Source organism: Sminthopsis crassicaudata, chromosome 1, assembly GCF_048593235.1.
Source record: "Sminthopsis crassicaudata isolate SCR6 chromosome 1, ASM4859323v1, whole genome shotgun sequence".
Lineage (NCBI taxonomy): Eukaryota > Metazoa > Chordata > Mammalia > Dasyuromorphia > Dasyuridae > Sminthopsis > Sminthopsis crassicaudata.
Genome location: NC_133617.1, coordinates 712,420,327 through 712,548,328, shown reverse-complemented (window position 1 = coordinate 712,548,328; position 128,002 = coordinate 712,420,327). Strand labels below are relative to the sequence as shown.

The window sequence follows — 128,002 nt, the reverse complement described above, 5'->3', positions numbered from 1 at the left end:
GTGACCACTAGAGGGAGCACGTGTGCAATTATGCTTAAACCCATCTGAAAGAGAAATAAGTAGTTATTTCCTGTGGATGGATACAAAATTATTAGCTACATCAAGAAGTTTTATTAAACAGTGCTTAGTAACACTAGGGAACATCATGGCAGCACTGGACTGTAGCGAGCTATCGTCTCCAGAAGCTGCTGGATCGCTCTCTGGGCTCACTTAGTAATCCTAACACTGGACCACCCCTCTTGTGGTTGCATAAATGATCTGGGAATGAGATAAACAGAAACATGGCCCTCCATCCCCAAAGTGGAAGCTTTTTGCAAAGGCCTGACCAGTTCAGGAAGGGAGAAGGGTCAAGGGGGAAAAAAAAGCTCAAGTATGGCTGGATTCTCAATCAATATAACCCTGGAACTAGGTCTTAAGAATCAACTTTCATTTGTTAACATGAAGAACAGTGACTGTGGAGGGTAAGAAACTTTATCCTCCTTTCACAAAGCCCAGGCAAAGGAAAGTTTAATCTAATCAAAGTTTTTCTACCATAACCTTTTGCCAAGTTGCAATTTAACAGGCCTAACCAGCAAAATAGTTTCCTTTATATTCTTTCCTCATCTTTCCTGTCCCCTTTATCTAAAGGGTAAGATTCCTGGCCTAGTAGTGGAACTGATATTCACCTTTGAGTCTTCATCATTTCCAGCAAATGAGACAAACAGAAAGAGACAGAGACAGACAGAGAGAAAGACAGATAGAGACAAAGAGAGACAGAGACAGAGAGATAAAGAGATGAGAGAGAGAGAGAGAGAGAGAGATAGAGATAGAGAGAGAGAGAGAGAGAGAGAGAGAGAGAGAGAGAGAGAGAGAGAGAGAGAGAGAGAGAGAGAGAGAGAGAGAGAACCAGAAAGAAAGAGAACCACCTGTTTTGCTGGAACATAATCACTTTACAAACACAGAGGTCACATTCTTTGGAAGAAATGGGAGGACAGGGAAACACTGGCCTTTGGGGATTTGTAATCTTAATCTTGGTATCTTGCTAAGAGTGGCCTGACTGCTGTGTTAAGAATAATGATTACTGGAACATTACTGAGTTGCTGTGGCCTGGACAGTTTAAAATACAGGATTTCCTTTGAGCAAAATATGGAAAATACATGCACGTGAATGTATATACTATGCTATTCTTGCCTCTCTCCTATCCAAAATAAACTTTTCACTAAGTTTTTCCTCAATTGCTCTCATTTTAAAAGCTGAAAATTGACCTAGATTTGGAAAACAAACCAATAATAAATAGGTCTATCTGGTACAGTCTCTGCAATTGACATTTTTCTGACTCTGGGACCTCTACATCCAAATGGCCTCTTAATTTCTCACAGATGACTCTTTTTGATTGGGACAAGCAATGACTTTTAACAAACAGCATGCAAAGCAGTGTAATTCCTGTGCACAGGCTCATAAAATCAATGATTTCAAGCTAGAGAGGAGCTCAAAGGACATCACATCCAATCCCCTCATTTTACGGATGATGAATCAGAGTCCCAAAGTAACTTACCCAAAGGTCAACTTGGTAGAAAGCTGGAAGACCAAGAAGAGAACCTGGAGCTTCTGACTCTAAGGCCAGTATTCAGACATCAGGTGTAACATTGCTGGAAATAAGTAAGTCATTCACAGTTTTTCACTATACAATATTGCTGTTACTGTATACAATGTTTTCCTAATTCTGTTCACTTCATTATGCATCAGTTCAATTAAGTCTTTCCAGATTTTTCTGAAATCATGATGCTTGTCAGTTCTCATAGCACAATATATTTATAGCACAATGATCATACTCCACAGCTTGTTTAGCCATCCTCAGTTGACAGGCATCTCTTTGATTTCCTATTTTTTGGCACCACGAATTTGTTTTTGTACAAATGAGTTTTTTCCCCTTTGGGGATGTCTTTGGGATATAGATCTAGCAATGGTATTGTTGGATCAAGGGGCATGCAGTTTGATAGTCCTCTGGGAATGGTTCCAAACTGCTCTCCAAAATCAACCTTTCGTTTTAAATGAGGAAATTGGGACCCAAAGAGGTTGTGACTTGACCAGGCTCACAAATCTGAATCTGAATGAATGATATTCACAGCACAAAGTGGTTTATGGATCATAAGACAACTCCAACTAGCCAGCCATGAGGTAGAAAACCCAAACTGACTTCCCAAATCATATTTAAGGAGAAGAGGCACATTTTCTGAGCCTTTAAAAGCCAGCCACAGCCTAAGTGGGTAGCAGCACCTGTAACTTCCCTAACTTTCAGTTTCCAGCTGAAACAACTGTGTCACTGTAGGAGGTACAATACACTTGCAAAGGACTGTTGCACCATGTACCAAACACTCGCCAGGTTCCAGACAAGGCAGCCATTTAACACAACACTACATGAGCTACTTAGGGCAGTCACTGGAAATAATCTCTTAGAAAACATGGAACTTTGTTGCTAAATAATCTATATTTTCCCCCGTTGATTGTGAATCCCTGAAAATTGCACCAGGGTCAAGGCATGTTTGTATTAACATCTGCTTTAGACTACAACTCATAAGTCCCCAGGGGGTTTTTGTTTGTTTGTGTGTGTGTGTGTGTTTGTGTGTGTGTGTTTTAACCTAACCAATCAGGAAACATTAGTTCAAAGAAGAAGAATACTTAAATAGCATATCAAAGTAGGTGACAGGCAAATTCCATTTCTCACCATTCCAAGGGATCCACACTCCCAAAGATTGCCACAGGACACAACTTCCTCCCCCTGCCCTCCACCCCAATGAGATTCCAGTGCCCTTCCCCCTCCTGTTGCCTTTTCATACTATGGAAAGGAGCCCCAGGGCATTTATAGGGAGTTATACCAGCTCCTCAAAAAAAGTTCTACCTTCTTTTCTTGGCATAGGGAGCAGAGACTAGGAATGACAAAAACAAACAATGGGAGTCACCTTCGAGGAACTACAAAGTCCTGAGAACTGCAGTGTGGCCCCTGGTGACCAGTGTCCTACTAAGGAGGAAGTCTCCTCCTGCTGGCCCAGGCCATCTGCAGTGAAGGAAAGAGCCTCCCAAAGGGAGAAATCAGCTTCCTATTTCCTTCCCCTGGCACCAACTATTGCTTCTACCTGTCCTTTTACCCTGTCCTTTTACCACCAGTCTTGGTAGGACATAGGTATGGGGACCATTCCCCTTCTATTGAAAATAAAGAGATTTGTTCAAGTGCTTTATAGATAAGGTACATTGGAATAGAAGCTCCTTTCCTGTAAGGGCCTTTTTTCACTTGCTGTGTTTGGATCCCTAGCACTTTGCTGATACCTGGCTTCTTCTGGCTTGGCCTCCTTCCAAGCCTCTAGGCTCAGCCTCCCCTCTATCACAGACCCTTGGCCCAGCATGGTCTCCCTCTGAGCAGGTCTCTCAGTCTCAAAGCAATGTGGAGAAGGTCGTCTTCAGTGCAAAGCATGGAGCAAGGCCAGGGAGGCACAGACTCTATATAGTCTAGAAAATACATAGAGTCTGGCCTACCTTGTCCTGCTCCATGGAACCACCTGGGGAAGCATATGATAACACAGGGTTGTAAGGTTCAAATGAGCCTGGTCACTCAATTCCACTTTTTGCTGCTTCTAGGTAGGCTTCACCCGGAGGCTGACAAACTGGCACAAGGTTCTGTCGCACAGAGTGAAACTGCTCAGTCACCACGCATCTCTTGCAAGTTAATAAATTTCTTAGTTAAAACCAACTAAAACGTGCAAAAATGACAGATCACAGTGAGCTGGTATAGTGGATGGTGTTGGGTTTGGAATCGGAGACCCGAGTCCAAATCTGCCTTCAGACACTTCCTAGTGTTTGACCCTGGCCAAGTCACTTAACTGCAGTCTGCCTCAGTTTCCTCACCTGGAGGGCAGAACAATCACATCTTCAATGGGCCAGGGTCTATGTCAAGGACTTAACCAGTAGCTCATATGATCCTCACAACAATGTTGTAAGGTAGAATACTGTTATTCCCATGATTGCTCTCTCAGTATCCCCATTTTATGGATAAGAAAATTGAGGCTCTAAGAGGTTTAATACTTGCCCAACATCATATGGCTATTCCATTCCTGGCCAAGATTTGAAAGAGTGACTCCAGGTCTTCAGCTCATTCTTTTCATACTTCACGTAATTCCTCTTCTCTGCCCTCAGTAAATTTGGAGAATGGCAGGCATTGTCTCCCACTCAGAGAACTTCCCTTGCTCCTGGATAAACATCACTAAACAGCACCTCCAGTATTGCATTTGTCAAGCCATTAAAAACTTTCTCACGTGGACGCTACCCAGATTCTCTACCTCTCTCAAATTATGAGATTCCAAACAGAATACTGCCTTAAATGATAAACTAATAATTTTTCAAGTGATTTAACTAAGTTTTAAAGGAACAGAACAAAATATTATTTTAAAGAAACTCCTAAGAGGCAGCTAAATGGTGCAGTAGATATAGCACTGACCCTGGAATGGGGAGGACCTGAATTCAAATCTGACCTCAAACACTTAACACTTATTAGCTATGTGACTCTGGGCAAGTCACTTAATCCCAACTGCCTGAAAAAAGAAAAAAAAAAAAAAAGAAGAATTAACCTCTATACCAGGAAGCAAGGAGAGTACCAGAAAACTACACAACTACACAAGCGGTGTGTACTTTGTAGGCATCTGGGCAGCAGCAAGGTGGTCTTGGGAATTTGCTTTGTTCGCAGGGAAACTTACTGTCCCTCAGAACATGCAGGGAAGTGGGGGAGAAAGAGAGGAAGGAGGGGAGAGAGAGAGAAAGACAGAGAGTCAGAGGCAGAGACAGAAACAGTTAAGACACACACAGAGAGATTCTCCTCCAAAGAGTATCAGAGCTTCCTGAATTTCCTTGGATGAACAATATTCAAAAGGGAAGCTGCCTGCAAGTCACATCTTGACAGCAAAGTCCAACTTTCCCCTAATGAAATTTCTTGACAAAGCAGTCAAGGAGTTTACAGAACACACGCTTGGCCATGAGTGGAAATCATTCTAGCTGTAGCTTTGCATGGTTGAGATGGGTCACGAGACTCATGTTGGATTTTTTAAACGCAGCCTCTTGCCTTCTGGAAGGACCCCTTCCCAACAGTGCGTGCATCTGTGGTCCACAGCAGACAGCCCCTTTGCTCGTGAGACGACCCTATGGAGGATCCCAGCGAGATTTTCTTCTCTATTCATACTTGTTTTTAAAGAGTAAAAATAAAGACACTTTGCAATTTGTTTAAGGAGTAAAAATCCACGAATGCAGCAATGTAGTAAAACTTAATCTCTTTAAAAAAAAAAAAAAAGCAACACCCTAGCAATTTCCCCTATCAGCACCAGATGAAAAGGTGTGGGTGAATCTCTTATCAGTGCCACCCGACAGCGTGCGGCCTTTTTCCCTGTAGATTTTCCATGAGTTCATCTGCTCTTTCCCTGTTTGGCTAAACAGCACTTTGCATTATTACCCTATTTGGGGAGAAGCTCGAGAGGCTAAAAAGAGATCTCTCTCCCTAGTTGTTCACCCACAAATCCACTCTGCTTAGAAACCTAAGAACCTAAATCTACATCTACAAAGGACCACAGGGGTTAGGCCATCTAGTCCAAACCTTTCATTTTATAAATAAATAAACCAAGGACCACATTGAGGGATTCAGACCTGGCCTCTACATTAACTTGTGCTCATCTACTAAATGTTTACAGTGCTCTCTTTTTATGCCTTGTCTCCTGCAATATTCCCAGAAGGACTCAGTTCTATCTCCTCCCAACTGTAGGGCTATTTCAGAAAGGCTCCTTCCTCACAACTTTCAGATAATAATTACTTTGGCATCATTACTATTTTGGAAAAGGTTAAAACTCATGACCTCAAGCAAGAAAAGAACTCCTTACTAATCCCCATCAACATTCCTATCTTAATAGGGGAAGCTTTCGAAATGACCATGCCTCACTTTCCAACTTACCTGAAAATAGTTTGCAATGGCATCCCATTTTTCATTAAGAAATTAATCAAACCCCTTCTGTCTCATAAGCACAAGACCAAAAGAAAACAATTCTTCAGGTCCGATGTCACTTCTTCCCTTAAGGCCCTTTGTAACCGTCATTTCCAAGCTGTTGTAAGCATCTAAGAAAATAGTGAACAGGAATATCTATTCATCACAAACAAATATGGTGAGGTCCATTCTTTGGCAACTTTTAATCAACTTTTAAATAAAAAGAAATCACAGAAAAATAAACAGTTGGGTCAAAAGAAAAAAAGTTTTAAAATCCAGGAGCTTACTGACCAGAAAGCACAGGGCATCATTATGTCCCACTTGCTCTCAATACTACTTACCTTCAGATCAAGACTACGACTTTCCAACTGTTGGAGTTCAAGGGAATTGCTACTTAACAATAATTACTTTGATTTTGTTTTGTCTGAGGTATGGGGGAAACGGATCTCAGCTTTAGAAAGCTTGTGCTCAATGATTATGATTTCCAGATTACAAATGCTGTTCTTGTGTCCTTTTATAGTTCTTTCTTTGAAGAGAAAAATAAGAAAAGTGCTTATAATAGACAGAATACCAGACAGAAAGTTAGCAAGTATGAATTCTAGGCCAAGCCCCTTACTTGTTATGACTAACTTAAGCAAGTTTCCATGTCCCTGAAGATGAAGACAAATCAATAAGAATCTGTGAATATTCGATCTAACCTATTCCCAGCTCATAATTAACAACAACTTTGAAGGAACTGTATAGTATTTGGGGGAAAGGGTAGGAAAAAAGGTGGCAGGTATTATTTTAGGAGAAAAGTAAGTAAATATGGATGTGGCTCAGATGGCTTGGACTTTAATGTTATGCCTATTCACACGCTGCATCCTGTTTTATTCTCATTGTCCAACTCCAACTTAGGTCCAGTTCACTGCTTAAAGTTAGAAATCCTTAAAAGAAGGAACTTTCTTTTGCCTTTCTTTGTATCCTCAGGGATCAGTACAATACCTGGCACACAGTAGACTCTTAGTAAATATAAAATGTAAAGAAGAAAAAAACACTAAAGACTATGGAAGGCTAAGGACAGGGAATTCAAGCCACCCAATCGTGACCTTGTATGAGATTCACAAAGCAGTTCCAGGTTAAATTCTTATTTCAGCAAAATTTTCAAAATCATATCAAGACATCATGGTTCAGTTGACAGGGGGATTTATCAAGAAAAGATTTTTATGTACAACTGGTAAAATAAGGTAGACATCTATGATTGATTTAAAAAATAAATACTTCAGCTATACCCATTAGAATCCTCAAACTCTTTTATTGATAAAGTTCATTACTATTTAGTCTCACTTCATAGTTTCTTCTCCATTTAAAAACTATTACTAGTAGACTGATTTTATAATCAATAGAATTGTTTTCCCACTCTTGTCCAAGTCAAATTAAGTCATTTTCATTGATTGATTCCTACATGATACCTTCAACTTCTTCCAGAAGAGGCAAGTGGATCATTAGGATGGTGTGCCAACCTTAACACAGTGCCTGGCATGCAGTAGATGCTTAACAAATGTTTATTGATTGATTGACTTGCCAGAATGGATTGGTAAATTACTTACCTTTATATATCTTTATGCCTAAGTTTCAAATTTTAAAAAATACAAAATCTGAGGTTACTATGCTGTTTGAACCCCTGCAGACATTGAAATCCTAAATATGGCTCCTCTTATCCAATTGGTTCCATGTTTCTGAAGTTAAAGAAAGATGAATTAAATTATCTGTTCCTACTTTAAACTGAGATAAGTAAGGGTATTCCTGACATGTGGAATAAACATTTGATAAACATGAATTAAGTCTGAATACTGATGCAATACATAGAGTGCGAAAAGCTAATTTTGTTTGAATCTATACCTTTGTTGCTGTAGGGAGCCCCCAGTAAAGCAACCTTCTCTAGCAATGCAGATTGGCAAATGTTGTAACTTGGAGTCTTTCTTAGAGAGTTGGCTAGTGCAATAAATGGTTAAGTCACTTGCCTAAAGTGCAATAAGTGGTTAAGTCACTCTCTCATAGTCACACTATCATCATATGTCAAAAGCAGGACTTGAATTCGTTGGTCCCTTTTCCATTCCCACTCCTCTGTTTCTCCACAACATCCCTGTGTCCTGCTTGGTCATGCTTTACAAGGTCAGACATAAATGTGAGGGCACTTGGGTAGTCTTAGCTTCACATTGGCTGTTCTCTTAATTTAATTGGTTTCCAGCTAAAGACCAATTATATACACCACTGATTCAATTCCAAATTATAAAATAAGTTTCTCCTAAGGATCAAAAATTGGCTAAAGTTTATGGCCAAAAGTGTGCATATTTGGTCCTCAAAGCTATCAAAGGCCTGCACCATGCTTCTAGAAAGCAGGTGGCACCCCAGTGATGCTAGGACTTCATGCAAGAGTTTGCTGCAGCAACAGCGGTAAGTATTCTTCTTCCAGGCAGACTTCGGCATGTTCAGGATGCAATCACTGGCCTTTTCAGGAGGCCATCAGTGTCTGCCAGGAAGAAGAGCTGGCATGAAGGGCACTCTGCTCAGCCATCTTTCCTGCCTAAAATCACAGAAATCGTTTTTTGGGTGCAAGCTCTGATTTCACTGGTATAGGAAACTGCCATTAAGGAAATTCCTTGTACCAGCATTAAAACAGAGAGTATAAAGAAAGTTACTTGGGGGCACTCAGAAGTGAAGTGGCTCACTAGGGGTGAGACAGCAACTACAAGGATGGCTTTCTTTCCACTATGTGACACTGCCTCTCACTTGCGACACAGACCTCACTGGATCTTCCAAATGCCTGATGGAACAACTTCTAGCCTCTGACATGCAAGCTTTGGCTAAAGGAATCAGATGGGGCAGTGGTCTGCCAGTAGACTGGCAAATGGTGAGCCCACTTTTCATTCTCCCATGTGGGAGTCATCCCAATAATATTCCATCCTGGAATTTCCTTGAAGAAAAACGTGTGAATGAATACAGAGGTGCCTCCTCCCTCTGAATGAAGTCTGATCTAAGGCTACTCTTATATATGTGATTACTATCACATAAGGAAACTTTTTTATCTTCAAAAGCAAACACAGTGAGACCTAAGAAAGAAACTGATCCAATTAAAGCCTCATTTAGCCTACAATGATTTATTCAAAATAGTGCACAATTCAAAGCATCTGTTATTCCAAAGCCTACTAAATGTCCTATTATTCTTTGATTAAGAATTCTGGACCATCCGAACTTGGTCCATTCAAGGCCATTCACCAACATTCCCATATTTAGAATGAATAAGGACTGACTACAGACCTTAAATGTCACATTCACCAAAGACTGGCAAAAGGAAAAATGGGGCTTCAGTACATAGCTGCCCCTTCAAACTAAAGGCACTTAATGTTTAAAAGACAGCACTACCGAATCACCCCTCCCCAGACATTCAGGACAATGAGCTATCCGGAGTCTCACTGTCCCATTCTCCCAATCACAATATACTATCCTTGGATTTCCTTGAAGAAGAAAAAAAGTGCCAATGAATACAAAGTACTATGTCCTGCTTCCCACTGAATGAAGCCTGACATAAGACAACTCTTGTTTACATGATTAATATTCCACAAGACTCACACATGTAAAAACATCTTAGCTAAAAAATAAATCTGTCATAGATTCTTGTTCAGAAATTATGTTTTCTCTTTAAAGACCACCCCCCAAAATAACAATAAAATTGCAGCTCTCTCCAAAGACACACCACAATAATAAAACACTGGCTACTAACACTCTGTGTCAGTGATTGGGTCTCGCAGGGAAGGGAGGGTCCTTTGGCTGGCAGCTCAGTGGATGCAGAAACTGCCAAAAGTTGGGCATTTCCTTTGATAAGAGATTGGCCACTTCAAAGCTTTCCAGGAAGCCCAGTGCAGGCTGGACATCATCCTTCTGCTGGTTAGAACAGGAGGCCTCCTCCCCAACTTGGCTTTTATCATGTATCCGGAAGACGGCTGCTGGCACAGCGGAACCCAAGGTTTGAAGAGGAGCTGTCTGGTGTATTCTGGCTGCGGGCAGCACATCGGTACCTATAACAATAGGACTAAACACAGAAAGAGAAGAAATTCCATTTTTACTCTCTTCAAAAGGCTCTGAACTGGGTAAAGCACACTCCACCAAAAAAAAAAAAAAATAACAAAAAAACAAAAAAAAACAACCCCTTAATGTTTTTAGGTTAAACAATACTTTAACATAAAAACTTTACTTCTCTGACTTCACCAAATAGGCAAACATTCTTAATTTGAAGGAATTGTCTGGGATGCTGAACTTTTTGTGCGATCATGCCCTCTGCCATATATAGGAAGCATGGGGCCAAAAGACACTGGGCCATTTTTCCTCGTTTTGTAGAAGAGACTGAAGGCCAGCCAAGGTCAAGGGGTTTCCCATTAGACTAGCTAAGGCTGTCCAGCTAGGAAGGAGAAAAGCCAGAACTTCATCCCAGTTCCTTCTGCCTGCCAAGGCCATGTTGTCTCAGTAAGTCAGACACACTTCACACCCGAAGGCTTAGAAAGAGCTTTCTTCTCCAAAGCTCTCTGGGGACGGCAATGTAAGCATCATTATCCCATTTGACAAGAAAGGGAAACCGAGCCTGAGAGCGCAGGCACCTGCCGAAGGGATAAAACTAGTGGTGTCTTCCCTGGAGAAGATACTCTTCGCAGGAAAGGAAAAGGAAACAGGGCCAATGTAGTAAGCTTCCAGGAGAGAGGCTCTTCTCTTCTTTCGTCGGGAACACCAGAGTTCACGTTCTGCCTCTGACGTGGACACAGAGTGTAACTAAACGAGCAAAAACTCGCACAAAAAGTTCAGCATCCCAGACAACTCCTTCAAATTAAGAATAGATAAGGCAGCTATCTGTATCAATGGAGAGAATTTCCACATCAGACATTCTCCATAAGAGAACACCAATAATAAGTACACAGGCACACACCAATAATAATTTCTTAAAAATTATCTGACCACCAAAACATTTCCTAAAGGCAGATAAGGCATAATTATATGTCTCTTTTCTCCTTTCACCCTGAATTCAAGAAATCTTCACTAACCTCCTACCCCTTTGACACTTTTTCCTGGTAAACACCCAAAATAACACCTCTAAATGGAAATAACCCTTTATGTAACCAATGCCTTTGTTTTTTCAACTACAAAATTGGGAGTGACTGGTGACCTCTGGATGTATACACATTTTGGGCTCTTCTAGATTTAAAGTTCCTTCCTGTGCTAAAAGTGTTCCAGTTGGGAGTGCCAAGAACAACACCCTTCCACCACATGCTGAGAAGTTAAGTACAGGATTCAGATCCTGTGTCTGTATGCTCTTTATAGGTCAAGCTTCTAATTTAATTTTGCCTCTTGTCCCAAAGTAGAAAGCTCCCGCTAATTTGCATGGGGAGAGCAACACACCCCAATGCAAAAATAATCTTGAGATTCTGTCCTTAGGACTCTTCCCCTCTCTTTCATCCCATGATCATCCTCACCAAACTGCCTTATTAAACACTTTGTATACATTCTGCCTTTACCTAACTCTGCACAGGCTACATCTGGCCCCATAGAAACAGTAGGGCACCATGGATACAATGGCAGCAGAACTTGAGTTTGAAACTTCTTTCCTTCACATGTCAATTGTTTAATTCAAGGTAAATCACTTTAACTTCCTCGTGTACTTCAGTTTTCTCATCTGAGAAGTGGACCTTATAATATTCACACTATTTCATAAATTGTATATGGATTCAAATAAGAGCATATGTGTAGTTTTCTAATCACCAAAGGAAACCTGGGTTGTTGTTTGTTTTGTTTTGTTGTTTTTTTTCCCTTTCCTCAATGATCATTAGCAGTTTTGGGTAAAAATTCAAAGTACAAATAAAAGGAAGGTCACAGTTCAGGAAAAAACAGGAGCAGGAATAGAAAAATACCAGAACTATCGATCCCTCCACCCATAGCTGTTACAGTGATTAGAGAAGCACTGTTAACTTAATAACTTTAATAAAAACAAACTCAACTTGGAAGTCTAAAAATCAGCACTCAAATCATGGACTCAGGATTCACCAGATAATTCCTCTAAGCCCTTCTCATTCTCAATTTCCCCATCTATGAAATGGCAATAGTAAAACATCTCACTGACTTCACACCACAGTTGCCAAGATCAAATGAGAAAATGGTAAAGAGATTTTATTTTGTTGTTTTTAAGAAAGGGAAAGGTATTAAATATAAAGTACCATTATAAATCATTAAGTGGGACTTATTAACAAGACCCTCCAACAGGACCCTATAAAATAGGGCTTACCCTCCTCTAGATGGAAATCACAAATTATCAGAGACACTTAAATCCATATCAGCCTGTTGATTTAATTGTGTACTGTCTTATTCTATTAGTTCTGTTTCATGTTAATGTTCATGTTCATGTTAATAACTCCTTAACATAACTGTAAGACTGTTTGGGGGCAGGGATCACATCTCAAGCTTCTTCTTTATCACCACTGTGCTGAGCACATAGTAAAATCTTTGCAAACAGAATATTTTTAAAAGCTTCCAGATCCTCATACTTTTATGAACTGTACCACCCAAGCCTCCCACAACCTAAATAATAACTGATATTTGTACAGCCCTTGAAGGTTTGCAAAGCACTTTACATATATTATCTCATCTGATATTTATTGCCTTTTGAGCTAAAAATCCCTGAGTTTTGAAAATAAATCATTTTTCTTGCACATCAAAAATATCTAACAATGAATTTGGCTCTCTGTTAAACAAGAGGTCATGAACTATATAATATTTCATAGAGGAATTGTGAAGAGATTAACCTCGGAACTAATAAAAAAAATTTGTGATTTGTGAAAATAAGTCAAGAGTTAGAGGTTTAACAACTTGCCTCGCATAAGCAGCACATTCCCAAGGTTCAGAGAAATTATCTCCAAGGCTGACACAGATACTTTCCAAAGAAGGCTCAATCTCCTTACCTCCCACCCCAGTATGGTTACTGTAATCACATAATCCAGACTTGTTTCTGCATTTGTCCTATGGATAGAAAGGACTGTGACACTAATAATTCTCTAGCTAGCATGGGGAGAATGAAGGAAAACATGTCTGAAATAATAAGAACTAGAGGACGGATTTCAAGGAAAATACTTGTCCTTATATATTAGGAAACTATCAAATGATCAGAAGATATTCATGTATCAAAGTGCAATGGTAGCTCAATATCTTGCTACTCAGAGGGTTCTCATGGGAAAGCCAAGCATTAGGGGTCTGTCAGAGTCTCGGTAGTAGGCAGTGCTACAGTGGGAAAAGCATTAGACTTGGTTTTGAGAGCTAGCTTTGAATTTTGGGAATTTTGGCTCCTATGCTTACTAGTTGGACAGATCACTTGATTTCTCTTAGCCTCAGTTTTCTCATTTGTAAAATAGAAATAATAATAATCAAAGCACCTACATCACGGGATTGTTCCTCCTCTCCCAAAAAAATTAACAAAAAACTTTGAAAACTAAAAACCTTGCAGGAACATGTGGAGTTATTCTATTAGTTCTAGCAAAAGCAAGACAGATGATGAAGGTTATGAAAAGCAAGAGAGAAGTCTGAAGCAGTTACAGTAAGGAACAGGGACCAGAAAAAAGACCATGGTACAATGGGAAAAGAGTCTTGGATTAGAGTTAGAAGACCTCACTTCCAATTCTGGCTCTATCAATTACTATCTGAAACCAGCTGCCTTATCTGTAAAGAGAGGGATGGGATATTGTATAGGGCTTCTAAGTCTCTTTCACTCTAAAACTATTATCCTATAACAAACCAAGAAATATTTAGTGATTTGTTTATTAGGTGAAATAGTTAACATGTACTATTTTATTACAATGTCCCTGTGAAATTATGTATATCCTGTCTCATCTGATCCACTTCCCAAAATGAACTTCTAATTTTCTTAATTCAAATTCTAACTCTACTTCTGTCATAATTATACATGCAGATAATCCCAGAAGATTTTTGAGAAACATTGACAAGCTGGATCACATCCAGATGAAGGTGACTCACTGATAGGAGGACATGGCCTGCAAGGGAATGGTTGTTTAAGCTGCAGGGCAGAAGTCAGCAGAGATAGTGCTTTCCAAATGTGGAAAGGCCTGTCATGTGCAAGAACAATCAGATGAAGCCAGCACTAAAAAGCACCAAAAAGTACCGGGAGAAGGTCCAGATGCAGGTTTCAATTCAAAGTAAGAATGCTAATATTGCAATGGGCTGATGGAGTTCTTCTTTTCTGGAAATATCCAAGCAAAAGCTAGATAACCACTTCTAGAAAGGCTGGATTTAAAAGCCTTTAAAAGGCTCTCCTGAGTAATTGTGCTATCCTTGGAAGACCACTCACCTAAAGGACAAACTATGAGATGCAAAAGGAGGAAGGCCTTCCATGATTAACTCGTAAGCTTCGAAATGCAACCACTTCTCAAAATAACTTTCATAATAAGTCAATAGTTTTTAACCATCCTCACCTTCCAGATCACTTTTTTTATTTTTAGGGTGGGCCCATCATAGAGCCTTAAAACCTACTTTCAGAGAAGTTTTCTCACGTGTCTCCAAGCTAGGTTTAAAGACAGAATAGTGGAATAAAGAGGTTACTTGGCTTGGAATTAGGAAAATTTGGATTCAAATCCTGCCTCACACACTCCCTTGGATGTACTAGGAAGGAGTCAGCTAAGAGGGCATTTAATCACAGCTCAAGAGTCCAACTCTTGTATTTCACAGGGGAGCACATTGAAACTTGGAGAGTTCAGTGACTTTCTCAGGTGGGTGTTGGAGCTCAGGCCCCCCAATCCAGAACCACTCTACTGCTCCAAATTGTCTCCCTTGTAAGTCAACACACATTTTCAAACCCAGTTTTTTTTTTTTTTTTTTTTTTGGTCATTATTTCGGAATCATGTGCAATAAGGCAGAGAATACCATTCTCTGTTTATGATACCAAGGAAATATTACCATTCACTTACACTAATATTCAATTAGCACAAGCTCTTTTAAGTGCCCACAGAAGCATAGAATTTCAGGGATAGAAAAGCCCTTAGCAGCCATCTAGGCCAATGCATGCCTCCAAAAAGAATCCCACTATAGGGCTTCCGGCCAAGATGGCGGCGTGGAGGCAGACAGCTGCTTGAGCTCCTCGCTTTCTCTCAGAACTTACTTCATGACAAGCCTCTGACTTAATGCTTGACCCAGAAAGAAATCCACAAATTATCACCAAGAGAAGACATCCTTGAAAGTCGCCAGAAAAGGTCTGTGTTTGTTCGGGGGAGGGTCAATCAGACTGGGCGCAGACTGAGGGCAGACAGCCAGAGCAAGACAGGCAGCTCACACAGCTCAGACCGGAGGGGGAGGGGTGTGATCTCTGCAGTTTCTGTGAAAGGGCTTTTGCCCCAGTGTGGATGCTCCGTCTTGGCAGCAAGCCAGGAGCAGCAGAGAGGGTGTAAACACCGGAGGTGAAGATTAAAACCCCAGAAAGCCAGTGTCTCTTAGAGCCCGGCCACCCCCAACCCCCACCTGGACTGACTCGGTGCGTTCTCAGAGCCTCAGAGCGCAGACTCAGTACAGTCATTGCTGTTCTGTTAGTGGCTCTCTGCTGCCCTACCCCCAGTCTGTAGAGGAAGCCCATTAATACCATCCAGCCCCATCCCCCGCAAAACAGACCAATTGTTTCTCTTGTCAGTTTGTTTTCTTTGATTCCTACTCTGACAAAATGAACAAAAAATTCAAAAGGGCTCTAACCATTGACAGCTTCTGTGTGGAGAGGGAGCAGACTTCAAATGCTGAGGAGACTAGGAACAGAATGTCCCCAGATGTATCCCCTGGGAGGGATATAAGCTGCTCCTCAATACAAAAGAACCTCATAGAGGAAATCAAAAAGGCTCTCACAGGAGAGCTGGAAGAGAAATGGGAAAAGGAAAGGGAAGCTTGGCAAGAGAGTCTGGAGAAGTCATCCCATGCATTCAAAGACAGAATGGATAAAGAAATCAAATCATTGAGAAACAAGATTAGTGAGCTGGAAAAGGTAAACAACTCCAAGGAAAACAGGATTAGTGAGCTGGAAAAGGTAAACAACTCCAAGGAAAACAGGATTAGAGAGCTGGAAAAAGAAATCAGCTCTCTAAAAAATAAAATGGATAAAATGGAAAAAAATTCCATAGAAGATAAAAACTCAATTGGACAATTACAAAGAGATATAAAAAAAGTGAGTGAAGAAAATACATCATTGAAAATTAGACTGGAACAAGTAGAAATGAATGACTCAAGGAGAAACCAAGAGGGAGTCAAGCAAAACCAGAGAAATGAAACAATTGAAAAGACTGTCAAGTACCTTACCAGAAAGACAACAGACCTGGAAAACAGATCCAGGAGAGACAATTTGAGAATAATCGGACTCCCTGAAAAATGGGAGGAAAAAAAGAGCTTGGACACTATTTTCGAGGAAATTATCAAAGAGAACTGCCCAGACGTTTTGGAAACAGAGGGTAAAATAGACATTGAAAAAATTCATCGATCACCTACTGAAAGGGACCCTAAAATCAAAACGCCAAGAAATATAGTGGCCAAGTTCAAGAACCATCAGACAAAGGAAAAGATATTGGAAGCTGCTAGAAAAAAACAATTCAGATATGGAGGATCCACAATAAGGATAACACAGGATCTAGCAGCGTCCACATTAAAAGAACGCAGGGCCTGGAACATGATATTCCGAAAGGCTAAGGAACTTGGTATGCAGCCAAGAATAACTTACCCAGCAAGAATGAGCATCGTTTTCCAGGGAAGAAGATGGACATTTAACGAAATAAATGAATTCCATCTATTTTTGATGAAAAAACCAGACCTACATAAGAGGTTTGATCTTCAAATACAGAACTCAAGAGACTTCTAAAAAAGGTAAAAAGAAATCTTGAGAACTATACTTCTGTCAAAAAAATATATAAAGAACATATGTACAATTTGTCTTAGAAACTAGAGGTGGAAAGGAGATTATATCATAAAAAAGTATAAAGTGGTGGTACTACATCTCATGAAGAGGCAAAGGTAACCTATTATATCTGAGAGAAAGAAAGGAGGGAGATGAACATAGCGTGTATCAATAGACATATTCGATTTATGGTGAAACTTCTTCCACTTCATTGAAAAGTGAAAGGGAAGGAGTAAGCTAAGGGGAAGGGAATACAGTAATTTCGAGGAAAAGGGGTAAAATAAGGGGAGGATCTTTAAGGTGGGGGAGGGATCCTAAAAAGGGAGGGCTGTGAAAAGCAAGTGGTGTTTACCAGTTTAATACTGGATAGGAGGGTAAAAGGGAAGGAAAGGGGAAAAGCATAAGCAGGGGTTAATAGGATGGCAAGCAAAATAGAATTAGTCCTTCTAACCATAAATGTGAATGGGGCAAACTGCCTCGTAAAGAGGAAGCAGTTAGCAGACTGGATTAAAAGTCAGAATCCTACTATATGTTGTTTACAGGAAACACACCTGAAACAGGATGAGACATTCAAACTAAAAGTAAAAGGGTGGAGCAGAATCTATTATGCTTCAGGCAAAACCAAAAAAGCAGGGGTAGCCATCCTCATCTCAGATCAAGCAAAAACAAAAATTGATCTAATTAAAAGAGATAAGGAAGGGCATTATATCCTGCTAAAGGGAAGCATCAATAGTGAAGCAGTATCAATATTAAACATGTATGCACCAAGTGGTGCAGCATCTAAATTCTTAAAAGAGAAATTAAGAGAGCTGCAAGAGGAAATAGATAGCAAAACTATAATAGCGGGAGATCTCAACCTTGCACTATCAGAATTAGATAAATCAAACCACAAAATAAATAAGAAAGAAGTCAAAGAGGTAAATAGAATACTAGAAAAGTTTGATATGATAGATCTTTGGCGAAAGCTAAATGGAGACAGAAAGGAATATACTTTCTTCTCAGCAGTTCATGGAACCTACACAAAAATTGATCATATACTAGGGCATAAAAATCTCAAAATCAAATGCAGTAAGGCAGAAATAGTAAATGCATCCTTTTCAGACCATAATGCAATCAAAATAACATTTAATAAAAAGCCAGGGGAAAATAGACCAAAAAATAATTGGAAACTAAATAATCTTATACTAAAGAATGACTGGGTAAAACAGCAAATCATAGACATAATTAATAACTTCACCCAAGAAAATGACAACAATGAGACATCATACCAAAATGTGTGGGATACAGCCAAAGCAGTAATTAGGGGAAGTTTTATATCTCTACAGGCCTACCTGCATAAAATAGAGAAAGAGAGGGCCAACGAATTGGGTTTACAACTAAAATTGCTAGAAAAGGAACAAATTAAAAACCCCCAGACAAACACAAAACTTGAAATTCAAAAAATAAAAGGTGAGATTAATAAAATTGAAAGTAAAAAAACTATTGAATTAATTAATAAAACTAAGAGTTGGTTTTATGAAAAAACCAACAAAATAGACAAACCCTTAGTAAACCTGATTAAAAAAAGGAAAGAGAAAAAGCAAATTGATAGTCTTGAAAATGAAAAGGGTGAACTCACCACTAATGAAGAGGAAATTAGAACAATAGTTAGGAGCTACTTTGCGCAACTTTATGCCGATAAATTCGATAACTTAAATGAAATGGAAGAATACCTTCAAAAATATAGCTTGCCCAGATTAACAGAGGAAGAAGTAAGTAGTTCCCATCTCAGAAAAAGAAATAGACCAAGCTATTAACCAACTTCCTAAGAAAAAATCCCCAGGACCAGATGGATTTACAGGTGAGTTCTACCAAACATTTAAAGAACAACTAACTCCAATGCTGTGTAAACTATTTGAAAAAATAGGGATTGAAGGAGTCCTACCAAATTCCTTCTATGACACAGACATGGTACTGATACCTAAACCAGGTAGATCGAAAACTGAGAAAGAAAACTATAGACCAATTTCCTTAATGAATATTGATGCTAAAATCTTAAATAAGATATTAGCAAATAGACTTCAGAAAATCATCCCCAGGATAATACACTATGACCAAGTGGGATTTATACCAGGAATGCAGGGCTGGTTTAATATTAGGAAAACTATTAGTATAATTGACCATATTAATAATCAAATTAATAAAAACCATATGATCATCTCAATAGATGCAGAAAAGGCATTTGATAAAATCCAACATCCATTCCTACTAAAAACGCTTGAGAGTATAGGAATAAATGGACTATTCCTTAAAATAATAAGGAGCATATATTTAAAACCTTCAGTAAACATCATATGTAATGGTGATAAACTAGAACCTTTCCCTGTAAGATCAGGAGTGAAACAAGGTTGCCCACTATCACCATTACTATTCAATATAGTACTAGAAACTCTAGCCTTGGCAATAAGAGCCGAGAAAGAGATCCAAGGAATTAGAGTAGGAAATGAAGAAATCAAATTGTCACTTTTCGCAGATGACATGATGGTATACTTAGAGAACCCCAAAGACTCTGCTAAAAAGCTATTAGAAATAATTCAGAATTTTAGCAAAGTCGCAGGATACAAAATAAATCCACATAAATCCTCAGCATTTTTATACATTAACAACACAATCCAACAGCAAGAGATACAAAGAGAAATTCCATTCAAAATAACAGTCGATAGTATCAAATATTTGGGAATATATCTACCAAAGGAGAGTCAGGAATTATATGAGCAAAATTATAAAACACTTGCCACAAAAATAAAGTCAGATTTAAATAATTGGAAAGACATTCAATGTTCTTGGATAGGCCGAGCGAATATAATAAAGATGACAATACTCCCCAAACTAATCTATTTATTTAGTGCTATACCAATCAGACTCCCAAGAAACTATTTTAATGACCTAGAAAAAATAACAACAAAATTCATATGGAAGAATAAAAGGTCGAGAATTGCAAGGGAACTAATGAAAAAAAAGTCAGAGGAAGGTGGTCTAAGTGTACCTGATTTAAAGCTATATTATAAAGCAACAGTCACCAAAACCATTTGGTATTGGCTAAGAAATAGACTAGTTGATCAGTGGCATAGGTTAGGTTCACAGGACAAGATAGTGAATAAAAATAGCAATCTAATCTTTGACAAACCCAAAGATCCCAAATTTTGGGATAAGAATTCATTATTTGACAAAAACTGCTGGGAAAACTGGAAATTAGTATGGCAGAAACTAGGCATGGACCCACATTTAACACCACATACTAAGATTAGATCAAAATGGGTCCAAGATTTAGGCATAAAGAACGAAATCATAAATAAATTGGAGGAACAGGGAATGGTTTACCTCTCAGACTTGTGGAGGAGGAAGGAGTTTGTGTCCAAGGGAGAACTAGAGACCATTATTGATCACAAAATAGAACATTTTGATTACACCAAATTAAAAAGTTTCTGCACAAACAAAACTAATACAAACAAGATTAGAAGGGAAGTAACAAATTGGGAAAAAATTTTTACAGTTAAAGGTTCTGATAAAGGCCTCATCTCCAAAATATACAGAGAATTGACTTTAATTTATAAGAAATCAAGCCATTCTCCAATTGATAAATGGTCAAAGGATATGAACAGACAATTTTCAGATGATGAAATTAAAACTATTTCCACTCATATGAAAGAGTGTTCCAAATCACTATTGATCAGAGAAATGCAAATTAAGACAACTCTGAGGTATCATTACACACCTGTCAGATTGGCTAAGATGACAGGAACAAATAACGATGAATGTTGGAGGGGCTGTGGGAAAACTGGGACACTAAAACATTGTTGGTGGAGTTGTGAAAGAATCCAACCATTCTGGAGAGCAATCTGGAATTATGCCCAAAAAGTTATCAAAATGTGCATACCCTTTGACCCAGCCATACTACTACTGGGCTTATACCCCAAGGAACTACTAGAGAAGGGAAAGGGTCCTGTATGTGCCAAAATGTTTGTGGCAGCCCTTTTCATAGTGGCTAGAAGCTGGAAGATGAATGGATGTCCATCAATTGGAGAATGGTTGGGTAAACTATGGTATATGAATGTTATGGAATATTATTGTTCTATAAGAAATGACCAACAGGAGAAATACAGAGAGGCCTGGAGAGACTTACATCAACTGATGCTGAGTGAAACGAGCAGAACCAGAAGATCATTATACACTTCAACAATGATACTGTACGAGGATGTATGCTGATGGAAGTGGATTTCTTCAACATAGAGAAGAGCTAATCCAATTCCAATTGATTAATGATGGACAGAACCAGCTACATCCAGAAAAAGAACACTGGGAAATGAATGTAAACTGTTATTTTTACCTTCTGAATCCAATTCTTCCTGTGCAACAAAAAAATTCGGTTCTACACACATATATTGTATCTAAATTATACTGTAATATATTTAACATATATAAGACTGCTTGCCATCTGGGGGAGGGGGTTGGGGGAGGAAGGGAAAAAATCTGAATAGAAGTAAGTGTAAGGGATAATGTTGTAAAAAATTACCCATGCATATGTACTATCAAAAAATGTTATAATTATAAAATAAAATAAAAAATTAAAAAAAAAAAAAAAAAAAAAAAAAAAAAGAATCCCACTATAATAAACCCTAGCAATAGCTGTCTGGCCTCTTCCTGAAAACTTCCAATGAGGAGGAATCCACTTCTTGCTGATGCAGCTTATCCCACTTTGGGACTATTTATTGACATCAAGACTTAATTTAGCTCTTTGCAATTTCTACCCATTATTTCTAACTCTGTCCTCTGGGGCCAAACAGGGCAAGTCTATTTCTTCCACATCAGTCTTTCAAATACATTATCTAAATACAGCTATCCCTACCCCCAAGCCTTCATTTCGGGAGTCTAAAATTTTTCAGCTCCTGCAAGTGTATCATAGGAAGTGAAGAACCCTAACATCTCAACTGCTCTCCTCTGGACAAGCTCCATTATCAATGTCCTTCCAGAAATGCAGCTGCTGGGACTAATCGTGATATTCCAAATGCAGTTTGACCAAAGCAGGAAGAATCAGCTCATGGTTACAGAAGACATTTCAGTGACTAATCCTACATGGGATCTGATCAGTTGCTAAAACCCCTCTCTTTTCCTCTCTCCAGTTTTTGCTTTGGCCTAAAAGATCATGAACTTAACTTCAATAAATGAGGGAAGAAGTCTTGCTACTAATAACAGTCACTATAAGAAAGTTAGCATCTTTCCCCACTTTACCCTTCCTAATCCAACACTGGCAAGTGACATCAGAAATCCATTTTCTAGAGAGAAGTGGTTCACTTGAAATTCTACTCTTTAGCAACTAATGGATCAAGTAATTAAACAGTTACATGGCCTAATTCTGAATGTTCCCATTATAAGCTTATGCACATATGTGGGCTGTTTATTTTTTAAAATATCCACTTTTAGAACAAGAAATGATTCTTTAGGATAAGAGGTCTTTGGGTATCTTGAAAATTGGGTCACTTTTTTAATCATGAAAAAGGAGAGAAATTCATTCCAGCATAAATTTAATCAAACTAGTTAATTAATAGGTGACATTGATTTCACCTGAACCAGATACTGGTACTGAAAATGTGAATTTAGATGAAAGCAATATAATGAAAAGGATAATCTACCAAGGGAGGGCTCAGAAATCAGGGAGAACAGTTCACAGATGGCCTCATTTTTGTGAAAAAAGCCCCCACAATGAAGTAATTTTCAGGGCAACAAGAAATGTGCATCCTTTGACTAGACAACACGGTATATTTGGGCTACAAGGAAGAGTCTATGCTGACAAGAGCTAAAGGTCATCAAGGGGGGGGAGGGTTACCTAATTCAATTCAACATTAAGTGCTTACCATGTGCCAGGTACTGTCCTATATACTATGAATAAAAAGCATGGATAAAAAATAAATAACTGCTATAAAGGAGTTTATGTTCTATTGGAATATGCAAACACAGAAGTAAATTTAAAACATTTTAAGAAACAAAGAACATTAACAATTAGAGGGATCAGAGAAGACAACAAGCATATTCTCCCTTCTCTTTATCAATTGCTGTCCATCTAGATGGGCTATTTACAATGAAACATTATCTTTAGAGTTTACAAAGCCAAATGGAAAAAGTAGAGATAGCCCCCAGGGATAGTGAGGTCTTCCAGATACTCTTGTTAATGAATGAAGCTGTAATCAGTACAGTGTACTGATTACAGCCCAAAATATTAGACAACCTGCTAATGAGCTAGCTCCATAATCACTCAAAAGGATTTCGTTTATTTATTGAAACTGCAAACCCAAGCCAAAAGAGAATGCCAATGCAGCTGGATAGACAAGCTTTGACACAAGACAAAGCCAATGAACTGGGCAGAAACCTGAACCGGGAGGGTAGAGCTGGCTGGATTGCCTTCCCACTACTTTTAAAAAGTCTGAGCTTCTACTCAAAGCAAAGGTCCATCTTTTCAATACAGTAATATGACAATATTCTTCCACTGATGATGTAAGTGGTATAACTCATGTAATAAATATCACAGTCTCTTAAGAATCAGTTGATGGTCAAACAATGGGCAACAGACATGGGCAGGCTTTACATATCATCAACCGGAACGAGGCCAACGTGAGAGCAGATTCAAAATACTTATACCTGAGCTCAGAAATAACCAAGATAATTTTTACAAAGGGTCCTATGAAATTCACATGATTCTCAGTACCCCTGAAAGAATATATCCAAGTAGCTTCTCTTTCAAGCACTGGCTCTTCTCCCGGAGCATTATATGTATTTTCAGATCTTTCTCCAGGGAACTACCATTATTACCACCATCCCCAAAGTTATGACTGGCTTCTCCTGAATGAGATTTTGTCTGTTTACTGCTTCTAGAGATCCCAGTGAAATCTTTGGAATTAGAATGAGGAGCTGACAGAGACTGGGGGTGCTCCTGGATGTCCTGGCTCAGGACTTCTACTGCTGGGGATTGGTCTGTGTCTCTCCTCTATGGCTGTTTCTGTAGCTCTGTTTCTCTCTTCATCCTTAAGTAGTCCTCCATGGAAAGGTGCTGGCTTTCCCACCTATTGTAGCTCTCTCTTTGAGGGAAAGGATTTGGGTTTTGGCCCTCCTCCCTGTATTTTTCTAGTGAGAACTCCTGATCTTTTTAAAGGTTCAGCTCTAAGGCCAACTCAAATGTGTAAACCTCCATATGCTAGGTTGTCAACTTTTTGTTCCTCAGTGCTTCTCTGTTTCAATTATTTCACCAGGGTTTCTTCAACAATTCCAGGAAAGGAAGTGAATCCCCACTCTTCCAGAAGAAGGTCAAGTTATACTTTGTTTCTGCTCTAAGGCATACCTAAGCACCCCATACTTGACAAAAAATGCATTTGGGTCCCTAACAAATCAGTAATAAGTACATGTACATGTAGCTTCTAGCTGAGAAATCAGAAGGAACTGACCAAGTTTGCAATTGAGCAAGAAGGAGAAAATCATGCGGGTAGGATTTGGAAAAATGGTTTTATAATTCAAAATCAAAACAATGAATGTTTGATATAAAGTCTGTTGGCTACTACTCCCTCATACGAATAAAGAAATAACTTAATGATAACCTTAATGAACTTCCACCCAAATGTGTAAATGAGGAAGAAATTACTTGTTCAATAATCTCCAGAGTATATTTACCTTTGGGTGGGAACCCAAACCACACCATGTGTCTGAGTCTTGAGGGTAAAATTTGTAATAACCCACAGGAAAGAGGAACTCACCAAAATAACAAAGCATTGGTCCAATATTAATTTAAAGTTTTGTTACCTTGTTACCTTAGAACTTACTGAGTACTTTCTGTATTTTCTTTATTTATTAACTGGCTCTTCTGAGTCCCCTGAATCCTCTACATTTTCTGTATACTTTATTTAAGTTTGTCTTACTTGAGGTGCCTTTAATTCCTAGAATGGTGGGCTATCCTTCTTTTATCCATATTTGGGAAATCTTGACAGAACTATTCTTAAGTTTTAAGTAAAACTGAAGATTTCCTTGGAATAAACTCTAATGTGGAGGCAAAGGAAAAAGTGATCCTTTACCTAAAGCCATGGATCATCAATATTTTATTATGAGACAATAAGACACAGTGGAAAGAGTGCTAGACTTGGAGCCAAAAGAATAAGTTAGAATCTTCAGTGTATAGTAATTTCCCTATTCTGGATCGTACTTTTTTCATTGAAAAAATAAGAAATTTGGCCTAGATACCTTATAAGATCATTTTAAGCCCTAAACCTGTGACCCAATGAATACTTCTAGAACTAAAAGATTTACAATATTTTCCACACACAAGTACCAAATCTCAATATATGGAAATAAAAAAGGAAATAAATTTCTGTAGGCAATTTTAAAAAATTGGGTTTATTGTCTTTTCTATTGAACCCACACTCATTATCAAATATCTCTTTTTAACTGGGAAAATAATGTAGGCCATCCCAGATTTTTTTATGAGTCTTGGATCATCTGAACTAAGTAAATCAATAAAAGAAGCATTTAAATCACCATTTGAAAAGAGCCATCTTTGCATGAGGATGAAAGAGGTCTAAACCTTTAAAAATAAGTCATGGATCTGAACAATAGCTTTGTGACTGTTAAAGTCATTTACTTTTACTGGGCTTTATTATTATTTGAAAACAGTGAAGCACTAAAAGTGGCATAGCATTACTTCATTTCAGATCAAATCATGTTGAAATTCCTTCTGCTTATAGCACAAGCCACAAGTCATTCCAACCATGGAGTAGCTCTGTCACTAACAAGGGTGAAAAAAAAGGCAAAGCAGAAAACCAAAGTGCAAATAAAAACCCACTACGAATCATGTAGGTTTCATAAGGCAACACATTTTATACCGGGATCTTTTAAAAGATAAGCTAACAAGGGTTTCCAAAGTCTTCTACCCACTATCTTTTTAAGTTAAATTAGCAATCTTATATTTCAGTAGAGTCTCTACTGAAGCTAATATACAACTAGAACCCAATACACAAATACAATCCACTTGTCCTATTCAGGAAAGCCAACCATAACTTCAGTAGCAGCAGCAGTAGCAATAGTAGTAGTAGTAGTAGTTGTAGTAGTAGTAGTAGTAGTAGTAGTAGTAGTAGTAGTAGTAGTAGTAGTAGTAGTAGTAGTAATAGTAGTTGTAGTAGCAGCAGCTGCAGTAGCAGGAGCGATGGTGGTAGTGATGGTAGTAGCGATGCCAGTGGTGATAGCAATAGCAGAAATGATACTAGTACTATTTTTTGATGGTGGTAATAATAATAGTAGTAGAAGAAATAGTAATGGATCACATTTAAAGAGAGCTTTAAGATTTACAAAGCACTTTCTCCACAACATCCCTAGAAGGGAAGCATTCTAAGCATTCTTTTCGGTTCAGAAAAGAGGGGTTTTCCCCAAGGCCATTCAGCTAGTAAGTCCTGAAGTATATAAGCTATTAGTAATGTAATCATTTATAATGAGTCTCAGAAACAGGGCTATCTCCAACTAAAACAAATATAAGAGAAATAGTATCTGGTTTTCATATGGGCAATCTCTGTACTATGTATTTTCTGTGTTTCTCTTTATAAAGTTATCAGGGTCTCTCCAGGCCATTCATAGCCTCGATTTTTGCATTATCACCTCCTCCTGGCTGCAACTGAGTCAACTCCGTTTGGGTAAGAGGCAGGAGAGTTAAAGCTGCACTATTGTACTTATGTGAGAGTCTGCATAACTTAACAAGCCTGTTAAGATTTTCCCAAGTGACTTTTACCTTATGGCACATGTATGATCCTCCTTTCTTCACCCGGTCATTCCCGGAGGGGGGCCCTTTCTGTGGACAGAGAGAGGACAAGTTGTCAGGTCAGCAAACAAGACTGTCATTAAGTAAAGAGAAGCTACTCCAACCTAAGCATCTATTTCTCTTTCTCTGGAATATGTCCTTCACAGGGAAACTACTCAGGCTGCCCTCTTTTCTCCTTCTCTCTACGCCCAGATCCCAGTCAGTGTTTCCTAATCTCCTCATACCAAAATCCTATCAATTTTGCAAACCTCAACCTGTTATGTCCATTTCCTCAATGAAAGCTTCTGTGATTGCTCAAGACTACCTTCCCTGTCTCCAAATTTCTCTAGCACTCATTGCAACACTTAATAATAGCCTGGTCACTTTATAACAATTACTTAATTATCAAGCATATAAAATAAAAAATTAAACAGTCTCTCCCCCCTCTCTATTGGAAAGACCATGGGGATGTATACATATATATATAGATAGATAGATGGATATATATATATATATATATGTATATATATATATATATATGTATATGTATGCTTACTCTCTCCCCATCCCCCATCTCCATCTCTTTCTCCATTTCTCCCTCCCTCCCTCTCTCTGCCTCTTTGTCTCTCTCTTTTTCTGCCTGTCTGTCTGTCTGTCTGTCACACATACACACACACACACACACACACACACACACGCACATGCACAAACAAAGTAATTAGGGGGGGGTACTAGCATCTAATGCTATATATACAAAATATCCCTGAGCTGAGCTTTGAAAGGAAGTAGGGGTTCAAAGCATTAAGTGAAAAGCAAGTGCATTCTGGAATGGGGAACAATCTGAGCAAAGGTACAGCGACCCATTACTTCTAGACATTAAATATAAGATGATCTTAAATGAAACCTTAGAATTCAGAGTATTAAGGAATAAAGAAAATGAAAGACTATGGGCCTTGCCCTGTCCTTCTAGGGTGTTATTTAACATCTCGTGTAGAATGTCTCACGTCCTCACCTATTTAAAGCTCTCAGAGGTCAAGCTCCCTTCTATGTACTTGTCTACAGGCATATGCTGAAGATGACCCATTGAGGTCTTCAGACTGCTTTCTCCTGGGCCAAACCAGAATCTGCTGGCCTGCTCCTTCTGGGAAGGGCAGGCATGGGAGAGCTGTGCCTTCATCACCAGCCACTAAATGTGGATAGTCCAGAAACTCAGTTGCCAACATGAGATTGTCACCCTTGGGGAGCCAGTGGCAAAGCAGCTCACGGAGCAGAGATGGCTCATACAAGCTCACTGTTTGGGGAGAGGGGGAAGCAGGGGGACAATCACTTTCCAATCCCTGTCCAGCAATGACAGAAAGAATGCTAGAGATGCTTGGATCCCCCCAGGAGACAGACCCCTCTCTTGTCCATCATATGCTGTCACAGCATAAGAAGAGTCCAGAATATAAGGAATATCTTTTCTAGGTACAATTACCACCAACTCTGAAAACTTTAATTCAGTGAAAAGGTAAAAGAAAAGCTGTACTGATCTATTTAGGTAAAGAAACATTTCTGTCAGAAACATTTCCAGCTCCTGGGGAACTGCCCTACGTCAAGCAATAACACAGTCCCTGTGGCAGTGGAGGCCCAGTTTTTTAGCCTTCTTCACTGCTTAATGCTGCTACTAATAAAATTTCATCAAAGATTACAAATTGAATCCTCTAAATCCTCAAAGGCTCAATTCTAAAAATTAAGCTTTAATGCTGAACTCTTAGTTCTGGATACATTCTTCGGGTGTAAAGATACAATAAGACTCTCACAGGGAGAGAATTAAAAAAAAACAAAAAAAAACCTAGCAGGTGTTTCCCTTAGCATACCTGATGTGTTATAAACACTTCACTAGAGTCAGAAGGATAAGGGTCCTAATTCTAATCCCTCAGCAATGAAGTGGCAATAAACTAATTGATAACCTCTTAGCTCCACCACAACACTACTCAAAGTCAAGTACAGTAAATGTGATGCAATTAAACACATCCTTAATGAATACTATATATAAGTCACTGTCCTCATTAAGACACACATTCCTTGCACTCAAGGAGCATACAAACTAGTTATGGAAAGGACAGCTATAAAATCAGCCAGAATACAAAATAAGTCCTTCAAAAGAAAATGGATAAAGTCAAAAGGAAGGAGAGATTTAGTTCATTCAGTCTAGGGATCTGGAAAAGTAAATCGAGTAGTGGCAGATGGGACAGGACAAGGGAGATGATACTAGTAAGAAGCTGCTGGAATATTTGAAATGAATGACAATGGAAGCTTGATCCCGGATTGTGGTAGTGCAGTGGGTGTAATGGAAAGAACACTGGGAAGGGACTGTGAAAAAGTCACAGAAGCTTCAGTATATTAATCCGAAAAATGGAGTGAAAACACTTCTTCCACCAACCTCACAGAAATCTGGGGAGAAAAATACTTTACAAGTGTGAGGTATGAGAAGGAGGAAGCAGATGAGACAGGACTTGAAAAATTGATCATACTGTGGGGGGAAGGACTCAAAGACAATGACAGGTTTTCTAACGAGAAAAGCACTTTCTGATGCCATAAATAGAAATAGAGAAGTCAGAAGAAGAACAGACTTTGGAGGGAGATAATAAGTCCAATTTTGGACATTCTGCATTTTAAGCACTGGGCCTGTCCATCCTCCACTCGGTTTTCTAATTAATTTTCCTATTGGTTAAAGCTGACCATGTCGTGCTCCTATTCATTAAACTCCAGTGGCTCCCTATCACTTCCAGATCTGTTTGGCCTTTAAAGACCTTCCTAATCTGGCTCCCTCTTCCTTTTTTCTTCTACCTTACTCTCCTCCATGTTAGCTTGTGATCCAGTAACATTAGCCTCTATGCTGGCCCATGAACAAGACACCCTCGGCATTTTCCTCTCTGGCTCTCTCTCAGAATGTTCCCCCTCCTCATCTTGGCCTTCTGACTTCCTGACTCTCTTCAAGTTGCAGTTAAAATGTCAGCTGCCATAAAAAGCCTCTCCTGATCTCCCTTAATGGTGGTGCCTTCCCTCTGTCAACCAATTCCAATCTACTCCGTCTGTATAGCTTGTTGGTATACAGCTAGGCTATTTCCCCTTTCAGACTGGGTGCTCTCTGAGTTGTCCTTGTCTCTTTCTGTATCCTCACCCCTGGTCAGAGAAGATGTTTAATAAATGTTTGTTGACTGATTGGTGACCGAGAGGACAAATAGCTGGAGATGTCCTGTAGAATATGAGCATCAGAACTTGCAAACTGGAATTCAACAGAGAAGTCAGGGAAGAAGTCAGCTACATGGATGGACAAGCATTTATTAAGCACTTACCAGGCAAAGGCCGAAAAGATGGGTGGTAATTGAGATGCAAGAGACCCTAATTGCTAGGCTGCAAATTTACACTATAAGTAAGAGGGAACCATGGCAGGGTTTGGGGCAGGAGAAAGAACGACACGGTCAGTCCTATGCATTATGCCATTATTTTGTCAGCTATATTTGGAGAAGGAAGAGTACAAAAGGATGACTGGTTATGAAGTAATTAGGAGAGTTCTGGTGAAAGGTTAACAGGAGCCTGACCTAAGGTGATGTAAAAAATGGGGATGGTTCAAGAAATGGGTCAGAGGTCAAATTGATAGGACTTGGCAAAGAAAGAGAGAGACGGAGAGAGGCAGCAGCCAATAATATGTTTTAAGCCAGGGTAAGTAGGAAAAAAGTGGTGCCATGAATAGAAGTAGGAAGATTAGGAGGAGCACATCTGAAAAGAGGAATAATAAATTAAATTTATGACATGCTAAAGTCAAAGTGTTTTGAGAGAGATGTCCATCTGAAATATGGGACTGAAGTTCAGGGTCAAAGCTTAGAGGTATAATCTGGGAGTCAATGGCAGTGAAAGAACAAACTGCAGTCAAAGGCAAAAACAAGATGTCAAAGTGAGTCAACAAACAAAAAAGAAACATGAACCAAGAACGAAGCCTTGTAGCCAAGCGGCTGTCCACGGACCACTCACGTCTGGGACAAGTCACTCCAGATGCTCCCTGGGATCCTTTGATCTCTCCATCGGGAAGGAGCTCCTTAATGGCCTTCAGAAACCAGGCCTCGGGGAAGCTAACAAATGAGTGGGTGAGGAAGAAGCAGAAGCCCTGAATGAATATTACTTTTACTAGAAATCTGGCAGTAAAGAGAAGGAAGGCTATCAGAGCTGTATTCAGAATTCAATTAATAGATATGAATTCTACCACAAACATTTCTGTTTCAATGGGACCACAGTAAGACACACAATTAAAGATAACAAATATATACCTATGCATGGGAATGTAAAAGCTTTAATGATATAATGAGGTAATGATGTAAAACATCCTGTGTACATATATATGTTTATATAATGTATGCATACATATATATACACATATATATAATGTATTATACAAACTGATGTAATGTATGTATAATGTTATATTACATATTATACCTGCATACATTAATATATAAACATTGTATATACATATATATTACATTAGTGACTCATCCACAGAACTTTACAAATAAAGCCATTTCCTTGGCAACAATATGACGGGCAAGTAATTACAAATATCTGACAGGCCATTTTGCTGAAAAACAGAAAAGAAAAAAAAATTGAAGGGAAAAGTCTCATCTCATATGTGCAAAGGAAAGGGCAGGCAAAGCATACTCAAGGCTGCCTGCCTATCACTAAGGCTGTTTCTGGAGGATGTATGAACATAGGGCATCTGTACTTGTACAATGTCTGTCATACATTGCATTAACTGCTTTATCTTTCTGCTTATGCAAGGAGATACATTATAGACCCATCCCTTTACCCAGAAAGTTCAATTAAAAGAAAACACAGAACACTGGGTCTTTTCAAATCACACAAAACAAGAAAGAAACAGCCCTGAATCTTTAATGCTGCTCTCAGATATAACTCTCACTTAGCAATACTGCTGCCTACGTGCTCTGAATATTTCCTCTCCATATGTAACCATATGCAATTAGTCACCCTGGTATAGCTTTTTGAAAGAAATGGGGGTGGGGGGGAAAGAACATGGACAATATTGTTAATCAATCCATCTCAATAAGCATTTATTTAATACTTTCTAATTGGTACACTAGAGATAAACAGAATCATCTTTGCCCTTAAGAGAGTTCTATTTTAATTGAGCAATGAACAAACACAGACAGGGAAAATATAATACCACAAGATCCAAGAATGAATGGTAACAACGATAGTGACTGAGGAAGGCCTCCCAATGGACAGCAGCTGAGCTAAGGTTTGAAGGTCCACTGTAATGTGCGAGGGTCAGATCATACCTGGAGTTCAGAAACCACATTTTAGGAGGGATAAAGAATACAAGGATTGCAATCAGACTGAGTAAGGAACTGAAGACCACTCTCTTGTGAAGGAACTCATGATGTCTAGAAAAGTTGGGGTTTGAGGAGAATGGGATTCTTGTGTTACAGCAATTGAAGGGCTAGCTTGTGAAAGAATGGATTAGACCAGGGGTTCTCAAACTACAGCCTGCTGAGGATGTTTATGCGGCCCACCACGTTATGGCAAATGGGGTGAGGGGCAGAGACAGAGTGTGAGTTTTTGTTTTTACTATAGTCTGGCTCTCCAACAGTCTGAGGGACAGTGAACTGGCCCCCTATTTAAAAAGTTTGAGGACCACTGCCTTAGACTTTCTCAGTTTAACTTCAGAGGAAAGAACTGGGTACAATCTATAGGAAGAGTTGGTATATTCAATCCAAAAAAAAGCAAGCAAACAAACAACAAACAAAAGTTTCTGAAACAATTCAGGCTTTTCTGATGTGGGCTACCTCACTGGAGGTCTTCAGTTTGGAGCTAGATGATCATTCGTGATGGACATTCTACCTTACATTCCTGTTCAGTGAAGAGCAGGGCCGTATGAATGACCTCAGAAGTCTCCTCCAACTCCGATGTGACTGGGGAAGAATAAGAAAACAGAAACTGGAGCCCTGTTTCCTTACTGGTAAATTGTTGGGCTGGTCTAAAGTCATTTTAGTTCTAAGCCCTGTGAGACTTCACAAAGCACTAATAATCATAGAGCTCAGTGCTAGTTATCAGATCTCAAAAAAAGCAAAACAGTCTGTAGGCTGTAAGATGATAGGCGTTCTAGATGTAGCATTCATTGTCAATGGAGGGAAAAGCATGATCCATTTCAAAACATCAGGAAAAGAGGACTATATAAAAGCCTTGCAACATGACTGCACAACCTCCACCAGAAGGAAAGCTATGGAAAGTTCAAGAAAGTAAACCATGAGGAAGCAAGTTTGCTTGTTTAAGGAGAAGCAAGCACACAGGACTGAAGCCTCCCTAGATTAGAGTTCTGAGACTTAGCAGTGGTGAGCTTCTGAGATCAAAAACAGAAAAGATTCCCTGCTAAAAGTAAAAGAAGGGACAGACAGGAGCTCAGAGATAGACACAAACCCCATGACCTCTTAAGAATGGGTGAATATGATTTAAAATACACCATACACACACACACACACACACACACACACACACACACACACACACACACACACACACACACACACCCAGAACATACTTGTTTGGTTCCACTGGCAGAAAAAGAAAACTCACTAGTAAAGATCTAACACCATTTCCATTACCTTTCCATTAAGTCCTTATTATGGTGATGAACCTACCTCTCTAAATATAATAAAGGACATTTCTTCAAGAACATTAAACAAAATTTGGGTCTCTATCAAAGGACTACCATCACTGCACCAATGAATTTTGGTGTTGCTTTTTTCCACAATGACTTCAAAGTCATTATCAGTTTTAGAAAAAACAAACAAACAAACAAAAAAAAAAACAAATAAATAAATAAACAAACAGCAGTTTGATTCTGGAAATACTCAGTGGTGCTTTAGGTACTTGGAACCACCCAAAGATTCAGACAGAACCCCTGCCAAGGTTGAAAATAAGAACCTTCTTCTCTTGGTTCTCCTCTGAGCCCAATGGAACCATCACCCAATAAATAGAGGGGGGAGAAACAAATTGAAAGTACTTTAAAAACCAAAATAAAATCTATCATTCATAAGAGAACTGGAGTCAGAGGCTGGTCTCAAAGATGAAGCTGTTTTCACAAGTACTGTAAGTTCTAAGAAATAAAATAAAAGATACCAAACCAGGTCGCACTCCAGGTTTGGATTCTCTCAGAAGCAATAGATTAATACCAGGCCTTTCCAGAGGCATACTCAACTTGCTCCCTTTTCCTTCTTCCTCACCTTTTGACCAAGTCATCATCTCACAAGATGCTCTCTCTTAGTCACCATCTCACAAAATGCTCTATAGAAAACAACAATCCCTAGATAACTCAATTTCCCTGAAGGCCTCACCTGCCCTCAGAGGCCAGATGGCTTACAGCTTTTGAATTCCAACATCACAGTAGCCCATCACAGTGACCATCTGTCCTAATTCCTCAAAGAATATCCCTTAAAGCAAAATAATGCCCTTGTGAAAGATCACCTTAACTGTGAAACACCCAGACCCTACACAGCCCTCTTACTCTTCAGATTTATTTGGGCCCTACCCCAGGGCCATCCCCAGTTTCAGGCACCAAGCCAGGGAAAAAGACGATATCCACATTTATCATCCAATCCAGATCCTGGTGACCTATCTTTCCCAACTTCCAAGACATTATTCTTCCTTCCTCAATGAATTCGGTATCTGGCTCACTTTCCACTCCTGACCTCGTACTAGGGGACTTTAACATATATATATATATCTCAACCTATATCAGCATACACTGATACTTCCTCAAATATCCAAAGTACCCAGTTCCTCATTTCACTGGTTCCTCCACTCCATCTCAGCCACATACAGAAAGGGTCACACAAGGCCTCACCATCAGCCACAAATGTTCCACTTCCACAATCTGTAAACTCTAAAATCCCTTTATCTAATTGCCTTAGGACTCCTAATCCTGTTATTTGTCTTTTCCTGGCCATCACCCCAGCACTGGCAACACTCTGCCCCTCTTCCCAATAAACCCCTAGGTGAACTATTGTTAAGTACAGTTTTGGAGGAGGGATGGGGTCTACTTTAGCCAAATTCAGCACATAGCAATCATTATTTGAATTTAAATGAAATCTATTTAGAGGAACTTCAAAAGCCCACGTAGTGAAAGCCCTCTTTCTTTCTCTCCCAGGGTTCTCTCCCGGACCATCACCCCAACAGGTGGCCATTCTCTCTCATAAATCCCTTGGCAAACCAGCCGTATTCCATACCATCCTCCACTCTCACATACCTTCAAGTCTGAGCAAGAATGACTATCCAACCCCAATCCTGGATTATTCTATGTTCCCTTGACGTCTATTCACCTAGTGCTAGAAGAAACCAGAAGAAATCACATAACTATGTAGATGGGTCCAATATATCTTCTACCAGACTGTTTCTGGCCTTTCTACTGTAGCATTTAGTGCAGTAATGGGGCATAAAGTTAAATGCTTCCAGCATCTTGAGTCAAATGTCTAACAAAGGAGATCAGAGCATTTTGATAATGTCGAAGTAGTCGAGGAAGCGGGTATCAGAGGACATAAAGGTGACCTTCAACAGGGCTATCCCGAAATTGACAATGTTACCATTAGAGGGATTTTCAATCTATCCTATTTTCAATCCGAATTCTACAAGAGTTATAGTTCTCCGTGAGAAGCTTTAGTTGCTTCTGCCCTCTGACCACTATACCACAACCACCTTTAGGAAAGACCAAAGTTTGTTATTTCAATTTCACAGAAACAGACCTCACTTTCTAACATTTCTCAGAAAACCCAGTAATCTTGGGAACATCTGAAAAATGTTTTAAATACAGCTTTTCTAATCTTCCAATGGGGGCTGCTCAACCCAAGTTCAGCACACAGCAGTAATTATTCTGAAATCCAGGGAGAGGAACTTCAAACAGACCTGTGGTGAAAGGTCAAAATGTCTTTCCCAAGGCATTAAAATGCCACAAGCAAAACCAAGCAAAGGAGCAAAAACACAACAAAACAAGACACCTTCAGTATACCAAATTGGGTTTTATCTATAAAAGGCACAGGGAAATATAAAAATCCAAAAGTTCGCTCTAGGTCTATATAATCTCTGTCCATGTGTCCATTTGAGAGAAAAGGCATACTGGGACATGTAGCCAAAGGCTGGCCATGCCTTCAACTTGCCAGATAATACAAATCCCCCATAGTTAGAGTATAGCTGTATAGTACAGCTGACATACTCAGGGCAAAGAAAAATAACAGTCTTGCTGTGGTTTCATAGCAGCACCTTGTTAAAATAAAAATAAGGAAATGGAGGGAGGAGGAAGGGAGATAGAAAGAGGGAGAAGATCCTTTTCTTACTGGGCAGTGGGGGAGGAGGCTGGAGAAATTGTTATTACTGTCTGTTTAAAGTAGTTTTGCCACTGCAAAAGTTCTAGAAAACTGCTTTCTAGGTGAAGGGGTAACATCTGAGCTATCCAAAGATCACCTGAGAGGAGGAAGAGGAAAGCGGTTAACTAAATCTAATTAAGCCTGGAGCTCAACACCTGTTCAAAAACTCTTCCCCACAAAGGAACTGGAGGCATCTCCTCAGACTGGAGCCAGAAATTCCATGGGAAGTGCAGAAGGCCCAAGTTTTGAAACAGGAAGAAAAGCCGTCTGTTCCTGAAGATAGAGGGGTAGCAAATACAGCTCCAGGAAATGATGGCACCCAGCACTGTGGCCACAAGGCAAGGAGACCCAGATGCTAGCCCAGAATAAAGGGGGGGGGAGCAGATCTCACCCCTGGTTAGAGAACAGACCAACTAGACTGAAGTAAAGGAAAGCAACAGAGGAAGAGGTGCCCCTTAACCTATGCCAGTCAAACCGCTCAGCAGCTCCTGTGGTTGCCTCAGGATCGAGTTTCTGAATTCTAGAAAAATTTCCAACCCAAACAAGATTCTCTTTAAAAACCGGCCCATCCCGGCATAAGGGCTGCCTTTTTAGTAAAAAGAAAACAGCATTTCTTCCACATTTCAGACTTCACTGGGGCTAAAAGGACGAGAGAACTCCTGTCTGTCCCAAGCACCCAAGTTTTCACAAAGAGATGATGGCAGGTGGCTCACCCTTTCCTGTCATACCTCAAAGCCAGACATTTCCGCACAATGTCTGGCATTCTCAAGACTCCTAATATCCACCACTGGCTCCATGGGGTTCTCACTGTCCTGTATTTTCCATGTAGTCAATAAAACTCCCTACTTAAGAGCTCTCCTCTCCCCCTGAAATTCACACCTGCCTGTTACTCATGAGGACACCACAGAAACCATTGAAGCCCCTAAACCAAATGTGAGTGGCAGCTTAAAATACAGTCTTTAGCTTTTGAGGAACCACAACTTTTGCCTTTTCCCATATTTCTCTTTCCTTAAAAACAAAAAATTGATATGCAATATTAATGAGCTTGCACCACAAAGCACCTACATAATATCACATTTGGATTTCACTCCAATTCTGTGAACTAGGTGCTTTTATGTTACTTTTGCAGATGAGAAAACGCAGGCAGAAAGACATTAAGTTGTCTCACCTAGGCTCACAAAACTAAGTGTCTGAGCCACAACTTAAAGTCAGATTTTCTCTCTGAGTCCAAAGCCCTATCCATATATAAGGCGTAGTCCCATCTCTGACCCATTCTAGCAATATAATAATGCTTCACAAGACTCAGTGTCCCCAGGCATTCCCAAAACTCTAAACATACAATGAAAATGCTGGTCGGCTTGGTAAGAAGCCTTTCCTCAGAGTTCCCCAGAACATTTCATTCATAAATCCAGCCCTTACTCCAGTTTTTTCCCCTGAAACAAAAAGGGGAGATGGGAAGAGAAATCTGAACTTCTCTTAAGCCTTTTGCGACAAGTTTGAATTTCACTCTTCCAATACACACACATCAAAAGGATTCAAGAGAGAAGACCAGAGCTGGGCAACAGAGGGGTGATGATTGCCAGCCCAAGGTCTTGGGAGAACATTCAAGGGCCTAAGGAAACAGATTAGCCTCCATTTGGAAGAGGAAGGGATTTCTGTGAGCAGAGAGAAGGGATGATAAAGATGAAGATGAAGAGGGAAGGACAGCTAAATTACTCTCACCCAGGTCAGACAAGAAGAATGCACAGGGAGACATTGAGATAGGCAACAGCTAGAGAGGAGTCAGGCAAATAGAAATGGGGGTTATCAATGGACCTACTTGGGGGTGTTGTCCTGCATTCCCAAAGAGGACCAAAATGACATCGGTAAGTTAGAGTTGAGCTATGGCATGTCGCATTGTGGTCAATCTGACCAATTCGGGCTCAGACTGCCCTGCCCCAGGTCAGACACCAATATTCTCTAGTTTGCCCAGCCAACATCATACAGTAACTTTGCACATCTCGTGCTTCTTCTGCACTAACTCAATTCTGCTTAGCTCACCTTCCCTGATGAGGGCACACCATCACGCCATGCTGGGCAGTGTCTCCCAGGTCTTACAATCAGTTCTAAAATTCTTAAGCGAGACCTTGAGAGTATCCTTATATTGCTTTTTCTGACCACCTTGTGAGTGTTTGCCCTCTGTGCATTCTCCATAAAATAATCTTTTTGGCAAGCATATGTTTGGCATTTAGCAGTGTGGCCAGCCCAGTGGAGTTGTGCTCTCCACAGAAAAGTTGAAAGGCTTAGCTTGGGATCAGCTAAAGAGAATCAGAGGGGACCCACTAGCCACTGAGACGAACCTCCATGTTTTACTGGAGGCTGTCCAGCCAACGTCATATAGGAAGTGGGTTTTGGGAGCAGAATTTTAAGTCACTTCTCTCTGCTCAGGTCCTCTTGAGCATTTAATTGTTTTAGACTTCATCCCCTGGTCATCACCCAATTTACAGTGACTCCAAGAAAGTAAGTGAGAGGAAGAAAAAGGCTGCTTTCAGACAAAGCCCTCCAAGCTAGTGCTACATGAATGCAAGACTCAAGCTCAGGTGTGTGCAATGACTAAGCCAAGAGTCGGCAGTTTTGTTGGGGTTTGTTTGTTTTTAAATAACATAAGCTTGTGTCACACCTGGCTGCTAATAACTGGTCTGTTTTATTCCATCACATTGCAATGTAGGAAGAAGCTATTAAGAGAACTGGAATCCTTTAACAATACAAAGTGAATCATTTCCCATTTCCTACAAATGATAATGACTTTCTTTTAAATGAAATTTCAAAAAACTGTAGCTTGTTTCTATAATTTTAAAGTACTTCCCAGCAAATTTATTTTCAGGGGCAAAAAATGGCTCCAGGGCACCACACTAAGATGGATTTGAAAATGGAGAGTAATTGCTGTTTGCTCCATAGCTGTGTCTTAAGTATAGTCTTATTCTAAACCAACTATCAACTGTGACAATAAACACAATCTCCCCAAGAGTCCCAGCTTATTGATTACACGTGCTTCAAGAATCTTTCTAAGTCCATGATTTAACCATCAAAAAATAATGAGGGTAGAAAATATTGCATTACATATTCTAGAAATGGCTCCAAGCTAGTCTGGAATTGGAGAGATGAGGGAGGGAAGATGGCTTGGTAAAGAAATCATAGCTAGAATTTACTTTTACTTAAGATTTCATTTATAATCTCCACATTGAGCAGTTCTTATCCATTAGCAAGTTATGGAAAGCTAAAGCAATAAGCTTTTACTATAATGCATCTTTAGTTAAGGGGAAAAAAAATTTCAAACTCTTAAGTGGCAGGGACTTTAATACATGCAGGTTCCTCCATATCTGATAATAGAGGTGCTGAGAAAGAGAACCAAGGCCAGGAGGTTAAATGACACATTTTTTGTTCCCTAGTTTTTTCCCTGAATACAACAGAATGGAACTTGTTACAGGATAAAGTCTATTCATTTTTGTTGTTGAGTCATTTCTTTAGGAGGCAGAGTTGATAGAACAGTAGACTTGGAGTCAGGAAGAAATGAATTTGAATCCTAAGGCATTTACTAGTTGTACGATCCTAGGTGAGTGACTTAAACACTCTCTGCCTCAGTTTCCTCATCTGTAAAAGTGTAGATGATAATAATAACTAAGTCACAGATCCTTCTAAGAGGATCTAGTAAGATCGCATGTAAAGGCTTTGCAAACCTAAAAGGACTACAGGCCAGTCCTTGGGTTTGAATTCCTAAGGGCTAACACAATTAATATTACCCAACAGATACATCATCTGGGATGGAAGAGACTAGTTTTTCTATACTTCCTTCCCTGAGCATCAAGACAGGACCCATGAAAAAAAAGAATTTTTTGTAGCTGGAAGCTACTAGATGGACTGTGTCCATTTCCATATCCCAAAAGAGGTGTTTTAAATAAAGACATAGATATAAACATTTTGAAATGAGACCACTGAACACATTATTTATGCTCCTCCTCCCATGCTATCATCAGAAGTGATCTTTCCTTAGTGCAAAAAGCACTTTCTACCACTTTTAATGGGATGGATCCTTGATCATCCAGGTGAATTCTCTCTCCATTGAAACAAATCTCAGTTCATCCATGCTTTATTCCTCTTTTGTTTTTCTTGTCCGTCTCCTCTCAAAAATCTTAAGGGCTGGGAAGAACGGCTATCGTCTTCTGGATTTCTTGACAGTATATAGGTAACAAGGAATACCGAATGTCCATAGATGATCTTACTATATGACGATCCTCTGTTTTTTTCCAGTTATATACATCTCTGATGGGATTCTTCTATATGCTCCTTCTTCTCTAGCATGACAGTCTAATATACAAGTCATTATTTTGCTAAGTATATTTGGGAATATCATTTCCCTTCCCCTCTCCACTAGAAGGCAAGTTCCGCAAAGGTAAGGCTATGTCTTAATTATCTTTGTACATTTCTCCATACCTAGCCTGGTGCTTTGCACAAAGCAGGCATCTGAGAAATATTTTTTGAATAATGAATGAATCTCAATCAGGTTGGATGCTTGTACTGGATATATATATATATATATATATATATATATATATATATATATACATATATATATATATACATATGTATTTCACTGAGTACTCTACTTTTAATCTGATCTCATCTTGTTGAACTGTTGTCCAAATTTCATAGCATATGTCTATTCATTCCCAGTGGTGCTGTAAACAAAGGAATATCTAATAACCAAGCCAGCTTAATTTAAAAAAAAAAAAAAAGAAGAAGAACTCAATAGAGCTATGTTTCAATTTCCCTGTCAATACAATGACCTTCCCCAATGGCTTTACTTCATATTATGGGGAAGGGAAAAGAATAAACAGGAGATGACATTATGAAAGTTCACAAAAAGGACTACATAGACATTTAAAGTAGTACACTTGTGTTTCATTTACCACTGCATTAGTTAATTGCTTTAAAATTCAATGTATTAAATCAATAGTGCTGAAAATAATTTAACGCAGTAAAGAAAGGGGTGAGACAAAATAGTAATACTAAAGAAGAATTCTAGAGGTGACCTTCCATGATCTTAAAGCCTCCTTTATACCAAACTTCACCTACAATCTGATGCATATATTTGGGAGAAACTATAGCATGACATGCAGATCACATCTCTTAGGATATTATTTATCATTAAAGATTTTCTTTAAAGTGCTGTTATTATGTGTGCAGCACATTGTAAAACTGCATTCTGTTAGCATAAATGGTCATTTCCAGTATAGCATTTCAAAGCTGGGCCCAGTCAATGCTGCCCACAACTCAACCTCTAGAAACATGGACTCCAGACCTAGCTCTACAAATGACAGTGCGGTTCTGGACAAAGGTCTCCTAGAATTCTCTGTTAAATGAAAACCACCTGTCATTTCTGCCTCCTCCACAGCACTGCCATAAGGGTATGACATAAAAGAGTTTAGCACTTCAAAAGAAAGAAGAGCATCTCATACATTTCAAGTTGGCGCTAGGTCATCTACTAGTGTTTACATGTCTAGCAGTGAAAGAGAAAAGAAGGAATGACAGCTGACTGACTGATCAAACGGGGAACAATGAGAGGACAATTATGTTTGTGAAGCGAATAAAACAGAATTTGAAAAGCCCTAGCTCTTTTGTTTTTATTCTTCACAACTACAACCTAGAGACCTGGACCTGACAGAAATCTGTCAAATTATCGTAGGAGCCCTAATATCCACCCCAAAGACCACCAAGAATGGTTGGAAAGGGAAAAGGAGACAGCAGGTCCTTAATGTTGCAAAGAGAGAGATAATGGGAGTTCAGGAAGAAGTGTGAAGGGACAGAGTCTTCGCAAGCAAGCAGGCCCAATGTATGCTTCTAAACCCCCAGGTACCATCTGCTCCATCCTGCCTCTGCCCAATGTCCAGAGACGCACAGGAGGGGCTGCCTGCTCTGATTCCCAGCCTGGCACTGGTTTCATAGACAAGAAGCAGAAAAGCATTAAGTTAACAAAATGTCACTGCATTCTGGAAATAAGCCTGGGATGCATTAACACACTATTGATAAAGCTGTGATTTAGTTCCAACATTTTGGAAAGGAATTTAAAATTATGCTAAGATTATCAGAATGACCAAATCTTTTGATTTGGCCAGAGATCCCATTGCTAGAAACATACCCCAAAACAGAAAAAGTTTTTAACAAGTAAGAAGTCAAAATGATGTGACATGTTCAAGAATAACTCACTAGATTGATGAGCTCTATTTGTATACTAAGAGTAAATTATTCAGTTTTCAATTGATGTTCCACCTATCGTCCCAATCCATTTTGCTTATTTTCTGCTTCTAAAATGACCCAAACTTTGCAGTATATGGCAGTTCCTTCCCTGTGCAGCTATAAACTCTGAAAGAGCTAATAAAAATCTTTATATTGAACAAACGAATGTAAAGAGAACAGTTTACAAGCTACTCACTAAAAACCCCAGCAAGTTATACAACAGAAATTTTCTAAACCCCAGGCTCATGACAGAAAGAGAAAAACTAGACTTGCAAAAATAAAACAAATTGTTCATTGTGAATTCTATTTTTACTTTCAGCACAAATCAGATGTTAGAGAAGAATATTAATTGGCAGCACTTATGTTGAAGCACATTAAGATTTGCAAAGTACTTTATGAATATCCTCAAGTCAGGAACTACTGTGTTCAAAAAAGGTCTCAGACATTTTCTAGCCATATGGACTTGGACAAGTCACCTAATTGCTGTTTCAGTTTCCTCATTCATCATTCCTCATCCTGCACCTCCTAGGATTGTGAGGATCAAATGAGGTACTAATTGAAGGGCATTTAGCATAGTGGCTATGTTATAAAAATATTTACTACTACTACTACTGTTATTACTACTACTACTGCTATTACTATTACTACTACTGCTGCTGCTGCTACTACTACTCATTACTACTGCTATTACTACTACTACTATTATTGCTATTATTACTACTACTATTGCTATAACTACTACTACTGTCACTTCTGCTACCACTATTACTACTACTACTACTACTGCTGTTGCTGCTATTGCTACTACTACTACTATAACTACTACTACTACTACTACTACTACTACTACTACTACTACTACTACTACTACTACTACAACTCCTCCTCTTATTACTATTTTTTCTCCTTCTCTTCTTTTTATTCCTCCTCCTCCTGACTTTAGGTCCAGCATCCTATGCACTATGTCACCTAACTGTCTCTAATTCAGGTTGGAAAAGAAAGCAGAAACCGCTATTAAAGAAAGAACATGTTAGAAGTGATTAAAAGCATTCAGAGAATTTGACAATTACAAAATATTGTTCTCTTTTTAAAAAATCTCATCAGTTAGTTTATTGATGCTAGACCTTTATAATGTGACTGTAAAGTATTAGCACATTAGCCATTCTCATAGGGAGTGAGAATAATGTACTTTGGCAAACTGCTAAAAATAAGTGAAGAACAGAAAATAATTATTCATCTTCTCCAAAAGTTCCTCTTCACTGTGTCCCAATAAAAGGAGAAGATTACTGGATGCTGAAGATCAACTTAGCAGAATGTGTTTATTCTAACCCTAGAAAACCTAAGAGATTTAAGTATGGGCCTTCTGTCAGTTGGCCACAGAATAGTTTAGTTATACCCAGAGAGGACTATCAGCAGAATAGCCATATATGAGATAATGAATTTACTGGCTGTGTTAACTCTTAAAAAACATCAAGATACTGTTTACAATGCTCAATATTAAAAGTGTTATCCATCCTGAGGAAATCACAGAATCTTTAAAGAGAAAACAAATAGCACAGGAGCTCTGAAGTCAACAAAGCAATCCCAATCTGACATAATTAGCAATATTCATTTCCACCTGTTATTTCCCTTTTGGATTCCTAAAAAGATCTCACTCTAAAAATTGCTGACAAATATTTAAATGTCTTTAAAGGTTTCCATTGCTTGTGACATTTTTAAAATAGGGGACTGGGGAAAGGTATCCAGACGCACTATACTAATCATAACCACTTAGAAACAACAATATAGAAAAGAGACAAGAATTAGAAGCAATAAAAAGCCAAGAATTAATATTACAAAATTCCAAACAAAAAGATAAACCTAAGAACATAAACTAGTGGAGAGAGGATTCCATATTTGACAAGAATTGTAGGGTGAAAAGCAATTGGGCAGAAATTTGGTTTGGACTAACTTCCAATATACCACAATGAGCTGCAAGATATGTGAAACGACTATAAATAGCCACATCATAAAAATTTAGAGATAAGTCAAAGGAAATACCTTCTATAATTATTATTACAGTAAAGACTTTAAAACAAAACAGTAAAAGGCAAAATTAAGCAAAAAATATAGTTAGGAAAACAAAATATAGCTCAAATATTAATTGTGATGGAGGAAAGTTTTACATTACATATATAGGGGAATTAAAACAAAAATTTCTCATTTCTCAATATATAAGATAACAGATATTGTTATTTTTTCTTTTTTTTTTTTTCTTTCTCTTATATTTGCTAATAATCCTTAAAGACTACATCTCTTCCCATCTCCAAGTTAGTAAACCATTCCCGGTATCAAAAATTAAAAAAAAAAAAAAAAAAAAAAAGATTCAGGAGGGAAAAAAAGTTCAAGACAACTAACCATTAATCCATATGCATAGTTCTTTAACTCTTCAGTAAGGAAGGGGATGCATTTTCTCTTTTTAAAATAAAATTTTATTGCTATCACTTGTTTTTATATAAGTTAGCTTTCCTCTTATATTCCTTCTCTTCTCCAGGATAACCATTCTTTGCAACAAAGAATATTTTTTAAGAGAAGAGCAGGGGAAAAACTTCAATAAAACCAAATCAAACAATCAAAAAATCTCACAAAGTTCCACCTTCAGGAACTTCTCCTACCCCCTATCTCTGCAAAGGAATGGAAAAAGGTGTCTTCTGATATATCTTCTTTGGGCCCAAGTTTTTATTCAGAATTTTGTAACATGAATTTTCTTCCTTTTAAAATAAGTGTTTATTGATTTTTTTGTTTTATTTTGTTTTATATCACTTAAATCTCCTCAGGTCCTTCCCCTACTTCCCCCTCTACTAGAGTTATCAAATATAATATTTTTTAAAGAAAAAATGATTAAGGAAGAAGGGGAAAATAAAAATTATCAATTTAAATATTGAATATTTGTAGACCACCACTACCCACATTCTTACCTCTCTCCCTGCTCCACACTTCTCTAAAGTAATGAGGCGAGGTATCATCTCATGTCTCTCCTTTGAGACTAGGCTTATTCCTTGTAATTTTGTAACTTGCACTTATACTGTTCTGTAGTTTAGTTCATTCCATTTCTGTTGTTACGGACATTATGTAGTACATTGTTTTCTTAATTCTGGTCCTTCCCTGTTCATCACTTGTTGTAAGTTTTTCCATGTTCCCTATATAGTAATAATTTTTTTTACACATAATCATTACAATCATTGTTTCTTAATTATATTTGTATACAACAAATTTACTTATTCCTCATCTGATGGACATCTATTTTGATTTTAAAAATACTGCTATAAATATTTTGGTATATAAGACTTTCTTTTTGTTAATGATTTCCTTGAGAAGTATGCCGAGCTGTGAAATTTCTGGGTCAGAGTGTGGACATCTTACTTCACTTGCATATTTCTAAACTGTTTTCCAACATGGTTGGACTGATTCACAGGTCCACTAAGTATTCATTAAGATTCCTGATCTTGTACAACATATTCAGTGTTGAGCATTCCTATCTTTAGTCAATTCTGATAATTTGTTGGCTAGTCAGGAGTCTTTAGAGCATTCTTTTTTAAGGGTGTCAATAATTTGATAATTTCCTTTTCAGAACTGTTTGTTCTATGACCATTTATCCATTAGGGAATGTCTTTTTGTGTTATATATCTCTGTTAGTTGTTTACATATCTTATATATCAAATCCATATCTGAGAAACTTGATGTAAAATGTTTTCCAAGTTAACCACTTCTCTTTTGATTCTAGATGCATTCTATTTATGCAAAAGCTTTTCAATTTCAAGAAATAACAAAAATTAGTTTTTTTATCTTTTGAAATTGACAATTTTTTTATCTTTAATATTCAAGTCAGAGATTCATTTTGAATTTATTGTGGAATCTGGTATAAGAGGTTGGTTTAAGTCTAATTTCTGCCAAATTAAATTCAGGTTTTCCTAGCAGTTTAATTCTATCAAACATTGGATTACTGAGTTCCAATTTGTCTGATTCTTCCTTGTCAAGTGTATCTCACTGATATGCTTTTCTATTTTTAATTAGTATCATATGGTTTTAATGATTCCTGCTTTATAATATAGTCTGAGGTCTGAAAGTGTGATTCCTCTTTCATTGATATTTCTCATTTTTCTTAATGATATTCCATATCTTTTCGTATTGTAAATGAACTTTGTTATTATTTTATTGAGTACTACAAAGTTTCCCTTTAGTAATTTGATTAATATAGCATTAAACCATAAATTAAGTTTGGAAGTGATATTATTTTTATTGTGTTAGCATGGTCCAGACAAGAGCACTGAATATTTCTCCAATTATGAAAGTTCTTCTTTATTTCTTCAAGAAACATTTTGTAATTCGATGTCTACAAAGATCAAATGAGCAATGCTAGACTAGATCCAAACTTTGTATAGACACCACACTGGCTTAGTGTAATATACCTTAGAACTCTAAATACCAAGAGATGTCAGCTTCAGCTTCCTCACTATTAGGGAATCATAGACATAAGCCATTATGCCCAGCTCCCTAAGATTACATCTTTAATTTATTTTTTGTTTCCTATTCCTATTTCTAGAATTTCTAGAACTATATCAAATAATAGCAAGCAGAGTGGATATCTCCGCTTTCCTCCTGTACTTATTGGGATAGCTTCGAGTGTATCGTCATTGCATTATTATAAGCTTTGGTTTGGGTTTTAGGAATTTTGCCAACAACCATTAAACTTATTAATACTAATCTGAAGACTGAATAGTTGAATGAGATAATTCTCTTCATACTCTATTTTTTATAATATTAAAAAAAAACAACCTTCATGCCTATGCTTTGTATGCTTTTAGCATAAATGAGTTGGGCTTTGTCAACTGCTTTTCTGCATCTAAGGATAAAATCATGTGGTTTGGAATGTTTTTGTTTTTAATATGATTAGATTGAAATTTTTTCCTAACACTGAGCCATCTTTGTATCTCTGGTAAAAATCCAACTTAATTATAATCATTGACTTCTCAGATAAATTATTTCAATACGTTGGTTAGGATTTCATTTTAAAATTTTTAATCAATATTTATTTATAATATTAATCTATTGTTCTTTATCTTTTCTTGTCTGAGATGTCAGAGGAGTATTTGTCTTATAAAAAAAAGAGCTTAGTCATTTTCCAACTAATTGTTCTTTAAAATTGCTGTAGATGAATATAAAGTAATATTATTATACAATAGGAAATGATGAGCAGACGGATTTAAGAAAAAAACTGGAAAGACACATATGACCTGATGCAAAATGAGATTTTAAAGATTAAAGATTAAAGATTAAAGAAAAGATTTTAAAAATCTTTTCTATGTTTTTTGGGGGTTTCCTTTAAAAAAGAAAAAAAGTATACTCAGTTCATTAATCCTCTCCTTTTCTACCTTGTTAGCATATGTTTTTTAAGAAATGCAATTACCCCTCTGAAGATCATTTTTGTTACATGAGGCCTAGAGGTTTACTTTGGGGCCATCCTTGGTCATTACAATTAAGTAGCTTTCAGTTTTAGTTTGTTTTGTTCTTCTTGATAAAAGAATAATTTATTCTTGGTACAAACATATCAAACCAGAGTCCAAATTAGTAATAGAAAAACTGAGCTTTTATCTCACAGCCTTAAAAACTGGCAAAGATGAGAAAAAATGGAAATGGTGGTTGTTGGAAAGGTTATAGAAAGCCCTATAACAGATCAAAATTTCAACAAGAAAATTTAGGTCTGATGTCAGAAAAAAAACTTTCTAAAAATTAGAATTGTTCACATTTGACAAGAATGAATTTTTAAAAATTCAAAATATCATCATCAAAATATCAACTGTATAAACACAAAGTAGGAAAATGTAGTTTTCTATTTGATATTCAGCTTTAAAGTTAATAATGAGAGAGAGATTGAAAAATAGAGAGTCATCTGCAGGGCCCTCTGATCTACGCAATCATTCTAATGCTAAATCAGAGAAAATAATAGGACTACTGGACTCTCCACAGCTGAGGTCTTATCTTCAGCACTTTGTCCACTTCTGGGTGACAGATTTTAACAGTCTCATCAACTCCCCAAAACACATTCAATCATGTCAAGATCCAAAGGCACAGTTTTGTTTGCAGGTGGTAAAAGGTCCTAAAACAAAACATCTCATTCATGCCTGATATTATGTCTTTTATCCTGATATTTCTCATCAAACAAAACTCAACTCTTAAAATGGTCGCTTCCGCCACTTTTCTCTCCTACCTTGACCATGACCACTGACCACAAGTGTCAGATGCTCAAATACTCATGATGCTGGATGAGTTTCTTAGGGTCTCAAATTTCATGCCTTGACATAATCAGGGCATCATTCCTCGTCATTTGAGGAAGCAAATGTAGATGTGAAATAATTGAGGCAGAAAGCTACTTCCAATCGGTTCCTGAACAATCTGTGACTGGCGAAGACAGACACTATTAAGATCCTCTTCACATCCTTGGGAAGAAACTCACAGACAAAAAGCTAATACCCACTCAAGCAGGCACCAGATGGCCAAAGATATGTATTTCCACTATGCCAGAAGGCTGCAGTTCGTGCTCTGCTTCCAAGCATGCAGATGCTTTTTATCTGAGAATAAAGGAAAAAGCTCCCTCTTCGTCTGACTGCAAATCACCACTGGGTCTACATCTCGCCAGTGGACAGTGATGTTTTCTGGCTATAGACCCAGTGAGGATTTTCTTCTCAGAAAGACCTCTCTATGCCCCTCAGCCTTTGCTGCTCCTGAAGGATTCAGCCTTTTCATCTTTCACCAGGGAAGCACATCTAAGACTTGGATTATTCATGAACAGCCCATGTGTTACACTCTCGAGAAAGGCAAGCACCACAAAGCAAAATTATAATCACACCAAGAAACATGCCTGGGGCACAAAAACCCGAGTTATGACAACCTCTACAAAATTTCCTGAGTGGCAAATGACAGTTGCCTACCCACCAGTGAGAAAATCTTGAGAAGTTATTTTTCCTTTTCCAATAATTTCTCTTGTTTTTAAAAGGCCAAAATGTAAAATTAAATATGCCAGCTCCTTGTCTAGCTAATATTAGCAGAAATAGAGACTCCCATAACTGGATTTATCTGAATGTCTGAGCTTCTTATTCAAGGATACTGTGTGTGTGACTTTTCAGTCTATCCCACAATGAAATACATCTGAGGATATTATTTTTAATGATTATGTTTTCTTTTTAAAAAGCTTTATTGATGTCTTTTGTCTCCATATCATAGTCACTGAGGGAACGGTGCTAGTAAGGAGGAGGGGAGAGACAATTCTTCCTTTTACTCTGTCAGTGAAGAACACTTTCCTTGTGACAAAGCAAAAAGAAAATATATAATTACCTCATCTGAGGATGCATACAACATTCCACCCTAGTATGAGAAAGAAATTATGCTTCATTATTTCTTTTCCAGTACCATCAATGGTTTCTCAATTATTCAGTTCTATTTCTTTTGGAACAATCTTTTTATTTACATTGTTTTAGTCAGTACTTATTCTTTTGTTACTCTTTTTCACTCTGTAGAAGCTCATACAAACCTTTTCATTTTTGAACTTTTTACATTCATTTTACAATAATATTCCATTATATCTATATGCCAAAGTGTTTTCAGCCTATGAATGATGGATTTTCAATGTGTATAAATTTGTTGTTGTTCACTCATTTTCGGTCACACCCAGCTCTTCGTAATCCCATTTGAGGTTTTCGTGGCAAAGACAGGAGTCATTTGCCATTGCCGTCCCCAGTTCATTTCACAGAAGGAAACTGAGGCAAACAGGGTCACAAAGCTGGTAGGTGTTATAGGCCAGATTTGGACTCTCAAAAGGATCCGGCCTGGCATTCCCTGCCCTGCATCCCCCAATTGCCCCAATTGAGAATACACACACACACACACACACACACACACACACACACACACACACACACAGTCTTCACTTATTCTGTATCTCCTTCCTTTTTTCCTGCAATATTATACCAAACTCATCTCCCATGGGCCTTGTGCTTCGACACCTGGGAGCTCCTCCCAGACCTTCCACTTAAGGGCAAAGCCAAAGCAGCCCCGCACCATTTCCCACCTGTCCACAAGACTGGAGCTTACCCCCAGCCTGCAAATACTCACTCTCCCCCCTTCCCACCCTCCATCTCTTGGGGGGTTAGGGGGGGGTGGAGGGGTTAATATGTTGTCTTCCTCATTAGTCAGTCCCTTAAGGGCAGGGGCTGTCTTGTGCCTCTTTGTATTCCCAGAGCTTAACACAATTCCTTGTATATAGTAGGCACCTAATAAATGTTTAGTTACTGACTAAACCAAGGTAAAAAAGCAGATGCGTCCAATGTCCTTCCTCAACTACATCATAAGCAACTTGCATAATACATCCACTGCCTTTTCCTAATAAATCTAGAAAATTGCTAAGCTTTCTTAAATGAGCACAATCCTTTTCAATTAACTGGAGAGTCACCTAAGTCACCATTTGCAGAGAGTGCCCCCACCCCTCACAATATTCCAAAAGGCTTCGACCTTGTGCTTGCCTTCCAACCACAAATATCTATGGAACAAAGGTCTCCCCACCCTGGAACATCTCTCTGCCAGACTACCTCCTTTCATCATTGGTGACTTTCTCTTAGTCCCCCTAATCTGGGACAGGCCCCGTCAGCCAAGCTTTATTCCTCTTCTGGCCATGATTCTGTCTTTCTGAAATTCAAAGCCACACCTCAGCTGCAGTCACCCCCTAAAGTACAGACCCCAGCCAAGAACTCCCATCAAGCCCTACAGCCTTCTCATCCAGTAATATCTCACTCACCCCAGTCTCCCATTGGTGAGCTTCTCCTACTGCCGCCATGTTGGGAAGGGCCCTAGGTCTTCACTAACAGGCCCCATGAAAGTACCTTCTCTGCCCCCCCCACCTCTTTTCAGCATCCTTTTATATATATTCTTCCCTCAACAGAATACAAACTCCTGGAGGACAGGGCCTATCTTTTTACCCCCAGCATTTAGCACAGTGCCTGGCAAAGAGCAAGTGCTTAAAAACTGTGTACTATCTGTTTTGCCTCAAGGTTACTTACTGAAAGCTTCTGCTCAAAAATTTTCAGTGGTTCCACAGTATGGTTTAACAAAAAGCAAATTATTCAGCCTGAAATTTCAGCCTCTCTACAATATGGTCCATTTTTTTCAGAACCACCTCCCACTCTTCATCCCTATCACTATTTCGGTGACAATGAATTGACCATCTTCAATTTCCCAATTTCAAGGAACTCCCGAGGAGGACCCTCCCTCATGGGACCCACTCTTCCCTGGGTCACAGAGATCATCTGTATTGGATCCAAGGTCAGCTCTCTCTCTTTTCCACCACACTGCCGCTCAGCACACTCTCTAGAGCACCCAAACTACATTACTTAGTGCTCCCCAAATATACTGTGTCTTCCTACCTTTGCTCACGTGCTCCTCTTGGCCCAGAATGCCTTATCCCCATATATCTGCCTGCCAAAGTTCTACTCAAACTCCAAAGTCCTATTCAAATGGCATTTGTTATGAAACAAATGATCTCTGTTATGGATTCTGCCCCCGATCCAACAGATAGTATCATTCCAGCCTCAAGTTCCAAAGTACATGACTAGTCTCTTATGACACTCATCACATGCTCCACTACAAAATCATTGTCTTTTTCTTATTGGACTCATCTCCTCAAGGACGTGGACCCAGTCTTTATATAGCCCAGATATCTTAGCTCAGAGCATTAACCATAACAGGTCCTACCAAGTGCATTAAATTGAACTGAATATCTTAGTACTAGAGAAAATTGGTCACCTCCAGAGAAGGCAGATTAATAAAGTATACAGAGCCATGCAGCAAAAAGCAAATCTTCACACAGGCATACTTACAGGATCATGGCTTTCATCAACAGAATGATGAACAGTCCACCAGTCTGAGGTCCACTCCCATGCATTCCCCACTATGTTGTACAGACCATACCCATTTGGAGGAAAGGCAGTAACCTATACAAAGTAAACAATTTGTTAAAATTTTCATCTACTTCCATAAACCCATTTGGCTGAAAAAGAGTACTAAATTAGAGCTCTGATTCTCATATGTGAACGTTAACATCCCTTTCATCAGTCAAAATGCAATTTGGCCAATAAACATGAATGCAAACAAAGATGCTTTCCCAGTTTGAGGCCCTTGAGGGAAATTTATAAACCCACAAAGAGTTTATACTTATGTAGTATAAAATACAATTATTTCTAACAGGAAAATTTATTACTGATCATAAAATAAAATATCTAACAGAGGAGGGCTGTATAAAATGAAGTTGGCTGTGAATTGCCACTAATCTCAGTTAACAACATAGTTCTGGGATGGTTTTCCATTTCCTTTTCCAGCTCATTTAACAGATGAAGAAACTGAGGCAAATGGGGTTAAGTGACTTGCCCAGAGTCACACAGCTAGTAAGTATCTGAGGGAGGAGTTGAAACTCAGTCTTCCAGTGCTCTATCCACTGTAACACCTAGTTGCCTATGTATGTGTATGTGTACACACATAATCACATACACTCAGTTCTTGAATGGAATTTAACAATCATTTCATGTTTGTGCATCAAGGAAGGCTTCAGGGGAGAGACCACCTTAGAACTGGGCCTTGACAACTACAAGTAAAGATGACAGTAGCAAATTAGTGGTAAAGAATGGGGAAAGAAGCAGGACAAGAGATGCTGACATATTTATAGCTATATGAGGTCTCTGTAGAGTTTTTCAAACATTATTACTATGATCTTTGGAAAATCAATGAAACCAAGCCTCAGAGAGACAGGGCTGAATCTAGGACTTTCTTGATTCCAAATATTCCTGGGAAAGGAAGAAAATGAATAAAAGCATGTGATGAAAACAAAGAACAGGAGTCCAGTGGGCCAGAGCAGCAGCTCTCAAAGTATGGTTCAGAGGTCTCGTCTATCCTATCGGGATCTATGATGTCAAAATTGTTTTCATAACAACATTAAGAGATCTTAATTTCCATTATGGTAAATATGGATAGATATAACCCACACAAGCAAAAATTCTTAGGGGTCGTCAATAACGATGGAGGGTCAGAAGGATCTGAGTTCAAATCCAGACTCAGATATTTGACACTTACTAGTTGTATGACCATGAACATGTCACTTAACCCCAACTACCTCACAAAAAAAAAAAAAAAAACCACACCTCAAAAAACAAAATAAAAGTATAATGGAGTCCTAAGAGCAAATAGTCTGGGAGCTGTTGAATGAGAGTGGATGACAAGTAAAAACAGGACATAAAAATAAAAAGACAACCTGGTTAAGTCTGAATAGGATTAAATTATTGTAGTGTCCAGGCTAGCTTTCTGGAGGTCCTCCAGATGGGCTTTGGTCTCAGCAGGATAGTCACCACAAGGATGGTCAGGAATAGAGTCTGAAGTCTTTATTGTCTTCACAGTCTCTTCATTCTGACTGACTTACTGTGTCCCCAGTTCTCCCAACCCTTAAATACCCTATTTCAATTACATCATTACAGCACACTAAATATGTGTGAACTAGAGAACCATTACATCACCATGCTAAGTACTAAGTATATGCAAACTAGAGAACCATCATCTCATCAATTCCACTGAGTTAGCACCTTGTTGTAAGTATCCTTGTTTCAAGTATACTTCTCCAGAGTTCTGGCCCTCTGCAAATTATGGGCTTAGAAATATAAATTTTATTAAAATAAACAAATGAACAATAAAACTTTTTAATAAAAGAGCGGCATAATCAGAACTGGTTTTCAAGATTCCTGGGTCATCAAATATATAAGATGGACTAAAAGGCCAAAAGACTAGAGGAAGGAGACTAGCAAGGAGAGGACTGGAATAATTCAGCCAGATGAAGTGAGGGTCTAAATTACAGTGGTGGCACTGGGAAGGGCAAATACAGATTCAAGAGATGTTAAGAATAGGAAAGTCAAGAGAATGAACAGGTTGGGGAAGAAAGAGAATGAATTCTGCTTTGAACATGCTGAGCCTGGTGCACACCTGGAATAGGTGGGCAAGATCTGTGACTATCACCATCATAGCTAGCCTTTATATAGCTCCTACCTACGATACGCCAGGCATTGTACCAAGCACTAAACCAAATACTTTACAGCTATCTCAATTCATCCTCACAACAAACCTGGGAGGGAAATGCTTTTTTTTCCATTTTACAGTTGTGGAAACTGAGGCAGGCTAAGGGAAAGTGATTTAGCTAAAGACATCCTAGTAAAATGTCTAAAGCTGTATTTGATCTCAGGTCTTTCTGAATCCAAGTCCAGTCCTCTACCCACCACACCCCCAAGTTGCCCCAGGCAAGAAATCTCATACTATAAAATTACCTGAAACCAAAAGGCTCAACAGGTTTGCATAATGTTTAGGTACCAAAGAGAACAGACACATGATCCCACTAAGTGGAGACACTCTCTCTGATGTCTCCACATCTCATCTGGTAGCAGCCTGACTCCCCACAGAAATATTTTACTATTTAAGGAGGTCTTTTGGGAGTCATCCAGGTTATACTTGCCAGAGAGAATCCGAACTCCCAATTCTAAGGTCAACCCATTTTCTAATCTGTCCTGCTGCCAATAGGTCTTTAAGAAATTTATAAAATGGGACAGTTAGGTGGTGCAGTGGATAGAGCAACAGCCCTGAAGTCAGAAAGACCTGAGTTCAAATCTGACCTCAGACACTTAACACTTCCTAGCTGTGTGACCCTGGGCAGGTCTCTTAACCCTAATTGCTTTGGGGGAGAAAAAAGTTTATTAAACTTCATGTCATGCAAATCATGACATAAAGTTTTATTTTCTAGAAACTAATATCCTCAAGTATTTTCATAGCACTCTACCATTAAAAAATCACTTAGTGTCATTCAGCATCTTAAAAATACATGTAAAACCTCTTCCTGTCTTTTCCTTTGCCATCTAAAAGTGTAGCTGTCTTCTTTGCCTTTATTTCTTGAGGCAGAAATAAAGAATATTTTTTTTAAAAGACAATTTAAGAAAATAAGCTAGCAGCTTCCCAAAGTACTCACTCCCAACCGTGAGTTTCTCTCCAGGCCATTAAATAAGGAGCTTCCCACATCGTTTCATTTAAAGCATCTGATCACCTGCAGCTCAGGCCACGTGGGCAGCATTACTGCCAAGGGAGCAGATCACAGACAGGGGGTCCTTCTGTCTCTAGCCAGCCCTAATACTCACAGGAGCCGTTCCTCGGTAGCCATCTTCTCCAGTGTTGCTCACAGGGAACTCTCCTTGCCAAAGGTTGGCATAATGTTGACCTCTTGGCTGCAACTTGTTGCCCCAGGGGTAAAGTCTGTCAGAAGAGACAGGAGCAGAGCCTGTCAAGTGTGCTCAGGCCTTTGGACTGGAATCCAGGAGAGAGAAGAATGTAAACCCCTTCCCTCCCCCCAAAAGAAAGGACATGGCTACAGTGGCCGGGCCAAGTGCCATTAATGGGGCACGTCTGCAGAACCAGACCCCGTGAAACTCACAGCTCCCTCTATTGCCCGCTGGATGGTTCACAAGGACTGAAATAGAGACATTCTTAGGGGCCACACCGTGTACTTATATGGTAGCCTGGTCATGCAACACTACACTGGGATTTCTTTAGAAATATTTCACTATTTTAAGGAGCTTTTTCCTAGAAGATTTAACGCAGGCATCAATGCACTCCAAGTTTTAGCAACATAGAAATAAGTTTTAGAAGATGCCTAAAAATAGGAAAATGCTTACAGGGAGAGAGCCTGCCAAGGCAATGTAAAGAGCAATGAGTGTCTTTCTAATTCCCCAGCATTCCCCAACAACCTCTGCCCTTTGGAAAGCAGAAGGATTATAACTCTTTTTATAATACTAGGGAAAGAGCTTGGCCAGCTCATTGCTTTTGGTTGATGTAGTGGTTGGTTACCCATTTGTCAATATGCCCCCCAAGTAACTTTGCTGAAATGAATTAAATACAATGAGAAAAGAAAATGAAGAAAAGATTTTTTAAAAATGAATATGATCACTGAAAGATCTCAAAAAAAAAAAAAAGAAAAAACGATCTCCTGAGCATTAAAAAAAAAAAAAAAAAAAAAAAAAAAAAGGCAAAAACATTAGAAAGGTTTATTCTCCACAAGTACCTATTCTCAAGGCCCCCTCTGCAGCTATATTCCCATTCGGCTTCTGTGGGTAAGCGTTTTCCAGCCCAAGTGCAGTACGCAACCGCGTCATTCCAGGAGACATGAAGAACTGGGTGATCCTGTCTGATTAGTGACAAGAGAAAAATGGCACAAATAAGAATGCAAAGAAGACTAGCAGTCAGTGAGTCTCACTTTATTTCAAAAGCCCCATCATTCCAACAGTTTTGCCACATGGATTAAACAGACATGTCCAGGTATTAGCCCAAAGTTAATATGTGTTCAACTGCTGAGCAACATCACTTTTGTTTTCTGCTTTACCCCACAAATTACAGAATCCTACAATCTCAAGCCTGAAAGGGATTTCATCTAGTTCAACCCTATAATAGAAGACATTTCTCTACAACATCCCTAACTAATGTCTATTCTTAAAAGTTTCTAGCTAAGGAGTATTCCCCAGTTCCTAAAACATTCTACTTTATTTTATTTTTTACCCAATTTCATGTAAAAAACATGGAAAAAAACATTTTTATATTCTTTCTTTCTTTTTTTGCTTTTTTTTTATTTGAGAGACAATTGGAGTTAAATGACTTACTCAGGGTCACAGAGCAGATTACATTTGAACTCAAATCTTCCTGACTCCTGTGCTCTATCCACCGTACCATCTAGCTGTCCCTTTTTTATTATTATTATTATTATTATAGCTTTTTATTTACAAGATATATGCATGGGTAATTTTTCAGCAATGACAATTGCAAAACCTTTTGTTCCAATTTCCCCCCCTTCCCTCCAATCCCTCCCCCAGATAGCAGATTGACCAATACATGTTTAATATATTAAAGTACATGTTTTTATATTCTTTAAAAAATTTTTTTTGAGTTCCAAATTCTCTCTTTCTTCCCTCATCTGACCCTTCACTAAGAAGACAAACCATTTGAGAAAGATCTTATATGTGCAGTCATGCAAAACACATTTCCATGTTAGTCATGTTGTGAAAGAAACACAGAGCTAAATAAATGAATGAATGAATCTAAATTCGAAAGGAAAAAAAATTTTAAAAAGTAAAGGAAGTGAGGCAGCTAGGTGGTGCAGTGGATAGAGCACCAGCCCTGAATTCAGGAGGACCCGAGTTCAAATCTGGTCTCAGACACTTAACACTTCCTAGCTGTGTGACCCTGGGCAAGTCACTTAACCCCAACTGCCTCAGGACACACACACACACACACACACACACACACACACACACACAAACAGTAAAGGAAGTAAAGAAAAAGTGTGCTGTAATCTGCATTCAAATTCCACCAGTTCTGTCTCTGGAGGTGAATAGCATTTTTCAGCCTAAGTCCTTCGGAACCATCTTGGATCACTGTATTGCTGAGAATAGCTAAGTCATCCAAAGTTGATCATCCCACATTATTGTTGTTACTGTATACAATGTTCTCTTTGTTCTCCTTATCTCTCTTTCTATAAGTTCATGTAAGTCATTCCAGGTCTCTGAAAGCATCCTACACATCATTTCATATAGCACAAAAATATTTCATCACTATCATATACTACTTGGTCAGCCATTCCCCAACTTAGGAACATGCCCTCAATTTCCAATTTTTTACCACCACTAAAAGAGCTGCTATGAATATGTTTGTACATGTTATTCCTTTTCCTTTTTGTTTTTTATCTCTCTGGGATACAGATTGAGTAGTTCTATTAAAAGAAAAAAATGTTTCCCCTATCTCAAGCCAAAATATGCCTCCCAGAAATTTCTATCCACTGTTCCTAGTCCTGCCTCCTTTGGTTAAGCAGAACAATTTTCATCTCTTTTTCACTCCACAGCCAATAAAATAGGTGAAGATAGCTATCATGATCTCCTGTCCAGCCAAAGACTTCTTGTCTCTACATTAAATATCCCCCATATCTTCAAATCGTCACTCTTATGCCATGATCTCAAGGCATTGCAAAATTATGATTGATTTCCTATTTAGCAATGTCCTTCCTAAACAATGGTCCTGAGAAAAGAACACAATACTCTGCTATAGTCTGACTGTGGTGAAATACAGCATCATAACTCTCCCTCAAAACTACTCACTTCTAAGAGTTATTCCTCCACGCCATAGTCGGCCACACATAAATATGGTCATACTGCTGATCTTACCACACATCTTACCCACAAATGCATCATCTTCTTTCCCTCTTCTTACTATAATGTAAATGTTTGCCTTCCACCTCTCTCCCTCTCCTCTTCCTTACAAAATCCAGCTCTTCATCTCCAAGAGAATCTTCATCCTTGACCCCTCAGTTCTGATCCAACTACCTCCCTTGCACTAACTCCTCCCTCCTCTTCTCCCCACCTTGACCCAGCCAAGCTCAGCCTCAGGTCCTTCGCTTCCTACCTTTGTCACCTTGGCATATGCTCTTATTACCTCATACTGAGCCTCCTGCCTTTCTAGACCTTACTTGCAGAGACACTGGCCTCTGGGCTGTTCCAAAAAGCTCCATCTCTCAGCTCTGGACATTTTTTTCTGGCTGTCCTAGCAATCATTCTTTTTTTTTTTTTTAAATATATTTTTATTGACAGAACATATGCATGGGTAATTTTTACAACATTGTCCCTTGCACTCACTTCTATTCCAACTTCCTCCACCTTCTCCCCTAGATGGCAAGCAGTCTTATACATGTTAAACATGTGAATGTATATGTTAAATACAATATATGTGTACACATCCATACAGTTCTCTTGTTGCACAAGAAAAATTGAATTTAGAAAGATAAAAATAACCTGGGAAGAAAACCAAAAATAGCATTCATTCTTCATCTTCATCTAATGACTTCCTTTAAGTCCCAACTAAAACTCCATCTTCCCAATGTTTTTTACTAATTCCTCAAAAGGAGTTTTTCCCACCTTAATTCTATTAACTTCCTTCTAATCATTATTTTCCATTTATCCTATGTACAGCTTGTTAATACATATTTTGCTTGCATATTGTGTCTTTCATTGAACTGTGAGCTCCCTAAGGCCAGGAATTGTCTTTGAACTCCTTCTGTGTATCTAGCACTTAGCAAGGGCCTGGCACACAGGAGGCACTTAATAAATGTTCACTGACTAACCAGATTACCCCCCTTCCCTGCCTTTATAAATGCCGTCAAAGACTAGGATACCTCCAGTGTTTGCCATATTATACTAGTGACTCACACTGAACTTTCACAATTCTAACTCCACCCACCAGATATTTTCAGACTTTGCCTATCTTGCCCATCTTATACCTGTATAACTGGATCTTTTGAAGTGAAGTTTAAGATTTTATATTTGTCCCTAATCAGTTTCCTTCCACTTGATTTGGATCAACTAGAATGTTGACTGCTTAGCCATGCAAGACCCTGATTGCCTGATATCTTGTGTTAGCTAATCTCTGCCAAATCACTACAGTATGCATCTATACCTTTGTCCCCATCCCTGCAAAACACGTTAGAGTACAGGGACAAAAACATATCCACAGGGTCACTCTAGTAGATGCAACCTTCCACACTGGCACTGACCTATTAATAACAACATATTTATAAATATTAGAGCAGGGGTTCTCAAACCACGTCCCGAGGGCCAGATGAGACCCACTGAGGTTTATGCTGCCCACCGGGTTATGGCAAATGGACCGAGGGGGCGGAAACAGAGTGTGAGCTTTTGTTTTTACTATAGTCCAGTCCTCCAACAGTCTGAATGACAGTGAACTGGCCCCCTATTTTAAAAGTTTGAGGACCACTGATTTAGAGAATGCTTCAATGTTTGAAAAGCACTTTATACCCCATGTACACTAAAATAGTTTTCAATGTTTGTCTAGTCTTGCTAAGCTGTTTTTTCTTTTCTTTTTTTTTTTTGTCTGTGTTATAGAAGAGTTCCCTAAGAAGTGGAGAGAGAAAGGAAGCCCTAATAATCATAAATAATATAAAAACAAACAACATATATTCTTAAAATTAAAAATATTTTAAAAGGAAAGCACTTTACATACAATTATCTCCTCTGATTCCCCAAATAACCAAGTTAAACATAATAAGCACTACTTTTACAAATGGGGAAACTGGGGCTCAGAAAATCTAAGTTACTTCTCCAAAGATATACTCAAAGTCTAGTAATTTTTCTATTAAACCATTAATGGTTCTTCTTTGGGTTTGGTCATTTAGCAAACAATCCCAGACCAATAATCCTATTAAAAATGAAAAGTGGGCAAATCTGGCTGGCATAACCTACTCTTGATAAAGATAAACTGGCTTTTTGTGGTCACTACTTCATTGTGAAAAATTCATAAACTATTATTACTTTAAGGAGATGTTCTAGAATTTTGCCAGAAATCAAAGCCAAACTCACTGGTCTATATTGTTCACTTTCTATTCTCTTACTTCTGCAAAAATCTGGAGGACATTTGTCTTTCAGCACTCTTCTCATTCTCCATGATCTTTCAAAGGTCACTGATAGTGGCTTAGCAATCCCATAGACCAGTTACTTACTACCTAAAAATTAAGTGTACTCAAGGTTGATGCCTGAAACTCTGTGAAAGTAGATATGCTCTTACTTTCTCCTTATTCTGAATATTAACCTATTCATCATTTTTGCTCTGTTCTTTCCAGTTCAAAGATTATTCACCATGACAAGGCGAGGAAAAATAAAAATTCAAGTTGTGTCCTTTTTTCTCTTCTTGTCCATCCCCTCCCAATAGACGATTATCAGCCTTCTTTGATCCTTCCTTCTCGTTAGTTATTAACATAACCTTTCTTCTTTTTCTTAGCATTCATCAGTATCATAAGCTCATTCTAAGTTTCAATCATCCTAACACTATTCTTACATAAGCAGTCCTGTCTTTCACTGATAGACAGTATTATTGTTTCTTTTGTAAATGCCTTTTTTTTCCAATCTAAGTTGATGGGCTCTTTTTGCCTCCACATCGATCAGACCATTCCTTTTTTTGTGTGTGTCTCCTGAAATAAAATCATCTACCTAATGGACATTTCAAATTCCCTATCTCAGACAGAGATAACACATTCAAAACAGAATTTTCTTTTCCCCAAACCCTCCTCCTACTGAATCCCCCTGTTTCTGGCCAAAGACCATTCTTTCAGTCCCCCACACTGATAACCTTGGTGTTACCCCTGATTCTAAACTCTCACCCTGTCTAACCAATCAGCTGCTGAATTTTATTCCTACTTCCACAACTTTCACAAATGCCCCCTTCTCTTGTTCAAGCCCTTATCATCTCTCAGCCAACTGGTTACAATGGTCCCTTCATTGGTCTCCATACCTTCATTGGTCTCCTTGTCTCAATTCTCCCATTTTAAAGTTCTTCTAGGCTGCCACCAAAGTGATATCCTGAAGTGTCGATCTAACTACATCACTCTTCCACTCAATAAACTCCAGTGGCTTCCTTTTCCCTAGAAATCAAACATAAACTGCTCTGGTTTGATTTTAAACCCCTTTATGACTTTGCCCCAGCCTCACTGAATTACCCCCCTCTCCAACTGAGCCAAATTTGACTTCTTCTTCATTCTTCCCACAGCACTTAACCTTCTATGTCCATATCATTATACTGGGTATCCCTGACACTTGTTTTTTCTCCCTCCTCAGTACAATCCTACAGAATTTCTCTCTCCCTTCAAGATACAGATCAAATGCTACCATGGACAAGAAGCTTTTCCATAATCCCTTCAACTGTGCTTCCTCTTTTCACACTCTCTTGCATTTAATCATTTTATATTCATTTACATTCATTTTCTTTATATTTATGCTAGATTTTTTTATATTTATGCCATTAAAATATGAATATTTTGAAAAAGTTTCATTTATTATATGTATATTCCTGGTACAGTTCCTGGCACATAGTAAGTATGGTTAATAAAGACTTGTTGATTAATTTATTTTTTAAAATTTATTATTTTATTTTTCCCCAGTTACATGTAAAAACAATTTTTTAACATTCGTTTCTAAAATAATTTCTCTTCCTTCCTTCCTTTCCTCCCCTCGTTGAGCAGGCAAGCAATTCCATACAAGTTATATATGGCTAGTCATGCAAAACATTTCTATAATAGTCACATTGTGAAAGAAAACAAAAACAAAAAAATAAAAAATAAAACAAACAAATAAAAAAAGAATGCTTCAATCTACATTCAGAAACCATCATTTTTTTCTCTGGGAATAGGTAGCATTTTTCATCATATATCCTTCACAGCTGTCTTGGATCAGTGTATTGCTTAGAATTGCCAAATCATTCACAACTTATCATATTGGACTATTGCCATTACTTTTCACACAGTACATTTCATTTTTCATCAGCTCATAGAAGTCTTTGTGGATTTTTCTGAGAGCATCCTGCTCATGATTTCTCTGCTCATCATTTCTTATAGTACAATAGTATTCCACTGTAATCATATTAACAAAATTTGTTCAATTATTCCTCAATTAATGAATATCCTGTCAATTTATAATTCTTTGTTCCCAGAAAAGATCTGCTTTGCATTTCTGTATATATAGGTCCTTTTCCTTTTTGTTTTTTTCCCTTTTGGAATACAGACCTACTAGTGGTATTGCTAGGTCATATGCATGGTTTTATAGTCCATTGGGCATAGTTCTAAATTGTTCTAAAAAATGGCTTACTCAGTTTATTGACTAATTTTAAAGAAGTTCCTATTCTCCTAGGTTGACTTCTCCCTTCTGGATTTTTATTCTATAGGTTCTATATCCTCTTTCTTTGAATCTTTTTGAAATCTGCTTTTTTAAAAATTTATAGTGTACATCAGATAATTGTACTTTCCTTCTCTATCAAGAATCTTGAGATGAAGTAGTTGTTTCCCTACCAAGATTCCCATCACTTCTAAATTTAGTAACCAATTCTTTTTTGTTAGTCAGAATCAGGTCCATGCAGAATAGCAGATAATTACTTTGCCAGCACTTTAGACTTGATCAACTTGTTGCTTTGCGATTCACCACTCAGATGATGTTACTGTGGCACTTTAGGGATTCTTTTAAAAAGTATGCCAATCCAAAATGGGATATAATTTAAATCCTTAACCTTAAAGCACATAGCTTCAAGAATTGGCCATTTGGCAGGACAGAATTATTACTGATATAAGTAAACATTGATATTAGTAAATAATTCACAAACTTAACATTCCTCTTTAACAGTAATGTCACAACTGATCCAATGCTTTCAGAGAACAGTTTGGAACTATGCCCAAAGGAGTATCAAACTACATACCCTTTGATCCAGCAGTGTCTCTATTGGGCCTGTATCCTAAAGAGATCTTAAAGGGAAAATGAACCCCATGTGCAAAAATATTTGTGGAAACCCTCTTTTGTAGTGACAATGAACTAGAAACTGAATGGCTACCCATCAGTTGCAGAATGGCCGAATAAGTTATGGTATATGAATGTTATGGAATATTATTGTTCTTTAAGAAACGACCAACAGGGACAGTTGGCACAGTGGATAGAGCACCAGCCCTGAAGTCAAGAGGACCTGAGTTCAAATATGACCTCAGACACTTAATCTTCCTGGTTGTGTGACCCCAGGCAAGTCACTTAATCCCAACTGCCTCAGCCAAAAAACAAAACAAAACAAAAAGAAAAAACAATCAGCAGGATGATTTCAGAAAGGTTTGGAGAGACTTACATGAACTGACACTAAGTGAAATGAGTAGAACCAGAACAACATAGTACACAGAAAAAACAAGATTATGTGATGATCAACTGTAACAGACTTGGCTCTTTTCAACAGCGAGATAATTCAGGGTAATTCGCATGGAGAGTGCCCAAAGAGAAGACTATGGGGACTGAATGTGGATCGTAACATAGTATTTCACTTTTTTTGTTTTTGTTTGCTTACTTTTTTATTTCTAATTTTTTTTTTCCTTTTTCTTATTATTTTTTTTTTTTTTTTTTGTGCAGCATCATAATGTGAATATATATTTAGAAGAATTGCACATGTTCAACCTATATGGGATTGCTTGCTGTTTGGAGGAAGCAGGTAAGGGAGGGATAAAAATTTGAAACACAAGAGTTTTATAGAGGTGAATGTTGAATACTACCTTTGCACATATTTTGAAAATAAAAGACTATTATTAAAAAAAATTTTTAAATAATGTCACATTTCAAAAAAGCCCACTATCAATGAAATATAAAAAGAGCCATGGTATGAAGCAGGAACAAAATTTATTTCAAAACAAAATTTGAAATAAATTCCATGAGTGGCCAAATTCTGGGGAGCTCATCTGAAGATTTTGAATTCATTCCATAAAAAAACAGAACCATTAAGTCTGTAAAACTAGAAAGAAGGAGTCATCTGTGGGAAATAGCAGCCTAACTTACCTGTGCAGAATAGTAGAATCAGGGCCTTCTGGATGTCTCCAATTAGCTCCTTTAACAGGCAACCACCATGGAGCAGCTGCAACCTTAAATAAAAGCAGGCCAAGGAGAAGATGTTACTAATGAGCTTTGAATTCCCTAAGAAACTCTCTTGATAAGTAGGCACAAATTTAAGTGTACCAGGTATTTGCTCCACAATTTGTAATATTCTTTGGGGCAATTTCAAAAACCAGCCCCTTACCAAATTCTTCCAAAACAAAAATGCATGTGAATGCATTTTTAGCATAAAAATGTTTCTTTTTTACAATCTGTTATAAAGATTAAATTAAAATGACATCTTCACAGGTTACCTATAGCTACATATTCACAGAACTTAAAGAAATCTTCCTTATTTAAAACCAAAGAACAAGAGAACATTATGAAAAGGAAAATGAATACTTTTAATTACATTAAATTAAAAAGTTTCTGCACAAACAAAACCAATTCAACCAAGATCAGAAGAGAACTATAAAGCTAAGAAACAATTTTTACAAACAGCATTTCTGATAAAGGATTCATTTTAAAACTATAGATAACTGAGTCAAATTTATAAGAATAAGTCATTCTCCAGCTGAAAAAAGGTCAAAAGATATAAGTGGACAATTGTCAAATAAAGAAATTAAAGCAATTTAAAGTCATATGAAAAAATATTCTAAATCATAGAAAAGTGCAAATTAAAACAACTTTCAGGTACTACCTCACATCTATTAGATTGGCTAAGATGAAAGGAAAAGATAATGATAAATGAAAAGGGATAAGGGAACACTAAGGCACTCTTGGTAGAGTTATGAACTGATCCAACCATTATGGAGAGCAATTTGGAACTATGCCCAAAGGGCTATCAAACTGTGCATATACTTTGTTCCAGCAGTGTCACTACTGGGTCTGTATCCCAAAGAGAAAATATAAGAAGAAAAACGATGCACGTGTGCAAAAGTGTTTGCAGTAGCTCTTTTTTGTGGTGGCAAGGAATTGGAAGTTGAGAAGATGCCCATCAATTGGGGAATGGCTGAGTAAATTACGGCATATGAATGTAATGGAATATTATTATTCTATAAGAGATGACCAGCAGGATGATTTTAGAGAGGCCTGGAGAAACTTACAGGAACTGATGCTGAGTGAAATGAACAAAACTAAGAGACATACATAGAATGTGTGATGATCAACTATGAAAGACTAACTCTTCTCAGCAATACAATGATTCAAGTCAACTCCAACAGACTTGGGATGTAAAATGCCATCCAGAGAGAGAACCATGGAGACTGAATGTGGATTGAAACATACTATTTTCACATTTTTTTTTTTTTTGCTTTTTCTTTCTCATGGTTTTTCCCTTTTATTCTGATTTTTCTTTCACAACATGACAAACATGGAAATATGTTGGGAATGATTGCATGTGTAGCCTATATCAGACTGCTTGTTATCTTAGGGAGGGGAGGAAGTAAAGGAGAGAAGGAGAAAAAAATTAGAACTCAAAATCTTACAAAAATGAATACACATTCATTTTTGCAAAAATCATTATTGAGAAGTCTTCCAGATATTCAACTAAGACATGAGTAGAATCATTCCAAGTGTGTAGGTTACAGAAACAACAGTGCAGAAAGAGTCAAGTCACAAGGACTGTATTCACATCCAGAGGAAGAAGTGATAAATTCAAGTACAGAAAGTATGATTTTATACGTATATGTGTTTGTGCTTAATTGTAGCCTTCTTTGGGGAAAGGGAGTAGGAAAAAATTAATTAGAAAACAAAAGATAATTTACTAGGAAGTAAAGAGAAGCTAACAGCTTTGAAAACAATGTGTTTATTATATAGGTTTTTTGAAATGGAAATTTATTATTTAATATTGAATCTTCTCATGTTCTGCTGTGTATATGGCAAGGCGTTTTTCCCCTTTTCTTAAACTATATTTAAATTTATATGAATTTAAAGACAACCAAAAAAATGAAGACTTTTTGTTTACATGTAATTGCAAAAAATAATAATAATTAATTAAATGGGGAAAAAATAACTGCCTTGAAAAAAAGTCAATTGTGTAAAACAACAGGTCCCCAAAATAGTGCAATTTGGGCATAGTACTGAGAATAAGCAAAGAGAATATGACCATTGCCTGCCCTGGTCTGACCTCTTCTGAAGTGCTGGGTTAAGTTCTAGGTACAATTCAGGAAGGACCCTAACAAACTGAAAGGGATCAAAGGAGAATCAATCAACACGAATATAAAAGAACTGAAGATTATAGTAAATAATTCTTCTGATACTTGGAAAACTACAATGTGCAAGAGAAATTTTAAACCTTTCTATTTGGTTCTGGAGGACAGAAGTAAACAAAAGATGTACACTACAGAAATACAATTTCAGGTTTTCTGTTAAGACAATGTCCCCAACAATTAAAACAATCCAGTATAGCATAGGCTGACTCAAGAGACGGAAGGTTCCATCTTCACTTAAGAGTTTTAATCAAACACTGGCTGACATGTCAGAAATGTGATAGAAAGAATTCTTATTAAGGTAAGACCTGGGCAAGGCAGCTTCTGAGATCCCTTCCAAAGCTAGACTGAAATTCTGATGCAAAATCCCTCACTCTGGATATTAAACCTTTCTCAAAATGGCCGAGCTCATAGTAGCTATTTTTGTTGCCATTTTACACTGCCAACTCATACTGAGCTTTCGTTCAACTAAATTTCTCCTATCTTTTTTAAGGAAACTGTTGTCTAGACTTATCTCCCAACAACTTCTATTTGTAAAGCTGATTTTTATACAGACTTACATGGCTTCCTATTAAATATATTTCTATTATATATATTTAATATATTCTATCATGTTAACCAGTAAAAATGTTATTGGATCTTCCTCTTCCTCACATCTTCATGACTTCTGTAAATCTGATAAAATGTGGATCTTCACTCTCAGGAAAAGATGATGTTTTTTCACTACTACCACCCAGCCCTGCATCCACTTAATATACAGGAAGGAGACTGGCATTAATATTAACAATAACAATAAAAACAACAAATTAGTGCCTGTGTAGTACCTTGGAGTTTGCAAAGCACTTTGTAAATATCCTCACAACAACCCTAAAAGGTAAGAACTATAATGACTGACATATTATGGAATGAGGAAAATGTAGGTACTAAATCGCTTGCCTACAGTCACAAAAATAGCAAATATCTATGGCTGGATTTGAACTCAGGTCTTCCTGATGCCAAGTATAAAATTTTATCTACTGGGCCACCACATTGCCCAAAACTACTGAGTGGGTGACATGATATTCTAAAAGTGTATAATTTCTTCCAATAAACATTTATGAAGCACCTACTTTGAGTAAAAATCTGTGCTATCATTAGGAAAACAGATTCAGTAAGACAACTTCTGCCCTCAAAGTGCTTTCTTTGAATTTAGTAGAGGGCTTATAATGTACACAAATAACTAGTGTACCAAAAACAAGAGTGAATAGTCTACAAATAAATATTTTATTAAGCACTACTATATGTGAGGCACTGTGATAAGCACAGAGGTACAAAGTAAAAACAGTCCCTGCCCTCACAGAACTTATAGTCTGATGGAGTAAGACCATACCCAAAAGGAAGTGGAAATGGGAGGGGGGGAAGAATTGGACCCCTAGAATCAAGCCCAAACAGAACAACCAATGAGAAATGAAGAATTGGCAAGAAATTCTGAGCCCTCTCTACATAAAAGGAGGCTCTGGGATAAGTTTTTTGCTCTGCTCCCTAGACCACTAACAAGAGATAGAAAAGGTGTTGGGTACCAAGGCTGAAGCAATCTCCATCATGAGGAGACTCCTGGCAATGAACTTATCCTGGGGAAAGTGCTAATGTATACCAAAGCACATCTGGGAAATTCCCAGTGAGTTGCCATCAATATTCCAATGATGGAATACTGGAGCTCCTTTGATAGATAATTAGCCCTAGTATGTATATATATATATATATATATATATATATATATATATTTTTTTTTTATCATTTCCATAGAAGCCAAACTATGTGTGGGACAGCAGAACAGGTGAAGTGTCCTGGTTTTTGTAATGGACACCAAGGCTTTGTAAACTGCTTCTGCTTGTGACCCCTTTTTACCTGAGAAAGTAGTATGTGATTCAGGCATATCGTTTTACAAAACAGGTTTACAAATCAAACATGTACTGATAATAAATCATAATTGCGTGACCTCCACCTTCTGTTACAAGACCCCACATGAGATCACAAGCCACAATTTAATAAACTGTGATGTACACAACATGAAAAAGTTTCTGGTCAATGTGCTATAAATTATGCTGCATGTGAATGCACAGATCTGCTCCCTCTTTCCTTCCCTTCCTCCCCACCCCCCCACCACTCCCCTTTCTCTGTGTATGTATCTCTGTGTCTCTTATTCCTCCCTTACTTTCTCTTTCTGTCCCCTCCTTACTTCTTCATAAACTTGCCAAGGGCTGGAAGGATTCTGGGAAGATGGCAGAATACTTTGGTAAATTTTAAGATCTGCAGATTTCCCACAAATTTGCCTCTCAGGGAGAATATAGACTAATGAAAAATCAAAAAGACTTGGGCAACCGAAGCAGATCTGAAGAAAGGCCCCAATCTAGTATTAACCAGTCTGAAGTGGAAACACCTCAGGAAACTCCAAGTGGAGACCACTAGGGCTGATTGTGTGGCTGGAGCCTCAGCAAGATCCACAGAAACTTTCACCTCTGGGATTGTTTGTAGAGTTGGGATCTGAGTCTGGTAAGACTGAGCAAACCTGGTTGATTGGGAACACCCAGCCCAGACATGCTGCTGAGATTAGGCCCTGGGTGAGAAATCGGCATCAGGCAAGTACAGAGGGAGCTGGCAGGGACGCTGCTGGTTGTGGGCATTCTCAGGAGGGGGGAGCTCTTAGTTTGGGGTTCCTGGTCAGAGGGGGGGAGCTAAAGGGAAGCTTGAGGCATCATTCCTGCACCCCATAATTACAGTGCTTACACTAATATTACACTTATTTTTTTAAAAAATTGAACCAGCAAAGCAGAAAGAATTCCACCACTGAAACATATTAAGGGAACAGGAAGATCAGGGTTCATCTTCAGAGAAAACTTTAACTAAAATAAATAAATAAATAAACAAACAAAGAAATAGATAGATAGATAGATAGATAGATAGATAGATAGATAGATAGATAGACAGACAGATAAAATATAGGTAGATAGATAGCTAGATAAAAGCTTCTACTCCAAAGAATAACATGAAATGGCTCCCTGCCCAGAGATAATTTATGGAAGAACTCAAAAAAGAATTAAAAATCAAATTGGAGACATTGGGGTAAACTAAAAAAAATTAAAGCCACCCAAGAAAAACAAAAAAAATTTATGAAAAAAAATTATAGCCGACTAGAAAAAAAGATCAAAGATAAAAGCAATACTTTGAAAATTAGAAGTAGGCAAGGGGAAGTCAGTGAAACTATGGAGAGACCAAGAAATAACATAATATATTTTAAAGAATGAGAAAACAGAACTGAATGTAAAACATTAAAAAAAAAAAAAAAAAAAAAAAAAAACCAGATCTGGAGAACAGATCAAGAAAAAAATATAAGAATAAGTGAATTGCCAGAAAGCTGTGACCAAAAAGAGAACTTTGACAAAATAAAGGAAATAATCCAAATATTGTCCACAAATGATAGAACACGAAGGGAAAGTAGGAACAGAAAAAAAAATCCACCAATCACCACCTGAAGGAGATCCTGTGGAGAAAAAAACAAAGGGGGATGTCCAGCCAAGATGGTGGCAGAGGCAGAGAGCTGCTTGAGCTCCACGTTTTCTCTCAGAATTTACTTCATGACAAGCCTCACAATTAGTGCTTGACCAGAAAAGAAACCCACAAATAATCACCAACAGATGACATCCTTGAAAGTCGACAGAAAAGGTCTGTTTTTGCTCAGGGGAGGGGACAAAAAGACTGGGCACAGGCTGAGGTCAGGAGTGAGAGCAAGGCAGGCACAGCTCACACTGCTCAGATTGGAGGGGGAAGGGGTGAAATCTCTGCCCTTTCTGGGGAAAGAGTTTTCCCCAGTGTGGATATTCCGTCTTGGCAGCAAGCCAGGAGCAGCAGAAAAGGTGTGAACACAGCAATAAAATTCCAGAAAGCTAGCCTCTCTCAGGATCCGGTCAACCCCACCCCAACCCAGAGTAACTCAGCCCATTCTTAGAGCCTCAGAGCACAGACTCAGCACAACAATCCCTGTCCTGTTAGCAGCTCACTGCTGTCTCCCACAGTCTATAGAGGAAGCCCAGTAAATCTATCCAGCCCCCCTCACCCCCCCAGAAACAGACCAATTGTTTCTCTTGTCAATTTGTCTTCTTCGATTCCGCTCTGACAAAATGAACAAAAAATTTAAAAGGGCTCTAACTACTGACAGTTTCTGTATAGGTAGAGCACAGACTTCAAACCTGAGGAGACTAAAAGCAGTCTGTCTCCAGAGTAATCCCCTAAGGGGGATATAATCTGCTCCTCAATACATAAGACTCTCATAGAGAAAATCAAAAGGGCTCTCACAAGAGAGCTGGAAGAGAAATGGGAAAAGGAAAGGGAAGCATGGCAAGAGAGTCTGGAGAACTCATCCAGAGTGGATAAAGAGATCAAATCATTTAGAAATAAAATTAGTGAGTTGGAAAAAGGAAACAGCTCTCTAAAACAAAAAATTGATGAAATGGAAAAAAAAATAACATAGAAGAAAAAACTCACTTAAAAATACAATTGGATAATTACAAAAAGATATTTTAAAAAAATGAGTGAAGAAAATACATCATTGAAAATTAGAATCAAACAAGTAGAATTGAATGACTCAAGGAGAAACCAAGAAGTAGTCAAGCAAAACCAGAAAAATTAAACAATTGAAAAGAATGTCAAGTACCTTATTGGAAAGACAACAGACCTGGAAAACAGATCCAGGAGAGACAATTTGAGAATAATCAGACTCCCTGAAAAATGTGAGGAAAAAAAGAGCCTGGACATTATTTTCCAGGAAATTATCAAAGAGAACTGCCCAGATGTTTTAAAACAGAAGGTAAAATAGACATTGAAAAAATTCATCGACCACCTACTGAAAGGGATCCTAAAATCCAAATGCCAAGAAATATAGTGGACAAGTTCAAGAACCATCAGATGAAGGAAAAAATATTGAAAGCTGCTAGAAAAAATCAATTCAGATATGGAGGAGCCACAATAAGGATAACCAAGGATCTAGCAGCATCCACATTAAAGAAGGGAAGGGCTTAGAATATGATATTCCAAAAGGCTAAGGAACTTGGTATGCAGCCAAGAATAACTTACCCAGCAATGAGCATCTCTTTCCAAGGAAGAAGATGGACATTTAACGAAATAAATGAATTCCATCTATTCTCGATGAAAAAACCAGATCTATACAAAATGTTTGATCTTCAAATACAGAACTCAAGAGATTTCTAAAAAGGTAAAAAGAAATCTTGAGAAATATATTTCTACCATAAAGATATGTAAAGAACACATGCATAATTTGTCCTAGAAACTAGAGGTGGGAAAAAAAATTATATCATAAAAAAGGGTAAAGTGGTGGTACATCTCATGAAAAGGCAAAGGTAACCTATTATATCTGAGAGAAAAAAAGGAGGGGGATGAACACAGTGTGTATCAATAGATATATTCGATTTATGGTGAAACTCCTTCCACTTCATTGAAAAGTGGGTGGGAAGGAGTAAGCTAAGGGGAAGGGAATACAGAAATTATGAGGAAAAGGGGTAAAATAGGAAGAGGAACTTTAAGGTGGGGGAGGGATACTAAAAAGGGAGGGCTGTGAAAAGGATCAAAAGCACTGGGCCTGTGACCAAAAACATATCTAGCAAAATTATAATCCTCTATGAGAAAAAATGGACATTCAATGAACTTGAAGATTTTCAGGACTTTCTATCAAGAAAACCTGATCTTAACAGAAAATTTAACATATGAGAAAATATGAAAGATCAATTTTAAGAAACTTAATATGGACAATTTGTTTTTGTTTTTTTGTTTGTTTGTTTTGTGTGTGTGTGTGTGCGTGTGTATGTGTGAAAGACTCACATCAATAATAGAATAGCTCAAGAGAAAGATTGGGGCAGAGTTAAAGTAAAAATTGTAATTATGTTATACAAATGAGGCACAAAGGAAGAATAGACACCAAGGCATTAGAGAGGAGAGGAGGGCTCATAGTTCCAAAAACCTACTCACCTTAGGAATGGGTGCAATTGGCAACACTACATATATTAAAAGTTATAGCACCCTCCAAAATTTATAAAGATTTGGAACTCAAAGTTTTAAAAAAATGAATGGTAAAAATTGGTTTTATATGTAATTAAAAATAAAATATTAAATAGTTTTAAAATTTTAGCTTAAAACATCAAATCTCCTTTTTTTAGTTAACCAAAAAATAAACAACAAAAAAACTCCTCACACTTTAGTATAATATATATATAGGGGAGTGTGTGTGTGTGTGTGTGTGTGTGTGTGTGTGTGTGTGTGTATATATATGTATAAAAACTCAATCACAACTTGAGACCTGGCATGAAAAAAAGAAACCTTATGTCCTTTATATGACACCATCAAAGTACTCTTTCACAGGGAAACCAGAAAATATACAAAGTACATTTCAGATGGCAAAGCATCCTCTTTTATTTGTGGCTTGGCAAGAACTTTAATCTTGTGATGTTCTTACTGACCAGACAGTTCAATGTTTAAGTGCCAGTGACAAGTAATTCATCAGATGTCAAGCAGCGAGCAGAGCAACACTTAGGTCATTTCCCTCTAATGTTTAAGGAGCCCCTCACAAGCATTTGGCTCAGGTCCAGCCTAGGGACTTGGGTACGGATGGTTGCCACTTTAAAAAAAATCAATTATACCACAGGATTTAGAGCTTAATAAGCCCCTCGAGTCCTCTAATTTTACAAATGAAGAAAATGAGGTACCAAGAGGTTAACTGTTCTGTCCAAGTCTTGCAGCTCATAAGCGTCTGAGGCGGGATCTGAACTTCTTGTCTTTCTGACTTCTATTCCATCAGTCTATCAGTTATGCTTCGAAACAGAAGTCTACTCCTTACTCTTCCCCATCACTGCCACCCTCACCCCACCCCACCCCCACACACACACCAAAAAGTTGATAGTAGTAGAGATGATTCACTTTTAACATTAATTTTTGTAAGATTTTTGAGTTCCAGTTTACCTCCATTATCTCCCCCCTCTCCAAGATAGCAAACAATATGATATGGGTTACACATGTTACAATCATTTTAAACATACTTCTATATTTGTCATGTTGTTTAAAAGAAAAAGCAATCAAGGAAAACCATAAGAAAGAAAAAATAAACAAGAAAACTTTTAAAAAAAAATACTGTTTTAATTCTCATTCAGTCTCCACAGATCTCTCTCTGGATGCAGATGGCATTGTCCACCCCAAATCTATTCGAATTATCCTGGATTATTGTACCACTGAGAAGTTCATAGTTGATCGTCACATAATCTTGCTGTTGCTGTGCATAATGTTCTCTTGCCTCTACTCACTTCACTTAGCATTAGTTCATGTAAATCATTCCAGGCTTTTCTGAAATCATCCTGTTCATTATTTCTTATAGAACAATAATATTCCATTACCTTCATATACCATAACTTATTTAGCCATTCTCCAACTGATCGGCATCTACTTAGTTTCTACTATAAACATTTTTCCATGTATGGGTCCTTTTCCCTTTTTTATGATTTCTATGGGATACAGACCCAGTACAGATATTGCTAGATCAAAAGGTATGCACAGTTTGATAGCCCTTTGGGCATAGTTCCAAACTGCTCTCTAGAATGGATGGATCCGTTCACAATTCCACCAACAATGCATCAGTGTCCCAGTTTTTCCACATCCCAACATTTATCATTATCTTTTCCTGACATCTTGAACAAGGATGACTCACTTTTAAAAAAGGTTTCATTGCAAAGTTTATTTTCCAAAATATTCCAAACAGGATTCAGCTTGAACTTAACTTTTTGTGCCACCAATGGACAAAGTGAGAGTGCCAAATACTTAAAAATACTTTCACTTGGCAAACTGGCAGCTACCACATGAAACCTACAGGCTCCAAAAGGAATATGGTATATAATGCAAAGCCCACTAAGCTGGAGTCACCTATCTCTCCTCATATGTAAAATGAAAGGCTTAGACTGGCCGACCTCTGCAATCCCTTTCAGCTTTAAGCCATGAGCTCATGGCCCTTTTCATCTTGGTAGCAGCCTATTTTCCCTTTCTCCAGAGTTCATCTCTTTAAAGGTTTTTCACTAACACCCTAGCTTTTCTTTTCCAATGGAGACTGGCACCTGTGTATATCCTAAAATCATAATCCAACAATTTTAACAGGGCCCAAAAGCAGCCTTATGCAAACCATAAAATGGCGGTGGTGAATCCAAAGGCCATTAATTAACCTTACTGGAGGTAGAAGCCAGACTTCAGACTTAGCATTAAGAGCAAAAATAAGTATTTTCTGAATTTCATTTTTATTACATTCAAAAGTAGTAAGTAACAAATGCTTACATTGATTCAGTATTATGGCTTATAAGACTATCTTAGGTCTTTCAAAAGACATATTATTTCTGATCATAGCATCAACATAATTATACCAGTATTTTCACGTGCATGCATGCGCACGCACGCACGCGCACACACACACACACACACACACACACACACGCACACACACGCACACACACACACACACCACCTAGCTACAAATCGTCAGATTTGGCCTTAAAGCCAGTGACTGGTTTCTTACCCTTGGACTACCCTCATTCCAAACATCCAGGGACTGTCAGTTACATGACTGTCATGACAAATACATTCTGAGGAATGTCATGAAGCATGAGTTTCTCAAGGACTTTCCCAAAAATTATTTATTTCAGGATCATCCTAACCTCACAGATATTTTGTGCAAAGGGTCCAGAAGCATGTCTCTGTGAGAAGAGATTGCATCTGTATAAAAAGATCCTGCTAAAAAGAAACTTTTTTTATAGCCTCAGAGCCTAGCACATAATAGGCACTAAATAAATGCCAGTTTAACCAATTTGATTTATACTCAAAAACAGACAATATTAGGACTAGCCGAGACTCTTGTAATTCATCTAATTCAGGGGCTCTTAACATGGGAACCATGAATTGTTTAAAATATTCTGGATAACTATACTTCAATACAATTGGTATCCTTTATAATCTTCTGTATTATATTTTTATGCATTTAAAAACATCATTTTGAGAAGGGGTCTATAGGCTTCACTAGAATGACCAAAGGGTCCAAGACACAGAAAAGGCATGGCTTAATTAAACTCTTTCATTTTATAGATGAGGAAATCAGACCCCCAAGACTGTAAGAGATTTGTCCAGCATCACAAACCAAATTCAGTTATCTCAACCTGGAGAAGGGAAGATACAGAGAACTACCTTTTCTCAACCTCTAAATTTCAAAAGAAACATGAAAATGCTGAAGTTCTATCTCCTAGGAAGGAACACAGACAAGCATCATACTGCTCAAGCTTAGGAAGAATTGTCATAATCCCTAGTTTACAGATGGGAAAACTGATGTAAGTGACCACCAGAGACAAGCTCATGGGGAGGATTTCATTTTGCCTAGCCCAGTGCCTTCTATCAAAACATGGTGTTTTTCTAAGAAACCAATGGCATAAATTGAACTCATGGTTAAGATTCCATTCTTGCTAGGTGTGACACTATCTTTCACTTTGCTTCAACACCTTGAGCCAAGAATAATCTTTAGGTCTATTTATTGATAATATATGTAGACAAAGCAATTATATGATGAACTTCACAGTAAAAATGACAAGGATATTTTATGTTATACCTACATCTTCCCAGTCAAATGAGACAACTCCCAGAATTATGACACTCCTCCTCACATTAAAAAAAAAAATGGCTTTAAGCTGACCTATTTCTATTCAACTATCTCCATAGCAACTGTCTTGTGTTTAAGTTGAAACAGCTGTACCTGACAGCAAGAGACAGATTACAATGTAAATAGTATCCATGTGAGCAGCATAGTCAGGCCTGGACTAAAGGGCTTTGCAGAGTTAAAAAAGTCTGCCCAGGTCTCTCTGGAGGCCTAACCAATCTGTAGCAACAGCTCATGGGGAGGAAGAAAAGGGGATTTTATTCTTTGGAGGTGTTAACTGCACTCTTCTGAACATACACAACCCCTACGAGAGGAAGAAATCAGCACGGGGAAATCAAGAATTATATAATCATGCAAATCAAATCTGGAGAAAGATGTCAGTTTCATAACTAGTCTCCGTCAAATTAAATTTAGACAAATGAATTTAGAAGATGGTCATCTGCTATAAAAGAGCAGTAACATGACAACAACCTCCAAGAGGATTTCTCAGGTGGTACTACTACTGATGAATAAGAAATTATACACATGCCTAGGGTACACATAACATAATAAAAAGGAACAAAATATAGAAATCCAAGGTCTATGCATCATACAGCAGTTACTGGATAGCCAGTGAATTAAAAACACAGATACCCAGATAAAAGGCATTTACTCAGCACCCAAGACATATATGATCATAAAAGGAATCTGCTTTATTAAAAGAAAAAAAAACAGCAAAAATAAATGGATGATTAAATTTGATGGCTTATTTTGAAAAAAGTCCTGTGTCAAGGCTCTTGTACTGCTAAATAGATATTTCAGTTTAGGGATACACTGCAAAGTGTCAGGAAATATCATCCATTCTTTTATTCAATTTTGGCAAAAATAAATAATATAGAATATATTAATATTATAGAATTAATATTATAGAATAAAATTCTAATTGGCCTGAGGTTTCAAAATACTTCTCCTTTGATTTTTAGTTAAGTTTCACATAATCCATCACAAGCTAGAGCCATTCTGGAAGCATACCTCTATAAGTGTAGAAAGTATGCCCTTATCCATGGATATGTTAAGACCAATGATCAGTCATTTGCAAAAGGGCCTTTCTATCTGCAAACTGGTAGCTAAAATAAGAGCAAGTAAAGAGAAGAATCTGATTTGAGTTTAAAATTTTTAAAGAAAAAAAAATAATGAAAGTTCAAAATGGCATATTCAAAAAAATTTAATTTTTGAACATGTAGGTTGTTAGTTTTTTTTTAACTGAGGCTTGACAATTTTTTTAAACCATATTAACTTTTGATTTTGATATACTGGTTCATTTGGGTTCTTAAAGCTGATTTTAAAGCCTCCAAATTAAGTTTTGTATAGCATCAGAGTATTTAGAGTTGGAAGGATTTTAAGAGAAGAGATACAATCCAATCTTCTCATTTTACCGAGCAGGAAACAGATCCAGTAGATTAAATATTTCTTTGCTCCTGGAGCAGATTTGTGGAGCGACTGAACCATTTTTAAATGAAATGATTTTATATCAGAGTCTGAACCATGGGGATGTAAGGTAGAAATGTATGTGCAATGAAAAAGCAATGAGAATCAGGCAGCTGTCAAATCACTTTGGTTTCCTCAAAGAAGAATAAAAAATATCTCACAAAAATGAAGTTACACAAAAGACTTACGAAATACAGAACATGACAGATGACAGACATCCTTTAACAGCCAATGACTTGTTCATTGATTTTCTTACCCAATATCCAACCCTAGAAAGTTAAAGAAAATCGCACAGAAATTACAGTATCTTTTAAACAACACAATTCTATTTTTTCCAACTTCATTTGGGGCTTGAAAGCAATAGAATACTTATTAGAGAAGGGGTATGAGGAAGGGATGCAGCCACTGTCAGCACAAGTCACACAGCTAGCTAAGGACAAGCCTAACCTTGAGAATCTCCATGAAGCCAGCCTGCCAACATTACTCCAGGCAGAAAAGTCCCCATATAAATAAAGATGATAAAAAGAAAAGAAGTTAACACCTAGCCTCTTTTCTCCTCCTTTGGGGAAACAAATATAATTTTAAATAGGCACAGGGAGTAGGACCAAGTAAGGCCCAGTAACCATAGTGGTGTTCCGGGGGAATGTCTGATACAAAGGCTGGTCACAAACAAAAATACAAGATAAGTAAGCAGTTCATCCCTGAAGGTTCTCTACCCCTGAGGTATCTAGCTCCTCTATGCTGCCAATTGTTCTTCACTCTGGGAGAACACTCTGGGGGAGTGTTCTTCACTCCCAGAGAGGGAAGAAGAAAGAAAAAGAGAGAGAAGGAAAGGGAGAGGAGGAAGGGAAGATATTCCCCCTTACTGCCAGAGTCACGATAGCTCCTCGTCCTACCTCACAGGGATATTCAATCAGTTGCCAGGTCTTACCTAATCCACCTGCACAAACACTTCTCTGCTCATACCTCATGCCAAACTTTCATCACCTCTTAGTGGTAAACAACTGCCTCCTAATTAGCCTCTAAATTTTCCCTTTGCTCTCTATTTTTTTATACTTCTGCCAAAGGAATCTTCCTAAAACAAGTTTGACCATTTTGCTCCCCTGTTCAGAAGCCTCTGGTGGATCCTTAAAGCCTCTGCTCCTTCAAGCACTTAGGGTGCTCCACAATCTGGATCCAGGCTCACTTCCCTTCCACTTGGTCCCAAGCTGTCCTACTAGCTAGGTCCCATACTCAGAATGCCATCTCCCACCATGCGCTCACATTATCCTCTGAGGCGACAATGCACTTGCCTCTTCTCCCTCACAAGATTTTTATCTTCCTATAATGGTCTGTTCTCTTAGCAGCTTATCTTCCCTCAGTTATTTATGTTCTCTTACTCTTTAAATTACCTTGTCTTTCAGTTACTGATTTTATATATATATATATATATATATATATATATATATATATATATATTTATTGTTTCTTCCCATAAGAACATGAATTCTAGGAGGAAGGGACTGATTTTAGCACTTAACATAATACTTGTATACAATAGATACCTGTTTCTTGAATAGAAGGCAATACAAATATGCAAAGCTGGTCTGCACACGAGTTATACATTCCCTATTATAATCTGCAGAAAACTTAAGTATGGTCTATACCTGATGCTATTTTTGCAGAGCATACTTATGTGGTTTTTTTCCTCTTTCAAAACTATCTCATGTTAAGAATGTAATCATATTATCTCTGAGTTACTACCTCACACCTCTCAGATTGGCTAAGATGACAAGAAAAGATAATGATAAATGTTGGAGGGAATGTGGAAAAACTGGGACACTGATGAATTATTGGTGGAATTGTGAAATTATCCAGGCATTCTGGACAGCAATTTGGATCTACACCCAAGGCTATCAAATGTGCATACCCTATGATCCAGCAATGTCATTACTGGGATAATATCCCCAAGAGATGATAAAAAGGGGAAAGGACCCACGTGTACAAAAATGTTTGCAGCAGCTTTTTTTGAGGTGACAAAGAATTGAAAATTGAGTGGATGCCCATCAGTTGGGGAATGAATGAATAAGTTATGGTGTATGAATGTAATGGAATATTATTGTCTTATAAGAAATGATGAGCAGACTGATTTCAGAAAAGCCTGGAAAGACTTACATGAACCAATGTTAAATGAAGTGAGAAGAACCAAGAAAACATTGTATACTGTAACAAGACTGTGTGATGATCAACTGTGATGGACGTGGCTCTTCTCTGCAATGAGGGGATTTAAGACAATTCCAATAGACTTGGTTTGGAAAATGCCATCCACATCCAGAAAGAGAACTATGGAAACTGAATGTGTATATAAACTTAGTATTTTCACCTTTTTGTTTGTTTATTTGTTTTTTTCTTTATTGTGGTTTTTTCCCTTTTGGTCTGATTTTTCTGGCACAACACGACAAATACAGAAATATGTTTAAAAGGATTGCACATGTTCAGCCTATATCAAATTGCTTGCTATCTTGGGGAAGGGGGAAGTAAGGAGAAAATTTTGGAACACATAATCTTATAAAAATGAATGTTGAAAACTTATCTTTACATGTATTTGAAAAAATAAAATACCATTGAGGCAAAAAAAAAAAAATTGCACTCATATTCAAGGATATTTTACCATAGGCCTTGAGGATATAATCCCTTAAACCAATTGGATGACTTTGAAACACCAGGAAGATCAGAAGAAAAGAAAACATTTGGGCCAGAAGGGGTTTTTATGCACACTACATACATCAATTTCTATCCTTTCTATTCAACAGGCTAGCTTTGGTAGTAATAGAGACAGAACTACTTATCATGTAGGTAAACTATAAGACTGAGACCCTTTTCTACCACCCATAAACCTTTTCTCTAAAGTTCACTGTCCAGCTGTTCAAGGAACAAGGAGAATTAACTGCCTTATAAAACCAGACCATATGAGGCAACATATTGAGAGGGTCAGGCAAGAGAGGGTAAAGTAATCAGTCAGATAAAGGAGAATTTGAGGAGAGGATTTGTGGCAATTAAAGAAGCCACAAGAAAACATATCAGAGGACAGAGTAAGGAAGGAAGTAAATATATTCCAATGATGGTTATCACTGGTAGTCCCTCTATTAATGAAGAGTGCAGATGTAGTAGAAGGTCAAAAGGGATATTACTTTGAAGCCTCTTTGGCCTTAAGTAGGGCAGCCTTGAGATGATCAACATGCAGTCTGTCATTAGGCCAATATTCAGAGTTTTCCCATCTAACAGAAATGCCAGGGTTTGCCCACTGCCTTAAAGAAGCCAGGAATACATGCACATCATGAGGCATCAGAGTAGGAATTTAGTGGAAGAGGAAAGACTACAATGGAAGCAAGCAGAATGGGCAGAGCAGATACAGCTCCAGTAGGAAGACAAGACACAGCCAAGGCGGTGACAAAGTCCTGGGGATTTTGGGGGACTGCAGGCCCAGCCCCAAAAACAAATTCTCCCTTCCAGGGCCAATTAAGACAGTGGGCAGACTGAAGCTCAATACAAGGAAAATCTAACAACTGGAGCTCTCCAAGACCAAATACCTTGGGAAACAAGAGGTTTCCCCTCACTGTACTGTTTTGTTCTTGTTCAGTAATTTCAGTCATGTCCAAGTCTTTCTGACACTAATCAGGTTTGGGTTTTTTTTTTTTAAACAAAGGTACTAGAAGGGTGTGCCATTTCTTCTCCAGTTCATTTTACAGATGAGGAAACTGAGACACCAGGATTGAGTGACTTGCCCAGGGTAACAAAGAGAATGAGGGTTTGAGGCTGGAATCATCTCAGTTCTTCCTAACTCCAGGCCTGCTGCTCTATCCACTGAATCTCTAACTCTCTTCACCTACAAGCCTTTGCGCAAACACTGCTGGCTAAACATGTTGGCCATGTTGTATGAGGTACCTGGGGCCGGGTATGGATTAGAATAGATGTCACTGGGATCCTTTGGGATTCTGTGACCCAGACCAATGGAGTTTGCTTTTGCTTTCACCTTGAAGAGAACCAATCTCAAGAGATCCTGACCTGAAAGTGATGAAAACTGAAAACTGCCAGCTGGTTAGTAAGCTAGAGAACCAATATAGGTCTCAGACAGATGTCTTCTCCCAAGTCATCCTCATTCCACAGAAATCCAAAAACCAAGGCCTTCCCTAACTAAGCTGAATGATCTCTGATTCAATGATGAGGAGCTACAGCTCAGCATTCAAGACTGACTTCCTCAACATAAGGAAGGGCCTTTTTTCCCCTTGAGAGCAGTTCCAACATTTTCTTTTTGTCTCCAAGATGGGATTGCTTATGCCCAAAATAAGATCAAAAGATATAGTTAATATCCCATTTAATGCTATATTAAACTAAGGCTGCAGCCTTTGAGGCTCCTGAATTCTAAAGATGACCTAAGGGTAACTTTAGAACAGGGTCAGTGATTTTCTATTATGGCTTAAGGTAAAAGAAACAAAGATCACTTAGCTTCCTCTTTCAATATGTTCCCTTCTGAAGTATGGACAATGCCAGCTCAGCCTGTGGCTGTGGGAAAGAACAGCAAAGATCTCAGAGGTACAATATAAATATGCAACCATGTCCACTATTAGCTTCCTAAGGCCAAAGACCTCCCTCTCATCTGGCCTTTCATTCTGCAAAAAGAAACATCCCGATCAAGGCTGGCTCACCATGCATCACGTGGGGAGTAGCATGTTCATCATGAATCCTCTCAAATTATCACTGGTTATGGTGTTACTCAGTCCTGTAGTCTTTCACAGCTGTTTCTTTTGACAATACAACATAAATTGTCCTCCTGATTCTGTTCACTTCATTCTGAAACAATTCATACAAATTTTGCCAGGTCTTGTAATTCTCCACCATTTCTTATAGGACAACAGCAGTCTGTCATATTTACATACTATAACTTCCCTCAACTGAGCACCCACTCAGTTTACTATTCTCTGTTACTAAAAACAAAAACAAAAAACCAAGTTGCTATAAGAGGATTCCCCATTCTTTTATCTCTCTGGAGGATAAACCTAATATTGTTACCACTGGATTGAAGAATATAAATAGTTTAATAATTTGGGGGGGGCATAATTCCTAAATACTTTCCAAACTGGCTAGACCAATTTATAGTCCAAGACACAATATTATTTACCTGTTTTTCCACTGCCCCTCTATCATGCCATTTTCCTTTTTTGCCAACTTTGCTGATGAGGGGTAAGAAGTAAAAACTCAAGAATTAATTTCTCTAATTATTAGTCATTAAAAACATTTTATATGATTATGATCATTTAGACTTCTCATTCTGAAAAATTCTTGTTCATCTCCTTTCACCATTTCTCAACTGAGGAATGGCTCTTATCCTTATCAATTAGTTCTCTATATCTCTGAAATAAGATTTTTTTCTAGGACTCTTAAGGTAGATTTCTTGCCATTTAACTACTTTTACTTCTAATTACATTTGTTTGTGCAAAAAAAATTTAATTTTATGTATAATCAAAAAAGTGTTTTTATCTCTTGTGATTCTCTTTCTGTTTAGTCTTGAACTCTTTCCCTCTCCATAGATATGACAGGCAAAGTCTTTCTCATTCTTCAATTTATTTATAGTTTTTATTTTTTATTTTATTTTATTTTATCTAATAATATTTCTATATATATATATATATATATATATATATATAAAATGTAATAACAAATTATTAAATTTATAATTAAGTCATACTGAGTGTGGATCATATTTCCACCTTTGTTGTTGTTATTGTTGTTCTTTGCTTGGTTTTTTCTCTCATTTTTTTCCCCTTTTGATCTAATTTTTATTTTTGTGCAGCATGATAAATGTGGAACAATGTTCATAAGAATTGCACATGTCTAACCTATATTGGATTGCTTGCTATCTAGGGGAGGGAGAAATAGAGAGGGAAGTAGAAAAATTTGGAACACAAGGTTTTGCAAGGGTGAATGCTGAAAACTATCTTTGCATGTATTTTAAAAAACAAAAAGCTATTATAAATTGTATTTAAGTCAATATCTATTTGGAGTATACCTGGGCACATTCAGTATGATATGTGTAGCAAAGCCTTTTGTAAATCAAAATCATATCCTCAAATTTACTTATTTAAAGCAATCCATTTTAACAACAACAAAAATCTTACTATCTATGGAATAATAGGCAAGACATTGGCCTTTATGGTTTTCAGTTTATCTATTTGTAGAATGAGTTTGAATTAAATGAATTGAAAATTAGGAAACCTGGGTTCTAATTGTTGTTTTGCCAATAACTTTGGTAAAGTGCATTTGTGCTCAAGTCATAAACTTTTTTTTTAGATCAACTTCCTCACTTATAAAGTTGAAGGTATTTGAAGAGATAATTTAAAGTTTCCTTCTAACTCTAAGCTTCTGTAACTCAACATTTCAATTTGTATGTAGGATATTCTTAAGGTAGGTCACACATATATTTGGATCACCCATTTGCTATCTCCCAAGTGACCTCTCTACCTTATCACAAGATAGCTTTATGATACAAATCTCAGAATATTTTAATGACAGGAAGAAAAAATGCATGCTACTGCTCTGACTTAGGACTGATCTCCAGTGGCTCAAAGGCAGGGCTCTGAGGAAATAGGTAGGCTGCAGCAAAACAAGAGCTAAAATCACATCTAGCTCCCTAGCTTGCCTCAGAGCACATCCCTTGTGCTCAGATATTCTTATTCGGGAACAGATAAAAAAGTGTGCCATTATCCTGCCACACTTGGCTCTTACCCTCAGGTGTTATCATTGGCACCCTTCTAAAACCTCTACAGCACACTAGTTCCTAGGGTCAGACAAACAAATCCTCTTTTCAAAAAGACACAAAGGATAGCTGTTTTAACAACTGTTCCCTCCTTATCTTATCCATTCACTCTTACCCAAACCACTTTTCCTGAATAATTTAGTTACCACATACCTACTCAACTCTGATGGTTACCTTTGTTTTTTTCTTACTAAAGAAAATCTGGACTTAAACCTGAGAAGGGTCGCATCAGGTCCAGGTCCAGGAGGTTGTCAAGACCGGTTATTCCATCAGATGATAAGGAAAATGGATTTTTAAAAAAGTCGAAGTCATAGTGGGGTATCAGGTGGCATTAAAAGGACCATGGTAATTATATCTGTAAGAATTCATTTTAACATAGACCACTGCTTGCCAAACTAAATTGGTAAGGGTTTCAAATGAATTCAAGGAACCCTAAAATAATCGTTAAATATTAAATACCCAAAAAAACCCAGAAAAATTAAATTTATTCCCTACTCAAAAAACCTCAGCACTTAAGAAGTATTTTTGACAGCTAGACATTTATAAAGTGCATACACCTTCTCATTTGATTCTTATGACCACATACAGAAATATTACAAGTATAATTTTATAGAGAATGAAAACTAAATTATATGAGATTGTGACTTAAAACTCATAGAATCACAAATTCCAAGGCAGAAGATAGTCCTGAAGATAACATGATCCAATCTCATCATTTTGCAGATGAAAAACTAAAAAGGTTGATTGGCCCATTCAAGATCATATTCATTAAGAAGTTAAATATTGAGGGGATACTCATCAATTGGGGAATAGCTGAATAAATGTGATTGTAATGGAATAATTCTGTTCAAAAACTGGGAGCTGTGTGACCCTGAACCCCAATTGCCTCAGCAAAAATTAATTTAAAAAAAAGTGAAGCAGAATTATTTCAGAAAAATCTGGAAAGATTTACATGAACTGATGCAAAGTAAAGTGAGCAGAAACAGGAGAACACTGTGCACATTAACAGCCATATTGTATGATGATAAATTATAAAAGATTTAGCTAGTTTCAGCAATTCAATGATATAAGACAATTCTGAAGGACTTATGATGAAAACTAGTATCCATCTCCAGAAAAATAACTGATGAAGTTTGTATACAGATCAATGCATACTACCTTTCAGTTTTTTTATCTTAACCTTTCCCTATACTTTTTTTCCCCCTTGGTCTGTGATAGGGAAAAATGTTTTACATGACTCTACATGTATAACCCATATCAAACTTCTCACTATTTCAGGGAGGGGGGGAGGAAATGGAGGGAGACAATTTGAATGTTAAATGTTAAAAACTGTTTTTACAAGGAAGGAGAAGGAAAAGGAAGAAAGAAGGAAAAAAGGGAGGAAAAGAAGGCAATGATGAAGAAAGAGAAGGAGGAGAAGGAAAAAGAAGAGGGAGAAGAGGAGAAAATAAGGACAAGGAGGAGTGAGGGAGAGAAGGTCCAAGAAAAAGAATTGTTGCGCCAGGTCCTTTGATGCCAAAGCAAAGCATCTTTCTTAACTTTTCTTTCCTCAATACCACCACAACACTTGGTTTATAGAAAAGCTAACATTTTCCCACCTTCTCTCCCTTTTCTATTCTATCTCTTTCCTCATAATGTTTATTTTTTCCAAAAAATAATGCTCAATATTCTTCTGTAAAATGTGATGATTGAACCATAAAGTCGGCTCACTTTAGTTTTATTGCATATTGATAATGCCTCCATTTAACAAGCAGGCAGAGCCAAGATGGCAAAGAAAAGGATGGGACTTGCTTGACCTCTCTCCAAAATTCCTTCAAACAACTTTAAAGAATGCCCCCAAACAAATTCTGGACCAGAAGAATCCACAAGATGGTATGAAAAAAATTTTCAGCCCAACACAACTTAAAAATTCAGCAGGAAAGGTCTGCTACATCAGGGTGAAGGGTAGAAATACATTCTTATACCCCAGCAAACCTTTGGAAGACACTAAGTCAAGTGGTGACAGTGGCAGTTTCCTGACTTCTCGGCTCATAGAGAGGGGGTCAGACAACCTGGCAGTAGGAAATTATATGGATCCCTTTGCTAGCACTGGAAGCAGGACTCTCTTGCACTGCCCAGACTTGGATCTGGTTCACAGTCCTGGGTCTCTATCCCAGAGTGAAAAGGAACACTAGCACACCAGAGTTTGCCCTACAGGGAAGGTGGGACCTGGTCATAGTGCCAAGGTAGAAAAAGTACTTGCAGTTACTCACAGACCAGAGCATAGGCTAAAAGAGTAGTAAATACAACTCTTTCAAGATCATACAACCTCTGAAAAACCAAAAATGTAGAGGTTCCCCAGAATCATCTCTGAAAACAGCTGCACAAAAACACCTGAAGCTTGGAAAGGTGCAGCTGCATCTAGCTTTAGCACAGAGTTAAAAGTCAAAGAACAAGGAATAAGCAAATAGCAGAAAAAGATCCTGACTATAAAGTTAGTAGGGTGACAGAAAAAATCAAATTATAAATCAAGTATAATAGGAAGAGGAAAAGATGGAATGATAAATTAGGATGATAGAGGAAAATCATGAAAAAAAGAGTTAAGAATTTGGTCAGGAAGCACAAAAAATTACTGGAGAAAATTAACACCTTAAAAAGAGACTAGGTCAATTGGTAAAAGAAGCACAAAAATCCAATGAAGAGAAAATTGCCCTGAAAATCAGAACTGACCAAATAGAAAAAAAGACACAAAAATTCATTGAAAAAATAATTCCTTAAAAATTAGAACTGGGAAAGTGGAAGCTAATGACTTTATGAGACATTAGAAAACAATAAAACAAAATCAAAAGAATGAAAAAAGAAAAGATAATGTGAAAAAATCATTGGAAAAACAACTGGCCTAGAAAATAGATCCAAGAGAGATAATTTAAGAATTATTGGACTACCTGAAAGCCATGATCAAAAAAGAAAAAGAGCTTAGATATCATCTTTCAAGAAATTGTCAAGGACAATACCTCCAATCTCTTTAGTTTTAGTTGTGAATAAGACCTTGTCAATTAGATAAATGGTTTCAGCCTTTGTAATGCCAAATAACATAATTTACTACAATAAAACAAAGTGAAAGATATCTACATATACTATGGCCAACAATTAAAATGAGGCAAGGTCACTGGGATTCATTAGAAGAGAGAAAAGGTAGTGCTTTTCTAAAAACTGAAAAGAAGAAATTGGATAATCATTGACTCAAAAGCTTCATAGTAAAGTAAGAATTCTTGGCAAAGCATTTTTGCCATCTTTATCTCAGATATAAATCTGATCTCACCTTTTTTACATGAATGAATTTTATTTCTACTATCGAATCATAATTATTGAACAAGAGACCAGAAACCTTCATGAATTTCTTTTACCTTTATTGATTATTAATCAGATTCATTTTCCATATTCATAGCTTATTTATGTATCACAAATATATAAAATCGATCTACATACAGTGTGAACACTAGAATATTCAATATCTACATAGAAAACTGTTCTCTACTTAAAACATATCTAATACAATATAACATTAAAAAATAATTCAAAGAAAATGTGGCACTTTTCAGGAAGACAGAAAACCTATTATGGCTTTTCGTGACCTTAAATGCACTATTTCTTCTCCACAGAACTAATTATGGCTTCCAAATTAAAGAAGATGTTGAACTCAGAAATTTTATTAATCATCTGATATACACATGGCAAGCTATAAGATCCACAGTGAAAAGAAAAATACATTAAACAGCTCCTCCTCATGAAATTTTTCTCTGACGGTATCAAAATGCCATTCAGTTTTGATAATGTAAAATTGTTAACAATACGCCAATAGAAACAGAATGAAGGCTTTAAACTTGAAGTCAAGGAGTTGACTAAGGAGTCAAGTGCACCATTGGTCAAAGACAACATTTATAAATACAATGATCCTCCAGGTGAGATATAATAAACATAATGCCATTACAGAGAAACTTATAGCACAATATATTAAGAAATTTGTTATCATCCTTAAACCAAAGCTAATTGTAAACACCTAAAACAATTAAAACATATACATGTGTGTGTGTGTATATGTGTGTGTCTGTATGTGTATACACATACACACAACACTTAGCTTACATTTTCAGATTCAATTTTAGATTTGGAAAGCATCCTAATAAAATTTTGTACAATATTGATTAAATACAGGGCCAGTCTCCTAAGGAAACTATACAAAGTTTGACACTTTCTTGCCAAAATGGAAATCATTAGAACCCAAGATGAACAGGTCATAACTACAGAAACACTTTTAGAACAGACCGTTGTTATTTTACCAAACAATAGTAAAGATTAAAAACAAGTTAACTCCATTGGGCTTGTCAAATATAATGAAAGTGCTTTACCTACATAAAGTACCTAAAAAATGGTCAAGAACTAAGAATGGATTCAAAGACCTTATATGAGCAATATTCAGGGCCAATTATGTTAACAAAGAAGCACTGAACAAACAAAAGGCTGAGTCATGCCGGTTTGTCTGTGGAAACAGAGGAGCTATAATGATGGCAATTTAAGACAAGTATTTACTATCAGAAATAATAGTACAGTTGTCCTTGATGAACCCAAATAATGCAAATTATGCAAGGACAACTGGAAACCATGCAATATTCAATACTTCTCAAATAACAAGCAATTTAAGTCCTGGTGCCTAGAATTATACATCAAAAGCTCACCTTTTTTTTGGACTAAATGATGTTAAATTCTCATACTACAAATACAGATCTCAAAATATCTTGGCGAACTCAACCAATAAACTGTACTGGAATTAGACCATATCAATGAATGAAAATTTGTCTATGATTACTCAGATAAAACACTGATCCATAAAAATCAAAGAAAAAAATTTTTAATATATGTCACCAGACCTATTACTCTTAATCTCCAAGCTACACAGAACAAGAAGCTTTGAAAATTTAGAAGCCTAGCATAAAAGATCAAAATCAAATGAGAAGAATTTAAGATACTTATCATTTCTGTATCCTATATACTACTGGAATTAAACCAAGGAGGCTTTCAGTGAGCTTACAGAAGATAAGCTTACATCCTGATACTCTCAATCAACTACAAAAAGCATTTTAATCTTTGGAAACATGTCATGGGACCAGCAAGAGAGAGGACTAGAAATTTTCTTTATTATCTACTGACTCAAAAAAAAAAAAAAAAAAAAAAAAAGAAATTCTATCAGAGATGGAATATTCAAAGCTGATTCCACAGGACAAGAAAGCAAGAAGCTCAATGGGGCAATAGTCATAGGAATTAAATGAAGATTAATTATACTCAACATGTCTTTCTCACCAACCTTTAAGCTCTGGCATATCCACCTTCAACTTTATGCTCTGGGACTCAAAAACCTGATGCCCACTCCCCTCCAATTACAATGAGGCACTAATTCTGCCTAGCAGGAGACAAAGGAAATCAGGCTTCTTTACAACTAAGAAGGCTCCTAGCTTAAATAACCCCAAAAGCTACAGGGTCAACCCAGAACAGGAACCTTCCAACCTCCAAAAACCCTAAATAAGCAACTAAAGCTGACTCAGTCCAGTAGCAAAAGGAAAGATTCCAGATGGTACTGCTGCATGCAAAGCCTCCAAGAAAAATATGAATCAATCTCAGTCATTAGTTGAAATGCACTTATAATGAAGAATACAATCTGGAAGAAGCAAATAATAATAATGCTCAAAGAACTCATGATTTTTAATGAAATAAAAATTACTGATATTGAACACAGGATGAGCAGAAACAGCTTAAAAATCATAAGTCTCCCAGAAAAACATAGCAACCAAGAAAAACTGAACACTATGTTACACAGGAAGAGAAAACTGCACAAACTTCTGAATATAGACAACAAAGCACCAATTAAAAGAACCTACAAATCAGTTCCAGGAAAGAAAAAAAATATGTATATATATATATATATATATATATATATATATATAGCTCAAGATCCAAGATATATTAAAGTTTACAATTCTAAATTATCAAGAAGCCTGAGAAAGAATTCAGATTATCAATCTCTGCAGTAGTTTAGAGAAGATTAACTATAAAGGAAAAACAACAAGATAGAAGTTTTAGTATAGCCACTCTGGAAAGCAATTTAGAATTATGCAAATGAAGGGGCTAAAATGTCCATATTCTTTAACCTAAATGTTCCTCTAGTCATTGACAAAAAGAAAAGTTCCAATGGTAGCAAAATATTTACTATAGCTCTCTCATCATAGCAGCAAAGAACTAGAAACAAAATACAGATCCACCAATTGAGGATGAATAAATTATGATACATGAATACAATGGAATATTATTGTGATGTAAGAAATGACAAACAGAATGAATACAGAGAAGCATGGTAAAACTTCCACAATCTAATACCAAGTGAAGAAAGTAGAGGCCAGAAAATAGTATACATAATGACTAAAACACTGTCAAAAGAAAGAACTATTACAAAATAATCACAAAGAAATGTCCCCAAATTACATAAAACAAAGCTATCCTAAAGAAGAGAGAGAAGACATCTCCTCATTTCACTCTTCTGCTGAGAGAAAGAAAGAAGGAAAGAAATCCAGGAGTGGAACAGTACACAGAGTACCCAATTTGTTCAATCAATGCTTTAGCTGTGAAGGGTATTTTTTTTCCTTTTTTTGCTTTTTCTTTAAAAAAAAAAAAAAATCCTTTATTATGAAGGAAGGAGACATAGGAGAAAATATAGGATATAGATGATAACATTTTCAAAATATACCAACTTTACTTTTAAAAAGAGAAAATATACTAATAACCACTCTATTACATTAAAGTATGCAGAAAGCTGGACATGACATGTGACTGGAACCTGGAATCTTGCTCCACTGGGACAAGTCGTACAGGTACTGTTTCTTCATCTGACAACTGAGTGTTGTCCTCTAAGACTGGCAAAGCCCTTTGCAAATAGCATCATCTTTTATCCTCACAGCAACACTCCATCTGTAAAACGAAGAAACTAAGGCAGAGAGAGGCTGAATTGTCTTGAGTCTCACAGCTGGTCAGATTTCTCCTAACGCCACACTTAACACTCTCTCCATTATTACCCTGGAGCATAGGGCTTGTCTCCTAGGCTCTGATGGATTTCCTGGGACATATGCTTAATCTAACTCGACTTTTACCTCGTCATCTAGGCTTTAAACCAGCCTCAGATGGTTGTTAGTTTTCCATGCTTAAAGGAGGACTGAGGCACTAAGGAGATATCAATCAATCATCAAGCACATATCAAGCACTGGTGACACAAAGAATAAAAGTTTCTGCCATCAAGGAACTTGGCACTCAAAAGGGAAGACAACACAGATGCAAAGAGAAATGCAGAAGATGTGTTCAGATTCAGTGTAAGGGGACCTTAGAGGAGAAGGCCCTAGCTACAAGGGGGGAAAGGCACCAACCAGCAAAAGGGGATGCTTGAGTCTGGAAGGAAACTAAGGAGTCTAAGAGGGGGGGAAAAAAAGAGCACAGCAAGCCAATGGGAGCAGCCAACACCAAGGTCAACATGGTAGATGGAACAGAGGACATCCAGGTCAGAAGTCAACAATCAAAAAACATTTGTTTACTTGGTATTAGTCACTATGCTCAGCTCAGAGCACAGAAAATTAGAAAAAGGAAAACAGTACCTGCATTCAATGAATTTACACGCTAGTGGAGAAAAGACAATACACAAAAGGAAAGGAGTGAAAAGATTTTCCCCGATGAGTTTATCCTGAGAAAAGCATTAGTGTAGACCAAAGCACAGTCTGGGAAATTCCCAAAGTAAGTTACCATTAATATTCTAATGTCATAAGGGAGTTCCTTTGATAAATAATTACTCCAGTAAATTAGTTGTATTATTTTATTTCTATGAAAGCACAGCTGTACTATACAAAGCACAGCAAATCTTTCTTTGATATCACTGCTTTTAGAAAAAATGAACAGTTAACACCAAGATATGGGATACAAGACTACAATACTTTGGTGGTCAAGTTCATAGATTCAAACCCTAGTTTCATTTTGTTTAATGAATCATACTCTATACCTTGGCCAGTCTATAAATGTATGGCCTTGGTCACTATGGAGACCAGACAGGACTAAAGCAAACTCATTCACACATTTCGGAAGAAAGGAAAGTCTCTCCACTGCCAAGGATATCATATTCTCAAGTGAAAAACAACATGGGCAATGGGTGCAGGTATGGGTGTAGATGTGGGTATTGCTGCACCAAAACAAAGTGAGTCCAAACAGTTACTCTAGGTCTAAAGACATACAAGAACTATCCATTGTTGCAGTGGAAGAAGTTCCTCCATAAAAATACTCAATCCATTCAAAATGCAAATGGCCATGGGTACAACTTTGAGCATAAAAATACCTAATAATAATAGTTAGCACTCAAATAGTCTCTTAATGATTTTTGCTAAAGGAACCAAGAAAAATGGTGGTTAAGTTACTTGCACAAGTAATAAGATTTTTACAAGTATCTCATTTTATCTCATTTTACCCTCATAAAAATCCTGGAAAGTCGGTGCTATAATCCCCATTTTACAGATGAGAAAACTGAAAGGAAAGCCAAACAACCTGGCCAAGGTCACACAGCTAGCAAGTGGCCCTCTCTGCACTCAGATCTTCCTGACTTCTATTCTACACGGATATGACAAAAGCTCTCAATAAAGCAAAAATGCTTCAAATTAGGACAGTTTCCTTACAGGCCAAAAAGAGAAACAGATTGTAGCAAGGAGAAATAAAGAAGATACAAGACAACCAATCCACAAGATTCAGTTGTTGATTTACAGGAAAAAACAAAACAAAACAAAAAAAAAAAAAAACAACTTAGTGATACCATAGAGGACATTAGCCAAAGTTAAATGGCAAGAACAGCAAGCTATTTGTTGAACTAATAAAAAAGTGGGTAAGGTAGCATCCAACACAATGTTGACTGATTTTGTCTGGCACCTGTTTTGGCTTATTTTACTTTATTTTTACTATCCACTGAAGCATGCCTTTCTGAAAACTTCCTCTGTCTTGTATTACTGTACAGTTAAGCCTTACTTAGATTTCTAAAACCTTGAAATTGTTTATATCATTTTTTAGAGAGAAAGTAAATTTTTGTCAGGCCTTAAGGCAGATCTCATTACAGTTTGTGCTCATTTATGTAACTGCATCAAATCCTAGCATTTAACAGTTCTTAGCCCAGGCTATAGAATTCATTCTTTTTTGTTTAAGAAATGACCAAGGGAAACTAACCCTCTTACCTTAATTCTTTCCCAGCATAATAGGGCTTCTTAAAACTTTTTCTACTCACAACCCCTTTTGAACCAAGATATTTTGGGGTGACCCCGGCTATACAAGTATAAAAACAAGCATATGAATCAAACATTTATTGATAATAAATCTTAATTTCACAACTCCTACATTTAGTTATGAGATTCCATGTGGGGTTGCTAATCACATTTTAAGAAGCTGAAATCTGAACAACAAAATCCCCACCATTTCTTTGAAAAAAAAAATGGCTTTGTCTTGGGATCTCTTTTACTCATGATGACTTCTTTATAACCTTGATATCCTGTTATGTGTAGAATAAGACCAATGAGTTTCTCTTTTTGATCACAGAGGAAAATCTCAAAACAGAATTCTACCTTCCTTTATCAAGAGACAACTTGCTCAGGAATTTGCTTTTCTAGATTGTTGACAAGCTGGATAAGGCCAAACCACAAACAAGGAGCTAATCACTGGTCACTTGGGAAGCTTAACAACAGAGTCAGAATACCCATATCTTTTTGTACATACCCGTACCCATATCCTACATTTATTCTTCATGCCCGAGATTTATGAGATAGGCTAATAATACACTTTATTAAAAACCAAAGCAAAGAGCCCCTACTAATATTATCCTTCCCAGAGACCAAAAGCCACCCACGATGAAAGAATACAAAGTCCTAATCTCAATTTCACTTCTTATCAAATCTCTCTCTACTTCAATTAAGACCACTGCCTTTACCTCAAAGTATCAAACAAAAAAGTTAAGAACAAGCATTTTTCAGCAAATATCCTGAATATAGAAACAAATAATTTTTGGAACCACAAGTCTACAATGGGTACCAGCTATTCTTTAAAAAAAAAAAAAAAAAAAAAAAAAAAAAAAACAAGCTTGAATCTTAAATCAATCCCCATCCTCTGCCTTTAGGATCTAAAAAACAAGATTGTAGGAAAATCAACTGGCAAAGTACATCAGTGAAATAGAATCTTTTTTTATTAGCTTCAGCCCTTTCCAAATATACTTAAAACATTTGCTTTACCATTAGCAGCCATTTATGCAAGTGATCAATACTACAATTCCATAAAAGCTACTTGTCCGTGTCCTAGTTATGAACAGAGTCGTCACTATTTACTTAACAAGCACATTTGGGAACCTGGCAATAATCTGCCACTCCTTTCATATCTAATGCATGTGGAGATTCTTGAGTGACAGGAGGCCATATATCTGCAAGTGCAAGCTTGCAATAATAATGCAAATGCCTATCGGTCTAAGCCCAGTATCTTAAAATCAGCACCTGATGCTGAGTTGCAAAGGCATAAAATAATCAGCTCAGACAGTAAGTAAACCATAAATATATAAGTACTTATTGTGCAATCTAATTTCCAAACACAAACTTGTAAGGAGGGAGCCATTTCTCCAAAAATAGTCCTAAAAAAAGATTTGTCCAGAGATGTCTAAAAAATTTTCCGGTTTTCCTAGAATATTTGAGAACTTCACATCACTTTCTTCAGTTTTTTCAGTGGTTAATATTTCACTACATTATTCTGAACAGGAAAGGAAAACTAGCTTGAAGGATTTAATTTAATTTTAATTTTTTTAGCATAATAGCTCCCAAAGAAGTGAGCAGAGTAACATCAATATATAAAGATTCAGTTCTTAGAGGAGTTAAATAGACACTTGTTGAAAAAAATAATAATAAGGATTTTATATTCCTTCATTTGTAAAGATAGCTCAATTACAGTCTCATTCCAATCTTCAGAGCCTTTTGTCTCCTTTTCAGCTCTTAACCTTTCTCAAATTAGGTATCTTGCCACCTACTTCTGTCACCAAATGTCCAACCTTTTAAGAAATCTACTAGAGTAAAATGTATGGGATTACCTGTCATGGGGGGAGGGAGTGGAGGGAGGGAGGGGATAATTTGGAAAAATGAATAAAAAAAAAATTTTAAAAAAGACTTAATGATGAAAAAAAAAAAAAAAGAAAGAAATCTACTAGACAGTAAACAAAAATAAAGCCCTCCCTCCATCGAAATCATCCAAAATCAGTTAACCATACATGTTTAGAAGACTAGAATATAATCTATATAGAACATATAGAAGATTAGGATTTCCTGGCTTACCATTTTCCCCATCAAAAATAACCTCAAAAAAACAGAAAAGAAACAAAATTGCTAGAAAATCCCATTAGAAAGTAAAAACTCACCAAAAAGCTAATGAGTTGATGAAAGAAGGTTTCTGATAATAATAAAAAAAAAATATTACAAAGAAAAGGGTGATGGGAAAATACAAAAAGAAAAATGCACAAAGCAGTATTAGAAACTGAATCAGAGAATGGCAGCATTCATTAAATTCTTTAAGGTATAATAAAACACATTGAAAGAATTTAAGGAAGTACTGAACAGAGAGCAAGACAAATGTCTTAAAAGATAAAAAAAAAAAAAAAAAAAAAAAAAAAAAAAAAAATTCAACAAAAGGGAACCAAGCAGAGAGAAAACTGAAAATCCCAATGAATAAAACAAGATTAATACAACAGAAGGGCAGCTCCTAAGTTGAAATAAAATACCAAGCTCAGAAAAGAACTCAATTGGATAAAGTCTGGAATTTAATGAACACAAAAGAGACAGTTTGGAGGGTGAAGAAAAGAAAATCTCCATAACTAAAATCCAGTAATTACCAAAAAGAGAAAAGAATTTGATTGGTGTACTTTAATAAGTAACACAAGAAATTTTAGAAAGACTTCCCATAATATCAAGAGAGAAAACTCAAAATGCTGATAGTCACCAGAAAACTTCAACTGTACAAATATAAGGAAAAAAAATCCTTAAAACTACAAGGAACAAAATGCTGGTTATGGATTGGGGGAAAAAAAAAAAAAAAAACAACACAAATTAGCATCTCTCAAAATCTTTCTCCAAAAGTCAGAAATGATTGGGGAGAAAAACTGAAACATGATATGGCTCCCTATTCTCAGCAACGAAGTGGCAGAATGGAGGTATGGAATGAAACATATGTTGTCATACATGGCTAATGAGTAGATTAAGCTTGTTCATTGATTTTCTGTTGCTTCAAATGACTTAAGGTGGGAAAATTGAAAGAATCATAGGAATGTAAAACAATGATTTTAATCATCATTTATTAATGTATTTTTTTAAGTGCTCAAAAGATATTAGAACACAAAACAGATTAAATTATTATTAGTTTGTTGGAACTTTTTCTTTTACTAAAAAATAATGAATCACATTTTTTTTTGGTCTTTCTTTGGATTTTACTCCTTATTTTATTTAGTTCATTATTTAAATCTGCTAAGGTTGTTATTAAGTTTCCATACATGCAGGTAGACATACACACACAACCACAATTAAAATTGGTGTACACAGAGTAAGTAAGTACCTTCTCAAGAAAGGAACAAAAAGAGTTGGCTCACTATTGAGAAATTGGCTTCTATTTTAGAGTATATAATACAGGGCAGGAACTTCTGGCTCAATACAAAAAATTTGAAATTGAGCCCTTAATAAAAGGACTTCTAATATTATCCTGATTAATTTTTTTCATTAATGTTTGAAATTCAAGCTCTAACACCAAACTGAACACAAGCTTATAATTTCTTATAGTTTAGAACTTAAAATTTCTTATAATTTAGAACCAAAATTTTTCATCTGAATTCTCTACTATGTCTTCAGGATCATAAACAGAAAACTGTCAGGACCTTGGAGAGTAGCCAATGAAGTTCCAATTCTAACTCAACACTTTAGACTGTTAAAAAAAAAGATTATGTATTGCTCACATGAATAAATGAGTTCAAATGATATCAAAAATTATAATCATTCAGATTTACATCATATTTTACAATTTGTCAAAGTTCTCTTCCCAATCACTGTTCGAAACAGGCAGGACAGGCTGTTATTTCTATTTTACAAAGAAAGACTTTCCAAAATGACTTTCTATAATATGTTTGGAAGATTTGCACATGCTCAACCTATACTGGATTACTTGCTATCTAGAGGAAGGGAGAAGTGGGAAGGGAAGGAGGGAGAAAAATTTGGAACACAAAATTTTTCAAGGCTGAATGTTGAAAGCTATCTTTGCATGCATTTTGAAAAACAAAAAGCGATTATTATTTAAAAATTAAAAAACAAAAACAGCAAAAAAACAACAACAACAACAACAAAGTGATCCTCCATGATGACAGATCTAATAAAAGATAGTGCCAGGACCAACAATCACACCACATGACTCTTCCTCTTCTACTCCTTATCCTCTATCACATTCTTACAATACTTGCTTAGATTCAATCTAGGACTTGATCCATTTATTTTTAGTTAAATTTCATTTGCTCTGACCCAGATAGTTCATTATTCAGGAATATTACTTTCTATCAACACCCCCTCCCTCATCTCCCCTAAAACTGTCCCACAAATGTAATTAGGTCAACCATAGTACCCAGTTTAATTAAATATATCTTACTGCCTGATGGATGTTGCTCTTCACCTGATCACTCAACATGCTGTCGAAGACAAAGGAATCACCAAATTTCTCTGCCTAAAATGAAGGGGAAAAAAATAAAATTTTTAAGTGGCTTGCACACATATCAGTTTCTTTATAGTCATCAAAATAACTATTTTTGAGAATCCTACACTTGAAATGAGGAGGTTTGGTTCAAGTTCCTGTTTATCATTAGTTATGCAATCTTTGGCAATCCATTGAACTTTTCTGAGCCTTAATTTGCTAATCAGTAAAATGAAAACTCCTCTTACTTACCTTATAGTAGTATTATAAATTTTTAATGGAGTGATACGGCTTAAAATAAAAAGTTTATACTTTCTCACATTTCTTCAGAAGATCCACTGGAAAATACTATCTAGATAATAAAATGGGCCCAAATAATCCTTTAACACTTATTCAGTTCAACTGGTGAATATACAGCATGAAGTGAATGAATGCCTCCTAACAAAGTACCTTGCAGAGTGATTAATAAGTGCTTTATGACTGTGATGTACTTGGCTCTTTTCAATACTAAGGTGATTCAAGTCAATTCCAATAGACTTGGATGAAGAAAGTCATCTGCATCTAGAGAAAGGACTATGGGAACTGAATGTGAATAACAATATAGTATTTTCACCATTGTTGTTTGCTTGCTTCTTTTTTTTCTCTCTTTCTTTTTGATATGATTTTTCTTATGCAGCATAATAAATGTGGAAATATGTTTAGAAAAATTGCACATATTTAACCTATATTGGATTATTTGCTATCTATTATTTGCTATCAGTGGGGTAAGGTAGGAAAGGGGGAGAGAAAAAAAATTGGAACACAAGATTTTGCAAGGGTGAATGTTGAAAATTATCTTTACATGTATTTTGAAAAATTAAAAAGCTATTATAAAAATAAAGAAAACAAATAAATACATGTTTGGTGATCTGGCAAATATTTTACCTTCCAGAACCATACAGAATCTGATGACAAAAAATCTTCCAAGCATCCCCCCAAAAATCAGTTTTGGATATGTAATATTTTCTGTGAGATAATAAGGAATAGAGCACTGTCCTCCGCACTACCACACCTCAAACATACACACACACACACACACACACACACACACACACACACACACACACACACACAAATATCCAGTATTTGAGCTAACTATATAGCACACAGATGGAATCATGATGAAAGATGACTAGACAGATGAAGATATGCAAATCATCCACATACAGGTGATAATTTAAACCATGGAAATGGATGAGTAGACAAATAGAAAGAGAAAGAAGGCAGCCTAGGACAAAATCTTAAGGAATATCTATATTTAAGGGGCATGAAGGAGACAAGGAATCAGAAAAAATGTAGTCAAAAAGATAGGAAGAAGAATGAAACTAGGATTTATTAAGTACCTACTACAGGTCAGGAACTATGCTAAACATTTACAAATCTCATGAAATCCTCACAACAACCCTGGGAGATAAGTATTATTATTATCCCTATTTCATAGCTAAAGGAACCAAGAAAAATGGTGATTAAGTTACTTGCAAAAGATCACATAGTCAATAAATATCTGAAACTGGATTTGAACTCAGGTATTCCTGTCTCCAGATCCAGAGTTCTACCCATTGTGCCAACCAGCTGTTTCTAGAGATTGAGGGGAAAAAAGAAGGAAGAAAAGTATATCAGAAAACAATTACTATTAAAAAGAGGACATTAATTTTTAAAAGAGGATAGAAGGGTGAGAGGAAAGAAAGCCAAATTTACAGTCACAAGATCTTTGTGGAGGCCTAGCTCTAACACTTCCTATTTATCTCACTTGAGGCTACGAAGTCTATAAGCACAAGCCAAAGCTTCCTACCAGTCCAAAAGGCAATGGAATGACATTTATGATATCTTTTTTTCTTTACCCCCAATGGGGAGGCAACCAGGATTAAATGATTTTATCCAGGATTACATTGAGTGCCAAATGTCTGACATCACATTTGAACTCAGATATCCTGACTCCAAGGCTAATGTTTTACCCACTGTATCCCCTTGATGCCTCTGTGCCATCCATCTAACAGATTGGTTGTGTGAGAAAGAACTTTGGGAAACTCTAAAGTGAGCTATAATTACTATAGCAGTATTATGAAAATTAAGAGACTTTCAATGTATCGTGACTAGAATTCATAATAAGCAGCTCAAGCTTTTCAAGGGGCATCTTGAAGCTATAGATGTTATTCCCCGATAGAACAGCAAATTGAGCCTCTCTGCCCTTCTTTCTTTTGCAGGAAAGGCGTCTTTGTTTTATTCACTTTCTACTGACTCAGAAGCAGTTCATGAACCCTGGATGACTGCCATCTCATTGTCTGGTTTTCCCACTCCAAAGAATTAAGCCACTTTTAAAGGCGCTTTAAAGGAATTAGGTACCCACCTCTGTGACATAGCCAGTGGAGTTCACAAATTTCTCAAAATTCAGCATTACTGACTTCATACAAATCCATGTAAAAGGAGTTAATCCGGACCCTTCTAGCAGGTCCTTCCCCATCCTGCTTTATTTGAGGATCATCTGTGCCCATTGTAAATACACCCGCAGGGATGTGGGCCATCTGGAAAAGAGAGAAAAAATTTAGGGAAAAATTGTGCTATCATTTCACTGTGCAGGAGGAAGAGGACCACAGTTCTCATCAAAGCCCACTGGGTCCAACCATGCCTGACTATGTAGCCTTAGAGTCCCTATACTTCTTTGGACCTCAATATCTTCAACTATAAAAAAAAAGTGTTACACTTTGAGCTCAACCTCTATGATCCTATGAACAGGAGGCTAAGATATCTCTCCTTCAATTAGTAATGACATCTTAAATGCCACAAATCAACATGAAGGGAGGACTCCTTAGAAAATGAGTCCTTTCATTATAACGCTATAGGTTCTTCCTCAAAAACACCCTAAATGACTTAGCAGAGGCAAAATAATTTCATATCTGTGTCCCCAAGTCATTTTGAATGGAGCATTTTATTTGCCAAATCTTTTAGGGTAATGAGGGAGTCATGGAAAGTAATATATGCTATGTTAATGCTAAATTGTTGGAATCTTTCTAATATAATGTAGGGCAGGAAAGAACCCTTCTAAACTTGTTCAGTCCCCTGATGTTACTGCTCAGGAAGCTAAGAGTAGGGAATACTGGGAGGTTTGGGGGAAGGAAGAGGACAAAGAACCCCCAAAGCACTCATTTATTAACATTAAAAGACAGGATATGATCATAGCAGGAGAAATTTTGTTTCATTTGTTGAATAAACCAGCAGTTAAGAGTTCAATTTCTACTCCCACTTACTCAGCAAACAATCAATTAATGGAAAGCATTTATTAAATGGCAATTTATCAGGCACTATGCTGGGACCTGAAGATAACCAAGAGAAAAATAAAAATAATTCCATCCTCAAGGTTCTTACTTTCTACTGAGAATACACAGCATGCTCACAGGAGACTAAATACAAGTGGCACAAAATATATGCCAAATGTTGAAGGGGAAGGAGGAAGAAATCAAGAAAGGTTTTTTAAAAGAGATGACAGATAAGCTGAGATTTTGAGGGAATGAAGGCCTTAAGAGGTAAGGACAAGGAGGGAAAGGATTCCCAGCATGAAGAGGAACAGGCTATGTATACAGAAACAGAAATAGGGAAATGAATATTATGTTCACCAAACAGTAAGTAGGAGAGTATGGAAGGAAAGCAAAGACACAATCACAGAGACAGACAAACAGACAGAGAAAGAGAGAGAGAGACAGAGATATTTGTGGAGGGTTTTAAATGTCAAAGATTGGAGTTTATATTTGATCCTAGAAACAATGAAAAGCCAATTAAAGTTCTTAAGCAGGGATGGGACATGAGTAAACCCATGCTTTGGAAATACCACTTTTCTTTTGAAAAAATGGACAAGGGAGACAGAATCAAGGTGCAGAGTAAAGAGCAGGAAATACTACTTTGGCAGCTATGTAAGAGTGGGCCAGAGAGAGGAGGACTTGGATATAGGAAAGATTATTAGAGAGCCAATGACAGTAGTTCATGCAAAGGGCCTGAATTGGAGTGTTCTGGTGTGCATTAGAAGAAATATGTATCTATTTAGGATATACAGTGACAAGATTTAGCAAGTGATTGGATATCTGGGTTTATTGAGAAAGAAGAGTTGAATGTGACTTCTAAATTGTGAATCTAGGCTCCTGTAAAAACAGTGATACCCTGGACAGAAACTAAGGGAAATTAAGAGGAAATATGAGTTTAACTGGAAGGGGGGGGGGGGGGGAAAGAGGAAGAAACACCATTAATAATTCTGAAAAGGAAACAGAAAAATCAGAGAGGAATTTCACTGAGTCTCAGTATATGATATTTGGATTCATCTATTCCACATTTCAGCCTTCCAATCTTACATACATGTAAGATGACCAGGGATTTTTAGGAAATAGATATTATTAGAGTCAACATTAGAATCTTGATCTAACATGACCTATTAACATACAATATTGAGAAACTGACCACTAGATCAATCTATCTTCAATGCAAAATACAAGCAAGGACCTCAATATAATACTATCCCCTAAGTACATAGTTGTATAGCATAGATCCCGAGAACTAAGATCACTAGTAAGATAAGACAAAAAAGCAAATTTAAGTTTGATTTAAAAACAAATTTCCTAATAGCTAAAGAAAGCAGCAAGTATAATAGACCACCTTAGCAAGCAGAGGATTCCCCAACACTAGAGGTCTTCACATAAAGATTCAAATAGTGTTATAAGGCCCTAATATAATAAAACACTAAATCTACAATTCCTTCACATATTTATAAAACTCCTCAGTCCTTAAAAACTCAGATTTCTCTTACATTAGCTTTATCTTTCTTGCCCCCATTTAAAAAAAAAAATAGAACACTATTATAACTTAAAAATTAATTTAAAAAGAAACCAATGAAGTTTTATAAAGTATTTAAAGGAGGGGTAAAAAAATACTTCCTCCAGAAGAAAAAAAGGTCCTATTGTGAGAATAGCTGTCAATTCCGCAGCTCAAAAGTGAAGTCAACAGAAAGCTGTGCTCATTTAATTTAATAGAGTTTTTTTAAATTACCTAGTTTTGTTCCCTTATCTCCTGCTGGAAGGTGAATATCAACAATTTTAAAGAATTCCATTGTGGCCTCCTGTACTCATTTTTTTTTCCTTTTATTGAAGAAATAAGGTTACAGAAGATAATTTTCCATTCTAAAGCTTGAAGATAAAAATAACTGCTCTACTCTGATAAAAATATGCTTCTCAAATTGAACTAATGAAGTTATCCCACCTTACAAATTTAAAAGTATTCTAAAGAGATATGATAAGTAACAAGTAGTCTTTGGCATTTCTGAGACCCTTGAACAGCAAGATCAAATCAGTCAATATTTAAAAAAATTAATTCAGGTAATTCAGTGGAAGATTAAATATTGAAGCTGAAGCTTAAATCCTTTAGCCACATAATAAAAAGAAGGGACTCATTGGAAAAGATCCTGATGTTGGGGAAGAGTGAAAGCAAAAGAAAAAAAGCAGAAGAGATCATCAGACAATGTCATGGAAACAATGAACATGAACTTGGGCAGATTTGTTAAGATACTGGAGGATACAAAGGCCTGGAGTACAGGTCATAGAGTCATGAAGAGTCAGAACTCCACTGAACAACTCAACACCAAAAAGTCTTTGACAGGGTCTGTAGCCAAGCCTTGCCAAAGGCAGCTGTTACAACGTATAAAACTCTCAATTCCTTTTTCCAGTCAGCAAGTCAGCAGTAATATCACCCCAAGAATTCAAATAGGAAGAGAGTTCCCTCTGCCCACCCCATTCTGGGACTTTTCATTCAAGTCAGATTTATGAATGACTGAGGTAAGAGAAGAAATCCTGTTTCCCCATTCAAGCTTTATAGTGACTCAGGAAAAAAGGAGGCATATATATATATATATATATATATATATATATACACATATATATATACACACACATATAGGTGTATGTATATATATATATATGGATATATATATATAATATATATATATATATACACATATATGCATATATATATATATAAAAAATATATATATATAGTAATAATATTAACAGCTCACAAAGTGATTTCCCTATAATCCATAAGCTAAGTTGTCCATATATTTATGATGTCTATTCTACAGATATTGAAACAACAGGTCAGCCACGTTTAAGATTTGGTCTTGAATGATTCAGGTCAGTTCCAATGGTCTTGTGATTAAGTGAGCCATCTGCAACCAGAGAGAGAACCATGGGGCCTGAATATGGATCACAACATAGTATTTTCACTCTTTTTGTTGTTTTTTTGCTTGCATTTTTTTCCTTTTTCCTTTTTTTCTTTTTAATCTGATTTTTATTATTCAGCATATTTGTGGGAATATGTATAGAAGAATTAGACAATGTTTAACATAAAAAAAAATTAATTAAAAAAAAATTTGGCCTTAAGAGGCAGCCCAGTGCAGTGATTAGAATACTGGATATGGAATTGGAAAGACCAAGATTCAGATCCAAGCAGTGTGGCTATAGGCAAGTCACTTAGCCTTCTTCAGTCTCCCCCCACTGTAAAATGGGGACACTTCAAAGGGTTACTGATATGATATATTACTATTGCCCAGTGGCACATCCTTGAGAACTATAGGAATTGGGAATCAAACCCAAAGCACAAACATTTTATAAATCTCTTCCTTCTTCTCTCTCAGAGATACACGAGATATACAGGGAAGACTCTGATGTGAGGGCTTCCTGAGCCTTTTCTGGGCTGCTCATCCACATTTGCTATCCACTTGCTATAACATGTGCAGTGGCCACACCTTAGTAGCACAGTCTCAACAGATAGGCTAAACCAGTTTGAGGAAACCAATATACCTCAAACCTATCTGTGAGCAAAGGGAATGTCTGCCCCAAATGTGGGAAGACTTTTAGAAGAATGAGCAGAGAAGAACCATTTGTTCCAATGACCATGAATGCGGCTGAAGCAGGTTCTATGGAGGCTTAGAGTTTGGTTACATATTGAAGATGCATCTTAATCCCGACTTTTGTCTTGCCATTAGAATTCAATGACTCTGGAACAGAGAGTGAGGCTGATGGCTTTGTGAAACTATTTCACTTCAACCCAAGTCACTCACAAGTTAAGACATCACCCTGTGATGTTACTGGTCCCATTTGAAAATGAATGACAAGAGACATTCAATATCAGCAAGAAAAGTAAAGGACATGACTTTAAATGGGTTATGATAGGAATAGTTAGACTCTAATTCTCTTCTCTCTCCCTCACTCTCTTCTATCTCTGTCTCTATTGCTCACTCAACAAACATTAACTTTCTCCTTGCCTTGTTGCAACTTTAGAGGGACAAGCAAAATACAGACTATCTAGACCAAGGATTCTCAAACTACAGCCCACGGGCCAGATGCGGCCAGCTGAGGATGTTTATGGGACCAGCAGGGTTATGGCAAATGGGCTGAGGGGAGGAGACAGTGTGAGGTTTTGTTTTTACTATAGTCCAGCCCTCCCATAGTCTGAGGGACAGTGAACTGGCCCTCTATTTAAAAAGTTTGAGGACCACTGATCTAGACTATCTCCAGTAACATTAAAAAAAACAGACTAATCAAAAATTCAATTAACCTAGGATCAGAGTGAACATGTCTACAAATGGGAACTAGGTTTTAAGGGCTTAAAAAGGGACGCACACAGATGTTATTTTCTTGTTAGTTTCTGAGACCTGCTTTTCATCAAAGCTAATACCAAAGAAAGATATCAGTGCATTCATTCATTCAAACATGTATTAAGCTAAACATTAGCAAGGCATTAAGCTAATATAAAGGGCCTAGAGTGTACTAGGAGAATGAAAAATGCACAGAAATAACTAAAGTAAAATGCAATTATGTTTAAGATTGGAGGAATTAAAAAGGGAAATTATCCCAATATGGAAAATTCAGGGAAGATTCAAAGGCAAGCTTGATTTCAAACTTGGGCTTTAAAGAAAACTTATGGAAGAGGGAAAGATCATTGACAGTAAAATCTGATTTGAGTAGTACAAAAGTGCAGTCATACATATTCATTGTCCTCAAATTTTGCCTCTTGAATAAGGCTACTATGCTAAGAAATTTCTTAAGTTTGAAATAACAAAAGGGGCCTGTCTTGTTACAAAGTACTAGGATTTGCAGTCAACTCAAGATCATTTTAACAATGATAGACTTTCATTGATCTTATTTAAAAGGAAGCTTTCAGAGTTTTCCGATGTTTTCCGCCAAAGTCTCCTTTTAAAGCAAGCTGGCACATGTTTATTGGGCCAGTCATTTTTCAATAGTACCTATCTCTTCTGGACCCCATTTGGGGTTTTCTTGGCAAAGATACTGGAGTGCTTTACTATTTTCTTTTTTCAGATCATTTTTATAGATGATGAAAATGAGATAAAGAGGGTTAAGTGACTTGCCCAAAATTACCCAGCTAAAAAAGTGTCAGAGGTCAGATATAAACTTAGGAAAATAAATCCTCCCTATTCTAGGCCGAGCACTCTATCCACTTCCAACACCTAGCTGTCCACATGAGCATATACAGCGCCTCACTTTCCAGAACTTCTCTAGACAGAAGACTAGCCTACATATGGCGCTTCATGGGTTACAATTCAAGTTGTATTTCCTTTTCCCCTCACTAATAGTCTCTTAATACATTATAAATGTTAACGCATTATTAATAAATAATGAAAGGACATGGAAAAGTCTTTAACTTGACCAAGTTCTTACTTTCTAAATAAATAGCTGAAAAACTCAATTATCTATTTTTTCCATTAAAAAAATTATCCTGATATCCTAAATATGATTTACTAGTAATCTTAACGTGAAATCCTATTAATATCATAATGATCTTAATAAAGGATAACCAGCTGGTTGGCATCTTTGTTAAAAGAATGAATTAAAGTCCATGTCATATCTTTCCAATAAGAATCCTGGTTCCTTTAGGCCAAGGGAAGCCCCTTATACATCTTCCCTTCTTTTGTAAGGCACTTCTCACAAGTTCACCATTCAACCAAACTGAGGAGGGTACCACCCCTTACATTAAGGATTTTTTTTTTTGGTGGCAGGAGCTCCTTTGGCAATCTGGCGAAAATTATGAATCCTTGCACTGAAGTAATCGTCAAGTTTCCTAAGTTAGTAAAAACAAGACGCATTTTTTCCCTATCCAAATTCATGGAGACCCTCCTCCATCTCTGGCCAAGATCCGTTAGGGCAAATCCCAGGTCATGAAGACCCCGGAGTGATTCCGTTTAATGTTAGGAGCCTAGGGATAACCAATCGCAAGTGACATAAGGCTTGAAGTTGGAAGAAACTTGAGAGAAAGGTCTAGTACAAGAAATACCAAGCGGTCCCCGAGACAAGCACATCTGACTCGCTGCGCGGTTCAAGTTAAGCCCACAGTAACCTCACAACAGACTGATTTTTACATAGGAAAAACCACTTGAAAAAAATACTGCTGTTCAAGCAGTCTATGGATGCCTTAGACAGCCGCCGAACTTCCCTGAGCCTCTATTCCCCATCTATAAAAAAGGTCCTCGCCTCAGGAAGAAGTACTAACAAGCATTCCCAAGCTTTAACAGATGCCGGCTATCACCAAAGCCCTGTAAGGGAGACATCCCTGAAGGCTTCAGGGCTGAAATCATCAACACCGCAGGAAGGAAACAAACCCCAAGTCTGCCGGGTCAGGAATGGGCAACGCTACCTAACTTCCCATTCTGACCCACGTGAAACCCCTGGGGACATCCCAAAGGAATCCCCACGGCGCCTCCTGAACATCCAGAGCTCCTAATGGCTGAGAAGGCCACAACTCTGTGGAAATGACTGATCCAGACGAACATTCAGGCCCATGGAATAATACGATGCAGAATGTTCTCAAGCGTCCCTCAAACTCCCCTGCACCCCGGGAGCCTCCTCTCTATTTAGGGCCGGGTGAGACATCCTCCAAATCCAGCACTTCTTCATCTATGCAGAAACCGAAGAACTAAGCAGCCGCTCAAGGTCGGCTCCATTCATTAGAAGCTGAGGAGGCCACCTGCGCGCCGGAGACCAGAACCTCACGGCCCTAAAACCGGGAGTCACGAGCTCCTCCGCGCGAACTCGCGCGGATCCGGACCGCGCAGAAGACTGCAAGCCACGCCCCAGGATTCTGCAAATGAACCAGGCAGGACAAAGCCTCCCGGCGCTCCGCGGGATGCGGAGTCCGGGCTGCGCGCCGGCGCGATCTCAGGTGCCTGACAAGCATCTCAGGTCGCCCGCTCCGGCCCCGAGATCTACGGAGGAAACAGGGCCCAAGGCCGCACTACGTAGGCAGAAGAGAAGCTGAGCGTGGAAATCGGGTGTTCCGACTCCAACCCCGCTCTCCCCGCGGCCTAGGCTGCGTGGAGACGTTCTCTCTCCAGACCGGACCGCGGGCCACTGCGACCGCGGGAACCCAAGGCCGGCCTGATCCCAGCCCCCGGGGAACCGCCGACGCTCCCGAGTCTCTCCCAGAGGACACGCGCTCTCCAACCCGCCCAGCCTCGGGGTCCCCCTCCCCCTAGTGCCGACCTGCAGGGGCAGCCCCGGCCGCTCGGAGGAGGCCCGCTCCGCCACATTCGCTTCCCGAGAGTATCTGTGTGCCGCCGATCCGGGACGCTGGGGAGAGCCGCAGCCGCACGTCCCCGCCGCGTGCGCCGCATCGCCCGCGGCAGGCCCGGCCTCCGAGCCCAGGCCCCGGGCCGTCCCCAGCGCCCCTAGGATCAGCAGCAGCGGCAGCGGGAGCCGAGGCGGGGGCACCCGGCGTGGCCGAATCAGCCCCGATCCGGGCGCAGCCATGTTGTCTGAAGAGCCATGTGACCGCGTGGGGTCACGTGGGCCCGACCCCTCTCTAGACGGCGCATGCGCGCGAGCTCTTGTCCGAGCTTCGAAGATCATCCTGAGTGTGAGGTCCCTTTCTGCACTATACGGGCGCTTCTGGCTATTTGGGAAAAAACTGTCCCAGTGTAGGGCCCGAAGCGCGTGCCGGGGAAATAGACACAGTGATTGGCCAAATTATGAGGAAGAGTGAAAAGAGCTGTAAGGAGCCTTCACCGAGGCAGCCTCGAGTATAAGTCCTGGCCTGCTTCAGCTGGAGTCCTGCGTCTCCATGGAGACCTGAGAGATCAAGCACTACCCCCTTCTACACCTCGCCTGCCCCCATTTTAGAGATGAGACAACTGAGTCATTGAGTCAATGACTGCCTGGAGTGGTGTCCTTCATCCAGGACCCCATCAAAATTCCACCTTCTACAGAATTCATTCCTGACCCCCCCACACCTAATTCTAGTGTCTTTCCTCTGCTAATTATGCCCATTTATTCTTTCCATGTCTCATCTATAGTAGTCTTCAGCAATTTGCCCTTAGACTATGCTTCCTTTGGAGCCAAGACTTGTGTGTTTGTTTTGGTTTTTATTGGGTCCCGGGTACTCAGAACCATGCCCAGCACGTACCAGACATTTAACACGTTTAGCCAGCGGCACAGGAAACAGTCCTTGTCACACACAAAATCAGGGTCAAACCCAGAACCGCTGACTCCAGACTGGTGAATGTGCGCGCCTGATCCACGGGAAGATCCAGATAATAGACAGCGGGACATTACAGCTTTATTTATATTCACCTTTAAATGAAATTTAGGGAAACACGAAAGGAGCAGAGGCAAGCTACGATCCTACACCGTAACAGCAACATTATAACAACAATAAATAATGACTTAGCTACCCGTACTGATGTGATGAAGCAGACAGTCCCAAAGGCCTGTGATGAAAGATGCTCTCCACCCCCAGAGACAACTGATAAACTCAGGGTACACTGAAGCAGGTTTTTTCACTTGCTTTTTTTTCCAGTATGCCAAATATGAAAATATGTTTTACATGACTTTCCATTGTGTTACCATATTGATTTCTCAAATGGAGGGGAGCTGATGGGAGAGAGACAATTTAGAACTCAAAATTTAAATAAAGTTAACTTGTAACTGAAATGTTAGGGCAGCCAGATGGAAAAGAGGACAGAGCGCTGGTCATATTTCTGAGTTCAAATCTAACCTCACATACTTGCTACTTCTGTGGTGAGTCATTTAGTCATATTTACCTCAGGTTCCACTCTATAAATGAGCTGGAAAAGAAAGTGGAAAACCGCTCCAATATCTTTGCCAAGAAAACTCCAAACGAGGTCACAAGGAATATGAAGCAATTGGACAACAATTACATCAGGCACTGTGCTAAACCTGGGGCCTACAAAAAGAGGCAAAGATAATCCAGGCCCTCAGAATCTCACAATTACTTCTTCCTCAAGATTAGGTAGACTTTATAATGTGAAGCCTTCCTTCCATCCCTTATAGAGCATGAACATGCATTGCATTAATTTAACTTAGTTTGTGAAGCCATTCCCCAGGAACAGAAATATCTCTTGTTTCCATCTTTTTGTTATAAATAATGCAATGACCTTTTTTATTCATGTTAGTCTTTTCTTGGCATCACTGACCTCCTCAATATATAGTCTCTGAAATGGAATCTTTGGGTCAAAGCCTATGAACAATTTAACTTTTATTTTGTAGGATCATAGCTTTAAAGTTAGTGGGAACCACAGACATCACATAGACCAATTCCCATATTTTACAGGTGAAGAAACTGAAAACCAAGGAAGTTAAGAGATCATGTGATCATCTTCTCCTGGATAATGAGTGTCAGAATCAGGGTACAAATCCAGGGCTCTTTCTATTGTCTCTTGTATATCCTAATTATTTTTGTGATAATTCAAAACTCCTTAAGCAGTGAAATAGCATGTCTATTTTCCCACAGGTGATAATGGGTTTTTCCCATCACTCCTGGATATATTAGCGCAATGCCTGGCACATAGATGGTGTTTAATGAATGCTCATTAACTTGCTAATGAACATAAGGTGATTTTTTTATTCTACTTTTTAATTTTTAATAATCATGAATTAGAATAATTATTCCATATATAATTAGAACAGAAAGAGGATTTTACATAAAAATATTAATTTTTACTACATAAAGCTTGCTTTTCTTTTAAAGCATGTAATAAATTCAACATTGCATTCAAAGTTGTCTTACTTAGTAAATCCCTCTGTGTAAGAGGGTTTGCCAACTTCCCGCCAGCCTTGGACATCACATAGGGAACGGCTCAGGTAATCTGAGGGTAGCTTTGTAAGGTGAACAAGATGGCGCTGGGAAGAAGGGGGTCCCATCCAAAGGAGCAACGTGGCAGTTCCCAGGAGAGGCGTGCTGGACCTTAGGGGGGAGTACCTTGAATATCCTTATTAGGAAAGGAATGCATGTTGGTGGAATTGTGAATACATCCAGTCATTCTGGAGAGCAATTTGGAACTATGTTCAAAAAGTTATCAAACTGTGCATACCGTTTGACTCAACAGTGTTATTACAGGGTTTATATCCAAAGAGATTTTAAGGAATGGAAAGGGACCTGTATGTGCAAAAATGTTTGTGGCAGCCCTCTTTGTAGTGGCCAGAAAATGGAAACTAAGTGGATATCTACCAATTAGAGAATGGCTGAATAAATTGTGATATATAAATATCATGGAATATTATTGTTCTGTAAGAAATGACCAATAGGATGATTTCAGAAAGCCCTGGAGAGACTTACATGAACTGCTGCTGAGTGAAATGAGCAGGACCACGAGATCCTTATATACTTCAACAACAATACTGTATGAAGATCAGTTCTGATGGGCGTGGGTGGCCCTCTTCAACAATGAGATGAATCAAATCAGTTCCAATAAAGCAGTAATGAACTGAACCAGATACACCCAGCGAAAGAACCCTGGGAGATGACTATAAACCACTACATAGAATTCCCAATCCCTCTATTTTTGTCCACTTGCATTTTTTTATTTCCTTCACAGGCTAATACACAGTTTCAAAGTCTGATTCTTTTTGTACAGCAAAATAACTGCTTGGACATGTATACATATATTGTATTTAACTTATACTTTAACATATTTAACATGTATTGGTCAACCTGCCATCTAGGGGAAAGGCTGGGGGGAAGGAGAGGAAAAGTTGGAACAAAAGGTTTTGCAATTGTCAGTGCTGAAAAATTATCCATGCATGTATCTTGTAAATAAAAAGCTATAATTAAAAAAAAAGGAAAGAAATGCACACAACATACCTATGTGTAGCTTCCTGTAGAGAATCATGTATCTACTATAGGCTAGAATGTGATTATGTATGAAATAGTAATTACAAACAAGCACCAAGATGATAAAAGCACCTGCAGTCTTTGTAATAAACGAAGTCTTACACCACCCTGGCTCTCACTCCTCATTGCTCACAGTCTTCACCATTTCAGGTGGACAGGCAATGCTGGTCACATAAGGCCTGTTCTACTTGGGAGTTGGGGCCCTGACCCCTAACACTTCTGACCTTCCTTCTGTTTTCAATTCATTTCACAAACATTTCAATGACTCTCTTTTTTTTTTCTGATTTTCTTCAGGGGTGGAGAACAACACTACTCCTTTTCCTTTTACTTCCCACTCCCCCACAATTAAAGGGGGAAAAAGCAAATCCTTTATAACAAATTTGCCTAGTTAAGCAAAACTTTCCAATGCTGACTGTGTATGGGGTAATTTTTAATTTGCATTTTTTTAGCTATGAGTAATTTTGAACACTTTTTGGCTAGTTATTAATAATTTTTATTTTCTAAAACCATTTATGTCTTTTGAGCTCTTGTTTTCTAGGCAATTGTTCTTAATTTTCTATTTTTCTGTGATATCTCTGTAGATAGTGTAAGTTATATTTAGATTATTTTTTCAGAAATTTCAGAGATATATGTAATTTTTTTTTCAAAATCCATACCTTTTTAGTCTCATTGTATTGAATTTATTGGTGCAATTTTTTTTTTAAATTTATGTAATTAAAATTGTTTCATTTGTTTTTTTTTTTTTATTCAGGAACCAGGTAAACAATCTATACAATAATATCATAGAAACAAATATCTTTGAAAAACATAAGGACTCTGATCCATATGATGATAATCATGATTCCAGAAGACTGATGGTGAATGATATGTCCATCACCTGACAAAGAGGTGATGGATTTAAGATGCAAAATGAGACATATTTTGAATCAGGACAATATGGGAAATTGTTTTGCTTGACTCTGCACTTTGTTTTACTTTATCTTTTAAATCAGGAGGTGGCATACAAAGGAGAGAACATTAATATTTGTTCATTGAATAATAAAATGAAAAGAGAAAAATATGGACCAGAATTTCACTGAATAAAAAAAAAAGCATGGATGGATTGGACTCTGCCATGACACAGAGTACTAATAACACCAATGAGAAAACACATCCTTCAGAGAGTTTATCAGAATCAGCTTAAACTGATTCGAACTGTTAAATTTTCAGAGAAATCTCTACAAATTAACTTTTGATTTACTATGTTGTTGATTGTCTAGGATTTAGAAACTGATAAAATGTTCATAATACAGATTAAACTTAAAAGTATATCATGAGTGTATTTTGTATGCAATACAATTTTTTGAATTTATAGTTTTACTTTTAGAAAACAAAACAACATAATGATTAGCTCTACATAGAGCTTTATTAGTTTTAATGATATTTACCATTTTTTAAAATACCTTTAAAAATAAAGGACAGCTTCAGTTTTGCAACAAAGGAAATACATATATAAAGACAAACATTGAAAGAGTTTTAAAAGTACAAGAGGACTATTCATTCTTGATACAAAACCCCAGAAGCATTTGGTTAGAGAACTAGAGCTTTTTAATCTGACTGTCCAGATTCAGCAGGGAAGAAGACAAAAACTATGGCTTGTTATGTACTAAGTACTGGGCTAAAAATCCAAGCAAAAAGAAAGCAGTGTCCTCAAGGTTCTTAAAGAGGAGTTGAAAAGTAGTGGGAGAGAAATTGGGGAGTAGGGAGAGGTAGCAAAGCCAATAATCAGCACATATCCAGCTGCAATTGGATTCCAAAATAGAGGCCTATAAGGAATTCACCAACAGAAGAAGGGTGCCAGGTTGGCAGAAGGATGTTCCAGGCAAGAAGAAGGAAGATCCCAGGTAAGAATAACCATAATACCTAACATTTACATACCCAATTTCTTTACTTAATCTTCATAATAACACTACGAGATAGGTGCTCTTATTGTCATCATTTTATAGATGAAAGACTGAGAAAATTAGAGATAAAGTGACCAGCCCAGGGTAATAAATGCCTGAGGCAAGATATGAATTCAAGTTTTCCTGATTCCAAGTCCAGTATTATCTTTTGGACTACTTAGCTCCCTAGATGAGAAGGAAATAAATAGTGATATATCTGAAAAGTCAGAAGCAAAGCTGGGAGGGAACCCTCCAAAAATTCTCAAATTACTATTTTGGCCAAAGAGTCCTTATAATATGGATGGTTCAGTGTCATTTTGCCAGAAATTTGTTTGGCAGAATCACAGACAACCATTTTAGAGAGCAGATTTATGCTATTTTCATCTAGGTTTTTGACATGTAATATAAGGCTTCCTGGTTCCTACTTGGGGAATATTCTCTTATGATCTGACATCTGACATATATATATATATATATATATATATAAATATATATGTATATATATATATATATATATACACACATACACACACACACACATATGTACTAAAAGGTATTGTCTTATGGTCCTTAGCAATAACCCTAGGGTTCTGTGCCAGAATGTTACCATCTTATATGTATATAGGAGATATATCAATAAATGTTGAGATTTCAAATCTCTGTGAAAAATTCTTCTTAAATGACAAAAGTTAGTGATTATAACACTTGGGATAAATAACTTTTAACAAGTGAAGAATCCACACACTTATGAGGAAGGATAGAATCCAACTTCTTTTTCAGATTTAGAGAAAGGAATTTTAAAATGAGGTATAGTTTAGTATCTTGCACGAGTAGTTCCTGAAGACTGATAAAATGATGCAATTTTAGAATAGGAAAAAAAATCAAATTATACTACTCGATCTTCTTATTTTCTAAAATGATTTCTTTCAAGGCTGACCTGACAGGCAGTTTGTTATGTCACCTTTTCTATACATCATAGGAACTTTCCCCAATTCATTCCATTTTTGTGTTATTCAGTGATTCTGAATAAGATGAGGCCAAAGGAACAATGATAACAGTTTCTCAATTGCCTATGCTCAAACTCAACATGTTAAAGTATCTCTAGCTACATACTTTTAATGCTAAAAACTTTGGGTCTTATGGTGTTACATATTTATTTTGTAAAAAGGCCACAAAAGTCTTTGTTGATGCTTTATTTGGGTATGAAAGTAACTGTCTTCTGGAAGCTTATTCAAGATACAACCCTTCTCAATAGTCTGAAAACCAGTGTAGATACAGAGATGCTCATTTTTAGAATATTGTCTACTAAGTAATTATTTTTTTTCCTGCCATATAAACCCTTGAAATAGATTGTTTTATTAGAATGTAGGCACAAGATTCCTTTGAAGAACAACATTTACCAGTGGTCCTCACGTTTTAAATAGGGGGCCAGTTCACTGTCCCTCCTACTATTAGAGGGGCTGGACTATAGTAAAAACAAAAAGTCACACTCTGTCTCCACCCCTCAGTCCATTTGCCATAACCAGGCAGGCTGCATAAGTGTCCTCTACAGGCTGCATCTGGCCCACAGGCCGTAGTTTGAGAACCCCTGATTTAGGCAGTACTTTTTTTTAAAACCACTTGAAATATATGTAAGAGATTTTAAGATTAACACCCTCATCTGTAGCTTAGATAGGGTTGGGTTGACTATAAGGGGTATTGCATTAATGAACAACTATAGAAAACACCCACCTCTCTACCTACCACTTGCTTTGCTATCTTATTATTTCTTAGCAAGGCTTCTAAAGCAACCAAAGAGTTATGTTCTGATAGGGAATAGAAATGTTTATGGCTTTGTTTTCACTGATATAGAAAACAATTTGGTATGCAGCTTCCCTCAAGTTGACACCTCTACAACTTATAGTCTCACAGAGTTGAATTGAACAGTGGTATCTGTAATGTCTGGGCTAGCTCTCTGGAGGACCTTGGCAACAGCCAGAGTCTTTGGTCGTTAGGTGGAGAAGTGAAGGAGGCAGGAGAGCTGCCACATGGTTGGTCAAAGATAAAGTCTGGACTCTGGAGTCTGGAGCCTGAAGTCCTTCTCTGTCTGAGAGAGCTGCAGCCCAAAGAAGTCTCCCTCCCCCAGCCCTTAAAATCCTTCAGTGTAATTACTTCACTACATCACATGGAGCATTCAAGTATCTTTTAAGAGTTAGGGCCTGGCCCACTACAGATGTCAACAAACTCCAATAGAAACCTGAAAGGAGCTACATATTCACTTAGAAAGCCATACATTAGCATTATATGTATTTATTGTATTTTTATTTTGTTCAATATTTCCAAATTACATTTTAATCTGGTTTATGCCTCATTTCAGAATTTCTTATTGCTAGTGGCTACAAGTTTGATACCTCTGGACTACAGCACTAAGAAGCTGAGTTGTGTCCAGGATCACACAGGGAATATGTATAAAAGGCAAAACTTACAACACAGGGCTTTTGGGTACAAATGGGGTAACGTATGTAAAGAGTGCTTTGTGCAAGCCTTTTAGCACCTTGTAATGTTAGCTTTTATTAGTATGACTCCTCACTTTAAAGCTTGCATGCTGTCCTCTGATCAATAACCAATCCAAATCCTGTGCAGAATACTGTGAAGCACTGAGGATATAAAACAACATCACACTAACTCTTAGAAGTCTACTTTTTCCTCTTAAATTAGTAGACATGCACAATCTCTCATGAATTAATCAATTAACTTTGAGCCCCATCTTAATAAAATGAATAAACTATTTTTTCTATAAGCTTTCAATTATGTCATCCTCAGAATGAACTCCTTTAAACTAATATTTATTTCTGTCTACATAGTTTATAGTTTATTAATCATTTAACAAACAATATAAAGACACATTTAGATATTTTAACAATGTAGCACAGTAAGTAAAAGGACTGCTGGGGTCAGGTTGTCTTTAGCTATCAACTATATCTGCTAATTTCTTAAATCTGGAAACATAATTTCACCATTCAACTGTTTCATAATAGCAGTGAAAATGTTTCAAGAATTGCCCAAGATAAACTCCCTAAATCTCTCAGTAAAAATTTTTGTCTCTCTCTGAACATATTCTCTCTCCAATCGTGTTAATTTCCAGTTTTCAGATGACAATTGAACTAACTGTCTTTCTCCTAAAACAGTATTCCTAAAACACAATTGCAGTATTTATGTTTCAGAAGGATAGTCTATTCAAACTAGTATTACATATAAAAATGCCTTATCCTATCTCTCTGTTCAAGACCCAAGATCCAACACCCAAAAATCTCTTCTAGTGGATATCTTAACACTTTATAGGCCAATAGGGAAGTTACTTTTAGACACCAGAACCTATTATATTACAAAGGGAGATAGTCATTCTGCCGGTCTATTCAGGATAGAGACTCTTGGTCCAAAGTCTTTGCTTCCCAGAAGTTTATTATTTGGAGATACATACATACATACATACATACATACATACATCTATCTAGTTACCTAGCTATAGCTAGCTAGCTAGCTAGCTAGCTAGCTAGATAGATAGATAGATAGATAGAGATAAACACATATAAATGTTTTCCCTTCTTTTAGTTCAAATGATCTTTTTGTATACACTATTTCCAAAATGAGATATCTGAACTTTTAAAGAAATGTGTTTTCATCTTATCATGCAGAACCAAAAAAGCATCTGAATAATTGAATTTAGAAAAATTTTATATTTAGGGTCTCTCTTACTGTAATAATCTAAGATTCATTCTCTAGGTAAATTATCTGATTGATAAAATTGTTAAATTGGGATTTGTGTTTTCCCACTTTATGTAACTACAAGATAAAGAGAACTTTGTGTCACAATGTGTTTCTCTTTTTCAAAAACTTCAATTTGTTTAATTTTTACTTTCTTCCCTCTTAGCATGCAAAATATATATGTAGGTAAATCTTGACATATGTGTGTATGTATATATATATGTGTGTGTGTATGTGTATATATATATATATGTGTGTATGTGTGTGTATGTGTATATATATTATATATGTATATATGTATAAATTAACTTCTGCTACACACTCTTGTTATCTTCTTAAGCCACTGGTCTTAGGCAAGTGAAGAAAAGGAGAAAGAATCAAGAGATCTGGATTCATATGTTGATTTTGCATTTACTGCCTATGTGACAGAGTGGGCAAGTCACAACCTTTCCTGGCTTCAGTTTTATCTGCTAATGAAAAGAATGGGACCAAAACCAAAAAGGAACTTCAGAAGAATTGGAATCCAGGATTTAGAGAGAAAGAAAAATAGAATCTGTTGGGTGAGTGCAACAAGGTAAGAAACAGGCAAGTAGAATGCTTTAGAGAATTACTTACTCTTATCTGCCTCATTTTCTGTTACCTTTTATCTTCATCTCATTATCTTCATACAATGCTCTTGATTTGTCCTCTTGTCTTCATTTGGACCTTAAAACAAAATCCTATTTATGATCAAATCTGCAAGTAACAGGAAGTTACTATGATGATAGAACTGAGATCCAAAATGTGTGAACCAGTTGAAGTGATGGCTTATCTAATAAAATGAAATTTGAATAGAGGAAAATATATCTTTTTGTATCTGGGTCAAAAAACACCAAATTATATAAGTATAGCAGGTGGATGATAGTATAGAAATCAGTTTATATGGGGAAAAAAGATCTACATTGCAAAGTCAATATAATAAAGGGTGATGAGGGAATAAACTTAGTTAAGATGGTCTGGGGCTGAATCAAGAGGAAAGTATCTAAATCTACACAAAAGATTTGCTCTGATGGAGCAGAGTATTTACAGTTGGGATGAACCTCAGGGACCATTCAATTCAAAAATCTTCCTTAAAACATGTCTATAAGTGATTATCTAGATTCTGCTTAAGGGTCTCCTTTGGAGGAGGCCTCTTAATTTCACAGAAAGTTGGTTCTGTTTATTAATAGTTTCTAATATTGGAAACTATTTCCAGATACAAAACCTTTACACCTTTTTTTTAAACACCTTTTGCCTGTGACTCCTGCCACCAAACAGGACAATTCTTGACCTATTGGAGGAATCCAATCACTATCCTTTAATACTCTATTAGAGATGTTTTGGAAAGGATCTCTAATTTGTATGGTAAATGGACTAGTTTTCCTTGGAGTTCTCTTCCAAAAATAAATAAATAAATAAATGGGGGTGGGTGTGTGTGTGTGTGTGTGTGTGTGTGTGTGTGTGTGTGTATGTATATATATATCTATATATATATCTATATATATATATATTCTTCTTCATGCCTATGGGTTTTTCTTGGCAATGATACTGAAGTGGTTTGCCATTTTCTTCTCCAGCTCATTTTACAGATGAGGGGCTAAGGCCCTTATGTGACTTGCCCAGTGTCACACAGCTAATATGTTTTGGAAGCCAGATTTGAACTCATAAAGGGAGTCTTCCTGACTCTAAGCTCAACACTCTATTCACTTTAACACTTAGTTGCCCAATAAATTCAGGAATTAATTGCTGATTATTAGGTATGACTGATTTATCCATGCAATATCTGTCATTTTTTATACTATTTTGTCATTTCATTTCACAACATTATCTTATTAATATAACATTATAATTAGTTTGAATTAAAGCCTAATCCCTTAAAAACTGCTAATATACAATATTTGAGGGATGTTTATAATATACAAATTAATATAAATTTGTTTCATTAGAATGATTTCTTCCTACCAACTGATCAGTTGGTATGAGATCGGTTATGGTGAAGAAATGAGAATTTTGATTGAGTGAGAACATAGGATTAGGAGAAGTAGGTAATTTTAGAGCATGTAATATTTTGGCAGAGCTGAGCAAAGAGTTGACCCTAAGTAGAAGTATGGACTTGTGGTGAAAAATGCTATCTACCTTCAGAGGGAACTGATAAATTCCAAATGTAGATTAAAGCATATTTCTTCACTTCCCCTATTTTTCTTGATTTCTGTTGCAATATGGCTAATGTGAAAATGTTTTGCATGACTTGCTTTCTCAATGGAGAGGGGAGTGACTAGAGGTAGAAAGAGAATTTGGAACTCAAAAGTTAAAAATTAATTAATTCAGAGGGAGAGAACTAAGTGGGAGGTAAGGTAGGAAAATAATCTGAAGTAGCCTGAGAACACTGGAATCTTGGAAAGAAATGAAGATACCCAGAGAGAGAAATGGGTAGATTTCAAAGACAAAACATTTTCACATATTTCCAATTTTGGCCTAAGGAAAATTCTTTATTCCTCTTAGTCCTCTAAAATCACAAGGCCCTGCTTTTAGTGTTCTGAATTTGGATTAAGGTATTGACATTATAAATTAAATGGGTTTAAAGGATTCCTCTGGAAATTGAATCACATTTCTCTTTTTCATTCTATAGGAAAATGAATTTCAAGTCTTAAGCATCCAATTTTTAATGACTTGTAATTCAATCAGTGCAAATTGGGAACAAAATATACCTAGTCATTTTTAAAAGTTTAAAACTTTAATTGTAAATGACTTCAACTCATGGCAATTAATATTCACAATTCCATTGCATAGTCTAACAAATTATCTATTAATCTAATATCCAGGTAGTTATTCCAGTGAAGAGCTTTCTAAATGATCATTAGTTTTTCTTTAATTGGCCCATTATCTTTTCTGATTTATATGTGATATTTTGGGAGAGCTACAAAGAGAGTTTATAAGATACATCTTTTACTGACAGAGGGATTTTTTTCATGATAATATATCCTTTTTTAATATCAATGACTGAATCACAAAAAAATTTATTAAGAACCAAAAATGTATCAGGTACTGGGAAGATCAAAATAAAACGGTCTTTATCTTTAAAGAGTTTATATTCAATTAAGAGAAACTGTTCTATCCTTTCAGATTCACTGTAGCTGTCCCACTCTGTGATCAAGCCAATCTGACCTCTCAGTTGCTTCCACACTCAGTTGCCTTTTGAACTTTTTCTTTGCATTGTAATGACTGTCCCCCAAATTTAGAAAGTACTCTCTCCTCATCAAATCCTTCTCTTCTTTCAAAGCACAGCTCAAGGGTTACCTTCTAAAACCTTTTCCTAATTCCCTCAGCTGTCCTCCCTCCTCAACCACCTTGTATTATCTAATTTGTATTTATTTATTTATTCTCTTTACATCTATTTTGTCCATGTATACTTGTATAGGTTCTTATCTTCTACAATGGAATATAAACTCCTTGAGAATAGGGATTGTTTCTTTTTTTTTAAATTTGCATACCCATCACCTACACAGTTCCTCTCTCAGTATGTGATAGTTGCTGTGATTGATTGAAATTATATATATGCAAAATGTAAAATAAATGCAAGGTGATTGGGTATAGCAAGTGTATTAATTCTGATGGGAATTAGGAAAGGCCACACATTGGAAAGGGCATTTTAGCTGTGACTGAAAGGAAACAAGGGATTACAAAATATATGGATGATGAGAAAGCCTATGCAATGACTTAAAGACAAGCATTGAAATGTCTTATGTGGGGAAGAGCAAGATCAGTTTGTCCAGAATTAAGAAAACACAAAGAAGGTGTCTAATCACATTGGGAAGGCAGATGAGACCAAGTATTAAATTATTTTAATTGCAAAACTGTGGAATTCATATTTGATCCTGGAGGAAATAGAGAGCCATCAGCATTAATTGAACAGGGAAAGATTGGATCTGAACTTTAAAAAATATAACTTTGGCAATTATTTGGATTGGAGATGAGAAAAACTTGAGGCAGGACAATTAGTAAGAGGCCACTGACATAGCTAAAGCTATGGGTCATGGAATCCTGGACCAGGAGGGTAGCCAGGTAAGCAAAAAGAAGGGAATAGATGCAAGAGATGTACTAGAGAGGAAAATAATACATGGAAACTGTTTGGAAATTGGGAGTGGATATGGACAGTTGAAAAGTAAATAATGACAAAACATTATAGACCTGGGTAACTAGAAGGATGATGATACTCTAGGTAGAAATAAAGAAGTTCAAGAGAGGAGTGGGTTTTGAAGGAAAGGGATGAATTCTGTTGATGTTGAATCTTAAGAGTTCTATCAATACTTTCATATTACATAGTTTATAAGATATGCGTAAAGTCTCTGAAGAACTGAAAAATGGGTGTTATCCAGAGACAATGGAAAGACATATGTTATAAGGTGAAAAGTCTACAACTATTACAGAGAATTACACAAAAGAATCAAAACAAAGAAGATACTTTCTTTCCTGCTCCTTTAATTTGTTTAGGATACAACTTTTTATATCTATGTCATTTATCCATATTTTATTGAGGTATATGGTATGAAATGTTGGTATAAACCTGATTTCTGCCAGACTGCTTTTCAGTTTCTTAAAAGCAGTTTATTTTGTTTTGTTTTAAATGGTATATCTTTACCAAGTAATTAGGAAGTTTGTGTTTATTCAACACTATGCTGGCTTTGAGACTATACTTATTCCCTTCCTTCCCACTCCCCCCATATTTTTCCTTGAAATTTTTGATCTTTTGTTCCTTCACATAAATTTCACTGTTATTTTCTCTAGTTGTATAAAGTTAACCTTTCATAGTTTGATTGATATAACACTAAATCCATAAATTAATTTAGGTTCTACTGTAATGGTTCAACCATGATAAAATATCTCCAATTACCTAATTTTGCCTTTAGATAGATAAAATATTGATTATTTGCTGCATTCCAGGCACTGTGCTGAGCTCTAGTCCTAAAAAGCTTATATTCTGATGAGAAAAGTAACAAATAAAGGGATACTGGAGAAGTATAATGCATTGTTGGTATGATCTGAAGATAAATAATAAAGGAAGTGAAGACTTGGATCTCAGAATGGTAAAATATAAGTTCACCATAAAAAATTAGGGTAACTCCAGGAATGGGATACAAGTTTCTAGGGGGTAGGAAGTAAAGATGAAGCTTTAAATAGGTGTAACATAGTGTGGAAATGACCATGGAATGGAGTGTTTTGGAGTTGTACCCTACAATTCCTGTCTATGTCTACATATCTGAATTTGAAGATGTTTTATACATTCGCTGATTATTTTAAATATTTGCTTTTTTTCTCTTTCTTGTACTCTTGACTTTTACTGGTAATATATTAAATTTTATTGGTAAAATATTAAAATGACTTTTGTATACTTTATATCCTGCTATTTTACTGAAGTTATTCCTCATCTGTAATCTTACTATCCATTTATCTCTCCTTTGTTCTATTATCCTTTTGAGAGGTACCCCATTATACTTATTGCAAGAAAACTCAAAAGAATAAAAATAAGACTGTGTGGAGAGATAAAAAGGGAAATAAAAAATTAAAAATATAAATAAATGAGAGAGAAGTAAAGGGAGAGGAAAGAAAAGGAGAGGAGAAGAAAGGGAAGAGAAAGAGAGGAGAGAGGAGGGAAGGAAAAAAGGTGAGGAGGAACTATATCTTTTTTTTTTCCATCCTGGATCTTTGATTAATAATCAAAATGGTTGTATATTGAACATTGTCTTATTTCCAGAAAAACCTGTAATCATGCTTACACTTTCCAGCAAATTAGGCTAAAAGGACAGGGCACATAGAGAAATCATCTTACTTTGATACTTCTATATCCCACCAATTTAAACAATAAGCAAATCACTTTACTTCTCTTTTCCTCCATATTCCTTGAACTTTTGGTTCCTAGTTATCCACTTCAAAATTGGTCTTTTGACATCATTTGACCAGTTACAAATACTACTAAGCCACAATGCAAATTAATTCCTAATTAAGGAGAGTCTTGGCTTCCAATTAGTGGGGATAAGAGTGAGGTATTCTCACTGGGTGTCCAAGAGAACTTAGCTAAATTACTGTTGCTTCTGATTGTCATTTGATAAGTGCCTTAGCATTCGATGTACTAAGTGTACACATCTAGAAAAAAAACAATGGCACAGACAAAATTTCCAGTTACAAATCCTTTTTCTTCATTCAAAACTTTCTCCAAACTGCTCCTTTTTTTCCCTCAGCAGAAACGTCATGCAACCCAAGAGGATTCCCGGGAAGGAAGAATTTGAATAAAATGCTTCCCCACAAAACAGAATGAAAAGGAAGCACAAAGTTTTAATAATATTTTCTGAAGGTTTTTCTAACAATAGAAGGAGGAAACTCATTTCTGGTGATAATGATAATCACTACAGAAATGAATAATACTAAACTAGGCCAGAAGCAATTAATCTGGAAATAATTTCAGAGAAGGGAAGAAAAAAAATGCTGGTCCATTCTTATTCCATTGGGAAATTCTTAAGAAAAGAGTTTTCCTTTCAAGGGAATTTGTATCACTACCATGTGAAGAAAAGTTACCACCTAGACTAGTTCCATCCTCTTTCACAGTAAGAGAAAAACATCTCTCTGGGTCATGGTAAACTAGGAAGAACAGGTTAGATCAGTTGGAAAACCTGAAATTTCCTGTGCTCTTATCTCAGTCCAAGTCTATGGACCATAAAGCATGATGGTGCTAGTAGCCTTATGAAAGAAAGCTGACTGACTGTTGAAAAAATTCAGAGCTCCTCATTTTCTACCAGATACAATATCAGCTCCTTAGCCTGGCATTCAAAAACCCTCCATTATTACCTTCATACTCCCTTTACAATTTTAGGTCAGACTCTTCCTTTTCATGTACTCTCAGGCCCAACCACATTTTAATATGTGCTGTGTAAAGCTCTTTCTTTTTCTCTCCTGCTTCTATTGTTTCATGTACTTTGTTCCCAGGTCTGAATTAGATTCCTCATACATATACTTCTTTCCTCCAAGATCCAACCTAAATACCATCTCCTCCAGAAAGACTTTCTTTACCTACTCAGTTACAAGTGATCACTCCCTCCTGAAATCTGTCCCAAAAGTCTCTTTCACTTTACCGATGAGGTCTTTAACATAATTTTATACATGTCTTTCTTCCTAATAGACTGTAAGGCAGGGACGCAGAGACTCTGTAATTAATCAACTTATATCACCAGCAACTCATATTCGGGTTTGTAAATGGGAGGCATTTAATGTTTCCTGAATTTAACAGATGACTTGAGACATAGAAACCCTAATATTTTAGTTAGTGTCAGTATCCTCCTGTGCTGGATAATTGGTTGAGGGAATAGGGAGGAAAATATTTGCCATTTTAAGTTCTGAAGTTGAAGTTCAGGCAATTTGGGACCTAAAAGACATTTAAAAGCCTGAATTATTCTGAACATTGTCTGCATGTCCCAGATTCACCAGAAACCTGACAACTTTCAACTAGTTTCCTAGATTGTACTTAATTACTTAGATATTCAAATGGACCTTTGGTCTCAAGTTAATTTCCCTTTGACAATGCAGATCTTCCCTCATCTACTTTTGCTCATCCTGTCCATGGCCTCCCACAAATTTAACATTTGCCAAACTATAAGGAATGAGATAAGTCACCCCTCCTTTGAAAAGGCTTTTCCCTTCTGATACTTGCTGAACAGTCTAAATGAAAAACCCTAGGAGAAGACTAGCTTCCTAGGGACTCCATTTCTCCAAAGCTTTATCAATGCTTTCCATGTAGCTTGTCAATCAAGTATATGGTTTTTTCCTTCCTTTTTTTTTTTTCTTCTGACATGTGACTATTAAACCTTATGTGAGAATACAATGATACTGCTGTAATTAGCCCACATTTAGTCACTCATTGATATATAACTATTTGGGGGAGTGGGAAAGAAGTAATTTCCCCTCTTTATTTTGCTTTGTAACACAAACTGCTCTGCTATCAGCTGTCATTCTTTGGCTCTAAGAAATCAACCTAAGACATGGCATACTTTGAGTTTATTTTTAAAGTCATGGATTCTCCTCTATTCCAAATTATTCTTTTTCCACTACATGTTTTACTTTGAAAGTCACTGGTGTAAAAGAAAGAAGGTAAATTTCAATTTCTTTTGCTTTTGCATCATTTATATTTCTCTCTCTCTCTCTATATATATATATATCTATATATCTCAATATATATATATCCTCTTTTGCTCCCAGAGAATCATACCTTTTGAAGAAGAATAAAAAAGAGGGAGAAATTATACCAAGATAAGGTTGAAATAGATGCCTAATTTAGACATAAAGGGTGATATTATGAGCAAATTAGGAGAACAAGGGATAGTCTACTTCTCAAATCTGTGAAAAAGGGAAAAAATTTATGACCAAAGAAGAACTACAGAACATTATGAAATGCAAAATGGATAGTTTTGACTACATTAAATTAAAAAGTTTTTGCACAAACAAAATCAATGTTGACAAAATTAAAAGGGAAGCAGAAAGCTGGAGGGGGAAACTTATAGTCAGTGTTTCTGATAAAGGCCTCATTTAAAATATATATAGAGAGAATTAACTCAACTTTATAAGAATACAAGCCATTTTCCAATTAATAAATGGTCAAAGAATGTGAACAATTTTCAGATGAAAAAATTAAAGCCATTTCTAGTCATATGAAAAAATGTTCTAAATTACTATTGATTAGAGAAATACAAATTAAGATAACTCTAATATACCACTTTACATTCCTTAGACTAAGCTAAGATGACAGAAACAGATAAAGATAAATGTTGGAGGGGATATGGGAAAACTGGGATATCAATGCATTGTTGATGGAGTTGTGAAAGGATCCCACCATTCTGGAGAGCAATTTAGAACTGTGCCCAAAGGGCTATCAAACTGTGGATATCTTTTGACTCAGCAGTGTTTCTATTGAGTTTGCATCCTAAAAAGAGATCATAAAAGGGAAAAAGAACTATATGTGTAAAAATGTTTGTAGCACACTTTTTTTGTAGCACCCTTTTTTTGTAGTGGAAAGGAACTGGAAATTGGGTAAATGACCATCAGTTGGAGAACAGCTGATAAGTTAGCATATGAATATAACAGAATATTATTATTATATAAGAAATGATGAACAGGCTAATT

At 37.2% G+C, this 128,002-nt stretch overlaps 1 protein-coding gene across 1 annotated transcript; it reads right to left on the bottom strand.

The window, feature by feature from the left end:
- Positions 1-9,116: 9,116 nt before the first annotated feature.
- On the bottom strand, positions 9,117-109,796 carry SUMF1 (sulfatase modifying factor 1). The gene is given in 10 exon segments (XM_074284053.1): positions 9,117-10,064; positions 26,734-26,793; positions 52,331-52,444; positions 55,670-55,784; positions 56,590-56,712; positions 64,928-65,010; positions 98,898-98,972; positions 101,326-101,364; positions 101,366-101,500; positions 109,508-109,796. Coding segments are annotated over 10 exon segments (1,119 nt in total). The 5' UTR covers positions 109,775-109,796; the 3' UTR covers positions 9,117-9,956.
- Between the last annotated feature and the right edge of the window lie 18,206 nt (positions 109,797-128,002).